The 143,077-nt window shown below is 51.1% G+C and overlaps 1 long non-coding RNA gene across 1 annotated transcript; it reads left to right on the top strand.

Annotated features, from left to right (window-relative positions):
- The first annotated feature begins 74,328 nt into the window (after nt 1-74,328).
- LOC118674872 lies at nt 74,329-77,126 on the top strand. Its single transcript, XR_004973732.1, has 3 exons — nt 74,329-74,432; nt 75,464-75,526; nt 76,670-77,126. It is a non-coding gene; the product is annotated as an uncharacterized LOC118674872 (long non-coding RNA).
- Nucleotides 77,127-143,077: the final 65,951 nt, after the last annotated feature.

Genomic DNA, 143,077 nt, shown 5'->3' on the forward strand with positions numbered 1-143,077 from the left:
GCTAGATCACATTTTGTTTATCCACTTATTTGTTGATGGGCACTTGGGTTGTTTCGCGCAAATATAGTATTTCTCTCTCTCTCTCTCTCTCTCTCTCTTTAATACAAAGGACAGCATTACTTTTGTATTTATATGTGACCCTGTATATGAACACACGTGTGTGTTTATACATGTATCTGATATATGTGTACATGTACGCGTGTGCATGCATATACATATGTATGTCCATAGTCTTGCACCTTGCTTGCTTCACTTAACAACATACACTGAGAGTCTCCTTTAAATCATTGTTCAACGCTGATTTCATGCCGTGTTCCCAGCCGCGGACACGGCCTCTCCGTGAGCGTTCCTCTGTCCTGACGCCTGGGAGGGCACGCAGTGTCCGCCTTACTCCCTGGTGAGTACCGGCCGGGAGACTCGTCCTGGCCCTGTGGCTATTATACCCCAAGCACTGGTCGGTGGGGAGCGCTGGAGGGCAGGGCCCAGGGCCACATCTGCCACATGGAGGGGCTCTGGGGCTTGCCCATCACAGATGAAAGGGAAATGGCCCCTAACCCCACCACGGCCCGGAGAGCGGTCCCTGGTGCGGCTCCTGGCTTCTTCGGCAAGAGAAGGGGGCAGGGGCCTGTCTCCGTGCCGCAGGCCTGGGTGCGTCCCGAGAAGGGGCTCGCGGTGCAGGCCTCGGTGAGGCCCACTGCGCGGTGCTGCGGGCCCACTCGCTCAGGTCAGGTGGGTCCTGGAGGCGCTAGAGACTGGGGGTGGGGCAGAGACAGCCCCTCATCACGGGGACCGCGGCAGCTCCATGTGCAGGCAATGAGTCTCTGCGGGGCTGCTCTGAGTATTTGAGTGGCAGAGCCGTTTCCCCTGCTCCAGGCCTTCAAGGAAGCGGCGGTGTGAACGGGTTCCAGGGGGAAACCGGGTACTCAGCAGAGCTCAGAGCCCACCCTCCTAACCACCTGCTGCGCCTCCTCCACAGAGGGGGCTCCCGTCCCTGGGCCACCGCTGCCCCGAAGCAGTGACAAGAATAAAGCACACCACTGCCACGCATGTGCCAGTCTCATCGTGCTGAGGGCGTGCTGGACACCCCGCAGCATTGCACGTTCCCATTTCACAGATGAGACCAGCGAGGCTGGGCTGGGAGGAGCGGCTGAGGCAGGATTTGAACTCTGCACAGGTCGGACGTCAGCAAAGCGGGGCAGAGCGTGGCCAGGGCAGAGGGAGGGCCGTGGGGGTCGCCGCTTGCCCTCTGGAAAGCTCCCTGTTCCCGCAGGGGGCTCTGGTCATGGAGGGGGCAGGTTCCTGCCTTGCCCTCCTGGCCTCCGTCCTGGCCCAGGGCCCATTCTCCAGCCTGTTTTCCAGACAGGAAATATGAATCAAAATAACATGACATACTCAGCCATAATTAGCGCTGCGGCGTGAGGCTGAGCGAGCGTAATGAGGAGCAGGCCTTTGCAGCCCAACCTGCCAGCCTGGCCCTCCATCCCTCCCGTCCCTCCCCCTGCGCCATCCATCAGCCCTCCCACCCCCAGGTCAGTGGAGAGGGCAGGAGAGAGAGTGAGAGTGAGGGCCTGAGGGGGCGCAGAGGAGAGTGGAGAAGGGAGGGGGCTCTCGGTGTGTTATTTGGTTTTGCTGTTTGACACTTGAGTTCTCCGGAGACCTGGCTAGCTCTGGCTTTGGTAGCTTCTTGTCCTCTTCGGATACATTTGGGGCTTCCCTGTGGAAGCCTCTGACTGTACAACATCAGGCCGAGCCGTGGCCCTTCCTGCTCGAGGGCTGGCCGAGACCCTGCCCTTCTCCCCCCAGCCCTCTGTCTGTGTGTTTTGTGTCTCTCACCCATTGGCCGTGTCTCTCTCCGTCTCCTCAAGTCTCTCTCTGTCCCGTGATCGCGCTCTCTTTCTCTCTCTGTTAGAGACAGTGTCTCTCTTTCTCTCTCTGCTAGAGACAGTGTCTCTCTTTCTCTCTGTTAGAGACAGTGTCTCTCTTTCTCGGCTCCCTTGTCTCTCTTTGTTTTTCTTCCCTTCTCCCTCCCCTTCGGTTTCCCCAAATGAAAGGACTCCTGAGAGAGAGAGAGAGAGAGAGAGAGAGAGAGAGAGAGAGAGAGAGAGAGAGAGAGGCTGAGGCTGCTGGTAGCCTTTGGGCCCGCCCCTTCCTGTGACCTCCCAGCTCACACCCCTCTTCTCTCTCCAGCCCCTCAGCCCCCCTCCCTCCCAGAGACCCCCCAGAAGCTCGCCTCCTGGAAAAGCCCTCCCTGCAACCACCGACCACCCCTCGCTGGCTGACCTCTGCTTCCCTGGTGGTCCTCCCCGTGGTCAGCTAGGTGAAAGGTCGCGGCTGTTAGAGGAGGCCTGGGGTCTTTGAGAACATCTAACTGGGTGTTCTCCACATGAGGGCCTGGGACCTCTGGGGACTCCGGGCCGCCCAGCCTGGGGGGTGGAATCTGTGAGCAGTTCCCGCCTTCATTAGTTTTCTATATTCCTGTTCACACACGTCCTTCATGGTCCTGGTGGGAAAAGCCGGCCCGTCGAGCATAGACAAAGCCCATGGCCCACCTCACAGAGGCGCCCACAGCATCAGGTACCCCAGCAAGAGTCTGAGCAATTTCATCCTTGCTTTTCGGATTTGGTTGACTGTTTTGCAACTAAGAGCACAGCTCTTAGTGATTAGACCTTAGTCACTTAGCACCGCTCAGCCTCAATTGATTCATCTGTTGAATGGGAGCAGGAGAGTGTTGAAGCCCCGCAGGGTGAAGGGAGGACTCAGTGGGCATACACACGTGTCCAGAACTGGGCCAGGCCCTGAGAAAGGGCTCAAGGAATTGTCACAGTGGTGTGTGCCGGCCCAGGGCTGGCTGTGTTTGTTTGCACACTCACGGAATTGCCGCAACAGCCCCCAGTGTGAATGAGGTGCTAACCTCTTTTAGAATACGCGATCAGGTTCAAAGAGGTTGAGCAACTTGGCCAAACTCTACCATTACCAGTTCGCTTATTCATTCATGTTTTCACCCAGCACTATCTGAGTGGTGCTAGGTATCATGGCTCGTGCTGGACACCAAGGCTACCGCAGGGAGCAGAGCAGGTGTGCTCTCTACCCTCAAGCGCTTTCAGTTCAGCGGGGGACAGGCATGCCACACCTTCACACAGGGAGCTTAAATCACATGACAGCGCTGGGAGCTCGTCTGACATGGGCTGGGGTGCTGAGCCAGGCCCAGTGAGGAGGACCCAGGTTGAGGGAACAGCATGTTCAAAGGCCCTGGGGTCAGACAGTGCGTACCACACTCACTCGTGGGAATGAGACAAACTCACCGAGTAAACAGTGAAACACACAAGTCCAAGGCCGGGGAGGTTGGCCGAAGGGCTCGCAGGCCACCTGGAGGAGGTGATTCTTCCAACCCCGATGGCCCAGCCTTGTGGCTCATGACAGTACCAGGGCAGTTTCGAGGTATCACCCCTCAGTCCAGGGCCTGCCTCAGCTGCCAGCAACCTGGTTGATGTCTGATGGTGTGGCCCTCATTGTGAGTGGCTTTGGTCATTGGCTATTCTCATCAACAACCCAGGAAGTGCCCTCGACCTGGGCATCCAGGTGTGTCCAGCTCAGAGAGGGTCACTGTCTGTCATGGACAAAGGGCGCTGGAGCTGCTGGAGGAGTTTGTATTCCCTCTAGTACAGGGAACATGGTGCATACCCAAACTGGTTGGTATGGAATCCCTAGAGCAGGGGTGGGCAACCTTTTTGTGAGTGCGTACCAAAACCAGCAAAATCTCTGACTCAAAATTCTTCTGCGTGCCAACACTAATTTTTTGAGAACATGTTACGCCTACTTGATATCTCTTAAGGTGTACGTATGTGAAGAACCTTGAAGAAATAATAAAATTAATTCGAGCGACAAAAACACAGTATATGATGATGAACAATACATTTATTTTGTAATGTATACATGGACACTGATGGTCCGACAGAAAACTTTATGACTCTGTTTGATATTATCAGTGGGACTTTTGCTGCTGCATCACTGATGACAGAGATTTTACATCAGGTTTATATTTTGTGACCTTCAGAGATATGCACGAGCTACTACTTTCATCCGTTAGGCTACTCCTATTACGAGACTTAACAAAATTCATCACTGAGAACAAAGATTCACAAGCGCATGTGGATGAAACCAAAACACTGGTCAGATCTAGGAAGGCAGGGAGAGTTAAGGCAGAGGCATAGAAATTGCTCTTCCCCTCTCTCGTCAATCCATGCCTATGGTCTTTAAGATAACTTGTTATATAAAATTATTTATTTATCTAAGATGCACCTACACTGAATTTATCTGAAAAATAAAAAAGTCGATATTAAGAAAAAAAGTGTAAATGGAAGATTATAAGAGAGGGTTTTGCGTGCCAGCAAAAGTTACTGGCGTGCCATGTTTGGCATGCATGCCAGGGGTTGCCCACCCCTGCACTAGAGTCTTTGTCCTCACAGCCTAGGTTCCCTGTCTGCCTGAGGTCATGGTGGGGAACACCCAGCTCACTGCAGGGTGCCTGGATCAGGGATGCTTGCACACTCTCTGAATTAGAGTTTCATCCACACTGAGTTTTTACAGCTCTACTGAGGTGTAATTTAAACATGAAAGTCACCCATTTAGCTGTACAATGGAATTAAACCCAACAATGAAAAAGAACAGATGACCTGTATACAATATCACAGCTAAAGCTGAACACCTTATGCTAAGCTGAAGAAGTTTGATGAAAAGAGCACATAGATAGTGCTTTCATTAGTATAACATTTCTAGAAAAAATTGTATTCTTATTTTGAAATATCTGATCTAGAAAAATTCCATTGGATTTGAAATCTAATCTTTGTTTCTCAAGATGTGTTTTGTAAATTTGTCCATAATAGAAAATGATGAGCATCAAGTCTTTAAAATAGTTTCAATTATTATACATTTAAAAATAGTTGAAAAAATTGGATTAAGTTTTTAAAATTACCTTTTGTGTAAACAAAGTGTTTCTTTGACATGATTATTAAGATCCTGCCTTTCCAATTTAGATGCCTTTTATTTCCTTTTCTTGCCTAATTGCTCTGGCCAGGCCTTCACTGCAGGTTGAATAGCAGTGGTAAAAGCAGGCATCTTCATCTTGTCCCTGATCTTAGGAAGAAGGCTTCCAGTCTTTCACACTGGGTGTGATGGGAGCTGAGGGTTTTTCATAAATATTGTTTACCGTGTTGAGGAGGTTCCTTCTGCTTCTTGTTTTCTGAGTGGTGTTTTATTTTTTTTGTTTTTGTTTTTTTAAGTCATGAAGGATGTTGTGTGTTATCAATTGCCTTTTCTGTGTCAATTGAGATGCTCATGTAGTTCCCTCCTGCCCTGTACTGTTAATGTAGTGTGCTGCGTTGATTGAGTTTCACATGTTGGGCCATCCTTGCATTCCTGGGATACCCACCTGATAATGGTGTGTAATCTTTTTAATATGCTGTTGGCTTCTGTTTGCTAGTATTCCCTTGAGGACTTTTGCGTCATTATTCATAGGGATATTGGTCTGCAGTTTTCTTGTGGTGGCAGTGGGGTGATTCTGGAACATGTTCCATGTGGTTTCTCAGAGGCCCCAGTGGGATGGAGTCCCATGTGCCCACAGTGGTCCCCTCATCTTTAATGCACCCCTTCCTGGCTTGTCTCATTTCTCTGTCTCATTCTCTTATTTCTTCCTTCCCTCCTTGTGCTTCCTGAGGTCACCTCCCTCATAAACTACTTCCTCTCAAGTCCTCAGATCATATCTGCTTTGGAAGGAACAAAAGCTAGGAGAAACCTTGCTAGTGTGTAACCATTTTAAGCATAAAAACCTAATTTTAAAATATGAAATTCACCAAGGCAAGCTTACTTTAAAATGAAATTGCCTTTATTTGGAAGTGTTACACTCTTTTATGTATAAACATTTTCCCTAACTTTGAATTTCATTTTTTTCTTACCATAAGTTGAAAATATGAGGCCTTTCCCCACCAGATCCCTAATAAATGCTTCCACCCCCTTCTAGATGGTCCCTTGCAGGCTGTGTAATGTTACCATGTTCTATATGTACCATTATGGCAAACGGGTGGGTGGAAGCCCTGCTTTGGGCAGGGGAGGGCCAGGGGGTGGTGGGAGCCCCCTGGTGTCTGTGTGGAGGGGATGCCAGGGGACCCTGCCCTTGTTTTCTGTTTGAAGCTGGGGGACAAGAGAAGCCTAGGGTTAGATCCCCAGCCTTGACTTAGATGCACCCACAAAGAAATCGATGACAGCTCCCTCCTTGCTCACCCACTGGATACTCTAGGAATTCCTACTCTTCTCTTACTGAGACTACCACTTGCCATAAGTAAGAGAGCTGATGGTGGAGACCCTTTCTTTTCCCATAGGTTAGCTCTAGAGCAGGCCAGTGAGTGGGAATCCCACCATCATCCCAGCCATTCAGAACTGCCCGCAACTTACATAAAGATGGGCATGGAGGCACACCCGCCCTGGAGCCTGTCCTCAGCTTTGCTACACAGTCGCTGTATTTTGTAGTGATTAAGAGCCTGGGTCTGGGAGCCAGGCAGGCCTCAGTTTTAATCTTGCCGCTTAACCTGCTGTGTTTCTTTGGGAAAATCAGTTAGTGGCCCTGAGACACGACTTCCCCTTCTGTGGAATGGGTATACCTGGTTAGCTGCTTGGGGGCGTTTTGGGAATAAGGCATGCTGGCACACTGCCTGGCACCCAGGGAGAATACGGTTCATGAACTTATTTATTAATCCAACGATCCAGCAAACGTTTGCTGGACACCTATTCTGTGTCTGGGACTCCTATAGGTGCTGGGGGCCCATTAGTGAACAGAGCAGGAATTCCGGTGTGAGAGGCAGAGGGTAAACAAGAGGCACATCATACAACGTCAGGTGGTGCCTGTGCGGTGGGGGACATTCGAGCAGGACCAGGGAGAGAGTGGTGGGGTGGTTACAGCTGTGTCGGGAGGTGGGTCGGGGTAGGCCCCTGTGATATGATGACCCAGAAGTGAGAGACTGAGCCAGGCTGATATCCTGGAGAGGAGCATTCTAGAGGAAACAGTGATGCAAGGGCCCGGAGGCCAGTGGGGATGGGTCAGGGTCAGCCCCAACTGATGCAAGATGGGCACCAGGAGGTTTGGGGGCCTTGCCAGCCTCTCTTTGGCTCTTGGACTTGTCGTAAGTGAGATGGACCATTGGAGGGCTCTGTGCAGGGAGCAACGGGGGTTCCTTTACAGTGTGATGTACGAGGGTCCCTCTGGATGAGTCAGCTCATTGAATCTCTGAGGCTGTCATGGCTCATGGCTTGGAAGGTGAACTAATGTCACTATGGTGACTATCACATTCCCACTAGCCAGGGACCCTTTGCTGAGAAACCATGTGTTGGTCCAACTGTGTGAAACCAGTTTATGCCTGGGGAGAGGTTCGGGCCCTCCCCTCTTGGGGTGAAGGGTGTACCTTCCAGAGGGAAGTTCTAGCCGGTCCGTGGGGGTAAAGGGCCAATCTGTCTAATTCCTCCCTCCCTTGGGCAGTCTAATTGCCCATTTAACCTTTGTGGGGCTTAATTAAGGATGTTTAGTCTGGGTGTGCTGCACTTGACTCGTTAGGTTAAGCTCATGGCCTTCCCTCTAGTCTGTCAATGGTCCAGACAGACAGGCTTTCCGAGGCGTCCCCCGAGAGGAAGGGGAAATGGAAGGTTTCACTCAAGCTCTTCCCAGCCTGTGGTGGGTGTGGGCTGTCCAGAGGGCGCTGTGGGTGGGGTGGGGAGGACGCTGCCCCCAGATCTGGGAACAGTGCCTGGGGTGGGGCAGCGCTGAACGCAGGCTTGAATGGTTTACTCAGATAAGGTCTGGCCATAGTGTGTGTGTGTGTGCACATGCCCGCCTATCCCTCCTTGCTCACATAGGAGGGGAGCAGAACTTGCAGCAAATTAAGGTATGGAAAATGGCAGCCCAATGGGATCCCGGAGATCACGCCATGCAGGGGTTGGCAAATGTTTTTGTAAAGGACCACTGGACTCCACCTGCTAAAGCAGACACAGGCCACAGGCAAACGAAAGGGCATGGCTGTGTTCCAATAATTCTTTATTAAAAAAAAAAAAAAAGAGTTGGCCTTAGTTGGTCCCAGATCTAGGAGAATTTTCTAGATGAGGAATTCAGACAACCTTCCTCCCATCACTCATAGTAACTCACAAGCTGCAACCTTTCTGAAGCCCCTTCTCTAGCAAACTTCGATCTGTTTCAAGGTCAAGTGTCATATTTAGTATGATATTTATTGATTTTTGCCACTTTAGCTAATGTGTGTGAAATTGAGGTACCATTTTTATCAGATTCCTGTTGTTTGTTTTAAAAAAGATATTTTTATTAATTTCAGAGAGGAAGGGAGAGGGAGAGAGAGATAGAAACATCAATGATGAGAGAGAATCATTGATTGTTGCCTCATGCATGTCCCCCCACTGAGGATTGAGCCCTCAACCCAGGCATGTGCCCTGGCTGGGAATGGAACCGTGACCTCCTGGTTCATAGGTTGAGGCTCAACCACTGAGCCACACGGGCTGGGCTTATCGTGTGATTTTTAACGAGTCACTGACGAAGTGTTTGAGTAATTTTGCATAGTGCAATGATTTTAAGGAATACATATGTCATGTTATAGAAGCATTGACTGTATTTATAACCCAGGCCTCCTGAGTTGTAGTTAGGATTGGCTAGGCTTTGCTGCAGTAAGAAATAAACTCTGAAATCTCAACAGCTTCATACCATAAAGGTTCACTTCTCTCTCATCCAGAGTGTGGTTCAGGTTGGTGACTCTCTAGGGTGGCTGCCTCCAAGCTGTGACTCAGGGAACCAGGACACTTCATGTGTCATCATGTGGCCTTCATCGGCACTGACAAAGTGGGAGAGAGCAGGAGGATCCTGGAGGGTATTTGCTAGACAAGTTCTGGGAGTGGCTTAGAACACTTCTGATCATATTCCATTGGTCAGAAAGCAGTCACACAGCTCCTACCTAGCTATAAGGCAGGCTGGGAAATGTAGTGGTCGGTGTGTCCAGGAAGGGGAACAGGATTTATTGAGTATATCACAATGTCTTGGTCACGTCACCTCATCTCAATTCATGTACCTTTCAATAATTCACTGCCATTTTATGCCAGGCACTGTGATAGGCTCTGGGGATATAGAAAAAACAAAACTAAATAAAATGACAGAAACAAACCCTGCTTTCATGGAGGTTATGTCACAGGGGATAGGTAGATACAAAAATAATTTAACGTAATGTATGTCACCGGCGATGTGCTTTAAAGCAAAAACGAATTCATGGAAATGGGAGAGAGAGAATCAGGGGTGAGTGTGACATTACAACTTTAAAAAGATGATCGGCTTAACACCCCCTCTGACGAGGTGGCATTGGAGAAAAATCTTGAAAGAGGTTCAGCCGGGAGCCATGTGGACACATGGGGTAAGAGAATCTCAGCCAGGTGAACAGCCAGCACAAAAGTTTAGAGGCAGGAAGATACCTGGGATATTCAATGTATCACAAGGTGGCCAGTGTGGCTGAGGGGCTGGAGGGGGGTGAGAGGGGGAATTCATAGGAGGTGAGATCAGAGCTATCCAAGGGAAGATTTCTTTTTTTTATGTTTTTTTAAATTTTTATTGATTTTTTTTTTTTTTACAGAGAGGAAGGGAGAGAGATAGAGAGTTAGAAACATCGATGAGAGAGAAACATCGATCAGCTGCCTCCTGCACATCTCCCACTGGGGATGTGCCCACAACCCAGGTACATGCCCTCGACCGGAATCGAACCTGGGACCTTTCAGTCCGCAGGCCGACGCTCTATCCACTGAGCCAAACCGGTCTCGGCGTAGGGAAGATTTCTGAGTCGTTGGCTATTCTCAAGGCGTTCAGTTGGAGACCACTGACAGTCATGGGATTGCTGCCCTGAAACCTGGACCCCCTATTCTATCTCCCTCTCGGCTCCACCACTGAGCCCTGGCACCGGGTCCTTCTATCGATGAGGAACGCGGGGCTTGGAGAGGTTATGATCCCCATTTCCCAGAATCCATTATACAACTAACACGAGAAAGTGGCTGTTGTGTGTGTTGAGCTTCAGTTTCACTTTATGGTAACGTGCAAGGAATTCGGAGATTGTCGGGGGGGGGGGGGGGGGGCGGACCCTGGGAACCACCGGGTCAGTGAGTTACTCTGTGAACTCTTGCTCCAGCGGGAAGCCTTGTGGTTCAGACTTTTTGTCCAAAGACAGCATCTCACACACTCATCTAGTGGTTGCGATGGGGCTTCAGACCAGGTGAAAGCATTCTGTTATACTTTTTCCTCTGTGGAAAGGGAGCAGGCAGGGAAGCAGCAAATAATTAAATTGATGTCGACATTTATTGCTGTGAAGGCAGTAAAAGCATCACATGGCTTCCTCATAAAAAGTCATAAGGCCTATTTACAGTCCCACATTATTTTTCTGGTAATCCAAACCAGAAACTGTCTCTGAAACTCCACGTGTTCAGCTGAGAGCTTCATGACACCAAGGACTGGCTCTGGGGAGGGAGGAGGAGCACCTCAAACCTCCTGATGGGGGTGGAGAGAACCTTGTTTGTTTGGGTTTGTGTGGTTTATTGATTCAGGGAAAATGCCTTTTGGCCATTACCCCAAAGGCCAAAAGCTGCAATTTTGGCATTTCGTGGGCAAAAGGCAGGGACGCTACGCTGGGGCCAAGGAACCCAACAATGTTCCTTCCTTCCGTTGTCCCTAATGACATCTCACAATGCAAGGCCACTTCTCAACTTTCGCAAGATGTGTTCGCATCGGGTCATTTCTTAGGGAAGAGTCAATCGCATGCGTCAACATTTAAAATTCATGTGCATCTCATTTCAGCAATCTCGCATCGAGGAACTCACCCTGCAGATGAACTCACACACGTGCCCAAGGCCCGTGGATACTGACATGAATATTGAAATAGATATATTTCACTTGAAAATGCAAAAACGTATATGAAGTGAATATTGAATACTGAAATGCCGAAAATGCTAAAAACCTCTGACATTTCTATCGGCAGATGATTACAAATAAGTAATGGTACATGCCTATGAAGCAAGACTAGACAGCCATGAAACAATTAAGAGTGGTCAGTGCAGCATGATCCCCAAGATACAAGGTTAAAAAGCAAGATACAGAAGACTATGTTTAGAATCAGCCTATTTATCTAGATTAAAAATTCTCTGCTGGTTCCCTGGCCGGTGAGCTCAGTGGTTAGACTGTTGGCCCAGGCACCAAAGGGTCGCAGGTCAATTCCTGGTCAAGGGCACGTAACTGAGTGGCAGGTTAGATTTTATCCCTGGCCCTGGTCCAGGCCAGTGTGGGTGGCAATCTCTCTCTCTCTCTCTCTCTCTCTCTCTCTCTCTCTCTCTCTCTCTCCTCCCTCTCTCCCTTCCAAAAAAAAAAAAAAAAAAAGAAAGAAAGAAATCTATGCTAGTATATGCATAGAAAAATTCTGGAATTATGTGTAAGTCACTATGAAAAATGGTTCTGGTGATAAGGAAAACTGAAGGTCTTTAAAATAATATACATGCATCACTTTTATAACTAAAAACAGTAAAAATGCATTTATTATCTATGATGGTGACTATTGGATAGGATACTGGAGTTGAATTCAGACTTGTTGAATCTGATTCCAGCTGCCCTACTTATAAGCTGGGTAATCCTGGGCAAGTGACATTTCTTGAACTCTGAGTCTCACTGATCATAAGGTGCTATTATCTCCTGTGCAGGGCAAGTGTAAGGTTTAAGTAAAGTGATATTGGTTGGAACTGTTAGGTGAGATTTTATATCCTCATCCCATGTTAGGCAATCCTGTTATTTTCACCTTTATAATGTATCGATTGTTGTTGTCTTTGTTGTCAGAACTAGAAACGGACTTAGCAAATGAGACAAAAGAGAAGAAAGAAAGAAAATTTAATTGGAAGGATATGGTGGGAGCTCAGAGGGAAAGCTTAACAATTAGGTCTTGGAAAAGACTGGAACTAGAGCAGTTCTTGTCACTTGGAAACCATTAATGAGATGAATCAGCCGCACCTGTTTCTCTCCTTCATTGATTCCGCTCAGAATCCGAAGTCCCAGGACAGAGACTTCGATGGGCTGACGTTGGCGCTCTGTGCCCACTCCTGAGTGTATAGAGGTGGGGATCTTGATTGACAGTAGGATTAACTAATGACGGAGGAGGGAGATAGAAGAATGGTAACCGAAAGAAGGAGAGATGGATTCTGTGTTTGCAAAAAGCCAAAATGAAATAAATCAGAGACTGTTCTTTTATAGTACTGAATTAGTCTTGGTAGGCTAACTGCTGTAATAAACCAACATTTCAAAGGCTTAATAAGTGGAAGTTTATTTCTCACTTACGCTACTTCCCAATGTTACTGCTTCTCGGTGGGGTGGCTCTCCTGGGTCTCTGCTCCACACAGTCACTCGGGGACTCAGGCTCCTTCCAGTAGGCTCTGCATCTGTCATTGCGTCCTCTGGATTTGGCCATCAGACAAGGGAAGAGCTGATAGAGGGTACCTTGATGGGCCAGGATCTGGTCCTGGGGCCATACCTAACCGCAACTGGGTTGTTATCTAATTATGTGTTCACGAGAAACGAGAAAAATTTGGCGATTCCTTTGCTGTGTCTGCCACAGGTAACACAACATAGAACAAGAAATGTCGTTGTCATTTCAGGCCTGAGGGCCTGGGAGTGTAACACTCTGACCTAAGGTGAGTCGTTTCTCTTCTGTGGACCTCATTTTCTTCATCTGAAAAATGGAACTGTGAGAGAAAATACAAGCTTTTAAACTTCTTTTCCCAGATAACTTTTTTCAACTGAAATCCATTGTAGAACTCAATCTAAAAATAAAACCGACAGCTGCAGGTGAGGGGTGCAGGGGGGAGCCCAGAGCCCTGTGTGTTTGTCCCCTCTCCCTTGCCCCTGGGGCCTACCCCTGGACCATCTGGAGCTCTGGGGATCTCCTGTGCAGGCTGATGTTGGCCTACATAGGCTCTGGTTATGACGTGACCCAGCCAATCTCTGGACTCTTTAGGGAACTTTCAAAACTTTACTGTGTTCTCACTTTGGAAAAAATATGAAGACGTTTGAAATCAGGGCCACTTGGCCTCCCTCCCTGGCTGGCCCGGGGATGTGCCGACTCCCTGCTCAGAACCACCTGCTTGGCGCTCCAAACCTTACTCCACCACAATTTATTTTTTCGCCGGGGGAAATGTTTAGCATAATAAATTATGTGGTTCCAGCGTTTCCTGAACCATGTCCATGAAAAGGGGATCCTGAGCTGGTCTTCAGACCAGGAGTCACTGTTGGCAGAAGCACCCGGTTCCCACGGAAGGAAGGGGGAAAGGTCTTCCCAAGGACTGTCTGAAAGGGGGCTGGACGGGCGCATCTGCTCTGGCTTAAAAAGAAGCGATCGGGATGAAGCGGTGCTGTCACTTTCCAGGGTGCGGAGACAGTTCCAAACCGAGTACAGACTTTTTAGGACAATAATTTTGAAAGGGAATTCATATAATCCTGGCAATTTAGACATTAGCATTTCAAAGCTCTAATGGTCCCAAAACAAATATATTCATATTTTCCTCCAATTTCAAAAATAATTATCCTAAACCCGAAACTACTTTAGCCTCGTTTCTTGATTTGGTTTGCTTCCTTCCAGAGCAGAGTAGGTTGAACGACTCAGGGCAGAGAAGGACGGAGAGCTCCCAGCAGCCCCTCGCTGTTCCAGGAGCCTTTGACCTTCCACTTGAATTGGATTCAAAACAAAGGCGTGTTGCATTTAAAACTGTTTCATCCTTCTAAACAGTAAGAGAGCTCCCAGGGACCCAGAAAATAGCTCTTAGGGTCTGAAATGGTTTTAAGAATGGGCCTAGAAGTTCCCAAATCCTAGGATTCTCAAGTCCCTTTAGAAATAAATGCTTCAACCAACAGGCAACATCTGCCCCATCAGGGCTTGTCTTAAACCCATTGCACGTTGGCAATGGACCTTTCTCTCCATCTCCAGGAAGGGAAGGAGATGCCAGTTAAACAAGGTAAGGGTGCGGTCTTCTCCCAGGTCCTCTGGGACCCTTACGTCTTGTGATGTGTCTCCAGAGACACGGCCACATATTCTAGGTTTGTAGATAAAGAAGCTCCAGTTCATGGAGAATTTCGACAGAGCTTTGAAGAGGAGCCCCCTGGAGCACTTAGTAAAGTGTTAAGATGGGCCATGACCGGGGATAAGGAAGACCTGAATTTAAGTACCAGCTGAGTCTCTTATTTCCTCTGTGAACTTGGACCCAGCAAAAATAGAGATGATGATAATGATACTAATAATAGCTATCTCGTGTGGTGAGGTAACACAGGTAAAATATTAGCACTGTGTTTGGAAGGTAGAGGTGCTTGATCAATGTTAGCATCTATTATCGAGGAATCAGATGGAAAAGTTTGTTGAATAACTCAGAAAAAAAGAGATTTAATTCGGAGGATTGGATGCTTTCCAAACTGTTGAAGAGCTAGAGGAGCAAGGATCAGGGGAAGTTGTCATTCCTGCTCAGGTTTGCTACTGAAGTTTGGCAAACCAGGAAGTCGCGGGAACCGTAGGAGATCACAGCCGCCTGCAGTACTGAGGCAGGTGCTTGGCGGGAACCCCAGGTGCCAGGCTTTCTGCCAACTGGTGCCAGGGAGCAGAGTCTGCAGGCTTTCTCCCATTTCTCAAATCTTGTGTGCCTGAATCTCAATAATGGTGGAGTCCAGTTGACATCAAACCTGATGGCAAGGGATTCTGGGAAATGTAGTTCAATACGAGGGATAAGGGTGAGTGACCATCAGTTCTGGTACTGAGCAATAAGCTTGACCATTGGCATTTTACATATAAGCCCCAAAACAGGGCCAAGATGAAGACTCAAAATGACTGGAAATGTGTACATCAGAGGCTTGGGACACCGAATGTAAAAGTGCAGTTGGCAGCCAGAAATTGTCGCTGAAGCCAAACATGTTGGAAATCTGGCCTTGAGACCAATTACGGGACTTGGAAAGTGTGGGAACTGGGATTGTCTAATGGAAAAAGAACCTTTGTGGTTTGGTGCCCAAATTACCAGGTTGACTCCCTGCTCTGGGCAGCAGCCCCTACCCCTCGGACCCCTTCCTCCGGTGAGTTCTTATTGCTCATTTTGTCTAAGCCTCATGTGAGAGTCCCTTTTCCTCATGGTTTAGTCCATAAAGTGTCTTATTCATAAACAGAGTTTTTAACTTTCTTTCTTTTTCAAAAAAAATATTTTTATTGATTTCAGAGAGGAAGGGAGAGGGAGAGATAGAAACATCCATGTCATTAGCCCACCCATAAACCATGAGCTAGATAACTACGTTCTCCAATCCGCTTTATCAATAATAAAAGCGAAGGCTCTATCCCCATTTTCCTGGTCTCGGTGACAATCTCCATGGTCCATGCTTGCAGTGGGAGAAAGGGAGGTTGTGTATCGACTTGTAGGCTCATGCGAAGTGCTCACTTGCCTAATCAGTCCTTGATGACAGAGCAGTTGGAATAATTATGGCCATTCTTTTAGGGTGGAGAACACTAAGGCAGAGAGAGATTAGTCACCTGCCCTGGGTCGCACAGCTGGGAGGTGGTAAAGTTGGGTCTTGCCCTAGCTCATTTCTCTTTTTCCTTCCTTCCTTCCTTCCTTCCTTCCTTCCTTCCTTCCTTCCTTCCTTCCTTCCTTCCTCCTCTTTCCTTCCTCCTTCCCGTCCTTCCTCCTCCTTCCTCCTTCCTCCCGTCCCTCCCTCCCTCCGTCCTTCCTTCCTTCCTCCCTCTTCTTCTTCTTCCTTCCTTCCCTTCCTCCTTCCTTCCTTCCTTCCTTCCTTTCCTCCTTCCCTCTTCCTTCCTTCCTTCCCTCCCTCCTCCCTCCTCCTCCCTTCCTCCTTCCTTCCTTCCCTCCCTCCTTCTTCCTTCCTTCCTCCTTCCTTCCGTCCCTCCCTCCCTCCCTCCCTCCCTCCTTCTTCCTTCCTTCCCTCCTTCTCCCTCCTCCCTCCCTCCCTCCCTCCTCCTTCCTTCCTTCCTTCCTGCCCTCCCTCCCTCCCCTCCCTTCCTCCTTCCTTCCCTCCCTCCCTCCTCCTTCCTCCTCTTCCTTCCTTCCTTCCTTCCTTCCTTCCTTCCCTCCTTTCCTTCCCTCCTTCCTTCCTTCCTCCTCTTCCTCCTTCCTTTTTTCCTTCCTTTCCGTCCTTCCTTCATTTCCCCCCGCCCTCCCTCCCCCTCCTTTCCTTCCCATCCCATTCCTTCCCTTCCTTCCCCCGTCCCTCCCTTCCCGCCCCCTCCTGCCTCCTTCCCTCACCTTCCTTCCTTCCTTCTCCCCGACCTCCCATCCTTCCTGCCTTCCTCTCCTTCCTTCCCTCCCTTCCTTCCTTCCTTCCTTCCTTCCTCCTTCCTTCCCTCCCTCCCTCCTTCCCTCCTTCCTTCCCTCCTTCCTCCCCTCCCATCCCTCCCTTCCTTTCTTCCTTCCCGCCCTCCTTCTTTCCTTTCTTTTTTCTTTCTTCTTCTTTTCTTTCTTTCCTTTCTTTCTTTCTTTCTTTCTTTCTTTCTTTCTTTTCTTTCTTTCTTCCTTCCTTCCTTCCTTCCTTCCTTCCTTCCTTCCTTCCTTCCTTCTCTCTCTCTCTCTCTCTCTCTCTCTCTCTCTCTCTCTCTCCTTCTTTCTTTCCTCTCTCCCTCCCCACTCCCTGCCTCCCTCCATCCCTTTTTCTTCTCTTTCTCAACAGCTTTATTGATTCACTTACCATAGAGTTCGTTCATTTAAAGTGTTCAGTTCAATGGTTTTTAGTATATTCGCAGATATGTGAGACCTTTGCTAGAGCCAGTTTTAGAACATTCTCATCACCTCAGAAAGAAACCCCGCGCCCTTTAGCTGCCCCCCTGTATTTCCCCTTCCTCCCCACCCCAGCCTTAAGCAAACTACCCGACCTCCTGCCTCCGGGGCGTGCCTGTTCTGGACATTCCACATACAGGGACGCACACAGCAGGTGGCCTCGTGTGCCTGGCCCTGTCGCTCAGCGTGCTGCCGCAAGGCTCACCCGCACGGCTGCGGGACCAGCGCTTCGCTCCTGTTTGCAGCTGAGTAACCTCCATTGTGTGGCGCTCACCTTCTGTTAATCCACCGGCCCTGGGCCGTCTCGGCTGCTTGCCCCCTTGGCTACGGAGAAGCTCTGTCTTTGTGGAAGGCTTTCCCACCCTCCCGCCCAGTGGACTGGTGGCTTTCACTGAGGGCAACACGGATGGCAAAGAGCCTGAGCTGCGTCTGCCTCCTCAGACAGGCCACGATGACAGTCACATACCCAACCTGCAATTAGGCTCTGCCCAGAGAGGGGAGGGGCTCAGCCTCCCCCCTCCGCCCCCCCCTCCCGTCCTGGGCCAGACCACCAGGGTGGCCTCAGCTCAATTAAAGTTGTTATTCCCTCAAAGAGGGGGAGTAACAGAGTGGGTTTAGAAGCAATAAAAACATGTCACAGTCCTTTCCTCCTCCGGGAAGTCTGTCCCTGGGGTCCAGCATTATTGCCGTGCGGGACAAATCCCAAGTGACACTGTGCTGTGATGGGGACCACGAGACAGGAGCGCTGGCGCCCCTGAGTTCAGAGGACCTGCGCAGCGAAGGCCCTCCTACCCCGAGGAGATCGGCCTGCCGCTCTGTCAGGGAGGAGCCTTGCCAGAGAGGGGCCCTGGTGGGGAGCCTTGCCCAGTACCCGTGGGCCTTCAGGATCATTTGGAGTTGGCAGCCAGTGACCCCGGTGTCCCCGGGGGGCTCTGGCCCCCACCCGGGATCTGCGTGTTCCTGGAGTCTGTGGTGAGAGGGAATTAGAGTGACCCAGTCGCCACTGTGACCCATGTCGCCGGCAGGGCTTGCTGTGCTCAGCAGCAGGGGCGGCCAGGCAGGCTGTTTCTGGAATAATCACCCTACTCATTACAGGCTCCGGGTGGGCTCCCAGGGGTCAGCCCGGGTTTGTTTGCCCATCTTGGGAGTCAAGGAAAATGTGTCCCTTTTCGCCACTTCAGCAAAAGGAAAGTTCTGAGATGGCATCGACATGCTGCCGGGGACAGTGGCAAATGTAAAAGTGGCAAAACCCCAGGCTGAGACGGGAAAGGGAGCTGGTGGGGAAGCAGACTGGAGTTGGGCGGCCAGGGCTGCATCTCCTTCTCCACCTGATGGCAACTTACAGGCAGAGGGACCAACGAGTGGACGTAGAAGAACAAGCACCACTGGGCACCAGGCACCGCGATCCTACAAACGGGGCAGCGTTGTCCTCTTTTCACACAAGGAGAGCAGACTCAGAGAGGGTGAGCAACCTGCCCGAGGCCACACAGCTGGCTGGAAGGAGAGTGAGCTGTGAGCCCAGCTCATGGTGCTCTTGTCGGAGCTCATTACGAGCGGATTTCTGGTTCTGGTCAGGGACTCGGGCATCTGAGGGCCCAGGGGGGGCACAGGCAGGAAATGCCTGCATGTTCCCCTGATCCAAAACTTTTTCTTTTTGTTCACATTGTGATAAAATACTCACAAAATGTACCATATAACCATGTGTAAGTGTGCAGTTCAGTGGCATTAAATACATTCACATTGTTGTGCGATCATCACCACCATCCATCTGCATAGCTCTTTCCACCTTCCCAAAATGAAACTCTGTCTCAGTTAGACAATAACTCCTCCCTGCCCCGGCACCTCTATCCTACTTCCTGTCTCTACGACTCTGACTCCTCCAGGGACCTCAGTACGCAGCAGGTTGGTGGCCACTTGTCCCAGTGGCCACAGGAAATGAATGCACTCTTAGATTTGCACAATACATTTCAGGGCTTCCCGACCCTTTCTGAACCTGTCGCGGCGTCCAGGGAAGGGACCGCTGGCCAGGGCAGCGTGGTCGCCTCCACATTCGTGGTGACTCTCCAGGGTGTAGTGTGGCCGCACCCGCTCTCCCGCCACCTTCCTGCGGCCGTGGGGCGCGGCGGCTGACAACCACGTGCTGGAGGCAAAAACGACACGGTTGCTGGCCTGCGCATCTCTTCAACCGATGTCGAAATTTACACCTTCCAAGTACGTTGTCCATGTCACCTGCACTGCGAACTTGTGTTAAGAGCTTGTATGTAGGAGTCTCCTATGACTTTTAAAATCTCCTCCCTGTGGACACGACTTACCTTTTTGTTTTGATGCATTTTATTTTGACTTCCCCTTCCTTTTTATTGATTATACTTGCCAAGAGCTTTTGTCTGTATGATTGGTCTTTTTGAATAGACTTGTTTTGTTTTTGTTTTTATCTTTCCCTCCGAGCATTCCTATTTGCCAGACATTCCGGAATGTTCTTGTCCTTCTAATAGAAGAATCCAGAGAAACACTTTCCCCCCAGTCTCAAGATGTCCCATTACTTAAGCCCTAGGAACAAAACAGAATCTCCGTGCGTCTTTGGGTTGAGTTTGGGTTCTATTTTGGGTGAACGGTGACTCTATGGTGGAAACATTTCTCTTTCTTCAGCCACTTTTTCTCACAAAACTTGGTGACGTCTCCCGGAGGCTCCTGAGTTGTAATGTTTGTCTTTTTCGCCTGTGTTCCAAGCATGGCACAGGGAGATGAAACCCCCAGCTTTAGTGCTTAAGTTCACCCGTCAGTTCTGTACCCTGTGCAGCGAGGAGGTGAGAACATGGTGACAGCACTTACGCACCAGGAGGGACTTGGACCAGGACCCTGAAACAGCGTGAATCGCGTCTTGCTCTGCTTCCTGAGGTGGAAACGGAGAACCCGGGACTCATCGATCCAACTGTCTTCTAAGATGCTTGGTTCATCTTCCCCGGTGAACAGTGCCATGTTGGGTAATGCCATTGGCACCTCGCCCGGCGTGGCCAGAGAGACGTGGTTACTATGTTGTGAGTTTGAGAAGGAACTGGCGGAGTGGCTGCCCAGGAGAAGTGGGCTCTGTGCCCAGGAGGTGGGAGAGCGTCACCACGGCATCTGGAAGTTTCCATCGGTGGCCCTGGCCCAGCCGTGGTGCCTCCTGCAAGTTATATTGCTGGCATCCTCCCCATCTCCCTACCTAAGGCAGAGGGAAGGGTTGGAGAGAAATGCCCGAGTCACTCAAGGACGCTCCCCAGAGAGGCCAGCCTCCGCTTCTTTCAAGGACAGCTTCGTGCTCCAGCCACGTGCCTGTGCGGGTCCAGGCAGCACCGGGGCTTGAAATGCCGCACAACTGCTCATGAAGCCCCCGCTGGCTGAAAGGGCAACTGAGGCAGGCGTTCAGCTGCTACTTCTTGACCCCTGTGTCCCGGAGGCGTGGGAACCTGGGAGCTGGGAGCAACAGCTCCGCAGGCTGGAGGCGGGCCCTGCGTGCATGCGAGCGCCTGGCGCTGTGGCCAGAGATTCCTCTCCTTCCGGCGGGCCCTGCCTTCAGATACCCCTGTGCTTGGCCTCCATCCGGTCCCCACTGGGTGTGACCTGTCCACGTCACCGGTGAGGGGAGCAGGCCTTCCAGGCAGCTGGAAGATGCTCTCTTCTCCGCCCTGGACGCTGGCGTGGGGAGGGCAGCCCTGTCTCATCTCGCCGGGGGTGCCAGAGCCGGGCTGCCATGTGGACAGCTCTGGCCTGTGAATGACCTGGGCTTTGGCCCAGGAAGGGAGGGCTGTTCCCTTGCCGTCTTCTCGGCCTTCGCAGTGCAACCAGGGCCTTGGAGACTCCCCAGGCCCAGCCTGGTGGAAATCAAGAGGCCGAGACTTCAGGTCTTTTGAGTTCAGTTCTCTACCCCTTACTGCCCCCTCTCCCCCGCCCTGCCTTCTGCCCGCCTCCAAACCTCTTAAAATGTCTTTAAAGACATGGGATGCATTTTCTTTTTTTTTTTTTTAAATATATTTTATTGATTTTTTACAGAGAGGAAGGGAGAGAGATAGAGAGTTAGAAACATCGATGAGAGAGAAACATCGATTAGCTGCCTCCTGCACACCTCCTACTGGGGATGTGCCCGCAACCCAGGTACATGCCCTTGACCGGAATCGAACCTGGGACCTTTCAGTCCGCAGGCCGACGCTCTATCCACTGAGCCAAACCGGTTTCGGCGACATGGGATGCATTTTCTATAAATTTTTGTAAAAGAATGAAGGGTGAGGTCACTGGGCTGTGAAGAACATTCCATGGGGTGCCCAGCCTTCAGAGGCCGTCGCAGGGGGGCCCTGTCCTGGCATGGACCACCTGGGTGCAGGGGCTGCAGGAGGTGGAGGGACCCTTTTTAAGAAGCTGCCTTGTTTTTTCCCTCATTCCCCTTTGCTTGGGGGTTTCCATCACCGAAACTGCTCACTGGAGGCTTAGTTTTTGCCTTGAGAAATGAGGCTGTTCTGGGGAGGCAGAGAGAGTGGCCGGAGGGGACATTTGGTTTTGGAGGCCGAGTTCCATGTTGCCAGGCCACTTTGAGGGACAGAGTCTGAGCAAAACTAGCCATAATATAATATAATATAATATAATATAATATAATATAAAATAGTATAATACAATATAATATAATATAATATAATAAATATAATATAATATAATATAATATAATATAATATAATATAATATAATATAATATAATATAATATAATATAATATAATATAATAAATTAACATACAGTGTGACAGCAGCCATTGCCCTGCTAGGCTGGAGAGGGCACCTACTGCTCTTCATTACTGTAACCGCCAAACTGCACCCGGACCGGACTCCGGTCTTTTCTGGGGGCCAAAGTTGTGAGCCTCTTTAGTGGATCCCAGCTGGGGAAACTGAGGCTCAGGGAGAGGGAGGGGCTTGTCCAAGGTTGCACAGCTGCTGAGACTGTATTTCCAGGTGTCCAACCCCATATCTTCCCAGGTCACGATGCTGCCCATACCCCAATAAATACGTCCACGGCCTGAGGCTGGGGCTTTCTGCCTGGAATCTTTCACACTTTCCCTCTGGGACCCTGAGGAGGAGGGTCAAGCCTCTGGAGTTCATGGTCTTGGGGACGAAAGGAGGGAAGGAGCCCAGGTCACCGCCACTCCTAGGAGAAGACACATCCCTCTCCCCAGAGCAGCAGGCCCGCAGGTGAGCCGAGATGTCCAGCGTTGTGCAGGGGTCCTGGCCTCGTCCTCCCTGAGCCCCATCTGGAAGCCTCATTAGGCTGTGGGTCCCGGGGTAGAGACTAGGGTGGGGCCAGAGCGGTGCTCAGAGCACAAATGTAAGGTTGCCCACCCACAGGTGCCGGCTCCAAATCGCAGGACCCTGAGGTGGGCACTGCCTTAGTCTGTGTGCCCGGGCACCTCGCCCCCTCACCTTAGACGGCTCAGTGAGCTGCTCTGCCAGAGTCACATCAGGACCCCAGCTCCACAAGCCAGCGCTTCGGACTCTGTCAGTGGACTTGATCGCCCCCTTCCTGAACCCGTTCTACAGAGACCCTCTTGCCACCGTCTCCCTTTAACTTCCACACAGCCCCGGCCCTGCTGAGGATGGTTCAGGCAAGAGGGACAGAGGCTGGTTCTGGGTGGGGATTGGGGGTGGGCGCGGAGATGTGCAGTAAGGACAGCAGACAGCCAGTGCTTGGAGCCTATAGCGTGGGAACAGAAGTGGGGGCACCGGAGGAGCTGGCTTGAAGGGTGTGATGATGGGCAGAGCTGGCCCTTGGCCATGAGAAGTGTGGGGTGCCTGGGAGGAAGCAGGGTGCTGGATGAGATGCTTTCTAGGGTGCCCAGGCTCTTGATCCAGCTGAGTGCAGGGACCATGGCTCTCAGGTGTTGCTGACAGGAGTAATACTTGGTGCCACCTCTATCGGGAAAATTTGGTTATATTTATCAAAATTACAGATGCAAACACACTGTTCTTAGCAATTCTACAAACATTAGGACTTTTATCCTAGGACTAGACTTGTACATATACAGATGACACGTGCACAGAGTTATCAGTGCAGCATCGTCTTAAGCTTAGATCAGAAACAACCTACATGGCAACGAAAGAACTAGTGGAAGTGTGACGTATCGACACGATGGAGGGCGTGCAGCCGACGACAAGGAAGAGGAGGTCCTTTGTGTACCCATTAGGAATGACGTGATGGAGATGCACATGGAGATGGAGATGATGATGATGATGATGATGACGACGCAGCAACAATAACAAACTTTGGAAACCTACTATGTGCTAGGAGTGGCAGCACTTTTATCGAAGACACGTTATAAAGTGGACGCATCAAGATGTAGAATTAGTGAATGATCTGCCATCATTTGGGGGGTGATTGGGGAATGGTGGGGAGGGAATGTTTTTACTGAATCCTTGGTGTTTCTTCTGCATCTGGTGTCACATAAAAACTTTCACGTATTCAAAAAAAATTAATTAAAAGGAAAGAAATCAAGTAAGAACAATTGAGTGAACTTCGGAGGGGAACCATAAGAGAAGCAACTGTCCTCAACAAGCTGTGAGCCCTGGGAGCTGCTTTCCCTGTCAAGTCAAACTGTTCCCCCTTAAGTGGAATTAGGGGATGTGAAGAAGAAAATAGAGAGAAAAAGGAAAACAGAACACTCCTTCGTCTCCCCCTTACAGCACACAAGCAAGTCTCTAGGACTCGGTTTTCCTAAGGACTTTTTAATGGGCTGCAACGTGACACCCAACAGTCAAAGACTTTCCCTCGGAATTTGGGGTCCTGGTAATATTGAACTATTACAGGGGGAACCCTGACTGGCACGTTATGCATGAACTGTTGTGGAAGGCATATCACTGTAGGTAAGACATGGGCTATGGAGCCAGACCTAGGCTGGCATGCTGGTTCTAACAGACTCACTAGCTGTGTGACCTTAGGCAAGTGAATCAACATTTCTGATCCTTGGTTTCTTCGTCCGTAACATGGGAGAATAGCACCGGCCTCAGAGGATTGCAGCGGGCACATGGAGGCTGATATTGGTGATGAGGACGGCCATAATCACCCTTTGGCGCTGGTTGTTCCCATATCCCTGCAGCTATGACTCCTCTTTGGTGCTGAATCGAATGCCCCTTGGGTCTCATTATGGTTGGACAGGGGATGGAGTGTGGGAAGTGGCACTCTCATCCGAAACACAGTGCCCTCCTGGTGGCCTCCTGTTGTGCTTATGCCAGTCTCATCCAGAACCACCCCTCTGTCCCTGCCATCTGCTCACTCAGCCACCCCACTTGGATCTCTCTCAGTTCTTCACAGCTATGCTTGTGTACATGTCCTAAATATTTGCCGAGGGGAGCCCAAATCTTCCTGCCCTCCGTCCCTGCTCACTCCTGGGATGATCGCACACGGGAGTCAATTAGCACCGCATTTTTTTTATGGCAGCCCCCTCTTTGGAGCATGTGCAGCTTTTTAAAATATTCTTGTTGCCACCCAAGCATGGACTCCTTGCAGGGCTGGGCTGTGCTCATTTCAGTGATGGACACCAAGGATAAATCCTTAGCTCACTTTACATCCATCAGCCACGTTTCCAGGCACAGGGAGGGGTTCCTGCTGTGACTGCTCTGTGCAGAAAAAGGAAAAAAAATCCTTTGAACTTGAAAGAGCAAACGGAGTGAACAATGGGTGACCTTTTTAAATGTTTAGGATGTTATGCTCACCTACGTGCTATTTCTGTGGGCCCAGAAGCCTATGCATGTTTATGGAACTGAATTTCAGTGTCCTCCAGCCATCCCACATCTCCACCACTGAAGTGGAAACACAGCCCTTCCTCTCCCCGACTCCTTCCCCACTGCAGAAGCCAGATGTATTAGCTGCTATTGCTGTGTAACACATTATCTCCAAACTTAGCCACTTCATGCAACCATAGACATTTATTATCTCACATCGTTTCCGAGGGCCAGGAGTCCAGGAGCAGCTTATTTGGGTGTCTGCTTCAGGGTCTCTGATGAGTTAGTAATCAGGAAGGTGGTCAAGACTCCGGTTTCATCTGAAGGCTGGACTGGGACCGGAGGACCCACTTCCAAGACAGCCCCCGCCCCCCAGGGCTGTAGGCAGGAGGCCTCAGTTCCTCACCACGTGGGTCCTGGTGCTGGGCACTTGGATATTATGGGGCAGGGTGGTCTTGTTTTTGATTTTTAAGTAACTTTCCTGGACTTAAACTGTGAAACCTGCTTCCCCTGCAGGGTGCAGCCACTGGTGTCTTGACTCAGACTTACTTGACTCTTGCTTTTATTTTTCAGCCTGGCCTTCTCGTGGTCCCCTCGTATCTGCATAGCATAGCGTTCAGCCAGTGCATTTGGCCCAGCTTGTGCAGGAAGCCTTGGGCCCGAAGGCTTCCATCACGTGTGGGTGGCTTTCTGAGGTTGGGGAGCTCAGCTAATCCCCAAGTCTGCTTGCTTTCACTGTCCAGAGGGTTCTGGGTTTCTTTTCCCAGACAGCTGGGCGTGAGGGGAGGTCTCCTCCTGACCTCTGTGTGCCCTCATTTCCAGGATTCCTGTCACACTGCTGGATGCTTCGCTGCTCTCCCCACTGAGATGCCCTCCTCCGGCCACTGGAGCTGGGGTCCCTGCATGTTTCCAGCTCACGCTGTTAGCTGACCCCACCTCCAAACTGACAGTGCCCCTGGCAGCCCAGCTGCCGGTTTCCAAAGAGCCCCAGGCTGGGAGGGCCACATCTCTCGCTGATCCAGGGGAGGGGGAAGGGGGGGTGGTGGCAGCCCCCGGCAAGCAGGCAGCAGATTCCCGGCATTCGGTGTTCGGGCCCCAAGCCAAAGCTGTTTTCAAGAACAGGCTCCTCTCAGCTGGTTGTCTGCCTTCAGTCAATTTCCAGAGCTGCTTTTAGCCATGTCACCCAGTTTTCCACTTGCCATAGGCCCTTGGTCCACTCATGTAGTGACACTGGACTATATGGCTTCTAAGGCCATGACCTTGCCCAGTCTCTCCTGGTTGCAGGGTTCATTCGCTAGCAAGAGGCAGGACTGAGGACTTTGCTCCCGGCGACAGCTGAGTCCAACATGCTGGCTCTTGCGGGGCTTCCCAGGTTCCATCCTGAGGCCCACGTGACAGGGGAGGGCTGGCGCGCCTGGTGGGAAGGGACCGCGGGTTCCCTGGTGGTCGGCGACGGGAGATCTAAAGCCGAACACACTTTAGAGGCACGTGGCAGTGTCCTGGGGCTGCGTTAGCAAATGAGCACAAACTGGGGGCGTACACAGGAGGGCTTGGGGTGAGGTTCCCAGCATTCTGTCTCCTCGCTGGGACAGTCGCTGTCCCCATAGCTGAGAATGCTAGCAGCTTCTCGCTTTCACCTCCCTTTGCTTGTCTTGATTTTGGACTTGCGGGATCAAACTCCTGACTCTAGTGAAAGAAACGTCTGGTAATTCCCCCAAATTATTGCAGTGGCACCGCGCTCTGGGGCGGTTGCAGGGGTGAACCGAGGGAGAGAGGCTCGCCCCGCTTTGGCAGGACGCGCCCGCCGATCGGCACTTCCGGCGTTTGGCCCAGGTGCCTCTGCACTGATGTCGTGCACATACCAGGCGCTCAGTCAAATGGTCCTGGGTAGCTGGACGTTTGGAAGGTCAGAAAACATACTCGCTAAGAACAGGTGTGGCCACGGCTGTGACCGTGAGCGGGTCCCCAGGACAAGAATCCAAGCAGATACATGCAAGTGAACGCAAAATCCTGTGATGAGGTTCAGAGGCCAGTGGCAGAGCACCAGGTCAGCATGCATGGGCCTGATCGGGAAAATAGCTGCAAACTCCAAATGAACGAACAGCGAGGAGGTGGGCCATCGCAGCAGCTCTCGATCGAATGACTGACAGGGGAGGTTGCTCTGTCTGAAGCGATTCTCCCTGTAGCACATCAACTCTGGGTCCCCAAGATGCCCATTAACATACAAGGTCTGGGGTCACATCAGCAGAGAAAAGGCGACATCCCCTGTGCCCCTCTCGGTGGTCTCAGTGCTGGGAGGGCTTAGAAACGTCACTGAGAAGGCGGCAGGGACATGCTTACATTCGCCTAATGGTTAGCCTAACCCAGTGTTTGCCAGACTTCCCTGACCATGGAGCCTCTTAGAAGCGCGGTGCCTGCAAATGCCCTGCAGGCCGTGCTCCCTGGAGCCACCGGGGAGAATGATGCGCGTAGGAGGACATTCAGAAGAGCTTCGAGGTCAGGCTGACGGGTGGGGTGGGGCCAGGGCATCCAGAGCTCCAATGGCAGAGTGGGTGGGATCCCCAAATGCAGAGCGGGGAGCCTGCAGGGATTTTGAGGGATGTGACACCACCCAAGTGGCAGCATAGAAGCCAGGGCTGTAGGACCTGGGTGTGAATTTGGTTTGCCTGAGAGTCAAGGGCACTCGGAAGGGGGGCTGTGCCTGGTCCGTGCCTCATCATCAGCCAGTGACACCATGAAGCCCCGGTCCCTCTTGGCTACCATCAGGTCCCATGTGTTTGCAGTCGCCCGGGTCCCACCCGGGGAGCAGCTGGGGAGAGGAGGAGCTGGAAGGTGGGGCAGGAGGAAGGGGGGCTGTCCAAGGCCAGGCCAAGGCGGGGCCTGCTGCTCTCACCCTCTGCCCTCCCCTGCGGGGTCCCTGTAAACACCCTCGGGCCTAATCCTTTGCAACTCAGGACGAACACATGTGTGGAAACCTCCGCCCAGCCTTCCATGCTGGGCTCTCGGTGGGGCGTGGAACGCCCGTGTTTGGGGAAGCAGCAGGGGCCGTGACTTCCCCGGGGTCCTGGCAAGGGGCATGTCAGAGCCCTGGAAGGAGGCAGCCTGCGGGCCCTGATCCCTGCTCCACCAGAGCCCGAGTAAACACGGCTCTGATGATCACAGAGTGTTCTTCTGGGAAGAAACCTGGAGGCTCTTCCAGTGCAAAAGTCCTCACTGGGTCAGCGGGGAAACCGAGGCTCAGAGGGGGGAAGGGATCGCCTGCAGCTGAGGCAGGCTGGGTCCTGGGTCTGGACTTGGATGCCAGGGTCCTGTGCCACCCCGGGGGCATCCGAAAGCCGTTTCCTGCCAGTGGAAAGCTGGGTGGGCAAGGCCTCCCTCTGATTCTGTGCTGGTTTATGCTGGTGAAAGAAGCTAACGCTCCTCAAGTTATAAAACAAAAGGGGAATCGTGATAAACACAATGGTTCTTTCTTGAGTTTTTAAACACAAAACTTAATTTTTCTAGAAACCTGATTACCTTGTGTAATGTTTTTATTACTGACTATCCAATTAATTTTTTAAAAAGGTTAGCATTTAAAAATGTTTGCAAAAGTAGAACAAAGTTCCACATGCCTGTCACCCAAAGTTAACCAGTATCAGCTCACCCATCTTATTTCTACTTACTCCCCCGGAGCCAGGAGTATTTTGAAGCAAATTCCTGATATTGTAACTTTTCATCTGTAACTATTTCAGTTTGTATCTCTCAAAGGTAAGGATCTCTCTCTCTCTCTCTCTCTCTTTAACTAAACTGTTTCTATTTCAATAACTGGAGATCTGCGCACATTGTAAGACATAACACAGAGCCTTGGCCAGTGCGGCTCAGTGGGTTGGGCGCCATCCCGTACAACAAAAGGTTTCGGGCTTGATCCAGGGCAGGGCACATATTGCAGATTCATACCCCTGTCAGGGCTCATACGGGAGGCAACCAATCGACGTTTCTCTCTCTCCCTTCCTCTCTCTAAAAAATCAATTAAAAAACAAACAAACCGCCCTAGCCGGTTGGGCTCAGTGGATGGAGCGTTGGCCTGTGGACTGAAGGGTCCCAGGTTCGATTCCAGTCAAGGGCATGTACATGGGTTGCGGGCGCAGCCCCAGTGGGGGGTGTGCAGGAGGCAGCTGATCGATGTTTCTAACTCTCTATCGCTCTCCCTTCCTCTCTCTGTAAAAAAAATCAATAGAATGTATTTTAAAAAAAACAACCCCAAAACAAACAAACCACTCACCGAACAACAGAAAACGTACCCTCAGGTGAGGATTGACAAATAAAAATGCCTTCGCACCCAGGAACTCTTGTGTTAAACGCCACCACAATGTGATCACACCTAAAATATTCAACGATCATGACTTAATATCATCCAGTGCCCAAATGATGTTTACATTTCCCCAGTGGCTCATAATTTTTCTTTTGATGATTTGTTTGATGAGCTTTTAATTAATTAACTAGTTGTCCACGTTAATCACGTACCCAAGCTGAGTGTCCAAACTAGCAAATTAATTTAAAAAATTTAGTAGCGTTGTTGAGATAGAAATCACATACCCTACCATCACTCCTTCTAAGTGTACAATTCAATAGATTTTTAGTAGCTTTGAATTTTAAAATAGACTATACATTCATTGTGGAAAATTCAAACACTACTAACATGAAAGGTCTCCACCTGCAGTCACCTCTATCTAATGACCGCCTCCTCTTTAGGATACATGTTTAATAATGAGAGAGGGAGAGAGAGAGAGGGAGAGAGAGAGAGAGAGAGAGAGAGAGAGAGAGAGAGAGAGAGAGAGAGAAGATGACCAATAAAAGGGGGAAAATGTCCTCTAAATCCTGGACCTAGACCTAATCACCAAATTTCAAAAGTGTCTCCTCCCTGAGGGTGTTTTTTTTCCCCTTCAAAACATGAACTTTAGACCACCTTGCACTGCATGTGCTGGGCGGAGAACTGTGGAAGGCTTGCTGCTGAGTGCTTCTCTTGCTGACTCTGAGTGAGGTCCAGAAGCACGGAGTCTTACGATTACCTTCGAGGTTCCTGAGGAGAGAATTCAGGGCCTCAGGGCCCCTGGTTGGAAAATATCACATCTACATTTTCTCTGAACTCTAATAGAAATTTGGCAGTTCTTTCCATTACGGACAAAGGCAACAAACGAGGAGCATTAACAGAATCTGTGACTTTGTCACCAACGAAATCCCAGACATTTTTCATCAGACTACAGTCAAAGCCGCTATTTTGAAATATAATTTGAGCTCAGAGCTACTTGGAGTTAAAGAAGCTATTAGACTCTCTGAGACCTGGCTTTCTAAAAAAGCCTGTATTTGACTAAATCACAATGAAAAATAGTTTGCTAACTGTATTTCAATATAATTGTTTCTTTGTAATCTGCAAATTTTATGTATTTAAAAACATTCTAGAAAGTGCTCCTTGGTTTTTTAGGACTTCCAAAGGGGTCCAAACTCCCCCAAAGGTTAAGAACCTCTGGATTGGAGAGAAATATTTTTTCTAAGTCACTGATGATTTACTTTTAATTTTTAATTAAAAAAAAAGTCCAGAGCTCAATTCCCTGCAGCTTCCCAGCCGAGCCGGTTCTCATTTTTCAGGGCCAAAGGCAGACCCGGCGCCAGAGTCCGGGGGAGAGAGGCTGCAGGAAGCAAAGACACTGGGATGCCTCTGTCGCGGAGGGAGCTGGGCAGGGCTATTTTCAATGGCTGCCTGCCCTTTCTTGGATGAGTACACAGCTGGTTTGCACAGCTGAGCCTGCCCTCCCGGAGAGATCATGTCAGGAGACAATCCATCGCCACGTCCACATGTCCTGTTGACCTGGATTGTGGGCTGGACAGAGAGGCTGGGCAGCCACCCGGACAGGAGAAGGAAAACCCAACTCCCCCACGTTCAGGAGGCGATGCGCCCACTGCTTTGCTGCTGGTCGGGCGAGCAGGAAGCCTCGTGGGCTCTGGGAGTTGACAGGGTCAGAGCGTGAGGAATAGAGCCCTCTCTGTCGCGCACACACAACCCCTCTGTGTGCTGGGAGAGAGAGCATCTTCCGTGGGATCTCCATCCCCAACCCCACCCCCACCCCCCAGGCACAACTCGGTCAAGTGCACGCTGGTTGGTGCCAATGGAAATGCTAACTGAGGCCTTCTAACCAGCCCAAGGCCATGCTACGACAGCATAAGTGCTGACGTGCAGTAAATCAGCGGGCTGCGTACCCATGCCCGGTGCAGGGTCCCGGGGAGAAATGGAAATCATGGAGGATCATTCCAGAAGGGACAGCTGTTGGTCCTCTAAGGAATCAGGCCCCTCTTATCGACCTTGGTCAGACCCATGCACCAGGCACAGTGCTAAGTGTTCATACCTGTTTTCTTGGTCAATCACTGAAGATGCTCTGTGGAGGCAGTGGCACCCAGGGCACTGGCACGGACTCCAGGCCCCACCTCTTGGTCCACGGCCAGGCTCTGCTGTGGAACCTGAGCAATGACCTAGCACCTCTGTGCCTCAGTTTCCTCATCCATAAAATGGGGGCACTGACGGTCTCACTGCAAAGGCTTGCTGGCAGAACCAATTCTTACAGAAAGCTTGTCACAGTGCATTAGTGCCTTAGGGCTGCTGTAACCAACCAGGTACCACCAATTGGGTGGCTTAGAACAACACAGATTGATTCTCTTACAGCTCTGGAGGTCAGAAGTCCAAAATGGGCCTCCCTGGGCTACAGTTAAGGTGTTGGCAGGGCTGGTTCCTCTGGAGGCTCCAGGAGAGAATCCGATGCCTTGCCTTCTCCACCTTCTAGAGCTGCCCGCACTCCTTGGCTCATGACCTCTTCCTCCATCTTTAAAGCCAGCAACGTGCATCCCTCTGCCCTCAGCATATGTCATCAGATCTCCTCTGGCTCTCCTGCCTCTTCCACGTCAAAGGATCCCGTGGTTACAGTGGCACACCTGGATAACCCATGGTCCTCTCCCTAGGTTCAGGTCAGCTGATTAGCAACCTTAGCTTCACCTGCCACCTTAACTCCCCTTTGCCCTGCGAAGTAACAGGTTCCAGGGACAACTTCCAAACCTGTGGGTGTCTTTGGGAGCCAGCTTCCACGTGTGACAGCCATTATGCCCAAAATGCAGCCCATCTTAGTGGTGACCACTGGAGGTTCCCCTCGAAGGCACAGACCTCAGGAAGCCAAATTCATTCATTCATTCATTCATTCATTCATTCAATAGTGAGCCCCAGGGCAGGGTGCCAGGGCCAGGGAATGCTTTGTTGAGCAGAACTGACATGGTGGCTGCTCATGGAACTTAAAGTTAGTGGGAAGACAGATGATCAGAAAACAAATAAAAACTTCATGATCAATTGCAATGAGGATTTTAGATAGAGGAAGCAGGCAGGATGGCATGCTAGAAATTAAGAAGACCTCTCTGTGTAGGTGACATCTGAGCTGTTCCCTGAAGGATGATAAGGACCCGGGGGGGGGGGGGATGCACTGAGGCATGTCCTACCCCTTCTCCTTGAGGTCCCCAGCAGCCCTGAGCTGGTCAACCATGAAACCAGTAGACTTTCCGGATGGTGAAACAGCATTAAGCTTCTGCGCCGGGGCCTGGATCATTGAGCCCCTCCATCTCTTCTCATAATAATTCCACTTTTTTGTTTGTTTTTATTCTATAATTTTCATTATTTTTAGCTGAAGCTCGTTCAAGTGGGTTTGTTACTTACAACTGAGAAGGTTCTGACAGGCAGGTGTGACCAGGCTCAGAGGGTCTCTCCTGGCAGCATTTCCCATTCCAATGGAGCTGTTTGAGGGGTGACACCCGGGTGACTCTGATGGTGGGAACTTTGGGAAGGTCCAGTTCAGGAGCCTCTGTTGGTGACACCGCCTGGGCAGCCCCACATTCGGCCTGAGGGTCTGTTGGTGCCTGGGCCGGGTTCCAGCCTCCAGACAGCTCCGTCCTGGCTTTGGTTTTTAGTGGGACTCACACATCCCTTTCTTTTCTTTTTTTTTTCAAGAAAAGCGATTCTAAATATAATAATGTTACATGCAATAGACATTATGGGTCACTGGGAGGCAGCGTTTGGTCCCAGAGCCCAAGGCTGAAACCCTCAAACACCACTGGTACTTCCAGGGTTCCAAGGGCGCAATCAGAGCAAACACCTGACCTCTGGAAACGGTGCCTGCAGCGCTGGAGCTCGGCCTGGAGCTGCTGCCGGAGGCCCGGGGTGTGTGGTGGCCCACGGATGGGAAAGTAAGACCGTAAACAACAGAGAGGGACTTAGGAGGGGAACCACCTGAGTGAAGCAGGTATAACAAGTGGGTTTCCTTTCACAAACAAACTTGGGTGGATTGGTAGAGGCTTTCCAGGATTGACTAGTAATGTCTGATGAGGACATGGAAGGAGAAGAATGAATGGAAGGTGGTTGCATTCTTGGAAGGAGTTTTCTCACTGCTAGGAGTGCCTCTCCCTCTGTTGTGAGTTTTGTGCAATAATTTCTGAGTCTGGAAGATGGGCTGGAGAGCTCTGAATGCCAACAATTGGAGACAAGGAATAGGTACTTTTATTTAATTTTTTTTTATTATAGTAGGCAATTATCTGTTTGTACGTTCTTTTACAATTAAGATTTTTTTTTTTAACTCCCCTGCCCTTCCCCTTTGGCAACCATCAGCTGGTTCTCTATGCCTGTGGGTCTGGAGATAGGAGTAGTTTTCTACGCCAGCCTTTCGCTTTGGTCTTTCAGCCTCGGCCTTTGTGCTTCTGCTCATCCCCAGGCCTGACATCTTCCCCTCGAGCCTTCCATCTCTTGTCGTCACACTTCCTTCATCAGTCTCATTCTGCCTCCTCCCTGACCCCTCCACTGCTCACCTCTGCTCCAGGGACCTCTCTGGATGCTTCACATAAGGAACAGCATTTGTCATGGACCCAGTGCTCGCCCTCAGGTCCCTGTCACGTCGGTGACATCGCTTGTCCAATGCGATGATGTACACACAGCCGTGAGATCAGCACGCAGCTGCACATACCCATCCTCGGGTTCAGCACCGTGCCGGTCACCGGGTCACCTGAGGATCCAGAGCAGCTGCCCACGGAGCACTGTGGGAAATGGGACTACGCACAGCACCTACCCCACAGATGTGTGTTAGGATTAAGGGAGATGGAAGGCACACGTCCCAGCGCCAGGCCTGTAGTGTCTCACACACATTCTCTGTTGTCATGATAATTGTGTAGGGTTTAGTACAATGATTGACATAGTAAATGCTCAATAAATTATAATAGTGACGACCATATTCATAAATGATGGTAGATTGAGTATTTGCAGTGTGGCCGCCCGAGGAAGCCTGGGTGAGCGGGCCTCCTGGGCTCCCTCAGTGTGAGGTTCATTTCCTGGGGAACAGGACTGATGCGGGAAGAGAGCTTGGGTAACAGGAGACCCCACTGGCCAGCCCACAGAGAGCCATCGTGGTGACGGAGCTCATCAGCCCGATGTGGAGACTCAGCCCAGGGGGTGCTTTCTCTCCCTCCGCCTCTCAGAGACATTTTCTTGCCCATCAGGGCATTGGGAAGGCGATGGGACCATGGAACACGCTGTCCTGCCTCCCGCTGATCCGCGCCCAATCGAGTTCACCTGGCATGAGGCATGCGGAGCCCACAGCAGCAGGTGAGGAGGGGAACTCACTCCTGCGCCAGGGAGGTGGAAGCAGGCGGCTGCACGGGCCCCCACCTCCCAGGTGGCACCCCCCACCCCCACCCCAGCCCTGGGATGGGCACCGCTGCCATGGTCTTCCCTGAGGTGCCTGAGAACACGCCCTGCTGCCAGGATAGCGAGGACCACGACGGTTTTAATGATGAAGCTGCTTGTCAGTGGGGCTCACCCAGGAGGGCACAGGGTTCCACCCATGAGGTGCCCTTTCCTCTTATCTGTGTTTATGCTTTGACATTCGTGTTCTTGCAGAGGCTGCTCTTTGTGGCAGAGGGAAGCTGCCCCAAGGGGTGTGGACAGGAGCTGGAGGCCAGTAGGAAGGGAACCAAGGGTGGTGAGTCTCATTGGTAATCGGGTGCGACCTTGGCTTTGACCTCTGTGCACTCTGGGTCTCAGGTTCCTTATATGTAATATAAAAGCGAGGGCTGAAACCGGTTTGGCTCAGTGGATAGAGCGTCGGCCTGCAGACTGAGGGGTCCCAGGTTCGATTCCGGTCAAGGGCATGTACCTGGGTTGCAGGCACATCCCCAGTGGGGGATGTGCAGGAGGCGGCTGATCAATGTTTCTCTCTCATCGATGTTTCTGACTATCTCTCTCCCTTCCTCTCTGTAAAAAATCAATAAAATATATTTTTTTAAAAAAAAAAGCGAGGGACCCGAAGCCTCATTTGTTCCCATGGCGTTAGGAGGTGGCGGGGGGGTGGGGGGGGGGCTGTCTCCCTGAGAGGTGATGGAAGGGCCAGAATACTGGCAGGGGGAGCAACAGGGCGTGCCCAGCTAGCTCACAGGTAAACGAGTGAATGTGTAGAGCCCTCCATGTCTGGCACAGTCTCAGCTCCCTTGTCACCTTTGTTGCTTCTGGATCCATATTTCCTTGGTGTTTGCTGGACTTGGAAGCTCCAGGTGGCCATTTTAAGTAGAGGTAGCGATGGAGGTAGAGGTAGAGGCAGAGTTAGAACACAACAGAGGAACACAGCAGCTGCTGCCTATCTTTTTGAGAAGCCGTTAGGATGGCGGGCGGTAGGGATGAGGCAAGAGGGAATGCATGGGTTTCTACTTCCTCAGGAGTGGGATCCTGTGGGACATTGATGGGGTGATCCCCATTTGGCTTCAGGAAATTGGTCCCAAACTCCCTCACCTTTTGGAGAAGGGGTTAGTTACCATTAGTATCACTCCTATGGAGTTTGGGATTGATATGAACTATTTATTATTAGCAGTAATTATTACCACTTAATAATAATGATGTCAGGGATGCCTCTAGAATGTGCAGGAATCTCATGTGCGTGAATGTACTGCATCAGTTGGTGGCACCAGGCCATAGAACCCATAAACACAGGCCCAGAACTCCTCAGGCATCTGGTCAACCTCTTTTGTAGGGGCGAAGGTTGAGAATGGGAGGGATGAGGCCTGAGCTCACCTGGGTCCCATCCTGGCTTGGAGTCTCCCAGTTGGTGGTGCCGCCAACTGGCTGGTCCCAGGCACTGGAGGGAGTTCAGAACATTCGGAAGAAGGTGCCGGATGTGTGAAACCCCCTGAGGGGAGGGTCTTGGGGTAGAGGCCCTGCCGTCCAGGTCTAAGAGTAAGATGGTGTTATAAGGGGGCAATTACAAATGACAGCAATCACGGTTAGAATGTCGATGCTTATGACATTAGGTAATATCCTCGCTATTTATAGTATTGGTTAGAATTAGATTCTGCTATGAGTGGCGGAAACTGAAAAAATAGCACCTTAAAAATGGTAGATGTTGATGTCTCATGTAATGGGAGCCCTGGGGGGGCGCCTGGGGCTGCTGGCTGCCTCTGCGCCACAGTCTTCGGGACCAAGGCTCCCCCGGGCTGCCACTCCGCCCTCCCAGGGTGTGGCCATCCTGCTCCAGGCAGTGGGTGGAGGAAGATGCTCTTTTGTTCTTCACAGAGAGGCGCACTCTGCAGTGTTTTAAGTTAAATGGGCAGTTACCCTGATCGAGTCAATTCGGTGAGGACAGGTCGGGTGTAATTGCTCCATCTGAACTCGTGGCAGAGGCTTAGCCCCCTGCTCCGTGCGGGCCTGGTGCGCCTCATCTCCCTCCCCCCCCACACTCTGCGGCCCCCTCGCCCCTCTCTGACTCGGGCTCTTTCTCCCTGGCCGTCTCCTTCTCTCCCTGGTGCTTAGGACTTGCTGTCCTGGAAAGCAGCGGTAGCAGAGAGAAGGGCTGGGGTGGAGGCTCTGATGGAGGGAGGAGGGTGACAAGGGCGGCCACCCACCTCCTCAGCCCGGACTCGCTCTCCCGAGTGGTGCTCTCACAGTTGATGATTTCCCTTAAGGGTGCGTGAGTCATGCCCACCGCTCACCCCTGACACTCCTCCTCTTTTCCTGCCCTTGCTGCTCCGAGGTCCAACTCAACTCAGCTGAGGGACTATTTATTGAGCCCTTCCCATGTGCAGTGTTTAGGATTATTTCCCTGGGAGAGTTGGCTGGCCAGAGCAAATTACAGAATCGAAGTGTCTGCGTGTTACCAAGGATCTTGGGACGGGGCGCCAATTTGCTTTGTATTTCCATGGGTGGGGCAGGAGGCTGCCATTTTTTACCACATCCTCGCCAGCACTGGGCATCACATTTTATTTTTTAGGTGGTTAACTACATGTGTTTGTTTGTTTATTTATTTATTTTTACTGGGCATTACATTTTATCGTGTTTTAAAAGATGGACTCTTTGGAGACCCTTGGTCTCACAGGTGTCATCCTCCGAGCTGAGTAGACTGGACTCTCCCAGGTCTGGGACACAGGGGTGAGGTCAGGCTGAGCAGGGCCCCTGGAGGGAAGGTGGAGGGGTTGACAGGAAGGAAGGCGGGGGTGAGGGGGGTAGAAACCCTCACATTCTGCTGGTTGGAGTATAAATCGGTGCAAACCTTTGGAAGCTCAAGCTGGTTCTTGGAGCTTAGGCAGATTAAGCCTTTGCACACACAGTGTGGTAGTTTGGAGACTGCCCCCCCCCCCACTTCCTCCCCAGAACCTGTGGATACGTGACCTTCCACAACAAAGGGACTTTGCAAGTGTGATCAAGTTAAGGACCTGGGGACGGGGAGGTGATGTTGAATTATCTGAGTTCAGTGTATTCACAAGGGCACTTATAAGAGATGCATGGGAGGGGGATAGAGTGAGAGGAGATGGGATGATGAAGCAGAGGTTGGAGGGATGTGGCCACAAGCCCACGAACGTGGCGGCCTCTTGGAGGAGCTGGAAAAGGCAAGAACCAGATTCTCCCTGGAGCCTCCAGAGCAGTGGTTCTCAACCTTCTGGCCCTTTAAATACAGTTCCTCATGTTGTGACTCAACCATAAAATTATTTTCGTTGCTACTTCATAACTGTAATGCTGTTACTGTTATGAATCGTAATGTAAATATCTGATATGCAGGATGGTCTTAGGTGACCCCTGTGAAAGGGTCGTTCGACCGCCAAAGGGGTCGCGACCCACAGGTTGAGAACCGCTGCTCCAGAGGAATCAGCCCCTGACACCCTGCTTTTAGCCCAGTGAGGTGGGTTTTGGACTTCTGACCTCCAGAATACATTTGGAGGCAATAAATTTGTGTTGTTTTAAGCCCCTAAGTTTGAGGTAATTTGTTGCAACAGCCACAGGGAGCTGAAGCCGCCAACAATTCTGCTCCCGGGTGTCCATTTCAAGCCATTCTCATGAGGTCCGCAACAGGCGTAGGCGAGCTGTTCTCTGCAGCGCTGCTGTGAAGGAGTGGGGAGCTGGAGGCAGTGGGGAGAGCCCCGGGGAGCGGGGAGCAAAGGGGAGGCACACCATGGAACTGGTTGGAGCCGGCTGCAGGGCTTAGAGACAGCAGATCAGATATGCACAGAGCACCACAGGGCTCAGCGGGAAAATAAGGCGACACAAATGGCAAGTGGAAAATACCAGCACGTCTGAAAACTCAGGAAGGCGGTTATCTCTGGGTGGGGTAGTGCCTGGAAGGGCACCCCAGGGGGCTGCGTGGACACTCGCTGTTTCAACCAGGAGCTGGCCCTGGCCATGTGAAAGCTGGCACAACGCTGAGCTGTGCACTTATGGTGGGAGCACCTCCCTTCGTAGGCATGGCTCTTCAATGTAAAGTTTTACATAATCCACATGCACAAAACAGCGACTCGCGTGCACCTTTCCAGAAAACCCCCAAGTCTGTGGGGAGCAGGAGGCAGAGCGAGACGCCGCCTGTGGTGGGAGGGCCGCCTGTGGTGGGAGGGCCGGGTGGCAGGGCTCATGGATCCAGATGGATGCTGCTGCTGCTGCTGCTGCGTGGAGGCCTGAGGTCAGGGCTGTCAGGTCCAGAACAGAGAGGAAGGGGACGTTGAGCTGGGGGTTCATGGGAGCCTCCTGGGGAGTGAAGGAGAGGCGCTGCCCACCCTCCTATCTGAGAATATTCAGATGTGGCTGCAGACGTTCAACGGGCCGGGTGGACTGGGCCGTGCGGGGCACAGTGAGTGGGTGCGGGGAGACCCTGCCCGGAGATCTCCCTGTCATGGGAGAGGGGTCCCAGGAGGCCTAAAAGGGTTCATCGGGCTCAGGATGGATGGAGAGCCGGCAAATCAGAACTGGGTGTCTGGTTAAGATGCTCGTGCTGTAATCAGACCTGCCAGAGACCCGCGGCTGCGGCCGGACTGGAGCTCAGGGAAGAGGGTCCTGGGCCCGCATGCTGACGAGCTGGCCCCCGTCAGCTGTGTCCAGACGGCCATACGCCTTCCGGGACGGCCAGTGAGCTCAGGCCAGGAACAGCCAGTATGCCCGGGCCGCTGCTTCCCACCTCCTTCGCCAAGGCCACCTGTGGAGAGGGGCTTGGGAGGGGAGAGGCAAGCTCACTCAAAGCCATCAGTCTCAGCAGAGCCCCCCTGCCTTCCAGATAAACACAGCAATGTTTAAAGAATCCACAGGGAGGTGTTTGGCCTGGAGGGAGGGAAGCTTGTGAGCCCCACTCTGAGGGAAGCCAGGACCTACCATTCCTGGGACAAATTCAAGACTCATCCACCGATCTCAGAGCCAGCTCTCGGGCCTGCTAAGGCCTTGCCGCAGGAGGCCTCCCTGGGTTATGGAGCGGCACTTGAGGAGGCGGTGGGTCCCCTCCCAGAACTGGGGCTTCATGGAAAAGTTGAGCCCGGGAGCACACACAGAGGAAATTCCAGGGTGCAATTGCTGACAGACGTGTCTTGGAAGGCAGCTGGTTACCTTGGCACCGTCCCAGCTCTCTCACTCTCCCCTCTGTCCTGCCCTCACTCCCCAACTTCTCTTTTCCCCCCAAAATATCATAACCAGAGAGAAGCCGGAAGGCACAACCAAATCAACCAGAAAGAACCCACTTAGTCAAGAAAAACGGCAAACCCTGAAGGGTGCAAAATCTCCAGGAGTTTTGCTGGTAGAAGAGAGACGGTCCCAGCGCCGAGGGCCATCCGCACTTGGACACGCCAGCACTTCCTTTTTCTTTTCCATGAGCCACAGCGTGTATGTCATCCAGTGCACGTGTACGAAGCGACAGCTCGGCGAGTGATCGCCTCTGTGTTCCCCAGGTGACCACCCAGATCAGGCACTGAACATTCACAGCACCTGGGGGCCCCTCACCCTCCTTCCTGGTCAGCACCCATCTCCTGACTTTAGCACGATCCTGACTTCTATCCTGTCAGGCTTTGCCGCCTTGAACTTCACACCTGTGGAGTCACACGGCACGTCTGGTTCCGTGTTGGCCTCTCTTGTTATAACATCTGTGACATCCCTCCCTGTGCGGTGTGCTAGGCTTGCTCTCTTCCATTGCGATGCAGATACCGCTGTGTGAACATGGCCAGCGTGTTCTCGCACTCCCCCCGACGCACAGGGTCAGGGCACTGAATAGTGCTGCCACCAGCCTTCCTGTACGAGTCCTTTGGTGGCTCAGCCCCGCACGTGCGTGGCAATGTCACAATAGCCCCCGGTGTGCAGACAGTCATTAACATCCCCGCCTCAGAGACAGGGAAACTGAGCCCGACACGTTTCAGTGCCTTGTCCAAAGCCCCAGAGCAGCGGCTCTCAACCTGTGGGTTGCGACCCCTTTGGGGGTCGAATGACCCTTTCACAGGGGTCGCCTAAGACCATCGGAAAACACATATATAATTACATATTTGTGTGATTAGTCACTATGCTTTAATTATGTTCAATTTGTAACAATGAAATTGGGGGTCACCACAACATGAGGAACTGTATTAAAGGGTTGCGGCATTAGGAAGGTTGAGAACCACTGCCCCAGAGGCAAGAGCAGGGTCCGACTCGAGCCAGAGCCATGTGCTCGAGAACCGAGCTCTTAGCAAAGGGCACAGCATTTCAGGGGCAAAACAGCAAAGCACCCCAAAGTTGCAAAGCTCTGTCTGGGGCGGGGTCCCCTCCTCCATCTTGACAGAGGGGCACCTGGTCCTATCCCCACTGCCATCCTGTCTGTCCCTGCCGAGCCTGCTGTGTGCTCCTGCCCCAGGGAGGCCCTGACAGCTCATTCAGTGGCCAGGGAAACAGGCTCTCCTGGCTCTGGGGCAAAGCCCTGCAAATCCTGCGACAACAGCTCTAAGCTGGCGCTTAAAGCGGAGCCTGGTGCTGGCTGCGGCAGGAAGGGCGGCTGGCTTTGGGAAACACGATTGGTGCCAAGGCTGGGAGCCTGTCCCGCCCTCGCCAGGCAGTCATTCTGCCCCCTCCCTCCACCCCAGCTGAGCGTGGCTGGAGGCTGTACGGCTTCACCAAGGCCTGGGGGGCTTGGCTTGCTGACCCGGGCGTGGATGTGAGCTGGGATGAGGTAATCCACGTGAAACACCGGGAAAGGCCAGCACAGCCCCGCGAATGTGAGCTGGCTTACTGTTTTTAATTGTCCAAAATTAGGACGCATGATCTGAACCATCGATTCCAAGGTCCTTTATCTGAGTCCCTCATGTGAGACCCTGGGGGCTGGATCTATTTCAAAATCCAGGATTCGTTAGATTTTAGAACATTGAATCAGTGCTTACGTTGTATGTCATTAACAGCCCCATGGGACCCCGGGTAGACTGGGTAATGACGCTCCCCGCAGCTCTGCGCACGCCGGCCGGGCACACGCGACCCGCCCCGCTGCTCTGCCCAGAACAGCTCTGCTGCCAGTGAGCATCTGCACACTCGGGAGGGAGCGCGTGTGACTTGGGAAGTGGTGGTCGGGGTTGGGACGTCTCTACTGCTCTCCGGGTGGCCTTGGGCAGCACGCCCCGCCTGCCTGGGAAATGGGGGTGATCGCGTCCTCGTGGCTTCAGGCCGCTGTGAGGTGGAGGAGTCTGTATGCAGAGTGCTCGGAGCGGAGCAGGCCAGGAATGAGCTCAGTGGGCCTCCAAGATTCCACTTATTATTAGTATGCACATTCACAGCAGCTCTGGCGCTGCTCCTTTCTGCCCCCCACTCACTGCGTGCACACAGGCACTTGGTGGGGCCTCACCCTGTGCCCCGTCAGCTGCAAGTTCAACTGCACACTCAGCACTCTGCCTGTTTTGTGTGTTTGTTGTGTATGGTATGTTTGTGTGTATATGTTTGTGTGTGTGTTAAAAGTGTGCTGCAGTGTGAGTGTGCGGTGTGTGTGGTGTGAGTGTAATGGAGTGGGAGTGTGTGGTATGTGTGGTGTGTGTGTGGTATGGGTGTAATGTAGTGGGAGTGTGTGGTGTGTGTGGTGTGAGTATAATGTAGTGGGAGTGTGTGGTGTGTGTGGTGTGAGTGTAATGTAGTGGGAGTGTGTGGTGTGTGTGGTGTGAGTGTAATGTAGTGGGAGTGTGTGGTGTGTGTGTGGTATGAGTGTAATGTAGTGGGAGTGTGTGGTGTGTGTGGTGTGAGTGTAATGTAGTGGGAGTGTGTGGTGTGTGTGGTGTGAGTGTAATGTAGTGGGAGTGTGTGGTGTGTGTGGTGTGAGTGTAATGTAGTGTGAGTGTGTGGTGTGTGTGGTGTGAGTGTAATGTAGTGTGAGTGTGTGGTATGTGTGGTGTGTGTGGTGTGAGTGTAATGTAGTGGGAGTGTGTGGTATGTGTGGTGTGTGTGGTGTGAGTGTAATGGAGTGGGAGTGTGTGGTATGTGTGGTGTGTGTGTGGTATGGGTGTAATGTAGTGGGAGTGTGTGGTGTGTGTGTGGTATGAGTGTAATGTAGTGGGAGTGTGTGGTGTGTGTGGTGTGAGTGTAATGTAGTGGGAGTGTGTGGTGTGTGTGGTGTGAGTGTAATGTAGTGTGAGTGTGTGGTGTGTGTGGTGTGAGTGTAATGTAGTGTGAGTGTGTGGTATGTGTGGTGTGTGTGGTGTGAGTGTAATGTAGTGGGAGTGTGTGGTGTGTGTGGTGTGAGTGTAATGTAGTGGGAGTGTGTGGTGTGTGTGGTGTGTGTGGTGTGAGTGTAATGTAGTGGGAGTGTGTGGTGTGTGTGGTGTGTGTGTGTGAGTGTAATGTAGTGGGAGTGTGTGGTGTGTGTGGTGTGTGTGGTGTGAGTGTAATGTAGTGGGAGTGTGTGGTGTGTGTGGTGTGAGTGTAATGTAGTGGGAGTGTGTGGTGTGTGTGTGTGTGTGGTGTGAGTGTAATGTAGTGGGAGTGTGTGGTGTGTGTGGTGTGTGTGGTGTGAGTGTAATGTAGTGGGAGTGTGTGGTGTGTGTGGTGTGTGTGTGTGTGTGAGTGTAATGTAGTGGGAGTGTGTGGTGTGTGTGGTGTGAGTGTAATGTAGTGGGAGTGTGTGGTGTGTGTGGTGTGTGTGGTGGTGTGAGTGTATGTAGTGGAGTGTGTGGTGTGTGTGGTGTGTGTGTGTGAGTGTAATGTAGTGGGAGTGTGTGGTGTGTGTGGTGTGTGTGGTGTGAGTGTAATGTAGTGGGAGTGTGTGGTGTGTGTGGTGTGTGTGGTGTGAGTGTAATGTAGTGGGAGTGTGTGGTGTGTGTGGTGTGAGTGTAATGTAGTGGGAGTGTGTGGTGTGTGTGGTGTGAGTGTAATGTAGTGGGAGTGTGTGGTGTGTGTGGTGTGAGTGTAATGTAGTGGGAGTGTGTGGTGTGTGTGGTGTGAGTGTAATGTAGTGGGAGTGTGTGGTGTGTGTGGTGTGAGTGTAATGTAGTGGGAGTGTGTGGTGTGTGTGGTGTGAGTGTAATGTAGTGGGAGTGTGTGGTGTGTGTGGTGTGAGTGTAATGTAGTGGGAGTGTGTGGTGTGTGTGGTGTGAGTGTAATGTAGTGGGAGTGTGTGGTGTGTGTGGTGTGAGTGTAATGTAGTGGGAGTATGTGGTGTGTGTGGTGTGAGTGTAATGTAGTGGGAGTGTGTGGTGTGTGTGGTGTGAGTGTAATGTAGTGGGAGTGTGTGGTGTGTGTGGTGTGAGTGTAATGTAGTGGGAATATGTGGTGTGTGGTGTGTGTGGGGTGAGTGATGTGTGTGTGGTGTGTATGGTGTGAGTGTGAGTGTGTGGTGTGTGTGGTGTATGTGGTATGATATGTGAGTGTGTGGTGTGTTGTGTGTGTGGGGTGAGTGATGTGTGTGTGGTGTATATGATGTGAGTGTGAGTGCGTGGTGTGTGAGGTGTATGTGGTATGATATGTGAGTGTGAGTGTGTGGTGTGAGTGTGTGTGTGCACATATGTTTGAAGCTGCTGTTTCCTCGGTTGGGCTTGGGTATCTCAGGCTCACACAGTGTAAGCAGCTCCCTGAATGGCGTGAAGGTCTCACATGTAGAGGAGCGAGGTTTTTCTTATAACACAGCCCCTCACCCCGCCAGCCACTTCTCGTGCTCATTCAACCCGGGAGAGAGACCAGCTCCTTGGGCTCTTGAGAAGAGAGGCCGGGCTGCCCTTGAAGTGTGGGGTTAATTGGCTGTTAGGGCAGTTTGGGCTCCATGGGGCTTTGCCTGCTTGCTGACGAGCACCGATTCCTTCGTGCAATGAAACGTCACTGAGGTGTCTCATTTAATCTCTGCGACAGCTTATGAGGCGGACAGCAATCAGTGCCACGCCTACCTCAGGGGTGCAGAGGTGCGGTCGTGGGCCAGGGAGCTGCCTGGGTTTGCACAGCTGGCGGCAGAGCTGACCCAGGAGGGTCAGCCTGGCTGCGAGGGCTGCGGCCACCCATCACTGTGTCACAAACCTCCCAAATGTAGTGGATTAAAGCTGCATTTATTCATTTTTTGCTCACCAACCTGCAGTTTGGGCAGGGCTCTGTGTGGACTGTTCCTGTCTGCTGTGTGCAGTGTCAACTGGGGAGGTTCCGGGGGGGATGGGGATGAGGGTGACCTGATGGCTGGGTTCCGGAATCTTCTGGAGGGTGGCGCACTCCCATGTCTGCTGGCTGTTCGTGGTGACCCCTTAGGCTTTGTCAGCGGCCTCTGCTCTGGGTCTTCCCTGTGGCCGCCTTGGTCCCCCGCAGCATGGGAGCAGGGTTCTAGGTGTACAAGGTAGAAGCGGACAGCATTTTGATGGTCTAGTCTTGGCAGTCATTTCCACGGCACCTTCCTGATAGAAACAGTCACAAAGGTCCCCCAGGCTCAAGAGGATGGGATGCAGCTCACCACCGGACGGGAGGAGTGTCATCCCAGGAATCCTGGAGTCATTTCACACTCAGGACCCTATAGGCTAAAGATACTTAGTAGTGTCCTTATTAGTAGTAACCTGTTTCTATCAGGAAGGTTTTTTAAAATATAATTTTATGATATATCCTATATAATAAAGAGGTAATATGCAAATTGACCCTCACCCCTCGCATCACAAGATGGCCGCCCCCACATCATCACAAGGTGGCTACCCCCACGTTGTCACAAGGTGGCCGGCAGGGGAGGGCAGTTGGCGGCCACCAGGCTGGCAGGGGAGGGAAATTGGGGGTGACCAGGCTGGCAGGGGAGAGCAGTTGGGGGTGACCAGGCTGGCAACTGTATATAATCATATATACATTTTACACCACAGTTTTTATATTTTATATAACACAAATGCTATGTAATAAATATGATCATGTTTGCAGATGTAAAATATATTTATTTATATATAAAACATTTTGGAATATTTATAAAATGTATCACTTTAGTTACTAGCAATCTATTGCCTCTAATAAAGACTAGAACTTATAATCATATTGGGATATCTGTGTAAATGTTGGTTTTCATCAGCAGTTTCAGTAAGAACCACACCTCTTCCAGGAGGAAGCATTTTCTGGGGCTTCTTTTGGGGGATAGCTGTAGGGAGAGGTGTGGGCTACTTTCAGCACAAACAGGGAGAGTTACTGGCAATGAAGGGGAGCAGTCGGGAGACCTGCTACCTAAAGCCTCCCAGTTAGTGCGTCGTCCCAGGTTAGAATGGCTAAGAACAGAACAAAAGAAAAAGCAACCTTTCACAGCCTCATGGATTGCCTACATGTGAGGGAATGGACCATCCAACTTAACTGTAAAGCAGAGTCATGAGCATCCAGAGCTGGGAGGAACTTGGGGCCAGGTAATCCTGTGCATCGTAAATGGGGCATACACACCCCAAGGGGAGGCAGAATGGGCAGAGAGAGTTACAACATAAACATGTGGAGCTTTGATTTTTCCTAGACGCCAAGTAATGCAAAACATTTTCAGTACTCAAACAAACATCGATGTATTTTGGAGTAGAATGTAAAATCTCCATAAATTTTAGGATAAAACAGAAGACTTCAAAGAAATTCCATGCTGGCAGCAGACTGGCTTGCGAAGATCACACAGATGCATCCCTTCCACCCCTCCCAGGTCCCTGCTCGCGGTGCCTTGGGGTGGGTAAAGCATGGGAAGCAGTGTGCTTGCTGGCAGTTGCAAAAAAGAAGGAAGACAAAAGGAGGGGTTGTTGCATCAGTCCCCAGGAGCCTTAGCGTCCCTCTAACCACCACCCACACGTGGGCTGGTCTGAGCTGCGGTGTCCTGTCGGAGTAGATGCCCGCTGCTATAGACACTTAGTATGAAAAAGCAGAATGCCAAGTATCTCATTAATGAGTCACATTGAATAATTAATTATCATGGGAAGACAATATTTTAGGTGTAGTGGGTTAAATAGGTACATTTCATTTGTTTCTTTTTTTACTTCTTTACTGGGTCTACTACAAGATTTAGAACTACCTGTGTGGCTTGCATTATATTTTTATTGGGTAGGAGGTGTCTCTGAATGTAATAGGTCAGGGAGCATTTTCCTTCCTATCACATTTATGGTGATAAGTTTTGAGCAAAACAGTGCTGGAAACAGGGTTTTAGGTAACATTTGTCCCTTTACTGACGTCCAAGCCAGCACTGGGCTTTCCCACCTCCACCCTTTTGTTGACTCTGTTCTGTTGGGAATTCCTACTTCGCTTGTCTGCTCCAAATCAACCCATCCTCCAACAAGAGCTCAGATCTCTTTTTGCTGCCCTGTCCCTGCTCTGCTTCCTGCCATGGAGGTGGCTGAGGCGGTGGTGGTGCAGGAGCCACCTTGGGACTGTGAGCTGATATCCTAAGGAAGAAAAGTTGAGCAGAAAGGTGGAAAGGGCCTGCGAAGGGTGACATGATTTTGTTGCAAAGGACCACCCACTTAGGGACTTTTAAAAATGTGACACAGCCCTGGCCGGCCGGTTTGGCTCAGTGGCTAGAGCGTCGGCCTGCGGACTGAGGGGTCCCAGGTTCGATTCTGGTCAAGGGCATGTACCTTGGTTGCGGTCACATTCCCAGTGGGAGGTGTGCAGGAGGCAGCTGATCGATGTTTCTCTCTCATCGATGTTTCTAACTCTCTATCCCTCTCCCTTCCTGTCTGTAAAAAATCAATAAAATATATAAATGACATAAGCAAAAAAAATAAAATAAAATTGTGACACAATGATATGTTTATCTCATTTAATTAATTGCCCCTCCTTGAGCATTCTATTTCTTGCGCCAGAATGCCTCCCAACTGATGTGAATCCACGTTATCACAGAGAAAAAGAATTCATACAACAATAAAAATACGTAGCACAAATTAGTGTTACCACGAAAGCAGAAAATGATGGTCTTACCTTCTCAAAGCATTGACCAATCGGACTTGAATAGTCAAAGCAGCGATGGCTTTTTGCGGCCAGGTGTGGGAGGACCTGACCAGCAATCACTCATCTTAAGGGTCCTGACGGCTCGGTGAGCACGTGCTGTTATTGCCTCTACTTTTCAGAGGAGAAAACCATGGCTCGGAGCCGGAAAGTCATGTCCGGGGTAATGCTGATTTCAGCTGTAGAAGCCCAAACCTTAACCACTGACCGAGAATGTTCTGTGATCTGAGCTTCCTATGTGGCTTTGGTTGGTAATGAGGCTGCCATATACTCCCAGCTTCTCTCCAAGCAATTCCAATGACACTGGGGGGAAGTGGGGCGGGGGGGGGGGGGGAGTAAGAATGAAAAAAAGAGAGAGTGAACCTAGCGTGCCATCCCCTCCCTGGCAGGCTACCTACTGTTTCTTTGGGGCTGCATCAAAGATGTCAGCTGTTGTAAGTTTTCCTTTCCTGCAGGTAGGCAGTTTCTAAATGGACAGATCACATTTTTGATCTGAAAATAACACATGAAAGACATAAAAAAGAAAAAATGTCTAGCGGGTTTATACGCTTTCTCTTATGGTAATAAACAAAGGCAGCAAGAATGTAACAGCAAAGACAAGGTGACCAACCTCCAAACATGAAATGCCCTCGTCAGAAAGTGGGGAAGTGCTCGTGAAAAGGAACTTCGTTCTGCTCAAATCGAGTCTGGCCTGGGAAAACTGGACTGAACCAGTCTTCTTGAGAGAGATGAGGTGAACTCGCTCTTCCAGAAAATAACCTAATCACACAAGCATCTTTCACAATGTGTGGTCCCTGTAGGGAAGCAGATAAGTGCAATGGAATCTTTTCAACCAGCGTTTCAGTGTTTTCTCTGGTATTGGCACAATCAGATGTTCCAAGAACTACCTTCCTCAGTGTCCTTGGTTCCAAATAGGATTACTGATGAATTTCTTTTAAACTCTCTCTCTCTCAAAAAGAAAGAAAAAAAAGAGCCATGTACATAAACTATTAGAAATAAGTTGATTTTTCTGTTTTTCAGAATGAACACAAACTTGATTCTGAAATTTTATGATGATGACAATAATAGTAAGCATTCCTAAGTGCAGACTATATGCCAAGCATTGGGAAAAATGCCATGTGAGTATGAATTAGCTCCTTACAATCTTGGGAAGACCTTGTCTGTTGGTTCCATACAAGAAACTAAAGTTTAAATCCTTGGTGGAGAGCACAGAGTCAGTATTGGAAGAACCACATTTAATCTTAGGTCTGGGACCCCAGAGCCCTTTCCCCAAGGCCTGGTCTATTCTGAAATGAGGTGCCTTATTTTAGGTTCCCACAAGAGCCAACCAGGATTTGGGTGCCCTCCTGTCTCATGCATACACACCTCAGAATACAATCGCTGGGTCACAAGGTAGCCACATATTTATTAAGTTTTCTAGAGAATGACAAGCAGTTAACCAGAACGGTGACACTGTTTATTCTGGCGCGTGTGAGGGGTCCAGCGCCCTGAGTTTCCATGGCATTGATATTATCAGCCTCTTTGGACGTGAGCCACTCTGGTGGATATGTAATGCTATCTTAGTATTTGCATTTCCCAAATGGAAGATGATGTCTAATACTTTTCCTACGCTCCATAAGAGACTACTTCGTCGTTTTCTTATTGATTTGTAAAAGTTCTTCACATTTTATGGCTATGAGTCCTTTCTCAGATACGTGCATTGCAGCTATCTCCTTCCATTTGTGACTTTTTAAATTGTTACCTTTTGATGAACACAACATTTTAATTTGGATGAAGTCCAACTTATCATTTGGTTAGCACCTTTTGTGTCCTGTTGAAGAACTCTTTGCCTCTCCATTGGTCTTTACAGCAATGGTCCCCAAATGCCTCCACGTTTTCCTTGAGGTGTGCATTTAATCGGCAGCATGAAGAAAGAGAACAGCTTGCTTAGTCCCGGGCCCAGCGCATTCCTGGATTCTCATTGCTAACTTCCTCTGAAGCCCCTGCATCGTGTGGGGCTCTGGGAAAGAGGTCGGGTTTATGGGTTTTGGATGAGGGGACAGATTCCCACCCCCACTAGGAAGTAGATCCATTTGGATGAAAATTCTCTTGAAGGAATATTTTGCTTCATTTTCAGATATAAAATTGGAAAGTAGTTAGGTTTCACTAGAAAAGTGTGTCTCTGAGCTACTGGAGTTTTCAGACACTGTGTCTCTGTTTGTAAAATAAACAGTAAAAAGACGAAAGGAGAGAATGAATTTTAATGGGATGGTTGGCTGGGAGGGGGCAAGCAGCATTCTTTGTGTTTCATTGCTATGCAGAAATGAAAGGAGGAAACGGAAAGCCGCCGTCCTATGAAAACAGCGGTGAGGTTTGGAGGGCAGCCTCCCAGGATTATTCCAGAGGCAGCTTTTTTTTTTTTTTTTTTTTTTTTTTTTAAGGAGAAGAAACGTTTGCTAAAACCCAAAAGATTTTTAATGATGGAGCTAAAGATAGTAAAGTACATGGAACAATTTTCTTTTGACTACTTAGTTACTCTGCCCTCGCCCTTTAAAAGGGAAGGAAGACAATAAAGGAAAGGGACTTGAGGACACCTTAGAGGCCATTTACTTCCTTCCTTTCCTGCCTTCCTCGTTTCTCTCTGTCTCTGTCTCTCTCCCTGCCTTCCCTGCCTGTTCCATTCTCATTCAGTCACTTCCTTGGGGCTCTGGGGCCCAGTTTCCTTATTTTTCCGAGGGGACAGTAATGGCCTCGCTGCTCAGGCTTGCGGGAGGGTCAGATGGGCTGGTGCCCAGGACTGGGAGCCCTGCCTGGCACAGTCACGGTCAGAAATGTGAGTTGTTGTTGCCATTCCGATCACATCCTCACTCCAAGAAAGGGTGGATTCTCTCTGTCACATCAGATTTTGAGCACCTTTTCAAAGTTTACAGTATAATGATTTGATCTGTTCTAAGCAAATTAACCCTTTATCCTGGAGTCTTGGGGCTCATCATGAGGCTGACATTTGACTTGACATTTTTTCTGTTGGATTCTTGGAACTGCTTTCTATCTATAGAAACAAACCAAGGCCAACTGCTTATGACTCTTTCCAGCAATCAGTCTTCCAAGAAATGCTGACCAGCAAAGACAGGACATGTGTAGAGAAGTGACCGGTAGGTGGATGTTGACACCATATGGACAGAGGCATGAGTGGGGTTCCCATTGAGTGATATAAGCAAAGAGGAAAAATGTCACCTCTTTTCAGTTCCTCTTTGTGAAATGCTATATAAAAGTAGTAAAAAAGAAACAAAAAATTTAGCCAAGACGTTGGTCCAGGGCATTTTATATCTATGGTCTCTCTTGAGTATAAATATTAATATCTTCAGTTTATGGACGAGGAAACTGATCTCAAAGAAGTTCTATGAAATACTGAAGGACCTACAGCTGTTTTAGGATCTAGTGGTGGGACAGAGCCAAATTTACTTAAGTGATTTAGAAACCAGATCTTTTGGTGTGTAAGTCTTCTGACCTTCTAGAAGGTTCCAGGACTAGATGTGATCACAGTGCAAGGCTTGTTCCTCTACTGGGAGTTTTAGGTTCCTCCTTGGACTGGACAAGTTCAAAGATCAGAGCCAGGATTACACAGATCTCCTTATTTGGGTGATGGCATCCTGATGCCTCCTCACCAGTTTCCTTCCTTGCGATTGGGTTGAGCTGGCCTCACTCTCCTAGATCCAGGGTTGAACACTTGCATAAGACCCATCTATCCACTGTTCACCGCACAAACTCACACATCACCTCAGGACGGGCACCGGGCCGGGGCCACCCGTCAGCCGGCTGTAGCACTTCTGCTGGAGTTACTGAGGATGTCACCAACACGGGAGGGCAAGGCCTGGGTTCGAAACTGCTGCACCACCGCTTTTGCTACCCTCTATTGGCCAAAGCGAATCACAGGCCGGCCTGGAGTCAATGGTGGAGAAAAAGACTTGACCTTGTGATGGGAAGAGCAGCGTCTCGTTCCTGAGGCTGCGAATCCTTGGGGCCATTGTTTCAGTCTGCTGCAGGTTTTGCCTCACGTGCTTTTCTGAGTGTGTGATGTGCGCGAGCCTCTTTAATTCTTGCACTCATCTTCTTAAGTAGCTATATTACTGAGGTCATCGTTGTCATGGTCATCCCCATGGTATCTGAGGTGTCAGTCATTTTAGGTGAGCATGGGGAAGCAGGGGCCCTGGCATGAGCTCTATTGTAAGAGCCGAGTCTTGTATGCCTCTAACTATGACATTCTCTGAGTGACCAGGACAGAGACCGACAGCAGCCATGGTTGCCTGTCTCGCTGTCAATCCTCCCAACAAAGCTCCCAGTGCTGGAACCACGATCACCCCCATCGTCCTGAAGAGGAGACAGAGGCAGGGAGGTTCAAGGGCTGTGTTGAGGGCTCACATCTAGAAAGAAACCAGCATGAGACCACCTGTGCCGGATGTCCTTGTCTGTTGGGACCCAACCCCACCGCCCCCGCCCTGCTCTGTGCCCAGAGCCTGACTTGTATGGGCTGCATCAGTGCGTCCTCAGTCTCCACCTTCTGCTTGGATTTGGCAACAGGCATGGGCATGGCAGGGCCCAGGAAGCAGGAGGAGAGCGGTCGGAGTATTGGTTCCTGCAAGTCCCTCTCCCCAAGACCACGGCTCGGTGGTCCTCATTCTGCAGCTACCTTCTCTGGATTCTGGTACTTGTTTCCCGCCCTTGGCCCAAAGCCCTGCAGGTGGCACCACCCTGCTCTCACTGCCTGGGTTTCTGCACTCTGCCTTGTCGGTTTCCTTAATTCTGCTTACACCTTTGGCAGTTCCCTTTGTTAAACTTTCCTCAAATTACCTCCTTTTAATGTGCCATCTGATTCTGGCTGGGACCCTGGATGAAACTCCACCTGACTCAGCAGTCTCTATATTTAATATTTATGGAAAGATGAAAAGACTGGAATGCAAAACTGCTAGGTGATACCCAAAGCTGAGTTCCTTGAATGATGAAATCAAACGTCCCAGATGAAAACGAGACAAAATGAGGTTGTCTCCATGCTGGCCGGAGGCAGGTGGGCCTGTTTCTGTCTGGATGAACACCAAGCACTGAATACTGTTTCTGTATTATTTCCAAAGGTCTTAGGTTGCATTTTAATTAATTTACCTTGAAATTAACATACTCTACTCTTTCTTGAGCCAAACTCAAACTTTCCAGCATATCTTATTGCACAGAAATGCTTCCATAAATCAGGATGAAGGTAGCATTGGAGACTGAGAAGGGAGAGGGAGATATTTACATGTGGGTGTTTTATATTCTGCTCTTGTGCAAAACTTTAATATGTATTTGCTAGAGGCATTTTCCAGACTGGCAGCCAATAAATCCTGAGGATGATCTGGGTGTGGCTGTTCCTCCATCTACAAGTGATGCCTTACAGCCAGGCACACCCATTTATGCCGGGTTGTGAGTAGAGGAGAGGAGAGTCAGATAGGCGTGGGTTCCTGTCCAAGCTCTGCCATCTACTAGCTGAGTGACCTGGAGTATGTTGGTGAGCCTCTCTGGGCCTCAGTATCCTTCTATGTAGGGTAAACCAAGGGTTAAGAGGAGATGTAGGCAAAGAGCAAAGCTCCCCCGAGTCCTCAGGTACCCCCACACACTCCAGCCTCCATAGTTCCTGCTGGGTGGACCCGGTTGGGATCTCAGCAGCTATGGGCTCCCTCAAACTCTCAGATCTGCACTTTGTCTGGGAGGAGTTGGAAAAGCTAAAGGGCTGCCCACAGAACTGGATCTTCTTGTGGAAACGGTCAAGAAGTCTACTTTGCAGAATGACAGAGAGGATGCCTTGTGGAAGAATGCATCCCAACTTGGGTTCAAATCCTGATGATCTCTTGTTAGCTAAGCAGCAGTGGGAGGTGCCCTCCCTTCTCTGATGCTGTCTTTCTTAGATTGTGGAGTGGATGTAATATTGCTCTCTTAGAAGGTTACTGGGAGGGTTCAGTGAGATGCAAGCCTGATCAAGGGGTAGGAATAAAGCCTTCAGCCATTGCTTAGCACAAAGCGAGTGCTCAAAGCATGGTGGCAAAAGCCAAACAAAAGGGAAAAATGTATTCATGTTCTCGGTAAATATTTAGGAGCATGCCTGGTGGTTCTATCTAGACTGTATTAAAGTAGGCAGTGTAGGGATGAATGCGGTAGATACCGTCTCTGCCTTTAGGGGAAGAAAGACATTATAGCAATGACACAAATAGCTAAACAATTCCAATTTTAAAAAAGGAAGGAAACAAGAAGAAAGAATCAAAGAAAGGCTCCCAACTTAGGGCGGGAGTGGTCAAGAAAGGAAGTGGCATTTAAGTTGGAGATTGTATTTGTCAAGGTGGTGGCAGTTGCTACGTGGATCAACAGCTCCTCACACCATGGGAGTCTGTGTCTTGCTCATGGGACACGGATTATGGATTTGGCGGGTGTTTTACCACATGGTGGTTCAGGAACCCAGGCTCCTTTGATCTTTTCAGCCACGATAATAATAAAAGAGTTCAGCAAGGTTGCAGAATGTAAGATCAACTTAGAAAAATCAATTATGTAATGAACAATCACAAAGAAATTAAGAAAAACAATTCCACTGACAATAGCATCAAAAATAACAAAACACTTAGCAATACAGTTAACTAAAGAATTTCAAAACTTACGTGATGAAAACTAAAAACACTGGTAAAAGATATTAAAGACCTAAGTGAGTGCAACAGCATCTCGTGTCCATTTCTGAACATACAGAAATGTATGTATAAGAATAATACTTCCTAGATCAAGGATAACTTGGGGTTATTCATTGGTGCAATGTGTATCTGACCACATGTCTACTATGAGTGAGAATGACTTCTTAGGTCACAGGACAGCTTGAGGAGATCAGTGATAGAATATATATCTGGACATATTGAAATAATATGTATGTCTTAAAGCTTCTTCCTGATCTATGTTCTAAATAAAAGGATAGCTGGGGGTTCAGTGACACAATGTGTATCTGAACATACCCTTACAATACAATATGTGTGTGTGTTTATGTAATGTATAACGGAGGCAGAACCTTCCTTCCCTGTGTAAGTTTCCCCAAACCCTGCCCCCCAATTTCTGATAATTTTAATAGCAGTTTAGTTATTCTTCCAGATGTTTTTACACATACCATAGTGTTTTATCTTTTGAAAACAGCTTTGTTGTGCTCAAAGTTTCAGAGAGGATAGGTAACTTGCCCAAAGTCACACAGCTTCTAATTGGAAGAGCTGAGAGTTGAATCCAGTCTATCTGACTTGCAAGCTTTTGGTTCTAGCTGCAAGGGTAGCATTGTCACTGTGTGCCACACTCCTTGCTTGAGCCCCAGGGGAAGGGGAAAGTGCTGGCTGCATCTGCCACATCTGTGAGCCTTCATCACCCCCACCCTCCACCCAGCTATGGGCCACCTGTGGGGTATTGGCCTGGGCCAATGGCGTCCATACCCTCTGTTCTTACTGTGAAGGTGAAGGTGACTCCAGGCTGGGCCCCACTGCTGGAGAGACAGGGTAATGTCCTGGGGCCACCACTGAGGCCTGGGAAATGCTTTCTGAAAGCTTCCCAAAAGATCACCACCTTCGTAGAGCCTTGTGTGCAGTGAGGAATATTAAGACAAAATGAAACAAAAACCAAGAACAGCCCCAGCTGGTGTGTTCAGTGGTTAGAGCATCAGCCCACCCACAGAAGGGCCTGGGATTCGATTCACAGTCAAGGACACATACCTGGGTTGTAGGTTCTATCCCCGGTGCAGGAGGCAATGTGTCTGTCTCACATCTATGTGTCACACCCTTTCTCTGTTTCTCTCCCCTCTCTCTTCTCCCCCCCTCTCTCTCTCTTTCTCTCTCTCTCTCTCTCTCTCTCTCAATAAACATATCCTTGGGTGAGGATTAAATAAATAAGTAAGTAAGTAAATAAATAAATAAATAAATGCCTTTCCTTCTAAGTGGTTAGTAAATTTGCAAGAATAAATATAAATGAACTTGGGGAAGTACACTGGCCTCCCTGGGCTCTAGACCACACAGTACCCACACTACACTGCCCTGGCATCTGAACACACTCTCTCTCTGCAGCTGGAATTCACCTTCATTGTTCTCTAGAATGCACTCCCTTTGGCCCTAGAATGCAATTGTCATTGTTGTCTGGAATGGTGGTTCGCAGGCTGGGTTCATCCTGTGTGGCACTGGTGGTCTTTGGCAGCGACGAGGGGTCGTCTGGGAGAGAATGGGGCCGTGGGCATGTGGGCTGAGGACTCCTCACCCCCAAGAGAACAGCTGTGTGCTCAGGATTGGTTTCAGACCCCGGGAGAGCTTTCACTGGAAGAAGATGACCCACTCTGGGTTGTAGACTGAGGCTGCAGGTTAAAATGTGTTATGAGGCCCAAGTCACTGCAGCTGGAAAGTAGACAAGTTACAGGGTCTAGGTTACCCCGAGAAGGCCTGAAAGAGGGTGGATAGAAGTGGAAATCAAATCCAGTTTGCATCTGGATTGAAGCTCACGGAGGCAGCGGGTTCCTGGGTGACGCTGGCCTTTGCAGAACTAACACTTCTAGAGGATATTACGTAGTAAGAGGTGGATCAGATCGTCAAACCAGCCATCGGGATTGCTCCCTTGGGGAGGAAGGGAGTTTGGAGTTGATGAAATGTAAGAAAAAAGCACAAGCCCGTCCTAACAAAGTCATTGGGTGCTGGTGTTCTAACTTAGTAACCACCTACCAGCACCTAAGGGTTGAGGCCATTCATCACAATGGACATGAGTGGTGCCTCTGGGGTATCACGGGGCAGAGCCCTCACATTTGCCTCCTGGTGCCACAGGGCACCCATTTACAGGCACTGGTCCCCGAAGAAGGTCTTTGCTGGGTGCAAATGGGTCCTTAACCAACTCGTGACCGTTTCTCCTTTTTAGCAGAGAGAAAGGCTCAGCTCAGAGTTGTAGAAGACAATTGTAGACATTGTACTTATTTTATCTCTAAAACCCATGATAATAGTGCTTCATTTATGGCAGGGTATGGCATTTCCTTTTAAATAATTGATTAAGCACAAGGTGAGCCTATTTAGAGAAAGCATCAAGTTGGCTCAGGCAAAAATCACTGAGCAATGCTAAAAGCACAATGCATTTGTTGGGAATGGGACATTTGCACCGCTCAGCACATGTTCCTACAGATTACCTATTAATTACAAAGGAAAGAAAGGGGGCTTTTACCGTGGGAAATCCTGGGGGAACCCACCTCAACCAAGGGATCAAATGACTTCATGGGCTCTGATATTCTGCTCCGAGAAGGACACAGTGTCACTTCTGGGATACTCCTGCCCCAAACTCATGGCCTGGATTTAATAATGAGGAAACATCAGACTAACCCAAACTGAGGGAGATTCTACAAGACAACCGGCCTGTACCCTCCAACAATGTCAGTGTCACCGGAAGCAAAGACAGACTGAGGGATGTCTCAGAGGAAAGGAGATTGAGGAGATGGGACGACTAACGTGGTGACGTTATTGCGGGCTGGGAAGTGCTGCTGTGAAGGACTAACTGGGCCTCGAGGGGGATCTGAACGTGAACTGTACATCCCGACGGCAGCTGTGTGCTAGTAACAACTCTCAGAGTTGCCTGATTGCTTCAGGGTTCTGTTCGAGAATGTCATGTTTTTAGGACGTACATACTGAAGTACCCCTAAAGGGCCATGACATCTGCCCGCTACTCTAAGAGGCTCAGGGATAATGACAACATGTGTTTGTGAGTGTGAGTGTGAGTGTGAGTGTGAGTGTGAGTGAGAGCGAGAACCCTAATACGGCAACGCGTGATTGAGTGAGTCTAGTGGGAGGCAGATGTTCAGCTTACTTGCAACTTTTCTGAAGGTTTGACATTTTCCAAAATAAAGTCTTTTCGAAAAGACAAAGAAAGTACTGGTAGTTAAGCGCAGGTGTGACATGCAGGCGTGAGGTGGTTATAGCACTCCTCAGTCTGAGGTTTGGGGAAGAAAGGAATGCACGAATGTCTTAGGGGGCCCAGCTTGGCATTCGAGGGTGCCATGTCCACCAAATAAATGACCTCCATGTAGTTCACCAAATAAAGCACATATATAATCTATCCGGGGAAAGAAAACAAACCATAAGATTCAGCAAGTATCCCACGGGGGCCTACAAATGCCCGCGTGTGCAGGTCCCTCTCATAAACAGAGCGCAAGAAAACTCATTGGACTTCCTCCTTCACCAAATGCTCTTGCCACGTACAAATCACTCTGACCCCATTCTTCCCTTTGCTCCTTTCTTCTCCCCCCCCTCCCTCTCCTGCCTCCCCCATCCCCAGGTTTACCAGCGAGCTCTGGTTGGTGCTTGCCATCTTGCAGTAAGACTCTCCAAGTGCCCATTGTTCCTGCTGTTGGCCTAACTGTTATTTCTCAGGCAGTAAACAGCCCCCAGAGACGTCCGTCTGGTTTCCAAAGGGGTCCTGCTGAAGGCACGGAGCTCTGGCCACAGCCAGGTGGCCCAGAACAAAATGAAACCTGGGCCCCGGGCCTGGAGATGAAGTCCAAACACAGTGTTCTTTGCAATCAGCACCCACAGATAATGGTCCTTTCTGCTCCCAAGTCTGACAGAGACACCGGCCAACCCCTGCAGGTGTTGTAGTCCCGGGATGTGCCACCTGTTCCACGTGGGCTCCCAGGACCAGCTGCGGATTGGAGACACCTTAGGAAGAGGCCCAGGTTACAGGGACTCAGACCAGGGAGGCAGGGTCAGCGTCTTCAGTGGAGAGGCCTGCCGAGCAGTCAGGCTCCGGGGGACTGTCGGGAAGTCGGCTTCCAGTGCATTTGGGAAAAGGGCTGCCCTGCATCTCCCTCCCAGGTGACTGACGGACGTGCCGGGTGGTGCAGGCTGAGGTGTCTGCATCCAGGAGAAGGGCTTCTGATTCTCAGTTGAGTTTGCCCAGAAAAATGGGCTTGGGTTTTTAGGGTCAGCATGGCCCCGTGCTCTGTGCACTTGGACGAGTCACCTGCTACATTAATGGGGTCAAACTGGACTAGGCTCATCCAGTTGTGCCCCGTGGAGCAGGAGGGATGTCATATGAGTAAATATTAGAAGCACATAGTAGGGTGTTATAGAAAAGCCCTGATTCCCCAAGGGAGCATGGAGGCTTTCTAAGAGTTACTTGACTATTATGGGTAGTTTGAAGGGAACCAACTTCCACAGAAGTGAACTTGCTTGCCTTCCTCTTTTCTTTGTTATCTGTGGCCTCCGCTTTCACAATGCTCCTGCCCTATTTTAAAACAAGGAAAAGCACAGGCTCCTACTATGCTTAGTTACCCCCTGGTTTAAGACAAAGGCAGCTTTGAGAGTACACGGCCCCCAAAGCGTTTCTCAGGAAGGAAAGGCAAAGATAGTTTCCCTAAGATATTGTAAAGCCTTATTTTTCCCAGGTGACAAAATCAAGGTAAAGCTGTATGCCTTGATTGTCTATTCATCCATCCATTCACCAGTCCATCAACCCATGCACGCATGCATCCCCCCATCAATCCATCCATCCCCCCATCCATTCATCCACCCATCCTCATCTCCTTCCAGCTACTCATCTATCTACCCATCCACCCTTCTGCATTTCTAGTTAACTAATCGTCTTTCTCCCACCTATCTTAGAATTAGAACTTTAATGAAGATGATTGTCCTTGGAGGCATGAATTGATACATATGTTTGAAAGGACAAAAGGAAGATAATTTTTTTTTTTTTTTTAGTTAGAAAGTACAACTGATTTGGTTGGCTGACCTGATGAGGACTAGCTTTGTCTTAGGTTATCTGGCAGGCACTTCACTAATTTAAATAAGCTCCACAAATTTGTAGCTTCAAAGTTTCAGTGAAAATGTACAGTATACATTCTGCTGAAGGGCACAAGTACTTAACTCATGATAAAAATTTTAGAATAATTTCAGAATTGAATGTTTGCGCCCTTGCATAGAGGCACTGGGAAGGCAACATTTACAAATGTGCGTTGAACGTGGGTTTTGTTTGTGACTCAAATGCCACCGGCAGGATTGTCAATGGCGACATGAGTTTCTGATATGATGAGCACCCTTGAGAAGGTTCTGAGCTAGCTTGACGTACAGAAGTTACACCCTGATAAACTTAATGCACATGGAAACATTGTATGTATGTGTAAAACAGTCAGATGGACTCAGATAATTATGAATACAATTTTTAAATTCATGACTGTTGGGGTGCATTTGAAAATCCTCTGGGACAGAACAATTGGTGAATGCCAGCTGCTAAATTTGGAGGTGATTTGTTTGGCAGCAATAAGAACTAAAACACATGCCATGAGATGATTGCAAAGTGCAGGTTTATCAAAATAATCGAATGCTTCTGGATGCCGTTTAGCAGGTGGGTGGAAGCAGAGCTTGGGGAGGCTGAGGAACAGGCCCATGCTACACAGCAAACAGCGAGAGGCCGAGGTTGGAGCTCAGCGCCCTCCTGAACCCACACATGCTCCCCAGCGGTACCTTGCAAACTACCGTGCTCGGGGCTCACCTGGGGGCCGAGTTCACCTGCAGGTTCTGATTGCACAGGCCTGGGTGGGCCTGAGATTCTGCATTTCTAACTGCCACCCGGCCTGAGGTTTATCTTTCTGCTCATCATGGGGAAATCTTTTCCCAGCACAAACCTTCCAGTTGTAAAACCCACTTCTTTTATTTTGTCCAGCTTTATGGAGTATAATTGATATCCAGCATGTGCACCGTGATGATTCAATACAGGTACATGTCGTAAAATGGTAACTATAATGAGGTCAGTTAATACTTCCATCACCTCACAGAGTTAACCCCCTCCCCTTGTTGGTGGTGAGAACATGTAAGATCTACTCTCTTAGCAACTTCCAAGTACACAATACGATATTATTCACTATATTTATTCCTCTTCTAACTGGAAGTTTGTAAGTTTAACCAACATCTCCCTCCCCAGGCCCCGGCCACCACCATTCTACTCTCTGGTTCTGTGAGTTGCGTAAAACCCACTCTGACCCTGGGGAGTGCCGGGCACCGAGGGTGACACCGTTTCACACATTTCACCACAAGCAGAGCTGCTGCAGTGTACGGTGGCTCCAGGCAGACCCGGGGTCCCAACCAGGTCTTTTGCGCAGGCCCAGGGAGCGCTCCCCGAGATTGGAAGGGAGGGTGCTTTGTCAGTAATAATAAGTTGTTGACAGACGGACGCTGCGCAGGGCACGCCTGATGGGAACCACATGTGTTCTCAGGGGCTGTCTCCAAAGTGCCCGTACCATGCCCGTGTTTGCTGCTCCCCGAGGCCCAGGGACTTGGCCATCCTGTGGGCTGGTGGGGCTTGCTGTGTAGTGCCAGGCAGGCCGGAAAAGGCTCTTACACGGCGACAGTACCTCTTCCCATGGCCCTCCCAAACGGGGCCAGGCCACATCCCCGGAAGGCAGGGGACTCCGGGGGCGGAAATGTTTCAGATGGGAGACGGGCCCAGCACTGCTCCCGACACAGGCCGACCCGGAGGTGAGCAGCTGGTCAAGAGAAAATCCTGATGCGGAGAAATCGGAACCTCCGTGCATTGCGGTGGGTGTGAAACGGTGCAGCCGGCAAACTCCTTCACAAGTTACACGCAGAGTTACCGTCTGACTCAGCAATTCCCGGCCTGGGTAGACACCCAAGAGAAATGAAAACAGGTGTGCAAACAAGAACGCGTACAGGGATGTCCACGGCAGCATTATTTACAGTAGGCGAAAGGTGGAACCAACCCAAATGTCCATCAACAGATGAACGGATGCAGCAAATGTGGTCTATGCACACAATAGGATATTGTTTAGCTTAAAAAAATGAAGTCCTAACACATGCGACAGTGCGGCTGAGCCTCAGAAACATCATGCTAAGTGAAAAGAGCCGGTCACAAAGGTCACAGAGTGAATGACGACATTTATATGCAATGCCCAGAGTAGGTAACGCCACGGAAACAGAAAGCAGATTAATGGTGGCCAGGGGCTGGGGGAAGGGGACGGGGAGGGACTGATGAATGGGCACAGGGTTTCTTTTGGGCATTGAGCTGGATAGCGATGATGGCTGCAAACACTGTGAATGGACTGACTGTCATCAGTGATACACTGTATGTTATGTATATCTTACCAAGTTCTCATCACAGTAGCAACTGCGAAGGAGCATTTTAATCCACGGATGCGTGGTTTGGACTTGCTTGCTGTGGGCATCCTGTTGACGGTTGGGTTCCTTAGACTTAAGAGGCAGGGGTCAGGGGCCCCCCAAATGAATGACAAAGCGCTGACGACGCACAGTGACTATTGCTTAAACATGTGCTGCACACCAGGTCCGGTTCTGAATGTTTGTGTGCATCACCTCTTTTAATCCACATAACAATTACCCCAGAAGGAAGCTTCTATTTTATTCTCATTTTACGTCTGAGGAACCCAAGGCATAGAGACATAGATGACCCTCCCTAGGTCACAGAGCCAGTGCGTGCTCAGCTGGGATTTGGCCCAGAGTCCACTCAGTGCAGATCTGGTACTGTTGTTGAAGACAGTGAGTGCGTGGCAGGGCCCACGGTTGGGGCTCCCAGAGCCCTATGTTGCTGGTGAGAAGACATCGTTTTGCAATCAACAGTGTCTTGCAGTGGTCCTGCTGCAGGAACTGTGGACATCAATTCCCTCAGCTTTGGTTTCTTCTTGTATGAGATAAAGCCTGCACCCAAGAAAGCCCATGACCAAGGTGGGGGCACTGGGCTGGGGACAGATGGTGAAGGGAGGGAAAATGCTGCTGATCCTTCTTCCCACACATCCAAGACAAGGCCCTGCCGCTGCTCCATTCTGCAGGTGAGGGAACAGGCTCCGAGGGCACCATCCCTGCCCAAGGTCATACAGCTCAGAGAGTGAAATCGGACCGAGGTGGGAGCAGCTGTTCTCTGCACCACTCAATGCAGCTCTCTTGAATCTGCCAGCGGTATTTTGAGCTCTGTTTCTTGCGCTACATGAACGTATGCTCACATGGAAAATTAAAAAATACAAAAAGAAAAAACACACATGGAAGGAAATCTAGATCACTCATACTGTTATTATCCAAAGCAATCTACCGCCAACACCTTCGATCTAATGCCTGCTACTTTTGTCTATGTAATGCACACACACATGTCTATATATTTTTATAAAATGGGGATCATGCTAAAATACAGCAGTTTCAGACCTTTTATGTAATAGTTTGCTTATGTTTCCTATTGATTCATTGTGGGAAAACTTGATTTTTGATCTCTGCCTAGTCTTCCATGATCTTCCAGAATATAACTATGTCACTAACAAAGGGCATGTAGGTGGTTTCCTACTTATTGCTACTAAAATCAACACTGTTATGATGGTCCTTTAACAGAAGTGTATTTGCATATAGTAGGCATTTGCTTAGTATTTGTAAAATTAATGAATGATGGATGGATAAATGGGATTTCTTTACGATGGGTCTTGGATGTGGACTTACTTGGACTAAAATAGGCTGTCCATACCTCAGGTGTGCCCGGGCAGTCCCTGTTCTCTCCTGTTGTCCTGATGGAATTAGTGAAACTGTCCCTTTTATTCTCAAAATCTCTTGATTTGGATGATAAATTACAAGGTCACCCTACACGTGTGACATGAATCTTTTTGAAGTTCTCGATACACGTTGCTAAATTGTTATACAGATATGTGGTACCAATTGACACCTATCTGTAGCCTTTTCCTAAAAGAAGAGACTTGATGAAAAATTTGGAATATGGGATTTCAGCTTTGTAAAATTCAGAAATAGCTTAAGTCCATTTCCTCCCTCATGTTCTTAGCACCCACATGGGTCACACATGAAGCTTATTTTTGCTCATCAGACCTCTTAATAAATATATATTCATTCTACATGATATGCACTGGGTGGGAACAGTTATGATACTGAAGCTCTTTGGGGGTGCATCCATCTCTATCACTAGTTGTGAAACTGAGCAGATCCCCTGATTGAGTCTCCGTTTCTTCCACTGCAAAGTAGAAGTGGATATACCCTCATTTTAGAAAGTCAAGAGGGTTGGACATCAGTGTTCAAACTAGGAAAGCCAGTTTCAAGCTGACCCTACCCAAATCCAGTCTTTTGCTAGGTGAGCCACTCACACCATCTATTTAGCGGTAGCACTTGGCCTGTTCTAGTTTTCTAGGTGAAGTTCGACGTTTCATTCTTATAACATTCTGTAGGGCGTGGCTATAGGGTTAAGCCTCGGACTGACCTGTTGGCAGAGCCACAAACAAGTCCCAGCTTAGAGGGCACAGCCCTCTTAGCATAATTAGGCTTGACCTTATGGCACCCCCTAGATCTTATCTGGGTAGCAAATGGGCTGAGGGAGGTGCAGCAAGTGCTGCCAAAACAAGTGAAACTCACAAGAACACTATAACTATGGTTACCACTACCTTGTTTACCTCTGGCTATAAAATAAAGGCTCAGCTTGCCTCTGGATCTCTCTCTGTGGCCTCAGCCAGGCACAGGAAGATCCACCTAGACCAGCTTATTCTCTTTGTCTGCCTTTTCTTCACACTTCACCCCTCCCTCAGGCTTGTGGAACCCTTGGCTGAGCTGGCTCGGCACAACATTCCAACTTGGACCCAGAGCCTGAAGGAGTTGCCCTGCTGGGCTAAGTTGTTGGAGGACTAGTTAGGCCCATGGCAATGGTGAAAGGCCCCTTGCTTCAAAATGTATCCCACGTGCAGATTGTCATCCTGTGTGAGCCCAGCCTTTCAGAGGGCTGGCCCGGTAAGGTATGGCCGAGAGGACCGGGTAATTAACAGCAGGATTGCGTAGGAGATTTTGGAGTGGCGCACTCTGAGATCGCCTTATCCTGCAGCCAATGGAACGTTTCACTTAGGGAGGTGCGGTAACTCCTGTTTCCTCACCCTAGCAGGACAATGGTCCAGGGAAACAGAGTCTACTCATGATCAGGGGGAGATGTGAATTTTGAGACAATCCCTGGGCTGGCTTTCTGATGCTAGAGGACAGGGCAGTTGCTAGTGCCCAGGGGTAGGCTCTGGGTGGAGGTATTAGTGGGTGGAGAAGGCTGGCAGCCTCTGACTCTCCGTCCCAGCACAGGGAGCCAGATGGAAAATGCCAGGGGAATCTGACTGTTCCGTGCTGGCGCTAGTCTCTTGTGTTTTGGTCTGTGTTGGCCCTAGGAGCCTTCATTATAGCTGAGCTGAAACAGGAGCTTGAAGTCAAATGCAGGTCATGCCCAAGGGAGCAAACACATGTTCTGTTGGAGGCTTCTATGTGCTGGTCTCCTGAGAGCCAGTGTCCTGGGACAGTTACACACAAGCTTCTGGGCACAGCTATGGTCTTCCTTCTGATCACAGTATCTGATTGCACGATGGAGGGCCTCGTCACTTCTCACTGGCCGGACACGGCCCCACAGTGCGCCTGTGAGCTCAGTTATTGCCGAATTACATAGACTTCCACAGCCTGTGAAGGGACCATCTGCTGTCTCCTGGGAAACAGGATTTTTCTTTTATCTAAATTAAAGGGTGGCTAAACCAGTGGTCAAAAGGGTGTCTTATTGGTAGGGAAGGAAGAGAGCTGCAGCTCCTCTGGAAATGGGCTCAGTACCCTCACCCAACTGCTGAAGCCACAGGACCTGGCCGGGCTGCGTGGCTCTCGGCAGGATCCTGCGCTTTGGAACCAGAAGCTGGCACGGAACACTCCTGGGTCAGAGGGGAGCGCGCGAAGAGCTCTCAGTACAGCCCAGAAACAGGCATGACGACAATTTCAGTGAAATGAGTTGAAACCTGGCATTGAGTTTTTCTTGGATACCATGGCACCCAAAGACTTAGAAGTGGACTAAGCAAACACAGAGTGCACTTGGCTATAACAAAAATGTTCCGGAATGACCTTTAGAACATTCTAGTAAGACCCAAATTGGGGCAGGTCAGAAGCAACTCTGGACAGAATCCTCGGCTGCATGCATTGTCAGCTTCCACTTACCCTGAGTGTAACCTGGCCACCTTCCTCTCTGTTATAACACAGGGAAAGCAATACCCTGGTGATTGGATGGGCTAGGTGGCTTCCACTCCAAAAGCTAATCACGTGAACACAATTTCACTTAGTATTCATGTTGCTAACACCAAACGGGAAACTAGGGCCCACCTGCTCTCCCCACATACACCCTCCTCTCCCTTCAGATCCATTCTCCACACAGCAACCAGAATGATCTTTCCAAAATGCAAATTGAATCATGTGCGTCCTCGTCCTTCTTCCCTGCTTTTCCACTGTGGTGGTCTGAAAGGAAAAGGTGGAATCTCACTTTCCTCCCTGGAATGTGGCTGGTGTTGGTGACAGCCCCAGTGGAAAGAAGGTGGCGGCCACACACTTCGGGGTGTTGGCGAGAAGAGGTGATGCCATTTCACTGGGTACGCTTCCTCAGACACTCGGCTTTGAGATCTCTCATGGTGCAGTTAAGCCCAGGCTACATGGCGAGGCCACATGCAGATGTTCTGAGGGGCAGCCCAGCCACTGACCAGCTGGCCCGTGGGCCCGGTGATGATGCCGGCCCCCGCCTGCGAGCCTGCCCACCTGGTAGGGGGAGTGGGGTAGACACTAGCTGATCTTTGCCCAAATTGCAGATTCATGAGCAAAATAATCATCATTGTTTTAAGCCACTACAATTCGCAATGGTTGTTTCACAGTAAAATATACTCCAGTGGAGGAGACAAGCAGGAGAGCTCGATTAAGCAGTTCAGAACATCTACCCATTAGTTGTAAATATATTTGTCACCTAGCCTTCTTCCACCAAATGCAAGCCTGACAAAGCATCATGCCCCGATCCGTGCTACCCCCATCTCTTCCAGTCACCTGTATAGCTCACAAATTCCAACCTATCCCTGCCCAGACCATCCTGAGGCTGACTCATGTCCCAGGAAACCCTACAAGTATCCTTTCCTGACTCCGCAGTTGGGGATGCCCTGGTTGTGTCCCCCTGGCTCATTGGTTGCCTGTCGCTGTGTGTCTAGTGGACTTGGGCTGAGGGCTTTAACAGGGTAATGCACAAAATGGTCAGTAGGGTAGATAAAAATCCCGTGATCTTCCCCCTCTCCTTTCCAGCCACCTCTCCAACCAAACTTGTCCCCGATTCCTGTTTCCATTGCCCTGGCCTCTGTTGGTCCTCATATCTGCTGTGTTCCCTCCTTCCAAGCTCCTGAGCTCCTGCGGTGTTTTCTGCTCATAATGCTCTCCTCGGCTGCAGTAGTTGCCATCTCCTCCTTCGATGTCCCCCGGGACATCACTTCGCACTCAACAACGCTGCTTCCTCAGCAGGGACGCCGGCCGGGGTTCCTCAGGCCAGATCAGCTCTGACTAGTTCAGGTTTCACAACACGCCACCCAACCAGTTTCCTCACTGACTGCAGCTGCAGCTTTACGTCTGTGGGATGACTTTGTTGATATCTATTTCTGTCACTGGACAGAGCTCCGGGAGGGCAGGAGATGGGCTGGTTTGCTCCCGTGTGTAGCATGTGCTAGACGCGAAGCATCTTGTTGCATCTGAAGCGAATGCGTGCAGACCAGCAAAAAGTCCAACAGCTCAGTAGGTGCTGGAGATGCTGACTCGAACATAGTGGAACAGGTACGTTCTAGCGAGACTTCTCAGAACTTTTGACCCAGTGCAAAGCATCGAGAGGGTCGGAGGAAGCAGCGTTTTCCAAATTTAACTAACCATGGAACGTTTTATTTAAGGCATAACATTTTCTGGAACGTTCATATCTTGGGAGCCTTGCTCAAGAAATACTGACTTACAGTAGAGTTTATTATTTTTCCTCTATGTATGCACACACACATTTAACCACAGGTCATGTTTCCTGTGTGTACAGTGTGTGTGTGTGTGTCTGTGTGTGTGTGTGTGTGTGTGTGTAGTAGGTTCTCAAATAATGTTGTTTCATTCAACATGGGTTTGATGAGAAAAAAGCTGACCCCAGCTGCGGCCACTGCGTGTGGAGTGTGCACGTTCTCCCCATGTTGCATGGTTTTCCAGGTGTTCTGTTTCCTCCCTTACCCCAAAGATGTGCACGTTCGGTGCATTGGTGTGTCTGCACTGTTGCCGACTGAGTGAGGGTGGGTATGAGTGTGCCCCGCAGTGGGAGGGCATCCTGTCCAGCATGGGGCCCACCTTGCACCCTGAGCTGCTGGGATAGGCTCTGGCCACCTAGGACCCTGAACTGAAATAAAGGAAAATAATGATCTGACTTGTTTCTATTCATCTTTCTTAAATGTATGTGTAGCTCACATTTATTTCAATGCTTAATATTAGAAGTGCTTTGGGGTCTTTATTTGGAAGTTTGGTGATGTTTCTGTGACCAGAAATATGCTGCAGGAACTTAGCTCTTATTCATGTCGATTGGCGTATGACAGAATTGGTTTTGTTGTACGTCGTTTCACTTGAAGTCACAGTTTACAGGAACTCATCAGCGAGGTTCAGTGAGGACTTGCTGTATTCCGCCCCTGGCATACCTGTTACCTGCAACTGTAGGTGGAAGTGACCAGGGCCTTGGGGACAAAAGGAGCCAGCTCATGGGCTGACCGGAGGATTTGGACATAGATGAAAGGGCCCAATCAGAGGCATCCTCAGAAGATGTCCAACCACTTTAAGTCTCTGTGGAACGAGGGGGGTGGGGCAGATAAACACGCGCCCTGTTCATGGAACTCCTTACCCAGGAGCCTTGCTTTGGCCACTGGGATCTCCCACATGTGACTGGGAAGGGAGTCGAGACAAGGCCAACCCAAGGGGGTAATATGTGCCTCCTCTGGCTCAGACATGACAGATCTGAAGTTGGGGCTGGTTTAGATGGACAAGAAATACCAAAGATGGGCAGCACCTCTGCTGGCTAATGCCAGGGGAAATGGCCATCCGTAAATTGCTGTGGTCGTGTAAGTTGCTGCAAGTTGGTGCAAGAAAATTTGGAAATTCAAAATGCGTATCAAATTTGACCCTGCAGTCTGACACAAAAGAATCCAACTTCCACCAACAAGAAGCACCAGGTGCACTGACACCACAGGACGCTGTATGCGGAGCACACAGGGCCGGACGCCACTGGGTTTTACTATGAGGGGATGTCGGATGGCTGGGCACATCCCAGGTCTTGACTGGTGTGCTGCTCCTAATGCAGTATTGGAGGCCTGCACGTGCCGGGGTCGTGCACGTGTGGCGTGTTAGTGAGTCAGGCCCAAGGTGTTGAGCCGTTTGAAAACAAGAAATACTTGCTAGCCCTGTGGAAGGGTGGGAACAGTCAGGGGAAGGTGTGGGAGAATTCCTGCCAACAGGCCCCGCCTCCCTCCTGCAGGTGGGGCTGGAGCTGGGAGAGCGGAGAAGCAAGGGAAAAAAATATCCCAAATCAGGGGAGAGGCAAAGAAATACTTATTCCTATGAAAAGAAGGGAGAGTAACCCAAACCATGAGAGGGAAAGCTGTTTCATGGTTGATCACATTCATCTGGCTGATAATTTGGAAGGGGGAGGGTTAGTTGGACAAGAAGAAAATTTGATTCTGCGATGGTCCCACCTCTTTGCTCTGCAGGGCTGTGGCCCTGGGAGGGTCCACACCTATCTCCCCACAGCCTTCTTATTTTGCACAACTTCTCACGGGTTGTGCTGGAAAGTAGTCCGTTGTCTCACAGAAGTGCCCCCACGGAGAGGCGACAGCCCTCCCTTCCCCTCCCCGGGGGGAGCATTCCTTCATCCTCAAGCCCACGCAGGAGACCAGCCCCCACGTGACTTGGTGCAGCTGAGCCCGTTTTCATGACTCCTTTGGTCCCAACGTTTCTCCTTGAGCTTCCTGTTTCCTGAAGCAGTTCTGGTGAAGAAACCCGGGGAGTGAAACTTATTTCCCTCAGATCTTGGGTTTTATAAGCAGCCTTAGCAAGAGGCAGTGCCTACCGTGGCCTGGGTGACAAGAGGCAGGTAGAGACAAGGGCATGGCTGTGAGCTTCAGATCCCAGCTCAGTCACTTACCAGCACTACAGCTGCTGTGACTCAACTTTCTGTTCTGTAAAATGGGCACGACGCTGGCAGCTCCCTCAGAAGGGCCTGGGAGAATGTGGCAGGTGATCCGTGTTAACATGTGTGAGGTAGTGAAACAACCTGTCGGAAGCACCCTATAAACATCAACTCTGACAATTATTACTTGCTTATGGCTCGTACTAGCTGAAGCTTATTTTTCAGTGCCAACCACCACTTACCAAGTGCCATAAAAACGCCTGTGGCTTGGTCTAGAGAATGCCTCTGAGGAAGGATGGGAATGGGGGGAGCCCAGTGTGCCTGGGCGTCCTCTCCACCTCGCCCACCTGGCCTGGTGCCCCTCCCCAGGGCCCGCAGCCTCCTTGAATATTAATGAGGCCCTTTGTTGTTAGAGCCTGTGTTTTCTGCCAGATATGCTCTCTTTCCTCAGCCCTCTCAACCCTGTAAAGTAACTATGATTTTAAGGACTGGGCCATGTTTAGGGATTTGGAAACTGGCTGTGCTCTCTGGTAGCAAGGGGCAAGAGGGGGTCACTCTTCATGTCACTGGGTCTGACGCCTCAAACCCCAGTGCTTGGAGCCCCTCATTGCCCCTTCCTTTGGGGGGGTGTCAGACTGGATTGCTCCCTTGCATTTGGCTGGCTGGGTTACAGGGGGCACAGTAGGGCCACACTGCACACTCTGGGCAGAACTAAAGCCCGTGTTGTCAGCATATTCACGGCGTCTTCTTCTGTATGCCCTGTTGAGATCATGGGACACCCCCTTGAGAAGTTGCTGCAGAGGGGCCAAAGGGCGGGACTGGAGCTGGTCCCATCGCCACCTAGTGGCGCCACAGGGGCTGCAGGACAGAGCTGACACCGTGGCCCTGGCTGCAGATGTCAGTGCCCATGAGGACGCTGGGTGAATGGCTGCATTTTTGGTTACAAACCTTTCTCTCTCTCTCTCTCTCTCTCTTTCTCTCTCTCTCTCTCTCTCTCCAGAGCCCATCTTTGGCAAAGGCTGGCAGTGGGGCCCCATTGAGGCACAAGGCTCCCCAGGTCAGCCACCACCTCAGAGTCTACACCCCAAGGTGCTTCCGCTGCTGTAACCTGGGCTGGGTTTTGGATCTGCAGGCTCAACCCTTCTCTGGCCTCGAAGGTCAGGGGCAGAGTGATCCTGGAAATCCCAATGGATGTTCTTACGCCTCTATATATAAAAGGCTAGTATGCTAAGTGTCCATCCAGGTAATGGCGTCACGTAGCAACGTCTAGCTTCCTCTCCCTAGCGACTGGCCTCCTTGCAGTTTCTTCAGCCAAGGAACACGACTTGCTTTATAGCCAGGTGGAAACATTTTACACTTTAACCAAATGTCTGTGAAGTGTTTTCACGTGCCTCATCTCACTTGATCCTCACAGAAGTCCTGGAGTAGATAAATAGGAGACTTGGTGGTGGAATCCTATTTTCTTTTCATCAGCCAGAAAACGGAGATTGAGAAAGCTTAGAAACTTGACCCGACTGAAAAGAAGTAAGAAATGGTGGACCTTGAAAATGACTTCACGTTTTCTCACTGTGCAAAATATAGTCAAACACTGCTGCAGTTAAATATTTTACCCTTTGTTCTCCCTGTGAGATCTACAATAATAATCTGCTTCGTGTTGATATTTACTGCTGTGTTGCTGACAATTACCTGGCAGAGAAGTTGGGGTGCTTCACTGGGCTGGGAAAGGTTTAGCTACATCAGAAAGCAGGTCTAATTAAGCAAGTTTATCTATCTATCTATCTATCTATCATCTATAAAGTGCTCGCTGGTGCCAATCGCACAGGTGTGTTTCCATCTGTCATTGTTGATCGTGAATTTGGTTGACACTTCTATTATAGAGAAAGGGTGAATAGCAATATCAAAATATTTCTTCTAATTAATTTCCTTTCAATGTGCCGGAATTTGTGCAGCGGGCCACTAGTCTATGAGTCGGATCAGACCAGCTGCAAAAGGAGAGCAGCTTTTCAGAGTATTTATAGTGGCCATACCCTGCTGTCAGTGCTATGGGACATCAGTGTTAAACCAAAAATAATCAATAAAGAAATTAAAAAAAAAATCACGCAAAAATCAAGGGGAGAATAATAAAATTATTTAATGAGTAATTGAACATTTTAATTAACTAATGTTTATATCAGGTCAGACCCCCCACCTTGTATCATGTAAATGAAAAATAAATAAATTGAATTAGAAACATCTAAAATAAAAAGAGCATACTGGCTTCTCGCACCGTGGCTGCGGCAGGAGCCCCAGGCTGCCTTTGTCTGCGGACACGGTTCAGCACATGTCCTCCCAGGCGGCACCAGCACAGAATGGCCTCCAGTGGGGCCGGGAAACAGCTGGGCATGGGTAGGGCTTTGGGTTTCATTTTGTTTTGGATTTTTCTCCTTTCTCAGGAAACATCAGTCGGGGAAGAGAGCAGGCGAAGGAAGATTCCTTCTATTGCGTCAGTAATGAGGCTTCTTTTGTTAGCAGACTTCACTTTTTCCAGCAGTTTCAGGTTTACAGAAAAATTGAGCAGAAATAGAGTCGCCAGCTAGTTCCTGCGCCCCAGTTTTCTGCTTTAGCATCTTGAGTTGGTGCATTGGGTACCATTGACGAGGCCATACTGGCGCACGATGATTAAGTAAAGTCCATAGTTTACTGAGCGTTTACTCCTGGTGTCACACATTCTGTGTGCTTTGACAAATGCAGGATGTCACATACCCACCATCCAGTGTCATGCAGAAGGGCCTCACTGCCCTAAAAAAATCCCCTGTAAGGCCCAGCCATTGTGACTCAGTGGTTGAGTATTGACCTATGAACCAGGAGGTCACAGTTCAATTCCCGGTCAGGGCACATGCCTGGATTACAGGCTCGATCCCCAGTGTGGGGCATGCAGGAAGTAGTCAATCAATGATTCTTTTTCGTCATTGATGTTTCTCTCTCTCTCACTTCCTCTCTGAAATCAATAAAAATATATTTTAAAAAAATCCCCTGTGGGAATAAAATTTTAAATCAACTTAGAGAATCAGAGCTGTAAAAATACCCTAGGAATTGGACAGCCCGATGAGCATGCAAACGACATCCCATTATCCAGGCCCTGGCTGCCAGGATGCTCCCCTCCCCCACTCCCTTCCCCGTGTGGGTGTGTCAGGGCCAGAACTTGGCTTGGAAAGGAGTAGAGAATAATCTGAGTGCACGTGTATATAATAATGCTAGTGTATATACATCCTTTTATAAAAAAGGAATGACCATGGGGATGCATGTGCTGGCCACTGAGAAGGGCCAGCTCTCCCTCCTGGATTTAGGACTTGCGGATTGGGGTGCAGGGGGCTTGTTAATTCTGGTCTACAAAGCATTTGCTGTCGACATGTTGTCACACGAGTGTCGGTGCCAGAGGCCAGCTCGGAGCTGGTGCGCCCCTAAGGGGATGGGCGGGAGGCAGCTCTCCCTCCCGGCTCTGCTCCTTCTCGCTGACACGTCTGTTGCCGAAACGTGTCCTCCCTCCCCAGGCAGGGGCTGTGTGAGCTCCGAGCCGCCGGCAGCCTTGGCCTCTGGGATCCAGAGATAATAAAGCTCTCTTGCTTTCTGGGGGTTCAAGCGAAGTGAGCGGTGGCCTGGCCAAGTCCCCGGACAAAGCGTGCTCTGAGGCCCACCCGGCAGTGGCCCGCTGGACTGGCCACTCGCCGCTCCTGGCGGCGGGCACGTCTTCCGGGAGAGCCGAGAAGCCGGGCTTGTGCTGGCCTCCGCTCTCAAACAGACCTCACAGGCGCCCGCTCCAAGCTTGAGGGTCCCCGAAGACATTTGTGTATAAAAAGGGCCCTATTGTGTCGGCCTGTGCCTGACTGATTTGCTCTAGTTCAGAATTCTCTGCCGCGTCGGGGTGTATGTGTGTGGGGGGATGAGTGGGGCCGGGGGCGGGGGGGGGGGGGCTCTGAGATGCGGGTGCTGATGGCTCCCTTTGGTGGCCACAGATGGTGGGGGCAGCGTCCATGTCATTCTCTAAAACGCCTCTTCGCCCCAGAGGCATCGATCACTCTGCCATGTCTCCTCCTTGTGCTCCCTGGCTCTGGTGTCAACGAGGTGAAGGCGTTCGGACCTGTCATTTGTTCCTAAGGACGTGCAAACGCGGCCTCGCTGGATATCTTTAGGCGGCTGCTGTGCCGCTAGCCGGTCGGCTCAAATCTGCCGTTAGGATCGCGGGGTCTTTTTGAGAACTGCTCTTGGCTGCCAAAACGGTTCTAAATATATTAAAAGTAGGTTAACTTACTGTGTTCCCTGCATTTATTCTTCCAGCTGAAATTTTCCTGACTTTTTTTTTCCCCCTTTCGTTTTATTAGGTTAATAAAACTTGGTTTTCGAGCATTTCTCTGCCCCAGGAGGGCAATGGGCCCCACGTCCAATTCATCAAGTGCCTAATGAGTGGCCTCGGAGGTCCCGGCCCATCCATTCCAGAAGCTCCCTGCCTCGTAAAGGTGAGGCCTATGGGCTGCTCTGTATATTTTGTCTGTTGGTTTCCCAAATTCTCCTGCCAGCTCTACTGTCACTTTCCAGGATTTATAGGAGGCCGACGGCACCGCGGGGCTCCTTCTGCAGCAGGCCCCCCTCCCCTGCCCGCTCCTCACACGCACCACACACTCCGTGCCATAAAATAACGTTTCTGCAATAAAATGAAATAGAAATGTGTCGATGCTAGCATTTTAGAACATTCCAGCAAAAGGGCTGTGGGAAATGCCTTCGTTTACATTAAGGAGGGAAGCTCTGTGAGAGAGGGGGGAGAACAGTGCGAGAAAAGGCCGTAGTAAGGAGAGACAGCCTGGTATTTAAAGTAAATAAATTTTAAAAAAATGTCGTGTTTGTGTGTGTGCATTGTGTGCAGTCTCTAAATTGTTTTTTCACATATGCGTATACCTCTCCTGGTTAATTTTTGGTGTTTTGGAGAAAGACCAGGGAAAGAAAAAGTGGATGTCACTTGCCTTCTGGGCCCAGGGTCTGGGCGCTCTCGCCTTCTAGAACGTTCTTCCTTTTCCTCCCCTGCAGGCTCTCTGGCCTTGGCCCAGGTGTCAGGATCCTGCCAGCTCCAGGCTGGGGGCTGTGTCTGCCCCGACGTAGTTGGAAAACTGGAATCTGAGCAACCGTGAGCTCCAGGTACACACGCTAGCGGGCGGCCGGGAAAGGAAGGGACCTCGACGGGAGCTTGTGGGGTGGGGCGGCTGCTGGGTTGTGGGGTGCCAGAGGCCTCCCAAATTTCCACACAGCAGCCCAGCCTTGCCAGCATTTGCAACGAGTGTCCTGGCTCCTCTTCTCTGCTCTGAGCCTCCAGAAAGCGCCTGGCCTTTAATTAACTGCACTCTCCCGGGGCATGCGCCGTCGCTAATAAATTACTCTATATGACCTGTAACTTTTTCTTCCCTTCCTCCCAGCCGCCGGCCTGGAGCTGGGGAGGGAAGGGGCAGGGAGGGGAGGTTTTGCTTGCTCTGCGAGCGGGAAAAGGGAAACGCTGAAGCTGTCCCAGGCCGTTCTCTGCCATGCACTCTGTGTCTTATCAGCCCGTGGCCCCAGAGCCGGGTGACAGACCCGTCCAAACAATTGGCTGGGACTTGGGGGACCTCTTTTAACACCTGGGACGTTGTCCCGGGGCTGGGGGCAGTGGCGAGGATGCTGTGGATCACAGGGTTCTGGAAGGTCTCTGAGGTGCAGGGGTGTGTTCATGGCCACTCATCATGGGGGCGGGGGTAAGAGGACAGAGCCCAGGCAGCACCTCTGCTCTCCAACGCGGGGAGACACAGTGTAAACTGCACCTCACACAGGAGGGACCTCCAAGTGTCCACCTGCCCCAGAGCTGGCGCCCAGCTTCCTGCGCCCTCCGACGTGCCTCCTGGGCCGGGATTTCACGGCCATGTGTCCGTGGCTGAGCGTCCACACAGGGAGGCCATGCCCCTGAAGACCCTCAGCCAGGACTGGCCTTTCTCACGTTGTCTCCATTTCCTCTCTGGGCGCTGGGGCTCGGCTCCTGCGCTGAACTCCTCACCGAGAGGCCCCCCTGCTCCCCGCGCGCCCCTCTTACCAGCACTCATCATGCATTAGTTTATCTTCTGAAAATATACTTGGAAGGGTTTTTGTTTTGTTTTGTTTCCCTACTTGACACTCTTGAATAAAATAGGCCATTTATCTCTCAGGCAGAAGAATTTCGGCAGTTACGCTGCACCCTGGCAAGAGGATTGTAGGCTCAATGCGAAGAGGTAGTTAAAATTTTTTTTCGTCGCGGGTTTATTCTTGTCTCAGCTTTCCCCCCAAGCTTTGCAGCTTTTCGCCCCTCTCCCTAACTAATCCTCCCAACTGCACACCCCTCCCCCCCCCCCCCCCCCATGGATCCAGCCCACCTCCAGCTCCTCAGACTGAAAGGAGCATTCATGCCTGGGCCATCTGTTTGTTTAAACTCACCCTGTGTTAGTCCATGTTAAATGCAACAGAATGGAGAAAAATGCAATTCTCTGTCGGCTTTTGATCAAAGAGAACTTTTAAAAAAATTCGAGGTGGATTTCTGAAGGACAATGTTATACACATTCCGTGTGTTTCTGAGCTTCAGTGTTTAGTTGATTTGGGGGGAACAATCTTTTCCCCCCCTTTTGATCCCAGGGAGAAAAACTCGCACAAAAACACATCTCGGCACCACAAACATCGCAAGACGGGCGCTTTCTTTCCGACTCCCCAGCAGCAAAGTGGAAGGACATTGCCTTTTAATTCATCAACAACACGAGGGAATTTGAAATATGGCTCGACTGCCGCGTGCAGACTTTTGCTTGCTCCTGTGAGAATTCCAGGGGCAGTCACTCGCGTCTGGGGCTAATTCAGGACCCAGGATGCTCACCCCATTGCTCCGAAACACACACACGTCCATGCTCACTTCATCGATCTCCATTTCACGGCCACTCATTGCGTGTACATTTCTCCCCTCACTCCCTCAGCTTCGGAGCAAATGCAAATAAAACGCTTAAAATGGTTAACATTTCCTGTCACTGAAGGCATGCATTAGGGGTGGGGGTCGCTGAGTTTTAAAGTGGATTTTCATAGGAAAACTCACTTCAGATCTGCGGCAGGAACTCGGATGGGTTCGCACAGAGAATTTCGGGGTTTGCGATAAGCCTAAATTTATTGCCGTCATTCAAGTGATCCTTGACAGCACGCGGATGCCGAAGAGCAAATATCCAATTTGAACTTAGATTAACCTGGGGCCCAGCTCAGGTCACGGGAAAAAAAAAAATTGAAATGTCTTCTTGCCCCCCACCCACCTTGACTCATTTTCTTTTTATTGGAGGGGAAAAAAAATCCCAACCTAAAATATGGTCTTTTAATTTATTGTGTTTTCTCTATTGATTGTTTAGCTAGTGATTTTGCCAACTTCCTGGATGTTCGTTCCTGGTCCTGCACCAAACAGCCACATTTCCTTTTGGAACCGGGACCAGGACAGAGGCGGCGGCAGACACGGGACGTTGTGAGTACTCCGTGGTCCTCTCCCGCGTCGCCCTGACCCCGTGGCCCCTCCGGTCCCTTCCTGCCTCCCTCTCTTTATCTACCAGTTAACGTTCCCGGAGCTCGGAGCTCGCCCGAACTCACGCTGCCAGCCCTCAGCACCACAGCCTCCACTTTGAGGGAAAGAGACTACAACTTCCACACAAACATCGGCTGGGGGGGTGTGTGTGCTTACCAATTGCAGTGCCTTCAATGTTCATTTTAAGGTTCCGAAAGATGGAGAAAGTAAACAGAAGCAGGCTGGTTTATTTCAGGGGCTAGCAGTGAGTCCCTACTGGCTTTACCTAATAAAACACATTTTAAAAATTTTCATCTTCTCATTTCGTTCCAGCAGAAAATTAGTTTGCCTTTATAATGTCCAGATCTTTCAAACTCGAGTGAGTCAGAAATTAAGTTACAAGATGTAAATACTTTGAGATCTATATGAAACGAATATATCTATGTGAAATGAAGTAATTTCTGACTGTCATGCAATAGCCAGCCTGACTTTAGGCTCTTAGGACTCTTACAATCTTGTTCTAATGATGTGCCATAAGAAAATATCAGATGGAGTAAAAATGTTTCTTTTAAAAACAAGTGAATCGCGATATTTAATAAATTTAATTTTTATTTCACGTAAGTTGTCTATTTTTAAAAAAATCCTCTGAACATCTTGCCAACTGTTTGGACGATTGTAAAGAAAACATATGTTAATATTCCGGGCCGTATTTGACTTCTTTCTTTTCCATGAAACCATTCCAAGGAGTATGGGAAATTGTAAAACGATGTCGTTCTCTCGTGAAAAGAATACCCTGGCTCTAATTGCCAAGAGAAAGCAATTAATGCTCAAATTTCAAGGCGAATTCGGTGACCAGTTAGGGGCAGGAAGAAAGAGGAAAGCAAGACGGTTATTTGCGTGAGAAAATCCAGAAATCAACGTTTGTAATTGTAGATGTATAATCGGGATGTGATTATATTTATAAGGAAAAGTTACATAAACTTCAAAAATGGTAGTTGTTTTGCTTAAGTGCCTGAAAAAAATTTAAAATAATATTTGGGTTATCCCAGTTTTGTACTCGTATGTTCACAAAGCCTTGTTAGGTTAAAGAACTCCAAAGGACTGGTGTGTGTGTGTGTGTGTGTGTGTGTGTGTGTGTGCACTTTCCTTAAGCTCCCAGCCCCAGGAAATGCGTGGAGAAAAAGGTAGGAGCTGACTAGTGAAAAAACCCTTTTCTCCAGAAATTCATAACTAATCTAAAACTTTTAGAAATTAAAAATAGCGCATTTCTTACTTTTTTTTTTCCTTTTCAGGGGTTGTTGAAGGGGGTGATGGGCTAGAGCCAGTTTTCAAAATTGTACAGACCAGAGGTGTACAAAAGGCTATTGCCATTTTCCTTCGCTTTTGATTAGAGTATTTAGTTTCTGTTCTCCTGTCTCTGAAACTATGGCATTCTACACCTTAAATATATTTTTTAAGCTTTCTGATTTGGATTGCCGAAAACAGAAACCTTTGCCTTCTTAGGGAAGCTGAGCTGCTATCCAGTAGATGGCGATGTTACTTCTAGAGTGATCAAGGGGTGGGGGGTGGGAAAATAGGTACTGAGATTTAGCCCCAATCCAGTCAGGTCTCCCCTTTGCCTCCCCGGGAACTCATCCAGTAAGCTCTAAATGTAAGAAGAAAACCTTTTTTTGAGACGCTGCCCAAAATGTGCAAACTCTCCAAGAGTATTTAAAGTATTTAAGCCAAATGTTAATGACCAAAATGTCTCACCCTCCTGAAATGGTCTGATACAGCGCCCAGCTAGAGTTCAAAGAAATAATTCCTGGAAATGTTCAATAGAAAAGCTGTTTCAATATTTTATCAGTTGCCTGTCTATTTTTTAAGAAATAAAAGCTATCCGTACAGTTCTCCTATAATAATGGTGAAGAATGTACATTATAGTATTGCATGGAACTTTATATGCATACAAATGGCCAAGTGAAATCAGGCATGTACAGATAGTGACATCAGAATCTCACCTTCTCAAAGAGTGTTTTCTTTCAATGTGATGAATATGTGTGAGAAATCCACACTGGACATTGTATTTCATTGTATCAGCACCTGCTAAAACAGTGTCGCCAGCTACTTAGAACTTTGAAACCTCATCTCCCAAAGTTTCTACTTTATTTCCCAAACCCCCCACATTTTTCTATCCCTATCTCTTGCAAAAGAGAATCCCAAAGAATGTTGAGGACTTTCTTCAATATATTTAATATTGAAATTAAAATTATTTAACACATTTTTTGATGATTTTATTTATTTATTTTTTCTTTTTTGATGATTTTAATGTTTTGACTCTTCATGGAACATGATTCCATAATTTGTAATAATTTGCCATGTTGCTTTTTAATTTAAAAAGAAAGAGCACATGTTGACAACTATTTTTTTAAAGAACTAATTCAACAAGAGCAAGTAAAGATATTTCTTTTCCTAAAAACGATATTATCATTTGTCCTTGAAAAAAAAAAAAAGATGGAAGAGGGATCCATTAGATTCCAAATGTGAAATACGATTTAAAGACATGGAAATCTGTGAATGTAGCAGAGTACAGTGACTGAATCATGTATGGCGGTAATTAGTCCTGTATTGTTCTTTAAAAATTAAATTGAAAGACATGCTAGCTAGTATACCTCTATGTATTTACAAACTCTGCAAGTCACCCCCTGTTCACAACTCAAATCAATGTATTAATAAAATGATTGTGCGGAAAAAAAGCAGCTGTTTAAATAAATTCTGTTCTGCTTTAAAGATTTGTCTTCTGGGGGGAAAGTCTTTTAAAAATTGAGTGGCAGTGACCAGTGAACAATAGTTAAAATGAAAATAAATCTTCCTGAGACTCAGTTCTAATTTTCTTGAGCAAGATACTAACCCATAGAAAATAAACATTGTTTATTGAACCACGCGTGTACCAAGCGAACCTCTGTAAAATAAGATGGAGAAAATATGAACTTGTATGTCCCGAGTATTTTGGTTCCCTGCAGAACAGAGAGGTATGTGCTGGGTAGGAAATGAACAAGATAAAATGAGCAATTCTGGAGGGAGATCATTCAGATTTGTGCAGTTCCAGGGAGGGGAACACATTAGAACGAAAACAAAAAATGTTGTGTCACTTGGCACCTTGGCTTAAGGGATAATTTAATTACATCGTCTATTAATGTTGACTTACGTTTCTGCTCTTGCCAACCTTCTTACAATCTTGTTTATTTCCAGCAATCACGTTGGTGACAGCTCTAATAGGCCATTCAACAGCGAACGTTTTCTCATTTAGTTGAAAATATTTCAGGTTTCAGAAACCCAGCAAGGAAAAGCACCTTCAGGCTTCATGTATATGAGTAAACTAGAACGGGGAAAGATTGTTTAACAAAATGAATTCTATCAGCCTATTTAACCAATTTCAGGTTAAAATATTTTTATGTGTCACTTAGCCAAGCAGGCTGGTAGGACCTTAGCTGACGCAAAGATTATTCCGTCTTCTGGGCTGTGTGTGTGTGTGTGTGTGTGTGTGTGTGGAAAGGGGCCCCGCACCGTCTCTGCATACGGGTTTACAGAAACAGCAGGGAGGCCTGCGCAGCCAGCACGTCAGGAGCACATCGCTGGCTCGGAGTGGTGGCGTGCTATTGCGGATTCTGGGTTCTGTATTTGTAAACTTTCCACTTTCTGTTTTTTGAGAAAGTCACATTTGATCTCTGCCAGCGAAGGTGGGGAGGCAGAGTTGCTTCCCTCTTAACAGCTGAATGCAATCAGGGTGCTTATTTTCTGTTGTGTTTTAGTTAAAAGGTACAAGAGGAGAGAAAAATACACCCAAACAAATCAGAAGACACATTTAGCATCCAGTCTTCAACCCTAAACAGGCTGTGCTGTCCGTGGAGGGAGAAAGCCTGTGGGATACCATGCATTTACCTCCTCCGCCCCCGCCCCCCAAAGTTCTCCGGGAAGGAGCTGGGGACCCGTGGGGATCCCTTTAAAGCAGTGGTTCTCAACCTGTGGGTCGAGACCCCTTTGGAGGGCGAATGACCCTTTCACAGGGGTCGCCTAAGACCATCGGAAACCACATATATAATTACATATTGTTTTTGTGATTAATCACTATGCTTTAACTATATTCAATTTGTAACAATGAAAATACAGCCTGCATATCAGATATTTACATGACGATTCATAACAGTAGAAAAATTACACTTATGAAGTAGCAATGAAAATAATTTTATGGTTGGGGGTCACCACAACATGAGGAACTGTATTAAAGGGTTGCGGCATTAGGAAGGTTGAGAACCACTGCTTTAAAGGGTCAGCTAGCGTGGTTAAGCTGCGTGTCAGGAGAAAGAAGGCTGAGATCCTTTGTGCAAACAAGTGCCAGGAGCCCAAATCCCTGCCTGTCTCTCAGAAACAAGCTTGCAGCGTCTTCTGAGCTGTTTGGAGAAACACCTTTCGATGGCCCGGCCGTGGCTGCAGCCGAGGGAAGGTGTCCAGGCGGGAGCAGTGCGAGGGCCCTGGGCATGCCGTGGACCCTGCGGCGAGGCGTGGCCGTGAGGGAGGCAGCGCTTTCCCGCCCGGGAGCAGCGCAGGTCAGGGAGCAGGAGCCGTCACAGTTCCCAGGGCCCTTGCGGATGGGGCCACAGATCCATCGGGGCAGGGGCTCCAACAGCAGCGCCACATGGCCATTGGGCGATGCAGCTCGCCCTGCTGTCCCCGAGCACCCGCTCTCTGGGAACAGTCATCTCGGACACGGCCTGTTTTTTTAATCCTCACCTGAGGATATGTTGTTATTGATTTTAGAGAGTGAAGAAAGGGTGCAGGGGAGAGAGAGAGAGAGAGAGAGAGAGAGAGAGAGAGAGAGAGAGAGAGAGAAAGAAATGGGCTACCTCCTGCATGGGTTACCTCCTGCTTGTGCCCTGACTGGGGATTGAATTCCAGGTCATTTGCTGTATAGGACGATGCTCCATTACAGGGCAGACACTCGGTCATTCAATAAATTCCTTAGTCTTCCCTGCCTAGAGTCTCAGCGTCAGGCTTGTCGCATACTTACGACAGGTGGTATTTATCCAGAGTCTGCAGCGTGCCAGGCATCACATGGGACAGCAGGAGGGCGCCTCCCAACGAGTCGCTGGGGTAGGGGATGCCAGAGTCCTTATTTGACAATTGAGGACACTGAGTCCCCGGAGGCCTAGGGGAGCCCCAAGGGGCACCCCTGGCGTGGAGGGGTGGGGAGGTCTGGGATTGGAATCCAGACCAGTGGGTCACAGGCCCCGCATTCTTCACCAGGGCCTCCGTGCTTCGCTAAGTCAATGTCTGCTGAGTGAATAAGTGAGCGGGTGGAGTTGAGAGGTGTGGCGGGGGTGGGGAGGGGGGCGGGCAGAGGGGGTGCCGTCTGGAGCCCAGGTTTCGGAGCAGGCAGATCTGAGTTCAAATAGGGCTCTGCCCTCCTTCACTGGTGACTCTCGGGGGTTCCTTACGTTTTCCGAGCCTCGGTTCCTCCTACATAAAGTGGAGCTAGTAACCTTTCTTTTTCAGGTTGTGAGGTTTCGAGATTGTGAATGAAAAGGCTGGGCCTGTGGAATACGCTATCTCTGGGTCAGTTCCCAGAAGCCCAGAAATGAATGGCCAGAGCGGCCACCGGACATGGCTTTTCAGCCACCAGGGGCCACTGGGCATCCCATCTCGGCCACCCACAAGCCGGGCGACCCTGGGTGTCTCTTGAACATGCTGGGTCCTGGTTTTTTTTTTCTTCCATCATGGAAGGAACGAGAGCCAGCTGTGGTAAATACTAACTAAATGTCCGCTCAGCATCTCCATGAAGGTGCGTCCATGTCCTCGGCTCTCCCGTGGGGCCTTGCTGTAGGAAGTGTGGCCCAGGAGCAGAGGGTCCGCAGCGCCTGGAGCGGGTTGCGAGTCTCAGGCCCCACCCAGAGCTGAGCCAGAACCAGGGCTTTGTGAGCACTGCCTAGGGCATCCGCGAGACGAGGCCACCTGTCCCCAAGGTGGTTGCCCAGTGTCCACTCTCTGTACACCTGCCTGCCCTCAGCCCCCGCCTGGTGCCTCCCAGGCCACTCTGCACGCAGGGGCCGAGGGCTGCAGTCACAGGCTGGTAGATCAGCACCCAGCGTCTGGCTGCGTCTGGCTGTGTCTGGGGAGAGGCGCTGGGGAGAGCCAGGAGGGAGGGCTGCAGGAGGGGGAGGCTGCAGGTCACCTCCCTCCCCTCCTGCTCACTGTCTAGGCCGGCGGTTCTCAACCTGTGGGTCGCGACCCCTTTGGGGGGTCGAACGACCCTTTCACAGGGGTCGCCTAAGACCATCGGAAAACACATATATAATTACATATTGTTTTTGTGATTAATCACTATGCTTTAATTATGTTCGATTTGTAACAATGAAATTGGGGGCACCACAACATGAGGAACTGTATTAAAGGGTCGCGGCATTAGGAAGGTTGAGAACCACTGCTATAGGCGGTGGAGCTGCTCACTCACAGGCTCTCCCTGACCCTGGCTCCCCCCGTCCCTTCGGTTCTGGGGTGTAGCCGCTTTCTGATGCTGCTCAGCCCCTAGGATCTCAGCTTCTCCATCACCAGAGCAACTGGCTCCATGTATTGAATCCTCTCCGTTTTAAACACTCAGGGAAGTTTCTGTTTTTCTTGGTGGGATCCATCCAGGTTCACGCTGCAAGGATCTTGGAGTCAGATGGTTTGCATAAGAGTCCCAGCTCTCCCGCTGGCTTGTTCTGCAGCCCTGGACAAGTCTCTCTTCTCATGCCCAGGGGAGGAGCTGGGCTCAGGGCGGGCCCTTCCTCTCCTGCTCCAACACCCCGTCTGGCCCTTGCCCCGGCCTTTCTAACCTGTGGTAGGTGGAGTGCTTAAATGGCCTTAGGTCTTCACCCCTTCCTGGGTCCATGCCCTTTGTCAAGGACTTTGTAGCTCCTTCTACCAAGAGGTGGGTAGATTTCTTGTCCCTGGACTCTGGGTTTCACCATCTCACTTGCTTTGCTCAATGGGCTGTTAGCAGACATCACACAAACAAGAGCTTGGAGAAACACTTACCTGTTTCCACTAGTGCTCTTGAGCCTCTGCCATCAGCACGAGACATGCCTTGTTGGCCCGAGGGAGGATGAGAGGCATGCAGAGCCTAGTCGCCCATTCCCTGCGGTGGAACTCACAGCTGTGTGAGCCGATTAGCCCAGCCAGTGTCGGCAGGGACACCTACCTGACCTCTCCAGACGCACAGGCATGCTATTCTCATTTGCCATGAGTTCTGTGTTTTTGTTATGCAGCATGAGTGTAGGTAGAGCTGACAGATACATCACTGGCAGGGTGATGAGCAGCTCTCTTCATGTTGTCCCATGGCATATGGCCCATGTGTGTGGACAGGTAGCCCTGGATTGGGACTCCAGCTCTCCCACTTTCTAATGGGTGTCCTGGGGAAAGGTGTTTGTTTCTGTGGGTCTCAGTTTTGTCCTCAACAGAATGGAGATAATATTAGGACCTACCTCAGATCTGGTTGTAGGGATTGAGATGATGTATTTAAAGTACCTGGGACATAGCACTGGATAAAGGCTATCATTGTTGGAAGCAGAATTCATGTTAATGTTATGTTATAAAAACCACCAACAACCATGATCTGCCTTTGCCCTCTCTCTCTGCTCCCTGACACATACCCTGACTTGCCATTCCTCAAACACCCCCTGTCCTCTTATGCCCCAGGGCCTTTGCATGTGCTGTTCCTTCTCCTGGGAGTGCCGTTTCCCTCCCCTCCAGCTAGTGAGTCCCTTTTCTTTAAGGCCTCACTTAAGTGGGACAAGAACTGAAGAGTAGTTATCTGAGTATTTCACTGATCAGTCCTGTCCTTCGGGCTGTTATACAGGGGTGGAAAAAATAGGTTTACAGTTGGAATACCAATAAATAATATAATGATTGATAAACAATAATATAAGAATAAACTGTTTTGGGTACGGACAACTGTAAACCTGCTTTTGCCCTCCCTCTGTGTGTGAGCATGTTCTTCATGTAGCTGCAGGGTCAGCTGGAGGCAGCCGTCCACGCCACCGTGGAGTGTGAGAGTTCACTCACACCGGGGCCCACAGGATAAAACACTCACCGGCCACATTTCCCCCCGAGATGTAAGGACAAAGCTCTATGGCAGAAAAAACACCGATGTGGCAGAACAAAGCCTTGTTTTATCAGTTCTCCAAACATAAGTTCACTGGGAAACTGCCTCCCGCCTTCCCTCACTGAGTCCGCTGCCCAGTCAATGGGCAGCGCGTGTTCGTGGAGCACCCACTCTGTGCCAGGCTGGCTCTGAGTTTACGGCTGGGAACAACAGGCAGGGTCGTTTCTGTCCATCAGGGAGGACAAGAGCCTGGGAAAGTGTTTCAGGGAAGTTCTGAGACGTCTGAGGGGCGAGACCCGTGTGGGGATGAGCAGATGTGTTCCAGGCACAGCCTGGGTCAGGGTGCCAGTGGGGGCCCATGGGGCCTCCCAGCGGCCAGGAGGAGGGGAGTGCGGGCAGAGAGCCTGGCCAAGGCCAGGTCACAGAGGTCAGGGCAGGCAGCTGGGCAAGACCAGGCAGGTGAGGTCTGGTCACCCCCATTTTACAGACTGAGAGGCCATTTTCATCAGTCACATCTGGGGAGGAAAGAGCAGCCTGAGTGTCACATTTTCAGGAAACCTGGAGGCTGGTTTCATCAAAGAAATAAATAAGTGCATAACGCAAAACAAAAATAAATAAATAAAATATTTATTTTGGTGACTAGAGGTGGCATGCCTTTTGGTGTCTCGAAGGAGACATGGAACATTGATTGGATTCATTGCCACCAATCATCTCAGGCAAGAGGGAGGGGCCTGGGTGGGAACTGTTTCCATGGAGACGGTCTAAAAACCTCTTTTGTGTTCACTCCTCTGTGATGTGGTGGGGTGGCCGCTCCTCAGATTTGGATGCTCAGTGCATCAGCTGGGAATGTGTTCAGCTGCAGTAGCAAGAACCTAACAGAAGGCAGCTGTCTCAGGCCGGGGCGGGGGCTGGAGGTGGGCAGTCCTGGCAGGGACCCCTGCTCCCCACCATTTGGGCTCCGCATCACAAGGTGAAGGCCACACCTATGAGACTCAGGTTGGTTCCGGAAGGATAAAGAGCGGAAGGGGAAGATGCATGGTCTTGTCCTTCTGGAGGGACCCCTTTCCAGCGTCTCACCTCCGTCACATTGGCCGGGACTGTGGACTATGTCACCTACCACTCTCCACTGCAAAGGAGTCTGGGAAACTGCATATTTTTAGCCGAGTCCATTGCCAAGCCAAATAAAACCAGAATCCCGTCAACAGGGAGGAATGGGGTGGGGAGCAGATGTGGTTAGGCAACCAGCAGAGGGCCAGCGTGGTCACATCCATTACCTGCCGCTCTCCTGATTCCAAGATGAAAGAGACTTTAAAAGAAAAGAAACGCATGGATGAGATGTTTATCTCTTAGTCTTCTGAATGTTCCACTGACGGCCTCACTAAAAATGAAATGAGTTGATGCGTTTTTATGGGTTGGGAAATAAGGGATTGGTGTTTTTGGCCAAGACTTCCCTTGCAGATGGCTTCTTTCTTGACTCATTTCACAGAGAAGGAAATGGAGGCACAGAAAGATTGGGGGTTTCCCCAGCCACCTGAGTGCGGGTCAATCCACACAACTCCCGCCTGGTCCCATAGGGAAGCGTCGGGAAAGCGTGGGCACAGATGGGTGTGGGGGTGTGCTTGGGAGGAGGCCATCCAGTCATCTGATCACACCCTTGGGAGGCCATGCATGCGGCACCTTGGGGTGCCCACTGCTTCCCTCTCCCTCCTAAAGTCCAGCTTGGATTTTCATAAGTTGCTTCTCTGCACTCAGAGCCTGGCCTGGGGGCGCGGGGCGGGAGCCTCTCTGCTTCTGGCTGAGAGCCTCTGCCTCACCTCGCTGTGCTCTGTGGGGCCAGCAGGGCTGTATGGTCCCTGATAAGGACCTAGGCCAGTGACGGCGAACCTTTTGAGCTCGGCTTGTCAGCATTTTGAAAAACCCTAACTTAACTCTGGTGCCGTGTCACATATAGAAATTTTTTGATATTTGCAACCATAGTAAAACAAAGACTTATATTTTTGAGATTTATTTTATATATTTAAATGCCATTTAACAAAGAAAAATCAACCAAAAAAATGAGTTCGCATGTCACCTCTGACACACGTGTCATAGGTTCGCCATCACTGGTCTAGATGGTGCGCTGGCGGCTGCCTTTACACCCATCTCCACACATTATATCGTGGCGGGCTTGACGCTAAGTTCTCCCTAGGGCTGGGGTGGGCAAACTTTTTGACTCGAGGGCCACAATGGGTTCTTAAACTGGACCGGAGGGCCGGAACAAAAGCATGGATGGAGTGTTTGTGTGAACTAATATAAATTCAAAGTAAACATCATTACATAAAAGGGTATGGTCTTTTTTTTTTTTTTTTTTAGTTTTATTCATTTCAAACGGGCTGGATCCGGCCCACGGGCCGTAGTTTGCCCACGGCTGCCCTAGGGCCTAGGCTGTGCCTTCCACATCTTGAGAGTGGGCAGCACAAGGCCCCTCGCCAGGGCTGTGGTGGGGGAGGAGAGAAGAAGGTGGTTGCAGGGTGGCTGGCTCATGGGAGAGCTGTGATCACCATGGCAACCCAAACCAGGTACAGGCTCCTGGGTGCCAGGGGGAGGCGTCTCTGGAGAGAGGGAAGCCTGGCCCCTTTCTTGTGCTGTCACAGTCCCTGTGAGCCTCAGGTCCTGGCCTGCGATGTGGGAACATTCCCCAGGTTCCCCTCCTCGGGTTGCTGTGAATTTTAGAAAGAAAAACATGTCAGTAGTTACCATTTAATGGGAGTTGACCACCTGCTAGGTCCTGTGCCCATCCTTTCACTGGATCACCTCTCTCGTATGTACCTGGCATCAGGCCACTGTGAGCAGCAGGGATACAATGTCTGCGGAGCTTCTCCAGCCCACGCCCGTGTTAAGCCAACCTCTGAGAGGTTGTGTGCCCAGCACAGAGCGGGCAGGCCCCGGACAAATGGCTGTGCCTTCCTAACTCGGGGACACACCTGTCCATGTGACTAGGCTGAGGCCGCCCAGCATCTTACTGCAGCCCCTTCCTGGAAACCCAGTTGCAAGCTGAGTGATGAAAGCGACTAGGAAAATACAGCTTAGAAATTACCTTACGGTAAAGTTGTGTTCCTGTAACCGGCTGTCCGTCAGCGAGCTCATATGAATGATAACAGCCTGCCATAAAGGCAAAACACAGGGACCCAGTCCTGTATGACCACGTAAACTAGAGACCATTCTACCCAGTTCTGTGAAGTGGGCCACTGGGAGCACATCTACTGCCCCGGGGGCCCTGCGTGGAGGGGCCGTGACATTCAAACAAATGAACTGTTCTGTGTATTGCAAGTAGCTTCTTTGTCTTAGGGTCCACTCTATGATTCAATAAACCTTTAATTAACTGTTTCTCCTTTTAGAATGTTGAAGGGCGTTAGGGCATTATATGAAGGGAAAAGTTTTCTTAAGAAAACTGCTCAAGAAACTCTGATCTTATTATATTTTTCTTTCTCAGTAAAGGTCCCAGAGCCATCCGGAATTCATCTTCAACCTTGGGGGACTGTCACAGGTGCTCAATTCACATTTTTAGCTGGTGATTATGTGTCTTTCTCACAAAAGGAATTTTGACCTAAAAGCTTACCTAGCTGACCCAGATGCCAATTAGGACAGTCTAAGGTGTCAAGTCACAAGTAGTCTCACTTGAAGGGGCTTAAACCGGTGTAAGGTCCTTTTTCTCACCTGATGAGGAGGCCAGGAGAAAGGCAGTGACTGGCATCTTTTCATTTCCTCCAGCGTCTGTGTTGTGAGGACAACACAGAATCTCCTATGGCTTGTATTGGTGTCTTGTGGCTGCCGTAACAGAGCACCAAAACCTTGATGGCTTAAAACAACACACATTTAGTATCCTAACAGCTCTGTAGATCAGAATTCTGAAACGGGTCTCACCGAGATAAAATCAAGGTGTTAACAGGGCTGCACTCCTTCTGGAGCTCTGGGGGAGAATACATTTCCTGGGCGTTTCCAGCTGCCAGAGGCTGCCCGCATTCCTTGGCTTGTGGCCCCGTCCTCCATCTTTCAAGCCAGCAGTGTGCACCCCTCTGCCTTTGTGTCATGAGCACATCTCTCTCTCTGATCTCCCCTTCTACACCCTCTTCCATGTGGTAAATCCAGGACGATCTCCCATCCCAAGGTCAGATGATTAGCAACCCTAGTTTCATCTGCAGCCTTAGTTCTGCTTTGCCAGGTAAGGTAACAGGTTCTGGGGATTGGGATGCGCTCATTTCAGGGGAGGGGAGAGGGTGGGAAGGCACCATTCTGTCCACCACGTAGTTTTTGTCTGTCCTATCATGGTCTCAAGAAGGCTGCTGCATCTCCAGCCATCATGTCTGCATTCAAGGGAGGGAAGGGAGGAGAAGGTTTCAAGGACTGCACCAGCTGGGTCTGTGCCTTTTGTCAGGAAAGCAAAAGCTTGCCCAATAGCATCCTCACAGACTCTTTACATTTCATGGGCCAGAACCTTGTCACTTGACCATCCACATCTAGCTACAAGTGAGGTCCACAATAGCTTCCCCTAAATTGGAGGTGGCAAGACTCTAGGAAGCACATCAACAGTATCAGCCATGACCCCCTTTCCCAAGCTCCCGAACTCACCCCGGCGCGTCTTTGCAGACAGGGACCAGAGGTAGGTGGTGGTGGCTTCCAGAGCATGTCTCCAAAGCTTCCCAGTGGGCTGTAGCTGGCAGGACCTCTGGGCGTTCTAAGAAGAAACTTCCAAATCTGCCTCTGGAATTGTGGGCGAGGCTCCAGGCTTTGGGATGAGCTGTTCTGGGTTCCAGCACTTCTTGGCTTGGAAACTAGAGAGATGTGTGCAAAGTGCCCAACATATCTGGTCCCAGGAGGTTGCACACAGGACAGGTGTGGCTCAGTGAGTTAAGGGTGGCAGCAGGTGGGTCTGGAGAGGCAGGCACTGTTTTAGCATCAGTATGGCAATGGGAAGGCAAGGGTTCCCCTCTCGGCCCTTCTGTTTTATGGCCGTTCTGTCCCGACCTTTGAACTCTTGGGCATATTGAATGAGCGGCCTCCTTAGGGGCTGTTAGCACATCAGCACAGTGTGTGTTCTGTCTGGAGAACTGGTCGCCGTTCTGTGTCCTAGCTGGGTTCTGGGGCCCCTCATTGTTGATTCCCCCCAAACACACTGGTTCTGTGTGAACTCGTTGCACTGACCCGGAGTTAAGGAAACAAATCTCATGGGTAGTGTGGGCCCATGAGAGGCAGGAGCTGCTGAGGTCCCACTGGGCGAGTCCCCTCCCCCCACATTCCCCGAACAGCATGGCGCCTCCTCTAGCCCATTCTGAACACCACACGCTCAAAACAATGTGGGAAATAATATCGGAGTCAATTTGACTTCCACTTTTGAACCCTCCACCGACTAGTCGCTGTGCCCAAATCTTGTGGGGACACAGACAGGGGCCAGGTTAGACCCCTGCCCTTGAGCCCTTGGGCGGGAGAGGAAGACACAGAAGGAGAGTGAGCTCCCAGGGTGGGTCCCTGCACTGTGCTCCCCCATGACCGCTGGGTGACAGCTGGGCAGGTGAGGAAACCTCTCTGACCCTCGGTGACCTCGCCTGTGAGGGGTGAGAACCGGACCGTGGGGTGGGAGGAGGGAGGGTCCGCCCGGGGCCCGCTGTGCGGTGCTAGCTTTCACTCTGCGCTTATTATCATTTCTGATGTTCGCAAACAGCTCAAGTACGCAGCATCTGGGTGGAACTGGGCCACATGGCACGGCCCCGCGCAATAGGAATGTAATTTGAGTCAGCTGGAGTCGCCACTCTGTTATCAGGCTCTCCGAGCGAGCCTTACGCAACGCTGTGAGCCTGGCCTCTGGCTCCGCGCCTGGTCTCCCTGGCTCCATCACGCCTCTTCTCCTGTCGTCCTTACGCCAGCTTCCTCCCTGAAATAACGGAGCTCGTGGCGACGCCCTGCTCCCAGGACTGGCTGTGCCGGCTGGACCAGGTCACGCGTGATTGCACCAAACAACCCCTGGAAGAACACCATGAAGTCGTTCTCAACAGCAGCCCCATTTTGCAGGTGGGGAAACTGAGGCACAGAGAAGCAGAGCCCCTGGCCCTGGGTCTACAATCAGTGTGTGATTTCAGGGATGAGTGAAATGGGCGATGGGGTCCTAGCTCAGCCCGGGACCCCTCCCCCAGGCCTGTCTCAAAGCGAGTGGAGGGTGAAGGGGGCACAGGAGCCTCCCTGCTGCGGGCTTGCTGCCGGCATCTTCCTCATGTTCCTCCACACTCCCTGCCAGCGCTGTCCCCGGGGAGAGGCTCGGCAGTGAGAACCTGGGAATTCTCTTATCTCTTCCGAGCAGGATGCGTCCTGTGTTGTGTCCCCACCGAGGTTTCCACGTGCCCTGATGAGCTTGCAGATTTCAAGGGCGATGGCTCAGCTGCCCTCCAGCCCAGCTTTGGGGGGGCTGTGTTTGTTTGCCAGCCCCTCACACGGGCTGGGCTCCCCATGTCCCTGGCCCTCCGCTCCCTGCAGACCTGCCCCAGCAACAGCCGTGTGGAGTGCAGGGGTGAATTCCTGCCTGGGGGGCCGTTTCCGTCCATTCTTTGTGTGGAGGCAGCCTGTGGGTTCCCCACCAGGGAGGGGACTGCAGTGCCCCGCTCGGCCCTTGGGGGCGCTGTGCAGGCAGGCGAGGCAGGGAGGCCTGCCTGCCTGGCCTGGGCTGGGTCGCCTCCCTCCTGGACCACATCAATGCCACTTCTGAAAGCTGCTCTTATCAAGTCACGAGGGGATGGAAATGGGTAATTAATCTAGTTCTACCATGGTGCATGGGCTGTTCTCACTCTTACGGCCAGTGATGTTTGTGTGAAAACCATGATTCTGGGCCCTGGGTTTCTGTGTCAGACTCATTAGGAGTGGGTGAGACCACGATCCATAGTGTACACCAGGTCCTGGTAATTCTTCTGACCAGGCAGGTTTGAAAAAATGCTGGCCTGGCAGCTTGGGCAGGTTCTGGAGTCAGATAGGCCCAGTTTCTTTCTTAAAAAAAATCTATATCTATCTCTATATATATAGGTAGAGATAGAGATAGAGATAGAGATAGATATAGATATAGATATAGATATAGATATAGATATAGATATAGATATAGATATCAGAGAGGAAGGGAAAGGGAGAGAGAGATAGAGACATCAATGATGAGAGAGAATCATTGATCAGCTGCCTCCTGCACGCCCCCTACTGAGGACTGAGCCTACAACCCGGTCATATGCCCCGACCGGGAATCGAGACGTGTTCTCCTGGTTTATAGGTCAGCATTCAACCACTGAGCCACACCGGCTGGGCAGGCCAGGTTTCGTCTTCACTGCTACCCCTCCTGGTCTCGCAGGGCCTGGGGCCTCTGGGAACCTCAGTCTCTTCCTCTACCGACTGGGAATGATACTATCTCTCTTATGGGTTCGTTGGGAGAAATCCCAGGGTGCTCTGTTCACAGCAAGCTGGGATAGGGGGTTCAGGAAAGGATTGTTATTGTCCACAATGATATTCAAAGACATAACCTTCCTGGCAAACATGGACAGACCACACTGAGCTGATGGGCTAGAGTCAAGAGCAGAAATCTTGAGTGCTTTGAGCACCCTCTGAGACCTCATTTTAGGTACTAGGGTTCTTTGCATGGAAATTTCCAAAGGTTGACAATAATACGATGATCCCTGGGGTCCAGAAACCTGGAATCGGGACATGCCGAGTGATCCTGGGACTCTCAGAGCTGAGGGTGCTGAGGCCGGAGAGGGTTTGGCTCACCTGTGCCTCAGTCTCCTCCTGTGTAAGATGGGCCATTGTAGTTCTTACTTCACCGGTGCTTAGAGGGTTAAATGAGATGAAGCATGGAAGGCTGGTAGTCACTGTGAGAGTTAGCTAGCAGGGCTGGTGGTGGTGGTGGTCTCACTTTCTCACGGAGGAGGAAACTAAAGGGCCGGGGGGATTCCCTGCTCAAGCAGGACTCCCTCTGATCGTGGGGGGCTGGGATTTGGACTGAGGCCTTTGGGAGGTCTGCACCCTCAGGGCTGTTCTGAGGTGAGGGGGGGCTGTCTCGGGTCCACTCCAGGTTTGCCCCTCTCCTGCAGTCTTTTCTGAAAGGAAGCATGAAGGGGAAGTTGGTGGGTCCTCCCAGTTTTGGGGTCCTTGTCTTTTATGAACTTTCTACTTTGTCATAGGGAATTCTCAAATATTCTCTCATCTGGGGTTTCTGTTGACCCACAGCAGGAAGCCGTAGGCTAAGAGCTGATTTTATGTTTATTGGCCCATGTGTTCCCAAAGCAAGGGTGCCATAAAATGTGAAATATGGTGGCCAACCAAACAGACTCATGCTATCTTTCTGAGGCTTTTTTTTTTTTTGAGGAACACACACACACACACACACTCACTCACACACATGTATACACATTCATTCACATGTGCATATGTAACGCACACCACACACATATGCAAACATATACATATGTTCACGCACACATCTATTCACATAGACACCTACGCATACCATCATACATGAACATGTGCACACAGCATGTACACATATGCAAATACACCCTGAACTGTGTGAGATGGGTCCGCCGTTGAACTCCCTATGGTGAATGCTTGGCTGGGCTGAGAGGGCTCCAAGACAGGTTGGCTTTCTGCAAGCACTGAATACAGGTGGCTTCTGAGTTCTAGAAATGCTCCCAGGAGCCCCAGTTCATGCTTAAATAAATTCGTCACCTGCTGGATGATAACACCATTTGAACGAACCACTTCGATAATTTAAGGCTTTATTCCTCAAGATTTTTCCATCACAGAATTAACAGAGGAGGCTCCCCTTCCCAGGAGTGTGGACCAAGAGGAAAACCTGCCCCCAAATGACCTTGATGACATCTTTTTCATGAAAGTCCATGTCATTTTTGCTTTGCATTCAATAGTATAGGCAGAGGCATTTTTAAAAACTATTGTGTCCCACCCATTATTTTAGCAAAAATTATAATCCCCCACCCCTCCATACATCATGTTTATCTAGAATCTTCCCATGGTCTCTTCATTTGAAAAGCCAAGCTGACATTAAGGTGATAACCTGAAATGCAATCTTTTCTTCCTAATGGTCAGCCATTCACACTTTAGTAAGAACGATGCCATGATCTTAAGAGTAGGTTTTCGATGACAACAATTGATGAAACCATTAAAACCCAGGATCCCTATGTGGGTTAGGAAGAGGAAATAGTGACACCTTAAAAAGAGTCAAATATAATGAGGAAGTTGGAACAAAGACATTTTTCCAGTTTCCCTACAGGGTTTTAGCCTCCCAATAATCCCCTGGTCTGTGGGCAGCTCCATCCAGAATGTGGCAAAGATCAGGGGCAGGATTCTCCCAGAGAAACTTCTCTCCCTGGCCATGAGCTCAAGTGTCTGGACCAGTGGTTCTCAACCTGTGGGTCGCAACCATCGGCAAACACATATAGCATATCAGATATTTACATGACGATTCATAACAGTAGAAAAATTACAGTTATGAAGTAGCAACGAAAATAATTTTATGGTTGGGGGTCACCACAACATGAGGAACTGTATTAAAGGGTCACGGCATTAGGAAGGTTGAGAGCCACTGGTCTGAACCCTCCTTCATCACCCCCTGTTCCATCCCATCAGAGAGAGGGCTTCTGCTTTGTTCTTCTCTTTGTATCCACTCTTTTCTACAGTTTGCTGGGCACTGAGGATATCAGCATGTGGGGCTCTTCTGAGAATATTTGGCCCTTCCCAAACACTTGCACAAACCTTTAAACTTTGTTCACTATCTATAACATGCTATCTTACATGCATACCAATGAATTTTTAATTAAATTATTATTTGCTTACCCAATGGGATCATAGTTGTACCCATTCGTAATGTCTGCTTCTTACTTGGATTCAAATCCCATTCCTGCCACTTGCTGGCTGTGTGTCCTTGGGCAGGTTACTTAACCTCTCTGTGCCACAGTTTTCTCATCTATAAACGGGAGATAAAAACAGCACCTAGCCTTGGCTGGGTGGCTCAGTTGGTTGGAGTTCATCCCGTACACCAAAAAGGTTGCAAGTTCAATTCCTGGTCCGGACACATACCTAGGTTGCAGGTCTGATTCCCCTTTTGGGGTCAGGACATGTACAGAAGGCAATTGATTGATGTTTCTCTCTCTTTCTTCCTTCTTCTCTCTCCAAAAAAATCAATAAAAATATATCCACGGGTGAGAATTAAACAAACAAACAAACAAACAAACACAGAATCTAAGTTGTGAGGATTACATGTGAAGTCCTGGGAATGGTGCCCGGTACCTGCATATTAGCTCCGTACTTATCAGTGGAGTTTGCCCCGTGCTGGAAAAGATTAATTTAGCAAAACAGATGGGGGAGTTCGATCATTTGTAGTGCAAGGTCATTCTTCCTTGTACCAAAGACTCACTGGGGAGTCACTCCAGCTTGAGTACATTCACGGGGATGAACTAAATTGCAGAGGGTCCCAGGCAGCAGGGCGATGCCCGTGCTGGCAGCCAACCTGTTGGTGCAGTTGGGACGGCAGTATTAAAAACGGTTCCTGCGGGTGGGCTGCCCGGGGCAGGCAGGCCTTGGAGGACACGGATGGGTGTGACCCTCTGGTTTGCCAGAATTCAGCTCTTGAAACAGCCCGCCCAGAGCTGCCTGGCCCCCCAGATGCGCTCTTGAGCCTCTCAGGCCTCTGTGATCTCCCCAGGCAGGCCTCCGGGCTGTGCACGGGGCCCCTCCGTTTGTGGTGGACACATGCCATTTGTCAGTGGCATGGGGTGACGAGCTGGGCACCCCTTGAAGCGAGCTTGCAGAGTTCAAGGCTGGTCGCCTGGGCACTCATTATCAGATCTAATTGTGGGCTCAGATTTCACAAACCAGGGGGCTGTGCAGGTGGAGGACAAGCTGCAAAGGTCACGCCTAAAAGCTTATTAAACCGCTGGTGTGAAAGGTAAGACCATCTGGATGCCATTTGACAACTTAAGTGGTAATTACACCATTTGGCGCAGGAATTAGTGAGAGCCTTGGCTTGAACTGTGGCAGGGACAGTGTGGCGGGGCGGGCGGGGGGGGGGGGGGGTCGTTTGGGGCAGTCCCTTCCTAGCATCTCGTGGTCCTCGCTCCCGTGATGGCTGCAGGTTTTGTGCCGAGCTCTTCCGGTGCATGCAGAGTTGGCAGTGCCGGCCGGGCAGCTGGCTCCCTCACCAGCCCTGCAGCCTTGATAAATAACCAGGAACACCTGCCTTCCCAGAGCTCTGGCCGGTCCGGGCGGGAGGTGGGGGCAGCGTCCAGCGCATTCCTCCCCAGCAATATGGAAGTGTTTAAGCAGCGTTTGCACCAGGCAGGGTAGCTGAGATCTGAACCTTTAAATTACAGCCATTCCCGGGCTGAGGAAAAGTAAATAAACAGTTCACAGCTGCAGCCAACTCAACACAGAATGGCTATCTCTTCTGATTGCGGGACAAGTAATTAAGTGGGAAATGTGAGCCCTCACCGTCAGGGTGAGATGATAAAGGTCTGGGGGCAGTAAATCCACCCAACTCCAGAGACCTCAGATTAACCCTCGCAGGGCCGGCAGGGTGGTGGGTGGGCAGGCGTGGGGGAGCCCAGATCAGAGCTCACATTAGCTCACTAACTACATGGAAACTGCCGGCCCCACCGTGCCCTATTTAGGGGACATGATACCCAAGAAAGCACAGGTGCGCTCTGCAGGGACGGATCCTTCTGGATCCAGCTGAGCTGTGTCCTCCAAAGTTCACACGTTGGAGTCCTAGCCCCCAGCATCTCAGAATGTGACTGTATTTGGCGGTGGGGCCTTTAAAGATGCGATTAAGTTAAAATGAGGTCATCAGGGTGGGCCCTGATTCATTTCATCTGGTGTCCGTATTGGATGGGATGAGGACACAGACCTGCACAGAGGGGAAGACCTCTTGAAGGGATAGCCATCGACACACCAAGGAGAGAGCTTCGGAGAAACCGGCCCTGCTGACACCTCCGGCTCCAAATCCCAGCCTCCGGGGCTGCGAGATGATCTGGGCTGCTTTGTCACGGCAGCCTAAGCAAAGCGACATTGGAATTTGCCTGTGTGCTGAGCAGCGTGTGCTTTACAATGACCGACAGTCTGTCCCAAGCCCCTCCAAGGCGAGCACGTCCCACTTGGCTTCTCATAGTCATCAAAGCATTGCGTTCCCATTTCACAGATGTGGAAACTGAGGCTAAGCAAATAGCCCAGGGTCAGATAGCTAGGATGTGTGGAGAGAGACTGTTTCCCGGAGTTGGGGCACTCAAACCTGGCTGCACAGAGGAAATCACCTGAAAAGTCTTAAAAATACTGATTCCTGGGACCCACCCCGGACGAAGGGAGTTAGAAGATGGGCAGCAATTCTCAAAGCACCCCAGTGATTTTCACCTAGAGCGAGGGTTCAGAACCACTGCTTTGTACATATTTTTTCTTGCTGGAGTTCTTAAAACAAAACAAAACAAAAAAATAACAACAACACATGCACAAAAAACCCCACACAAAACAAAAACGTGGTGGCTTAGTAGGAACTTAAGTCCCATGTGTCACCTCCCATCTTTCCATACTTCCCGTGGGTGAGTCCTCACATCCAGCGTCAGTTTGCTTGTGTTCATGCTGCCGCCGGCACGGGCTCGGGAGCCCCTCGCCTGGGTTTGAATTCAGACTCCACCACTTACTTGCTCTGTGACTTCAGGCAAGTCACTTGGCCTCAGTCTCCTCATCTGCAAAATGCCAACCACAAGAGTACCTACCCCTAAGGTTGTTATTAACTGAGTTCAAGTCTGTAAAGTCCTTAGAACAATGCCCGACACATGGAGTGTGCTAAAAAATGTTAGACGCAAAGTACCAGCTCATATACTGACCCCTGGGTGGTAAGATGCGGAGGGTGGGGTTAGGAATGGGGGGCGGGAACGGAGTCTAAGCCAGCTCTGCATTTCCCCAGGGCACAGGGGGCACCGGGCACATTTTAGTGGGAGGGAACAGGGCACCCGTCCCCACCAGGCACACATGCCCGGGTGAGGGGTGTCGTCACAGCTGACCTGTTCTGTTTACATGTAAACCGTCGCTCCGGCGTCCAGAAGTCACGGAGGGCTGCTCACACGGAATCCGGGATGCTATGGCCGTGTGTTTTCTCTGTCAAGAGCGAGGTCTGACGCGGAGAGCGAGGCGCCCGGGCAGGCATGCACCCAGCGCCAGCGCTGACGGGGTTTTGGGCAATCCTCCTGCCTTGTGTTACGTGTATGAATGTGTATCCCTTTTGTAATAAAAAGTTTGTTTTCTTTGAAAAGAATGATGTAAAAATTGGCTAAGTCACCCCAGGCATGTTTTAGCATTTCCTGGACATCCTCGCGGCCCAGCAGGGCTGGATGCCCCTCTGTCCTTGCCTGGGGAGCACGTGCCTGCTGGGTTTCTGGCCTGTGGCCCTGGAGGGAGCAGGCACATGTCACCCAGCTGTGTGTCTGTGGGAGCCGCCGCAGGGGACTGGGCCACGTGGCCGCACTCTGGAGGTGCAGGTCCCATGGCAGCGTGGATCTCTGTGCTGGCAGGGCCTTGGCGACCTGCTCCCAGGAGGGTCTGGGGACAAGAACAGAGGTGGTTCTGGGCCCTTCCACAGCTGTTTGTTCCTTCAGCCACTCCGCAGCGTGCGGGAGTCCGTGCGGAAAGGGAGCTGCCTGAGTCCCTACCATGTGCTGGTGTCAGAGCCCTGCCGTTCAATACTCTCTTTCCTGCCACTGGCCGGCTAACTTTCTGTGCCTCAGTTTCCTCTTCTGTAAAATGGGGATAATCACCTGCTTTACAGGGCTGCTGGGAGGATGAAACAAATTAAAACAGGTGACAGTGCCTGCCGCTTAGTATGAGGCCTTGTTTTATACTCACTCGGAACTGTGTCCATTCGCAGGTGAGGACCTGGAGTGCAGGAGGGCGCACTGGTTTGTTCAGTCCTTCAGCCAATAGAGCAGTGGTTCTCAACCTTCTGGCCCTTTAAGTACAGTTCCTCAGGTTGTGACCCAACCATAAAATTATTTTCGTTGCTACTTCATAACTGTAATGTTGCTACTGTTATGAATCATAATGTAAATATCTGATATGCAGGATGGTCTTAGGCGACCCTGTGAAAGGGTCGTTTGACCGCCAAAGGGGTCGCGACCCACAGGTTGAGAACCGCTGCAACAGGGGGAGGGAGACCCTGCTTATTGTCCCCCTCCCCCTCGCTTCCATAGCAATAGAGTGTTTAACCAGGTCCATCACAACTCAGAATTAAGACCTCTTTTCCCAGCCTCCATTGCAGCTCTGAAGTACATGTGACAAGCCCTGGCCAATGAGATGTGAGAAGGGACACGTGTGCCCATCCAGGGAAGGGTGGGCCCTCCTCTTCCCCCGCTCTGGGTCCTCCCGTGGTCTGATGCAGACAGAGGGATGAATGACCACAGCCCACGTGATGACCCGACAACTTACAGCGAGAAAGAACCCACTGACGTCAGAGAGCAGAACTCAGACCTTCATGGGAGGAAAAGAAATTCTCGGGACACCTTGTTTCAGCCACTGAGGCTCTGGTGTCTGTTCAGTGCAGCAGCTGAAGCCATCTGTGACGCAGCCAAGCCTTAATGGTGGAGCGCGGGTTAGTGGCCGGGACACCCTCACTGTGCCTGACCGTTGGCTTGGCCTTGGGAACTAGTCCTGGCCCGTCAGCCTCTAATCCTCCTCCCCGGTACTCCTGGAGAAAATGCGAGCCAGCAACATCCTCTTAAGTTCCTCTTTTTTTTTTCTTCTCTTTAAAAGTTAATTCAGCCCAGCTGAGCTTCAGTTATGCGGGGGTGGGGGTGGGTAGGGTGGAGGGGGGATGCGGGGGGCGACTCAGGTCTGATACAGCCTTCTCGGTCATGATACTAACTTTGTTATTTTTCCTAAAAGCCCCAGGAAGCTGATGAGAGTTGGAGGACTAACCTACGGTCACAAGGCCAGTGGATGGCAGAGCCAGGGCTGGGAGGCAAGCACTCTGCCCTGATCCTTTCGCCAGAGTTCCTGTCTATGCTGAGGATGGTGTGGGTCCGAGAGACATGGCTGGCAGACACTGCTCGCTCTCCCCTTTCTTACCAGCTGTCCTGCCAGCAGCTGCCGGGGGAATTTGCACCTGACGAGAGCAAGAGGCCGGCAGAGTAGAAAGATGGGAAGCCGAGTCCCGAGGGCATCGCTGAGCTCTCCGTCAGCATCCCTCCCTGAACACTGGCCTGTCCGTTCCTTTGGACGTAAGCCAGTTTCGGCCAGGATTTCTGTTGCTTGCCACCGTGGCGTCTTACTGGGAAAGCTGGGCCTGGCATTCCTGGCCTGCACATTGCCCTGGCTGGAGTGTCAGGATGTCCTCAGAGCTGTCTCTTCTCTGGACCGACGCGCCTGAGTTCCTTTGGCCTTTGCTTAGGACCCCACCTCCTTCTGCATGAGACCCCACCATGGACAGGATGAGATCAGGTTACTTTTCATTCCAAAGAAGGGACTCACACCATCACGGGGGTCCCACAGACTGGGAGCATCGGGGCGCAGCCCCTCCTGTGGTGCTGGAGCTCCCAGGGTCCTTCCCATGTCAGAGGCTCCTGGGTGCTTGTGTCATACTGGGCAGTGGCCCAGGGCCATAGGCCACAGGGTGTGACCTCATTGAGCACATCTTCCGGGAGGGTGAGTGAAATGAGAAGGCCAGATGAGAGGAGGGGCTCAGAGGACCCCCCCATCCACTTGCAGAGCTGTGGGTGTCACAGCACCCCTCTTTCTCTTAGCCTCTGGCCCCACTAGTACTTGGTAGCGACCCAATTCCTCCCTTCCCGTGAGGCCTCTCCCAGCAACACTGAGCTGGCCTGTGACCCTCTCTGGGTCCCCCTCCCCACTTGTGGGAGAAAGGATGTGGGGAAGGAACATGGTTCCGGGCTTAGAAAAGCTGGCCCTGGGTCGTGGGTCTGCTCCTTGCCAGCGGAGTGTGTGCAGGAAAGCCGCTTATTGTCCCTGCATCCCAGTTCCATGTTTGCAAAATAGGGATCAAAACCAGTCTCCCAAACTGGGGTTGTTTTGAGGATTTCGGGAGATACTGGCTGACGGGAGGTCAGTGGGTCTGAGAAGGGTCAGCAATGGTACAGGGCCAGGTAGGGTAAGGTGTCGGCAGCACCAGCTACATAATGTGGGGGCCCAGTGCAAGATGAAAATGGGGGCCCTTGGTTCTAACATCATGAACCTCAAGGTGGCTACAGCAGAGCATTGAACCAAGTGTGGGTCCATGCTCAGAGGACCCACATCCATCTCTTACACTCCCTGCTGTACCTTTAACACTCACGTCCTGGCCCAGAAAGCACCTAGGAAGTGGCAGGACCCCTCAGATGCCAAGAGGTCAGTGGCTGATAATAATCAGCTGTCCACTCCCAGGACCTTTGCCTGTCAATCCAGGACCCGAGGGCTGCAGCGTCCAGAGACATCACTTTTTGATGGTGGAATCTGCCCAGTGGCTGTGAACGGCTGGGTGTAGGGAAGGGGCCGTGGCTCTTGGACAGTCCCCCCATGAATGCAGGCCAAGGTCACAACCCCTTGTATCTGGAAACAGCTGACTGCTGGTTCTGGGTTCCAAAGCGGTGGCCCTGCCCCGCGCAGTGACGTCTGCCAGGGAGGCCCCTGGACATCATTGCGATGGTGACTTTTATGGGAGCGGGTACAGGCCACAAGCTGTCAGGGTGGCCGCTGCCCCTTGGCCCCTCTTCGCCATTCCTGTTGTCTCACCCTCGAAGGCCTGGCCCTCTGTGACCCTGGGCTCTGTAGTGAATGCTCTCACACCCTGGGCAAGCCCGGGGCACGCGGGTGTCCCCATACTCTCTGCCACTCAGCGCCAACAGTGTTTCCAGGTGAAGTCTTGTTGGGGTAATAAATGGGATGAAAAAACAATACTTCACTGTATTTTTTCCTGGAGCATCATGACAGATTGAGGGCCGGTGGCTTGAGGTGTGCTGGCCAATTCCAGCTCCTGTGACCCCCCTAGGCAGGGGGGCAAATGGGCATGTCGCAGGCTTCCCCTACTTGGTCTGGCCTGACTCCAAGGCCCCCTGGCCTCTTTCTCCCTGGCCATCCTGCCAGCGGCGCCTGTGGGAATGTTGCACCCGGCGGAGCCCAGGCCCATTTCTGCTGCCCTGAGAGCCTGTGTAACCTCATAGGTCCCAGGGGAGCATGTCATGCAAATGGGCTGGCTGCCCGGCCCACAGCTGGCTGAGCTGCACGGGGGAGAATGGGCCTACCTCTTCCTCCATCACCCAGGACAGAAAGGGGCCCCGCTGGGGGGCGACGGGGGCGGGGAGGTGTCTTGGCGCCTGGCACCTCACTTGTTCCTCCAGAAGAATGGCTGTTTCTTTGCCATCTGAGTGATGCTGCTTAGAGAAGCTAGGCTGGAGGAATAAGAATGATGAAATGGTCATTATTCACTAACCACTCTCACTGTCCAATCCCAGAAACCAATCTGATCCAGGTAGCCAGGGACTGGTAACTAATAAACATGGCACCAGTGCGCACTCCTGGGGCGCTGTTCTGTTCCAGGCACTGTATATATGTTGCCTGAGCAAAGTTCCTAACAGCTCCATGTAATAATAGTAATAAGAAACATATCACACTTACTAAGTGCTTGTCCCAGAGCGTAATATACATCGACTCTTCAGATCCTCACAACAACACTGCGAGGTAGGCCCTTTCATCACCCCCATTTTGCAAATGAGAAATGAGCTTCAGAGGGGTTCGGTGATTTGCTAAGTGTCCAGAGCTAGGATTTCACTTAGCGCAGCTACAGACAATATGTAAATGAATGGATGTGGCCCTGTTCCAATAAAACTTTATTTACAAAACAAGCAGAGGGCCAGATTTGGCCCACTGGCAATAGTTTGCTGGCCCCTGTCTTAGAGTTTGGAGTATTTTCCAAATGATAGACCATGGAGTTCTTTTTCTCAAGGGGTGTTCATTCCCACAGAACATTTTCCTCATTCGGGCAGCCCTTGACCTTCAGTCACTGGGCCCATCCCCATTGTTCATGTCCATCTTGTTCGTGTCTATGTGGTTGGACGGTGCGATACTGTCTTATGAGGTTCATTGGTGGATGGGGATTCCTATTCAGACTTTATCCTAAGTAATGCCAACCACTGTGGGCTGGGAAATTACTCAGCCAGGGCCCTGGTGCGGGATTTTTAAGTACTTTGGGGGTTCAGCAGAACTTGAGATGCCTCTCCAGGGATGTTATCACAGTAGGTGGGCTTTTCTTCTTTCAAATCAGTCATTATTCCTGTCCCTCTGGCCTGTGTCTATGTGTGTGTTTGAGGAGGGTGGAAAAGGAGGTGGCAAGAAAGGGTTAAGGTGCCCAGGGAGTGTTTAATGAAGGCATACATTCGTCAGCTACTTTCACTTACACTTACAAAAAAGTGTTTAGTCTTTGTCTTTAAGCCGATGGCTCTGAATTAATTTTGGATGGAGCATTTTGGAAAAGGAGGGACTGTTTGTATTAAGACGGACAGGGATATAGTCTTTCAAGGTACGAAATTTGTGCTGACTTAGTTCAAAACACAACCGCATCTGGTTATGTCTGGTCTCGAGAGCTTCAAAAATGTCCTAAATTCCAGACAACCTCTTGGGCTTAGAAATAAAAGTCATTAATCCTGCATTTGAATTTAATATTTGAAATTTTATCCTAATCTTTTTTTTTTTTCTTCCACATGAATTAGCTTTTGAAAACTTGGAAAGAAACATAAGGGTTTTTTCTTTTTTTTTTCTTTTAAGGGAACATTCTTAACAAAAGGGTATAACATTAAACTGGGTTTGACCTTTTGAGTTTAGCAGATTTTCCACCTGGGCTGAGCAGGAAATGGGCCGCGCGGGAGGAAGGCTTCTCCTCTGGCTCCTGGGAAGGAAAGCTGGATGCATTCTCGAGGAGGTGTGCGCGTCAATGGCCGTGGCTTCCTCATTGACGGTTAATTGATAAGTGGTGAGAGCGCAAGTCTGGGTGGATGGCCCGTTCACGGGGCGGCTCCAGCCAGCTTTGGTTCAGTCTCATCAGAAATATTTAAGCCCCCCCCCTGCTCCCCACCAAAAAAAAATGCACATAATTCTGCAGGCACCTCACATGTGGGTGGACAGTTCTATCTTGAGTTTCATCCACTCAGGGCCAACTTCTGTCTGGCAGGAGGGGTGCAAGCATGGGGCACAGATCCAGCCACCCAGATAGTTCACATGACCTGGTAAAAAGAATCTGGGAAAGGAGGGGGCCGGGGGCCTGATGGGAGAGACCGGAGGTAGAGGAGCAAGAGGGGAGAGAATCAGGGAACGGGGGCTGGAGCTCTGAGTCAGGGGGTTGGGGAGCATGCCTTTGGCGGTCACAGTTGCCGGGGTCCTCCTGTGGGCAGAGGAAGGGGCTCACTCATTTGGCTTTATCACCCATCTGCTCACAAGGGGTCTGCGACTTCTGGCAGCCTGGGTTTGAATGCTGGCTGAGGAAAACCCGGGGCAGGTCACACTACCTCTCTCAGCCTCAGCCTCCTCACGTGTGAAATAGGAATAAAATAACACCTTCCCTGTGGGACTTAAAAAGAGATGATGCATTTACTTGTCAGCCCGGGGCCTGGCACCAGAGATGGGCTTAAAAAATACCACCCTTATAGAACTGGAGCTTATTTTTATTCTCCAGTTGATGGTGTCCGCCAAGGCAAAGGAGGGGCCCCCTCCCCTTCCACCGCCCCCCTGCCCTCTTGGTGACTTGTTTTTCCTTTCAAGGGTGGTCTCTGCTCCTTGTGCCGTGATGTCACTGCCTAAAAATGCCGGGCGCAGGCGGGGGCGGCGGAAGGGGCACTCGCGGAGATTTCTCCCCAGCCAGCCTCACGCTCCCCAGGGGCAGCCCTGGCCCGGGCTCAGGAGTTCCAGGCTCCTTCCCAGCGGAATTTATGATTCCCTCCTCGGCCAGAGCTGGTTTGCTCCTCCAGAAATAAAACAAAGCCTGCCGAAGGCTGGGGCCTCAGCCGCAACGTTCTTCCTCCTCCTCGATGCGTCAGGCAGCTCACTGGCCGGTAGAGGAGAGCCCTCCACAGACCTGGGCTCCAGCGCTCAGCTTGCCATCAAATGGCCCTGGGGCCTGGGGCCTGGGGCCAGTCACTCAGCATCTCCAGGCCTCAGCTTCTCCCGCTGGTTGGAAAGGGATTTGGGCCAGTCCCCCGTCAGTGAGTCAGTGTCAGCAGCTGAAATGAGTGGTTCCCACAGTGCAGGAGGTAGGAGAATTTAGGTGACACAGGGGTGGGTATTTTGAATCTTTATTTAAGTGGTTATGCAAGGAAGGGATTAGGGGAGGCCGGTAAGGCACTGGCTTTTTTGTTTGTTTGTTAATTTCATTGATTTCAGAGAAGAAGGGAGAGGGAGAGAGAGATAGAAACATCAATGATGAGAGAGAATCATCGATTGGCGGCCTCCTGCACTCCCCACACTGGGGGTCCAGCCCGCAACCCAGGCACGTGCCCTGACCGTGACCTCCTGATTCATAGGTTGATGCTCAGTCACTGAGCCACGCTGGCCGGGCAAGGCACTGGCTTTTGATACGAAATTTAAGGGATCAGCAAACAGACCAGAGTCATCAAGGAACATACTAGATTACAACATTTCAAAATCAGCATGCAAAAACATGCATGGTAAAATGTCAAAATGTTAAATGAAGGCAGGATCTGTGTTATTAATCTTTCTTTTGTTCCAGGTTCCAATGTTGCTCACACATGTAATTTTACTTTAGAAAACATTTCTAACAACTGAAACCTGTGTCTCCACAGATGCTACTGCCTAGACCAGGGGTGGGCAAACTTTTTGACTCGAGGGCCACAATGGGTTCTTAAACTGGACCGGAGGGCCGGAACAAAAGCATGGATGGAGTGTTTGTGTGAACTAATATAAATTCAAAGTAAACATCATTACATAAAAGGGTACGGTCTTTTTTTTTTTTTTAGTTTTATTCATTTCAAACGGGCCGGATCTGGCCCGCGGGCCGTAGTTTGCCCTCGGCTGGCCTAGAGGATGGCTACATTAAAGCTTAAAAAGTGAGTTTCTTCAAAAAAGAAAAGGGAAGGTTTCCGGGTGTATGATTAGTGGTGTGTTGAGATGGCAAAAGACCATGATGATGGGAAGAGGCAGAGTTTGGGGAGTGGAGGTAAGTGGTGGGCTGGTGGCTGGGTGGGGGAAGCAGACCCCACGTAACCCTTTAACACCTGCCCCTGTGCCTGAAACGTGCTTGTGCCATGAATGTCCACCCTTTGACAACAGTGAACTGGCCCCCAATGTCTCCCAGTCCGAGCCAGTACCATCAGAATCCCTGGCGTCCAGGCTGGGCTGGTGTCCTCACTGGAAGACATGCACACTCAAGTCCTGGCCATAATCCTGCTCCCCTCTGGACAGAGGAGCAGACGGCGCTGGCTCACAGGGAGAGGAGACAGCATCACAGAAGCAGCGACGAAGGGGCCGAGCCAGCCTCCCGGCTCCTGGGACAACCTGCCCTGACTTCCATAGACACCTCGTCTTTATCACCAACACCCCCTTTGTTAATCTGGTTGGATTCGGTTTCTTTCTCTTAAAATGAAAAGGTCCCCATGGGTCTGTGTCCTGGATGCGCATCAGCTAGCGGCTCTGTGCTCTTGGACAGGCCACTTCCTCTCTCTTACTCCAGAAAACTCCCTGACATGTAAATCAGCCCGTCCCATCCGATAACAGAACACCAAGCCTTGGTTCTCGGAAGGCGAGGCTGAGGCATCTTCATTCACGATTCAGGTAAGATGTGTTGAGCATCTGCTACGTGCACTGGGGATCCGGGAGGGAACAAGACAGGCACAGGTCCTCCCCCTCGCAGGGCACACCTCAGGGCTGGGGTCCCAGGCTGTGCTAGGGGTGGGGAGGCCAGACAGGAAAGGGCGGGGATTAGCGCAGATGCCACTGAGGGGCAGGTCCCCGATGAGGGGAGCAGAGTTCCTCCTTTGGGGGATCTTTCAGGGCCTAAGAACCCACCTCAGTGCTGTGTCACCTGAGGGAGCCCAGACTCCTTGCTGGTCACAGGTGAGCATCCTGGCTCCCAGGCGCTGTGGCCAGCCTTGTTTCCCAGGCTACCCTTTCAGTTGTCCTGACAGGTGGATATCTGCCTGCAGTTGGAGAGGAGGGAAAGAACATATCTGTGGACAGAGATGTTTGGGAGGCTGATAGCGCCAGTTAGCAGAGTCTGGAAGAGAAACACCCGGGGGGAGAGGGGTGAGACACCCCGTGGGGTCATGGACCCTTCCATACTTCTATCCGGTAGAACGTCCTTCTCCCAGCCCGCAGCTCAGAGCCCACACAGTCTTCTTTCTGCCTGAAGGCAGTGGCACCAGCTTATCCTGAGGGGGTGGATTTGGGCTCCTTGGGTTCTCTCACCTCCCGTCTGGTCCCTTCAGATGACCATGGCCTGGATGTGCTGGTCTTTTTGGACCATCTCTCCCACCGCTCACCCATTGGAGGCCCCCAGAGCCGGAAGGTAGGTCTTCTCATGATCCCCAGTGAGCCTGGAGCTGTCCTCACCACGCCAGAAAGAACGTCCTCTATTTCAGGCAAGGTGCCCACATCCCGTGGATGGCTTTTCTGGAAACTCCGGGGCTAAACCATCCTCCTTGGGCTCCCTTTATCTCAGACTCTCTGCCACTCTGAGTGGATTCAGTGCTATTGGTCTCAGATGGGGCCCTTTGGTTTAACCGGACTGATCTTGTTTTTGTGGGGGGAGCATGTGTTGTTGTTACTGAACTCGAGGGGTTCGAAGCTTGGTATGTTCTATTCAAGTCGCTTTATTTACTTGCATCAGTAAAAGAGACAGGGATTCACATCCAAAGTTTTACCGCCCTGAAGGGAGGCTTAGCCATTGCTTATACACACCATTTGGTCAGTTACACATTGATTTCTTCTTTGCAGTTGCCTACACTTACCTGGTTGGGTTCCTATCGAGCTCCTTCTGTTTACAGTTGGCCTACAAAATACTGTGCTATATTTTAACATTTAGCAAGAATAGAATTTAGTAAGAACCACCCAGACCTTGAGACCTTTGTCCTATCTAACATTTTTGTGGGGTTATGTGTTTAGCATCACTTCCTCTGCAGAACCAACACTTCATTCCATAGTAATCTGTGCATCTGGGGTAAGGCTGGCCCTGATTCCTGGCCCATGGACAGCATGTGACTCAGGCCTGGCCCCATTTGGAGTTCTCTACACCTCCCCACCCTACGATGATAGACACAGAGATGGACACGGGACCCTTCCAAGCCAGCTGATCTCCCCAGGCCTTTCCCAGAGCCACTGGGAGAGATGCTCTCCTCTGGACCCAGGTTTCATGGACCAGGAAGACCTGTTGCTGATGGAGATCATTTTTACTTGAGAACAAAATCAAGACAACCAACATCAAGAGATGCAGAGAAGGAGGGACCGCGTCCTGACCATCTCAGTAGGCTCCCTGGACCCAAGCGTGACTACGGCAAGACTAGCGCCATGAATTGATTTTCCTCTAAGGGAACCAACGAATGGCCTGTTGGGTGAGGCTGGTTTGAGAGGGGTTTCTGGAACTCGCAGCCAGGAGTCCCAGCTAATTCAACTGGGATTAAAAACCAAAACCAAGGATTATCAGAAGGGTACTGGTTGAAGGAAGAACAACACATTCAGACTCCAGGAAGGAGGGGACCAGCCAGCATCGGGCTTCTTGGACCAGGAAGCCATGCAGTCCATCCAGGTGCTGGCTCCAGGGGGCAAACACTCCATCCAACTGGCCCAGCTTGGGTCCATGCCTGACCTGCAGGGGCGAGGTGCCTGAGGGTGAAGAGGAGGCTAAGCAGTGGCACATCCAGGTGCCCTCCATAGTGTGGATCATACAAAAGTCACTTTCTCTCTCAGTGGATGCCTGTACCCTCAAGGGCTTTCACTCCAAGGCTGGGCAGCAGGGCTGCCCTGTGGTGGCAGGAATGTGGGGTTTGAAGAAGTTCAGGGTGAATGCAGCTCCCTCCATCCTTACTTGGGCCTGGGTTTGTCCTTTCACCTTGGGCTTTTCCCGCTGACAACTGAGACCATAACAGTGCTGCCTGCTCAGAGCTCCCGGGGCAACCGAGTGCGATCAGGGCTCAGCGAGCCCATTGCAAATTATGTGTATGCCTCTTTGTTAAAAGTATACCCATTTCCACACCAGACTTATAAGGGTGGTCGCTTTGTAATTACATAAATGTCTAATCACTATGTTGTACACCTGAATCAAATATAATATTGCATCTCAACGATAATTGAAAAATTAAAAAAAAATTATTAAGAAAGTACCCATTTCCATCCAAACTGCAGGCATACTCGCTATGAACATCTTTCTTCCTCTCATTTCATAGTGGCTGCGGGGCCACACCCGGTAAGGCTAACTTGCCACACAAAGATGTCCTGCTACGTAATGGAACCCCATCCTGACCTCACGTTCTAAAGCCCTCGATCCCCTTTGAGAACCACAAAGAGCTCAGTCCCCCTTTGACAGTAATTAAAATCAGATACTATGATAAAACCAATCAAAAACTGTAGCTGAGTCTTTGTATTCAAGTTGCAACTGGGAATTCCATGGAAATCCTAATTCAAAAACAAATTTCTGAATAAAAATATGAAAATGATCTCCCTTGATTTTTAAGTGTTAGGAGTTATGGCACTGCTGGAATCCAACTCTTGTCCTGGGGGTTGGACTCCATCACTGCCAATTATTTCTGAGGAAGCTTGAGTAAGTCCCTTTACCTTTGAGCCTCAGTTTTCCCATCTGTAAACTGGGAATGATAATAGCCTGACTCATGAAGTTAAACCAGTCAATGCATTGAAAACTATTAGGCTAGCTTGGCACATAGGAAGTTCACAATAAATCTTAGCTTTGACTCCTACTCCCAATTAGTAAAGATTTGGACATGCCTAGCACTTTAAATGCCTAAATTGTGTGTACTCTCTCTGGAATTAGCTACATCCTGAATATAAAAAGGTCCCCCTGCCTAGGTCTGAAGCCATTTATAGCAATTCCTGTTTCCACTGTGGATTTCAGTTTTGCTGATATGGAGGAAAAATTTCAGGCCCTCTGCTGTATAAATTTAGTTAACATTTTATTGCTCTCGACTCTTTTATCACATGACTTTTGTTTCTCATTAAGTCAGTGAATGAGATTTACTAATAAGCCAAGTGAAATCTAATTAGGGCAGGGGCCTCTTCCTGCAGAATTAATGCTGCTGCGGACCCACAGCTGTTAGGCATTCAGGGTGAGTAATGCCCAGTGTAGCCTGCGCTGCTCGGAAACACTGGACCCGCACGCACTCGCTTTGCATTTAGCACAAAAGCTGGTGTAATTTTCATAGATTGGTTTCCTGAAAATGAATATTAGTTGCCTCAAGGATCAAAACCAAAAATAGATGGAAAGGCCAATGGAATTGCCCTGGCAATGGAATACGTACATTACATGCAATTTTGCAATTCATACTTGATGGGACTATTATGAAAATAAGAAGAGATTTTTAGATTAATGTTAGGGTTTTTATTTCCTTTTTGGTTATTTAAAAGTTCTGCTTTCAAGGCATGGGAAAAGGTAACTTATCTCAGTCAAGTATCAGCATATTATAGACACTCATCCAGGTTCATTTTCTCACACACACACACACACACACACACACACACACTCACCCTACCTGTTGGGGCTGACATCACTGCTGTGTTTCCAGCATTTGTCTTTCCCTGCCTACTGAAGAGAGTTCTGATTTTTTCCTCTAGAAGTTCTTTCCCTACTTCCACTCTGCTTTGATGTTAGCAGCCGCTGAAGCTTAATGGCTTTCCATTAATTCATTAGGGGCTGCAAAAGAGCCATGTCTTCATTCTATTATCTTGTTTTCATTTATTAGCTGGAATGAGTTTATACAGAGACGCCCCCCCCCCCCCCCGTCTCCGACTTGCTCACCTAGTGGTAGCGTTCATATAGGAAAGAGAGGATAAATGATCGATTCTTTTATTTACTCAGTTCTCAAAATGGTAAATTGATTTGCTATTGTTCTCAAAAGGCAATCAATTAGGTGATTTAAAAAAAAATGAACTTGTATATTTAAACATCATTAACAAGTTTCAATCCATTGCAATTCATGTTGTTGTTTTTTAAATGTGGGGGTTTGAGAAGATTCAAAGCTAGCCTGCCTCCTCCCCATTTTCCTGAAATAAAATATGGCAGAATGAAACCCCTCAGGAGAAGGTAAGCTCCTGCAACCTGAGTCTTCCGATTCTGGTCAAGTGGCAAAGGCGAAACAAACATTCAGAACCCCCCCACCCCCGGCTTTGAGTCAGATTGAGCTGGGGCACAGCCCTTGCTTCTCCTACAGGGCGCCCACATGGCACCTGGCATTCCTGGGCAGCAGTCCCTGCCCCTAGTCACCCTGCGGGTCAGCATCTAGAGAGCTTTATTTCTTTCCAGGGCCCGTGAGTCCGGATGGCCCCAGAGCTCTCCCAGACCAGAGTGAGGTTGGCGGCCCTGCCTGGTCTTCACCACGGCTGCCTGCTTCCACCAGGAGAGTCCACCTCGCTGAGGTCTGAGCTTTAGCCTGGGACTTTACAGAGGGACGTGGAAATGCCCGTTACTGTCTGAAGCCTCGGTGCCCTCAGGCACTGCCCAGGTGGACAGTACTGGTCGGCTCCCAGCTAGTGTCTCCTGACAGCTGTACTCCTGTCTTCATTTTTCCCTATTGCCTTTATTGCTATATCTATTGGGTCATTAGGAATCGCCGATATCATCAGTGAATCTGTTATGTCTGATGGTCCTTTTCTTTTTTCCTCTCTTGTCTGATAATCCTAATCTGTTTATGGACAAAAGAGCCCGGTTTGTTATGGACCTGCTGTACGTGCTTTGGGTACTCAGAGACCATTCACACCTCCTTCCTCGTTCTCCAGTGAGGCCCGGCGTCTGAGTCCTGGATAACTGAAACACCTGCTCCGTGGACAGTGACTATATCGGAAGTCCCGATAGCTCGTGTGGACAATGAAGCGATCCTCAGTGGAGAGAGGGGAAATACATTTCAGAATCACAGTCCAGATAATTAGAATCTGTCTACAGCCGGGGAGGAAAATGCCTTCCCCAGGGAGGTCTGAGATGAGCCCATTGCTGTAGGCTTCGACCATGCCATGGGCTGCGATTTTTCATTTCCTGGCGCAAGTGGCCAGGTGGCCTGGTTGCTCCCCTGGGGCGTGTCTGGGGCAGGGCTGCCTGCCTGGAAGAGCCGGGGCTCCTCGCTTCCTCTCTTAGGCAATTGAGAAGTGAACCAACAGTTCCCGAGTCCCAGCAGGTGGTCCTGCTGCACGGGGTCATGAATTGGGAACCCGGGTCCCCTGTTGTTACAGCTCAGCGGCCAAGAACCCGGTTTTGGCGTCTGCCTATGGGTATGAACCACGGGCCCATCATCGCCCTCCCAAGCTTCCGTTTCCACTTCTGTTAGGTGGGAATAACCAGACCCCTCCCCCTAATATCATTGTTGAGTTGTACTAACGTCGATGATGCTTGACAAAATGCCTAGCATGTAGTAAGTGCTCCTCTAAAAAAGAAAAAAATTGTATATATGCTCGTCATTGTCATTATTGAGATACAAAGGTTAGCCACCCTTAGAGCAGTTATTCATGCAATTGTCTTGTTATGTGTCTCCCCTACAAACTGTCAGTTCCATGGGGCCATATATTGTGTCTGTTTTGTCTGAAGGTGTGGGGATACCTCTCCCACCTGTGGTGGGCAGAACAATGTCCCCAAAGACACCCGCGTCGTGCATAACCCCTGGACCTGTGGATGTGTTACCTTACCTGGCAAAAGGGACTTTGCGGATATGATCAAGTTGAGAATCCTGAGATGGGGAGGTTCTCTTGGATCATCCAGTCACTCCAGGCAGCATTGGAGGGACAGGAGGGGAGCGCAGGTGAGAGCATAACCAGGGATTTAACGGGTAGGGGTCGGGTCAGGCAGCCCTGAGAGATTCAGATTCAAGATGAGACTTGAGGGATGACGGAGTTGGTGCACGAGAGAAGGGAAGGAGGAACTTGCCAGGTGCAGAACCAGAGTGCAGAAGCGGAACAGCCTGACGAGGTGGAATACTGATTCCCAGATGAAAAAACTTTGGCTCAGAAGGGGATGGGGCATGCGCACAGGGGCCTTCCCAGAGCCCAGTGCCAGCTTCACACCCTCAGAGCTGCAGGAAAGAAATGCTGGGCGGTGAGTAGAACCATATGCGTCTGCTTCTAGCTGACCAGGATGCAGAAATATTAGGGTCCAGTCTCCGAGGGCCGTAGCCTCTGAGCCCACAGAGTCCAGCAGGAAAGGAGCTGGAGGGGTGGGGAGAACAGCACCCAGGCTTCAGGCGGCGGTATGAGCAGAGTATGCACAGCCCCCCCACCCTTTGTCCCCCGCCAGGCCCAGCATCGCCACCTGCAGCCATAGCACTGAGCCCCGTAAGTCAGCCCAGAAGAGGAAATATCCCCTCAATGACTTTAGCCATGCAAGACATTTGCCCGTCTGTTTTCCTTGCAGTTACAGAAATCCTCTGGCTCATGTTTAATGCCAGTTCCAGCTCGATTTTCGTTAAAATGTTGAAACCTAATTTTTTCGTTGAGCGACTTTCAGTTTGAGGCCAGTGTCAAATTAGAGGCCTCCCCGGCAGGCCTGGCAATCCGGACTCACACCTACCCGGGACATTCAATACACTTTGTTCTGCTCAGTACAAGCAGCCCAGTCAGAAAATCCTGATTTATGATATTGCTCAGGCTTCCTGTTACTTTAAACCATGAGCATTTCAAGCCGCGCCCTGCGTTCCTGGCCAGCGCAGCTGCCTCCGCCGCCTCCCTCCCGTCGCCAGCCTCGCGCTTATACAACGTCAGGAATGGAATAATGGACTTTCCAGGGCTTTGAATCGTCCCGCACCTCAATCTGCCTTTAAAAAAAAATGAGGTTAAATTCACACAACATAAAATGAATCTTTTTAAAGTGAATGATTCAGTGGCAATTTAGTGCCACCACCATCTCTATACAGTTCCAAATTCTCTTATCACCCCTGAAGGAGACCTTTAGCAGTCACTCCCCATCCCCCTCCTCCAGGCTCTGGAAATGCTAATCTAGTTCCTGTCTCTATGGATTTGCCTGTTCTGAGCAGTTTGTATGGGTGGCATCATACAACGTGTGGCCTCTGGGACTGGCTTCTTTCACCTACGTAGCGTGTTTTCGAGCTTCAGCCCCATCGTAGCATGCCATCAGTAATCAACTCCTTTAAAATATATATATATATGTATATATATATGTGTGTATATATATATATATATATGTATATATTGATTTCAGAGAGGAAGGGAGAGAGATAGAAACATCAATGATGAGACAGAATCACTGACTGACTACGTCCTGCACGCCCCCTACCAGGGATCAAGCCTGCAACCCAGACAAGTGCCCTGACCAGGAATCAAACTGTGACCTCCTGGTTCCTGGGTCGATGCTCAACCACTTAGCCACCCTGGCCAGGCCCCAATTCCTTTTTGTGGCTGAATGATATTCCATTGTATGGATTTACTATAAGTTGCTTTACTATAACATTCATCCATCGATGGACGTTGGGCTGCCTTCTGTATTTTTGGTTATTATGACTAAAGCTGCTAGGAGTGTGCATGTACTGGTTTTTGCTTGAGAAGCAGTTTTCACTCCTTGGGTCTGTCCCGGGAGTGGCATTGCAGGGGCCTGTGCTGCTTCCATGTGTAGCTTCCTGAGGAGCTGCTGGGCTGTGGAGGCTGGGATGGTTTCCTGGGGAAGGTGTAGCTAAGTTAGGACCTGAAGGAGCAGCAGGGACCATAGGGCATGTGGTTGGTCAGGGCAGTTCACACAAAGTGGCAAAACCAGCCCCTGGAGGCCGAGTTGGCCCCAAACCACTCCCTCTCAGGGCCAAAGGCACAGGCTCTGGTCACGTTCAGGCCCCGATAAGACCCACTAGGGAGGGACAGGTGCTGGGAGACCAGCCCTCCTTCCTGCCGCACTATTTTCACTCCTCTGTTGGAGAGGAAGGGATTTGGAGCTCCTTGGATTTGGGTTCCTATCCTGGCTCTGGCATCTTCTTAGCTGTGTGGCTCTGGTATAAGTCTCTCCCCCACTCTGACCCTGTGTCATCATCTAGGAAACGAAGAGAATCACCCCAGACAGGGAGAACGCTAAGTGCTGACTTTCCTGAGCACAGTCCATCCGCACAGCCCATCGGAAGGGCACCATTATCATCTCACAGATGAGGACACGGCGGGACAGAGAGGCTAGCACATGTGCCCACAGCCACACCCTTGGTCAGTGGCAGAGCTGAGCGTGGAGCCAGGCATTCCAGCTGAGCCCTCTGGCTTTTAGCTCTTGTACTGTACAGCCCACTCATGACTGCTATCGCTCAGTGTCATAATTTCTACGAAATTTCTACTTAAAGGTGGACAGATCAGGATAAAAAAAAAAGTGATTATCACCCACCCTGAAACCCTCTCTTTCCATGGCCAGTCCTTCAAAATCTGGAACTTTGAAGCAAATCCCAGACATACCATCATCTCATCCATAAATGTCTCAGTGTGTCTCTCAAAGATGGTCTTGCTTTTAAGGGGTTATTCTCCCCTCTGCACGGTGTGTTCTTTGTGCATCTGGAGCCTTGAGCGTGGGCCTGACCCAGAGAGAGCTCTCGCCAGGATTCGCTGAGTGAGTGAATGACCAAGTGCACGGTGTGTCTGGACCTCACGTTTCCCGTGGCTCCCCGTGTGGGAGTCCATTTTAGTTTCCCCCAAGCTAGTCAGGAGCCCTCGTTTCCCGGTGCCTGGGAGAGCCGAGACCTCCCTGCAATCGCAGGCCTGGAATCCCTCAGTGGAAGTAGGTGACAATTTATGACATGGATAAGCGCTCATAAGCCTCAAAGAAAAATACCGTGTGTTTGTGCAGGGCCTCCCGTCCAGCCCGCTCAGAGGCCCCGCAGACGAGGCTGGGGACGCTGCTGCCCAACCCGGGCCAAATTGGACCGAAGCGCAGAGAGCGAGCCCACCCACTGTCCCCAGCCTGTCTGTGGTGGGGCGGGGGCGTGCCCGTGTCTGTCTGGAGGGGCGGCCAGCTGCGTGGCCCCAGTGGTCCAGCCAGACCCTGTGTCTCTACCCTCAGCAGCTGGAGAGAAGCCCTACGTAAGGCCTGTCACCCCCCCCGCCCCCGGGCTCCCCTAAGGGCACAGTTGTGCCTGCGGACTTGCAGTGGAGGGCAAGATGGAAGGAGAATGTGATCTTCCCGCCCCACAGTCTGCCCTGTCTCCGTTCTTTTAAATTCATGCAAATGCCAGAGAGCGCGGCTGCTGGCGGGGCTGCCGTCTCCAGAACGTGTCTCTTCTGCTCTCAAACACCCTACTCCGTGTTCCATCCAGTCCAGCTCTCTGGCCCAGACTGGCTCCCATTACCCACTCCAGGCTGCGAGTTCCAAATTCTCCACAGATAGGAATCTTTGGGATCCGGAAACAACATATCAGAATTCCTGGGAAACTGCAAAAATTCCAGAAATCATAAATTATTCCACAATTTCCACAGCACTTTATGTGATTTAAATGAGAACAAGAGGCTATAATCATAAATCATTTTTCTGGGATAGGAGTATATGAAAAGTTTTAGCTTTTTAGTTTAAAAAGTATACTGGTAAATGCATACTTTATTATTGTTGTAAATCAATATGCTTTGACAATATTATATACTCAATAATTGATAGTATTTTACATTAATTTGTACCTGATTCAGATGTTTGATAATAACAATATTAATAGAAAGGCACATTAATACAAAATAAATGTCAAATAAAAAATCATTTAAAATTTTTAAGTATCACAAATTTTTAGTAATTAAAACTTAATCTTAACAATGAAAATTTAAAACACGCAACCCATCTGAAGGTCTTACTGTTCAAATCCACATGTAGAAACATTTCTTTTCTTTGGCGTTCACATTGGTTGTGTTGCTGAGAGGAATTCCAAGAGCATCTACAGCCCAGCCGGCATGGCTCAGTGGTTGAGCATCGACCTATGAACCAGGAGGTTCGATTCCCAGCCAGGGCACATGTGTGGGTTGTGGGCTCGATCCCCAGTGTGGGGCGTGCAGGAGGCAGCCAATCAATGATTCTCTCTCATAAGTGGTGTTTCTATCTTTTTCTCCCTCTCTTTTCCTCTCTGAAATCAATAATAATAATAATAATAACAACAAACCAAGAACATCTGCAACTTGGCGTTAGGCTCATGTCACTTCACGTGAGTGCAACTTCCCCCTTTTTTTTAAATCCACACTCAAGGATATGATTTTATTGATTTTAGAGAGAGAGAAACATCAATGAGAGAGAAACATTGATCAGTTGCCTCTAGTACCCACACCAGCCTGGGATGGAACCCACAACCTAGATATGGAACCTGATCAGAAATTGAACCTGCAGCCTGTTTGGTGTACAGAAGGACACTCCAACCATCTGAGCCACCTGGCCAGGGCCCATTCCTTTTTTAATGGTGAAAAATGTCTGCTGGCCTGATTATGGTTTTGCCATTGAAACCGGCTTTTGCAAGCTTAGCTAAGAGCAGTTTCTGTTTCCACTTGGTGTGTTCTACAGTGACAGCCACCACTTCCTCTGTTTGCATTTCTTCTGTTGAAGTATTTGCAAAGATCAGCGCCCTACGGCGAACAGTGAGACACCAGAAATAATGCCAAGCGCAGATCTCGTAGCAACGTTAATGCACTGCACAGACTCAAGTGTCAAAATCGCCAAGTTAAGGACTTATTTTGCTTCTATAAGATGTTAGTTCTTGGAACACCATTCATAGAATTTGAACAGAGTATATACTATGTATGTAAACTTATTTATATTTATTTTATTTGCAAAAATGACTCAACCCAAGAGATAGCATGGAGCCTACAGCTCCAGGCAAGACTGGCTTGGTGGGCACCACTCTCTCCACCACACTCCTGCCCTGGTCCCTGGAAATGTTGCCTTTACCCCAGCACCTTCTTCCTGGTCTGTACCGGCATGTCACACCTGGATTGTAGTAAAAGCCTCCTAACTGGCTGCCCTCTACCTTCCACCCTGCCCTTCCCGGAGTAGCCCGAGTTCTAGTGTCAGTCACCATAACCTCATATCCGAGAGATAAGTAAGAACCATGACTAGATGGGTCCCAGGAAGCCCTCCAAAATCTCAGAACTTTTCAGCCTTTTCTTTCCTCCCTCCCTCCCTCCCTCTCTTCCTCCCTCCTTTTTTATATTAAATATTTTATATTAAATATAAATATTTGTTATAAAAATATTGAATATATTTTAGAGATATTTTCTATAGAAAAATCAGCAGATAGTACAGGGAATTCCACCCCCCCCTTCTCCCTCACAGTTTCTCCTACTATTAACATCTCGCATTAGTGGGGTACATTTGTGACAAGTGGTGAACTGATATGGATACATTATTACTAACTGACAACAGCAGGGTTTACTCTTGGTGTTGTACACTCTCTGGATTTGGACAAGTCCATGATGTCATGTATCCACACTTACAGTGTCGCACAGAATCGTTTCACTGCCCTAAGATCCCCTGTGGGTGAGCTTTTATTAAAAATGCAAATGTCCTAGTGCGGTGCCTTGTGGCTGCTGGTGCCTCAAGGAAGTACTGCAGCCACCTCCTGGGGGGAGCCGCCTCCTGGCTTTAGACCTGCGGGAAACCCACTCACTGCATGCCCTGGCTCCCGCCCCCAGGACAAGCCTGGTCAGCAGAAAGGGGCCCTGCAATTAGGCGGGCAGTGTTCTTAAATAGCTCAGATGCCACCAGGAGCGGCCCCTGGGACTCCCCAAGTCAAAGGGCCACTGTGTGGTTATTGACTTTGGGTTGGTCATTAACTGCCCTGCTGGGTCCTGACATCACAGCTCACAGCCTGGGCAGCGCAGTCAGGGATCTGCAGCCCATGATGGAGGCACAGAAAACAAGGAGTGACAGCGGGGCCATTGAACCCCGGCAGCACAGACACGATGAATGATGGTGTCGGCTCTCCGTGGCTGCTGTGTGAGGTGGTTAGAATCTGGGTCGCCCTGGCTCCCAGCATTCCTTTCCAGAGGCACAGCCCAGAGGGGCCGCTGGCATCTGCCAGGAGGCTGTGCTTTTCAGCGCAAATGGAGATGAGCTAAAGAGGCAAGGTCATCTGGGGCTCCGGACACTGCCTCAGTTACCCCCCCCGCCCCCCTCCCCCACCTCGTCCCCCCCCCCCCCCTACTGCCTAACAAGCCACCCTCAAAGGTAGTGGCTTTGCACAGGATTTTGTGTCTCTGATGACTCTGTGGGTTGCCCAGGCGGGGGTTCTGCTCACGGTGCCTCGGGGCCGCTGGGGCCTCTGCCCGCAGGCTGTCCCGCCCCCCCACGGGGCCTCTCCCCAGCAGGAACGCCTCTGCTTCCTTCAGCAGGGCCACTGGGTCCACAGCTCGCAAGTGCTATCAAGCCGCTGCTTCCTCACAATTAGCTAATGTCCCTCCCATCTGCCAAAGCAAGTGTCATGCCCAAGCCCAGGTCATCATGGGAGGGAGCAAGCCAGGCCACGAGTGCTGGGGGCAGGACCACCGATGTAACCAGAGGCTGCAGCTTCGGGCACCCCAGAGGGCGCTCAGCCGTGGTGGCATCCTGCACGTAGGTATCCTGCAGCCCTGACTGGCGCTGAGTCTGGCGGTGTCTGTGGCTCTCTGCGGTGTCTCTCACACACTGGGAGCTCCCTCAGCGTCCCCCAGAGGCTCCAGGAGGAAAGGGTGGAGCTTGGAACTCCTCTGCGGAAAAGGTGCCAGCCCTGGGTTTGCCGAGCGATGCTGGTGACAGTCCTTATCCCATCAGCCGCACGCTCTCAGGATCACATCAGGAGGGGCAGGGCCCTTCTTCCTGCTACTTCTTACCATTCTTACCACCCCTCAGCCTGGTCCTCACAGCTCCCCAGGAGCCACTGAGCTCTGGGGCTTTCAAATGTTATTTCTTTTAAGCCCCCCCCCCCCCCCCCCCCCCCCCCGCCCCCAGGCCTGCTCTAGCCTGCTGGAGGAGAGCTCTGAGCCCATGCCAACCGCAGCCAGCCCCGGCGGTGTGTGAGCCAGCAGCCCCAGCTCAGGGCCCTTTCAGACATAATGGCCACGTGCAGGGTCTCTGGTCTGCGTCTGCAGCATTTGTGGGGGCCCTTCCCCTCTAAAGGCCCAGGAGTCCCTGGAGACGCAGGAGCAGTGGGGCTGCATTTCTGCCTTCGAGCCCTCGGTGGAAGGGGTGCGCCACAGCAGCCATGGACAGCAGCCCATTCTCGTTCCTCATTTTCAATATACTCTTCACTTTCTCTTGCATTTGAAAGTGGCCCCGCATGTAGTTTCTCGGAAAGAGCTAGTTTTCCGATTCCTGGTCTGTTGCAGGGATGCAAACACAGCTCTCGGCCTCCCCAGGAATCCTGACGGAGGGGTTTGGGAGCTCATGGCTGTTGCTGTCTGGGGAGGCTTGGCTGCGGATCCCCAGAGGAGGCCAATGGGCCCAAGGCAGGGCCCCAGGAAGCAGCGCCTGGGGGAGGGCACTACACCCTTAGTGCAGGTTCAGAAATGTGATCTGGGCCTCAGACGTGCTCAGGCTCTGGAGGGGTGACTCACACTAACTCGACTCACAAGAGACCAAAGTATAAATCAGGATACTGGAGTGCCCGGTGTGGTGAGGAGGGGGTGCGGGGCCAGATGCTGGTGTCAGTCGGGCAGTGCATTCCCTCCCTGGGCCAAATGACTCCCTCATAACCAGCCTCAAATGGTGCCTGGGCTGGATGTTACCGTCAGCGTGGCCAGCACATGTTCTCCGCCTCGGAACGCTGCATGAGGTGGCATTGTTCTCAGAGCTGCGTAGTGAGTGTGGAGTCCAAGCAGGGGAGTGAGCTGGGTGATCTCCAGGGTCAGAGGCAAAGCCAGGGCAGGGCTTGCTGGGGCTTCTGCCAAGCCTGTGTGGACACGTGGGCTTGAGGTTGGGGCCAGACACAGTGGAGCCCTCTTCCCGGGTCAGGCAGGCAGAGCTGGTGGTCCTGGGCAAGGCACCTCACCTCTCTGAGGTTTCATTCCTCACGGGCAACCTCAGGGAATGCCCACTCTATAGGACACCCAACCCTCCTGCCCTCTATCCCTGGAGGCCAGCCCATGTGCACTCCGTTCTGACCTCTACTTCTAGGTGGGCTTGGCTTGTGGGACCTCAGATGACAGGGAAAGAGAGGAGTGGAAGGTCGGGGTCCGCAGCTCCCTCCATGGGAGAAGGGCCTTGGCCCTCAGCTGAAGGTCATACAGCTCCTCAGAGACAGTGCCCTCCTCACAGCTCCTGCCTCCGGAGTTCTGGTAACCACTCCTCCCCCCCCCCCCCCCTTTCTTTTTAAAAATATATTTTATTGATTTTTTTTTTTACAGAGAGGAAGGGAGAGAGACAGAGAGCTAGAAACATCGATGAGAGAGAAACATCGATCAGCTGCCTCCTGCACACCCCCCACTGGGGATGTGCCCGCAACCCAGGCACACGCCCCTAACTGGAATTAAACCCTGGACCCTTCAGTCTGCAGGCCGATGCTCTATCCCAGGGGTGGGCAAACTTTTTGACTCGAGGGCCACAATGGGTTCTTAAACTGGACCGGAGGGCCGGAACAAAAGCATGGATGGAGTGTTTGTGTGAACTAATATAAATTCAAAGTAAACATCATTACATCATTACATTAGTTTTATTCATTTCAAACGGGCCGGATCCGGCCTGCGGGCCGTAGTTTGCCCACGGCTGCTCTATCCACTGAGCCAAACCGGCCTCGGCACTCCCTCCCTTTATCAGACCCTTTTCTGCAGTCACCAAACACTGTCCGTGAAGGGACCGATCTCAGGTATTTTAGGCTCTGCGAACCACATGCATATGCTCCCATAGTCTTCTTTTTACTTTTTACAACACTAGACATGTGAGCGCCACAGTGAGCTCCCAGCTGTTCAAAAGCAGGCCAGGGCCCTGGTCTGCTCTCAACCACCCTGGTCCGCCTGTGCCACCGGCGGCCCCACCATTCTCATGGTCTCCTGGGAACTGTGGCCTCCCCGGTGGGTGGCACAGACCCGGGGCTGTCGGGAGCACTTGGGAGGAAGCGGCCACAGCTCAGGCAGTGGTGGTGGGTCATCCGGGGCAGGGCCCTCCCGATCTTCAGTGCAGGCGGCGCCTGGAGCCAGCCCCTGGGGCAGTCATCTCTGGCTGCTCCAGATCCCCGTTTGCACGGATGACCCGGTACCACTGGGCCCAGAGCTGGACGTTGGACTCTTTCTCGCTGGAGCACTCGCTTCCTCAGGGGGCTCGGCACGGAGGCCTGGTCTGCAGCGGGAGGACTGGGTCCATCCTCAATGTCCTTTAGACTCGGGAGACAGACGCAGGTGCTGCTGGGAGAGACGCCGGGTGCTGCCTGGTGTGGGCTGCGGGTTCCCATGGCGGGCGGGCAGGCAGGGGCCTGTTCTTCACCTGGGCGCCGGCTGGCCAGGCTGGGGCCATGTCGAGTTCCTTACACCCTGCTAGTCAAAGGCTCGTCCGTCATCCTTGGTGCCAGGATAGGGGTGCTTGTCACGCTGATGGAGTCGTCCCACAAAGCCCTGAGGAGCACAGGAATGCAGTCCCTAGATCAAAAGGCTTCTTCCTGTCTCAGGGTGAAGACGTTGGCAAGAGAATAAAGTCTTTGTTTGAAAAGGAGTGTCAAAGATGATGTCATCTCGGCGTCAAGCGTCGCTTGCGCAATCCCAGCTCCCCATCTCATGCGGGGGCTCCGGGAGGCGCGAGGCCCATGGTTTCCTCTCTGCATCCACCAGGGATCATTTCGGGTGTGAGTGCCTGGCTCTAGGCTGTCCCGCTACCAGGCGGCGATGCAGGTGGTGAGGCCCGTGTGGGTGCCCAACGGGAGTGAGGGATGGCTGGGACTCACCTGTGTTCGCCATTCACCCTCTGTGTCACCGTGAGCCCTTTGGTCACTTCCCCGAGTGCCAATTTCCTCATCTGTCACCTGGGGGTACACAGCACCTACCTTGTGTGGTGTCTGGGAACTTCCCATCAGACTGTAAGCTTTTGGGGCAGGGGTCCCCCTGTCTCACTGTATTCCCAGCTCAGTAAATATTCCATAGATGGAAGAATGACATTGCAGAAAGTTGGCACTCAGCATATCTCATCATCATCATCATTACCACCACTATTATCATTCTTTCTTCCAAATCACTCAGGACCTCAAATCCCTCTCAGGAATACATGAAGCCCAGTTGATGCTCTAGGGCAGAGGTCAGAAGCTGCGGCCAGGGGGCCACATCGGCCCCCCGCTTGCTTTTGTAAATAAAGCTTTATTGGAGCCCAGCATGCCCATTTGTTTATGTAGCGTGGCTGTCTGCTATGCAACAGCAGAGTGGAGTAGTTAGGACAGAGACCACAGCTCTCAGAGTCTAAACCACTTCCTCTCTCCGGGCCTTTTCGGAAGTCTGCTGGCCCTGGGGTAGGGTCCACGCCAGGCAGGGAGGGCAGAGTGCAGCCTTTGGGATCCTCTCTTACTGCGAACAGTGTTTAGCGCTGAGGCCCTGGCAGGGAGGAAGGGTGAGAGAGAAGAGGAGGGGAAAGAGGGGAAGATCAGGAGGCCGCGGTCAGGGAGGAAGGTGGGCCGGGTGGGCTGAGGCGGGAGGGAGATGAGAGGGGGGCTTCGCTCTCATCCCCTCTGCCCAGGCGGGCTGCCCTGGCTGGAAATTTCTCTCAGGCTCCACCACGAGCCAGTTTACCTCATGATGTGTCTGTAGCATCGGCTGGAAGAAACACGGGAGAGAAGCCAGAGGGCGGCCATTCCTCTGCTCAGACCCCTCCCCCCACTCCCTTCCCTCCCACCCCCCTGTGCCTTCCCCTCTGTGGTGCCCAAACCTCACAATGGCCTGGGGGCTCTGCCAGGCATGTCCCCACCTCACCTGTTACCCTCCCCGCTCTGCTCCTCGTCCTGGCCCTGCCCCTGCCCCTGCCCCACCCACTCCTGCTTTGTTTTTCTCCACAGCACTTCCCACCATCTGACGTGCCTGGCATTTATACTATTGATCATCTTATTCTCAAGCTCCCCCCTGCCCCCCCCCACACACACACACCCCTGCAGCTGGAATCTAAGTTCCACAAGGGCAGGAGCGTTTCCTGTCACTGTGCTCACTGCTGGATCCCCGTGCCTGACAGGTCGTGGGTGCTTGGTGACCATTTTGGAATGAATGGATGAACAAGTGAGCTCATTGCAGCCCTTTGCGCCAGGCTCCCAGCTCCCCCAGCTCTGCAAGCTGGAGAGCTTCTCTCTCCCGGCTTCTGATGAAATATCGGGGAGGGAGCCCCACTGGGCCCGGCACCGTGGGGGAGAGGATGGGGACGCGGGACTCTGATGTCCCGCCTGCCTCGGGCCTCTCTGCCAGCTGCCCCAGGCCAGGCCTGCCTCGGTTTACCAGCCTGCATTCTTCACTATCCAACATGCAACCCAACCCGCCCCCGCTCACCATGGGGACTGGAGCCTTGCTCCTGGCACCATTCTGGATTTTCCTTGCTCTCTTTCTCTCGCTCCTGGAAGTCTTCAACTCCACGCCTTCCTGCCAAGCGGCCGCTTCTCCTGGCCGGGGCGGAGGTCGCTGCTCCAGCTAGCCAGTTCACAGACGCCTGTCTCCGCCCAGCCACCCACCACGACTCCGACACACGGGAGCTCGGAAGTGTCATGTAAAATAAGAAATATAAGCCTCGGTGACCCTGGCTCCTGAGGAGACGGAGAAAAGGCCTATAGCTCAGGAAATAAGAGCCAACGATGTTTCCAACTGGAGGCTCCTGGACTGCATTTGCTTTCGGTGCTCAGCTGCGGGGAGGCCTGAGGCTGGCTGGGCGTGAGGCTCAGAGGAAGGGGGCATGCACTGTGCTGGGAAGAATACGGAGGGACATGGGGGCTTGGCAGGTCACGGCTGTCATGGTGAGATGGGGTGACTGAGGGGGTCACGGGGCATGCCACAGAAGTGTGGGTGGCTGTGTCTCCCCGGGTGGGAGCTGAGAATCCCCAGGCATGAGGATCAGCAGGAGGGTGGGGAGCTCTGAGTCCTTCCCATCTCCTTGGGCAGCAGAATTCCATTTTATAAATCATTGTGGCTAACCCAGGTTATCAACAGCTACAGAATATGGGATCTGTAATGACCAACGGGATGGAGGATGAAGAGTTTTAATGGAAAGAGTTCTAAGCTGGAAGTCAGGAGCCCTGGCTCCAAATTCTGGCACAGCAGTGCAGTGTGCCTATTCTTTCCAATTTACGGCTGAAATCACTGAGGCTCAGAGAGGGTCAGTGTCTTGCTTAATGTCACACAGCTTATATGGTGGCAAGGGGCATTTAAACTCGGATAGGCTCTTGGGAGCAAATGACAGCCATAGCAACAAGGTGCATCAAGAGTCTTTACTCTTGACCTGACCGGCTGGCATAGCTCAGTGGTTCAGTTCCCGTCAGGGCACATGATCGGGTTGCAGGCTCCATCCCCAGTGTGGGGCGTGCAGGAGGCAGCTGATCAATGATTCTCTCTCATCGTTGATGTTTCTCTCTCCCTCCCTCGCCCTTCCTCTCTGAAATCAATTAAAAAATATATATATTTTTTAAAAAAGTCTTTGACCTGGCACTTCGGTCTCCCCTTTCAGTGGAGAGAAGAGCCGGGATTCCTCACCTTCTCTTCTCTGACCCTGCAGGAAGGTCATAAGGATCTTTCCTTGTGGTTCAAGGAATCCTGGGTGGAAACCATGAGTTCCCTCTCTAAGCAGAGGCTTCCGGGGGAATTTTTAAAAACAATTTTACAGAGAAATGTTTTATATATCATAACATTCGGCCATTTCAAATGTACAATGCAATGATTTTAGTAACTCTACTTAAAAAAAAGTGGTGCAACCATCACAACAAATGAATTTTAGAAATTTGAGATATTTTTGCATCTTCATAAAAATTTCAGAATTTTCTTGTCAATTCCTGCCAAAAAAAAAAGCCCTCTGGAATTTTGATAGGAATTGCATTGAATCTATAGCTCAATTTGGGAGAACTGCCATTTTAACAATAAATGAGTATTCCAATCCATGAATGTGGACTGTCCATTTATCTACATCTTCTTTGATTTCCTTTTGCAGGTTTAATAATGTTTTATCTCCGACTTGTGCACATTTAAAAAAATTTATTGCTAAGCATTATATTTTTGTGATGCTATTGTGAATGGAATGGTATTCTTAGTTTCATTTTTGGATTATGCATCACTAGTAAGTAGAAACAACTGATTTTTATGTATTGATTTTGCGTTCTGTGACCTTGTGTACTACTCCCAATAGATGTTGTGTGTGTGTGTGTGTGTGTGTGTGTGTGAGCGTGCACGAATCCCTTGGCAGTCTCCATATACAGGATCATGTCATCTTATCACACAAGGTGATAAGGCCCCCATACCAGGTTGTTTAGGAATAATGTGAACTGAGTGAGTCAAGTTAATGTTACTTCTTCCTGTTCAATCAGGATGCCTTTTATTTCCTTTTCTGATTGGATGGCACACCCCTGGGAATTCGCCTCCCACGTCAAATAGCTGTGACGACTCAGTCTCTGCTTCCCCACTGGCTTCTCCTCCTCCAGCCTGAAATTGACGGGGAGGTCCCCAGGCACCCCGACTCCCACTCTCAGAAGCCTGGTGGTCAGCCAGTTTGCTGGGTTTGCATCCCGGCTTCATCCTTTACCTGCTCTGTGCCCTCTGGAGTGTTATTGCCTCTCTGTGTGTCTCAGCCTCCTAGTCTTTGCAGAGGGGTGGTGACGATGCCACGGTGCGGCCCCCCAGGACTGTGTCGGTCCATCGATGTCGTACAGCAGCGCCTGGCACACAGTCCCTCCTCAGCACGCGTGGGCTGTATCATCGCCCTGTCAGTTCAAAGGTGAAGTTAGATACTGTCTAGATCTTTGGTGATTTCAAACCCGTTATCTTACTACACCCTCACTGTGCACATGAAGGAACTGAAGCCGAGAAGGTCGGGACGTGTCCGAGGCCCTACCCGTTGGTACATTCCACCACCAGCTGTTACCACCCATCCCTACCCCCACCCGAGGAGCTCAGGCGGTTCCGTTCCTCCCTGAGCACTGTTCCTTTGGGATTTCACTCCTGGTCAAGCCCAGCACCCCCTGCCCACCCATATTTAAAATCAATTAAACTGCAACACATAAACACAGATTACAGCCACCTGGGTACCTTTCTGTCTGAACGGGCTCGCTGTCTGCTGCGAAAGCCATCACCGCCGTGTGCCTGCGGCCTGGCTGCGTCTCCCGAGGTCTTCTCTGTGATAAGTCATCGGCCGGCCAGGCCTGTTCCTTACAGGGGGGCTCGCAGGCCTTCTCCTGCCCCCGGCAGGCCTCCCTCGCCCTGGGCAGGGCCATGGCTCACAGAATTGTGTGGCCTTGGGCAAGTTGATTTGTGCCTCTGAGCCTCAGTTTCCCCATCTCTGGGCCTCAAGGTGATAAGACCTCCGCCCGAGGTTGTTCAGGAATGATGCCATTGAGTGAGAACCTCAGTTGGGAGCCAGCTCCACATGCGTCACTCAGATCTGGCTTCCTGCTTGCACCCCAGGGCCTAGTGCGGGGCTTGGTGTGCAGAGGATGGTTAACAAACATTTAATAATGGAATAGAAATGAATTGTTTTAGATCTCCACTTCCCTGAAGTTGCAATTTTAAACAGAGTGGTCAGGAAGGCCTCTGGAGATGATGAACCTTGAGGGAGGACCTGCAGGGGGTGGGAAAAGGTGCTGTGAGGGTTTGGGGGGCAGGGAATTCTAGCAGAAGGGAACATCTAAGAGGAAGGCGAGAAGGGTGGTGTGGCTGATTCCAGCAAGTGACCAGGAGGGAGTGAGAGGCAATGAGGCCAAGAAGGTGAGGGGGATAGATCTGTTAGGATGAGACCCCCACGAGGACTCCCAGCTACCAAAACTGGTTACTTTACCCCAGAACATTTCCAGGCAGTTGACAGGCTGGGCAGGGGCTGGGCTGCGTAGAGGAGGCACCCAGAGCTCTCTGCTTAGGGTTGTATGAAGATGAGCAGGGCCTGCCAGGTGGCTTCTCCTTAGGCCTGGGGCATCAGGAACCAAGAGAGGTGGGGCAAGCCAGGGTCTGGTCCGACTTCTCCAGAAGCACCCTCACTGGCTCGGAACTTGGGGGAACAGAGGTCATAGAGGGGGCGATTTCTAATAGCACAGCAAGACTTCACGGTCTGAGCCACCCTGGGCTCCAGCCTGCTCCTGTGTTACTGATACCCGGGCGGATGAAGGAATGTGGGGCCCTTTTACTCTGGGCAGCTGCCGAAAGGGCTCATGAAGCCCCACTGGGCTTTCCAGGGCCCGGGTGCAGGTTGGAGCTGTGCCCCTCGCCCACAGGGGGGCCCGCAGCTAGGATGGCAGGAAGCGTGCGGGAGCAGAACCCACGTGCAGGCTCTCTGAAACAGGTCGGAGGGTGCAGTGTCCGTCCTAGTCGTGTGAGCACCCTGGGGCCCTCCTCCCTTTAACTAGGGAGTTTGCTTTGCTCTGAGTGGAGGAGCAGCTGGTTCTCTGACCCCCGAGGGGTCTCCTGCCCAGGCGGTTCCTCTGGGTGTATGTCAGCTCCAGGCCCCACTGCTGTGAGGACTCAGAACTGCTGGGAGGAGCTGCACTACTTTTTTTTGATTTAAATATATATACATTTCTTTATTGATTTCAGAGAGGAAGGGAGAGGGAGAGAGAGATAGAAACATCAATGATGAGAGAGAATCATTGATCAGCTGCCTTCTGCATCCCCCCTACTGGGGATTGAGCCCACAATTCCGGGCATGTGCCCTTGGCCAGAATCAAACCTGGGACCCTTCAGTCTGCAGGCTGACGCTCTATCCACTGAGCAAAACTGGCTAGGGTTACTTCTTCTTTAGTGTTTAAAGGGACACACTAACTTCTGAGTCTGTGGTGGACATTTCTGGGCCAAAAGGCAAGGACCAATAGAGGACTGAAGGTGCCTCTGGGTGCTGAGCTGGTGTCAGGAGTGCTTCCCAGAGGAGGTGAGGTTGCAGCCCTGCCTTGTAGGACGAGCAGGATTGGGGGCTGAGAAGTGAGGAGAGCCGACCTGGAGACCCATGATGAGCCAAGCCTCAGACTTGCAGGCAGTTGTCGACCAGCTGGGCTGGGCTTCTCTCTCTAGCAGCCCTGACTGGGAAACCACAGCACCTGGCAGTACACGTGCACGTGTGCGCGCATGTAGGCGCCTGTGTTTGTGGATAACAAGAGGGAGAAACCCTTCACAATGTCCACGGAAGCAGGTATTCGAGGGCTGCTCGGCCACAGGCCCTCCGAAGCCCTCTGTCCCCTCTTCCTCTGATGGGCTGGGATTTCCCACACTCCCAAGCCAGGAGTCAGTATAATAAATGCAGTCAGAGATGTGAGAGAAAAGGTGGAGGATGTGGAAGAAATAAGAGAAAGAAAGCAGAGAAAGAGAGGAGTGAGAGAGGGATGATGGAGGGAGATAGAGGAGGGAGAGAGAGAGAGAGAGAGAGAGAGAGAGAGAGAGAGAGAGAGAGAGAGAGAGAGAGAGAGAGAGAGGAGGGGCTCCTCTCCCAGGGAAGGAGCAGCACAGGGGAAGCGGAAGCCTTGCTCAGGGGGAGATTCTGGCTGTGCTTTCTGAGGCCGCTTGTCAGGGAAAGGAAATTGGTGGCTGCTGAAACCGGAGCCGCGCAGCTGCGTGGGTGAGAACCAGCCTTCCTGGGCACACAGGCTCCTCAGTGTGGGCAAGGCCAGTGCCAGCTGCTCTCCCACGGGGCCGGGGCCTGACGGCCTGGGCTGGGCGTGCCCAGGTGATTAGAAGGCCGGGCTGCGAAGGGGACCTCTGGAGAAATGTCGCTTTGGGGAGAGGTGGGGCTGTGGAAAAGGGCTCCTTCGGTGTCTGAGGAATAAAGAGGTTTTGTGCGCAGCCAGGGGACAGGCGTGCTGCCCGTTGGCCACAAGGCGGAAGGACACCTTGCCTGCCTTTCAAGTCCAGGCTCCGTCGAAGGCATGGCTGTCGGCCCACTGCTGCGTTTCTCCTGGACAGAGCTCAGGCCCAGCCCCCGGGTGACCTGACTGGGACCCCAAACCTCGCCGCCCTGGCTCAAGCTGGGTCCCTGAGCTCAACAGCTGGACTGAAACACGTGCGGTGAGAGAGGGAGGGCCCAGAGCTGAGGAGGACTCAGCTCTCCTCCCGGGAGTGGGAGGTGAGACAGGGAAGGGACCGCCCTGTCTCAAGGCCTCTCCTCCCCCGGGGGCTCCGTAGCCCTGCACCCCCCAGGCCCCAGGAAGGATGGGGAGAGCGGAGTCTGAACATCACTCACAGCTCTTGGCCAGATGACGGCAGGGCTTTTCCCAGTGTTACCTCGGGCCTCCTGTGCCCTGTGCTCCCGCAGGCCAGCCTCCCGCCCCCCAGCACTGTGCGCTGGTCTCCTCCCTAAGTCCTTTCACCAGCAGGAGGCTGCTCTGCGTGGCCCTGGGCAGCACAAGTGGCCAAGAATGAGCACCCAGAGCGGCCCCACTGATGCCTGATGGCGTGTGAATACCCGGCTCCCTCTCTCAGCAGGGAACAGTCTGAGAGGCAGGCTGACCCTGGGGCGGAAATCCCACAGATGTCCTGGTCCTAAGCCCTGGAACCTGCGATCACGTTACCTGCCACGGCAAAGGGTGGTGGAGACTGCCCATGGAGCTAAGGCTGCTGTCCCCTCTGGGTTACCTGGTGGCCCCAGTGTCATTACAAGTGTCCTCACGGGAGGCAGAAGGGCAGGGCAGAGACACGCAGCCAGGGGAGATCTGACCTGCCATTGCTGCCTGTGAAGACGAGGAAGGGGCCGCAAGCCAAGGACTGCAGCGCCCTGAGAAGCTGGAAAAGGCAAGGAAAGTAATCCTTCCTGGAGCCTCCAGGGCCACCAGCCCTGTGACACCTTGACTTTTGCCCAGGGAGACCTGTGTCAGATTTCTGCCCTTCAGATTGTGAGATAACACACTTGCGTTTTTCAAGGAGAAGTTTGTGGTGTGTTGTTATAGCAGCAACAGGAGCCTTCTACTCACCGGCGGTGCCTCAGCAGGATCGAGCCCCGCCACCATGGTGGGAACTTCCTGGTAACACAGCTCTCACTGGCTGTTCCTTCCCTGCCTCACCTCCCCACGCCCTCCTGGGCTTCTCCGGGCCACCAACCTGTAACTGCCTCTGTCTCCGCCGCTTGTGTCAGAGCCTGCATCTGGGGGACCTCAGACACTTCCTGTGTTTAACTAAACTTTCCTCCAGTACCTCGTTGGTGCCTGTTGGTGCCAGCTCAGCAGCACAGCTGCCAGAGTGGCCGCAATGCCCTGCTCACCATTCTAGTTTCTTCTACTTTGTTAAGGAATGGTGGGCGCTCATGTCTCTACACCAAGAGAGGTGAGCTTGAACCTCACCAGGACACTTGGAGGGGACTCGGTTGTCAGCAGCAGCCCATTTTACAGATGAGCAATTGGAGGCACAGAGAAATGAGGTCCCCTTTGCTCAGGGCTGCCCAGCTAGGAGTGACAGAGGTGGCACCGGCACTGAGAGCCGGGCACTCTGGCTCTGTGGCACTTGTCTCTCCACGCACATTCCCGTGTGGTGCTTACCAGAGGGTAAGTGCGTGGGAGGGGCCTGGGGGCTGTCAGGCTGTTACTTAATCAAATATTACGTTGTTTTTCTGGGTTGTGGGACATTTGTTATATTTGCTAGCTTTTAAACTTTGGAGTCAGCTGGCTTTCTTTGCTCATTCCAAATCATGATTCTGGGTAGCCCAGAGCTTGCTAATTGGTGGAGGTTCTCGGGGCAGATAAGCCTGAGGCTGCAGGCGGAAGCTTGCTGTTCCTCCAGCCCACACTGCTTGTCTCTAAGATCTGGCACCAATATTTTTTTCCCTCTGAAGCGGAGGCGCTTGAAGTGAGAGGGGGAGCCAGTTCCCAGCACTCTACTGAGGAGGGTTCTCTGCTGCCTGCCGCTCCTGCCGCTCCTGCCGCTCCATCCGCTCACCAGCCTTAGCCCACGGAACCCTCTCAACAGCCTGTGGGGCTAGGAGGCTGCTGGTGTTATTATCCCACTGCCCAGGCAGGTGACTGAGGCCAGGGCTCAGGGACTGCTCACGGCCACGTGCCTTAGACGGTCTCAGTGCCATGAGCACTGCCGAGGCTCTGGAAAGTCCTGCAGGGAAAACAAACCGGAAGACCCATTAGATGCCTGCAATCCAGAGGCCGTGTGGGCTCTCAGGCTATGCATGGGCCACTCATGTAAATACCAACACAAGGACCTGCACCCCCAAGTATCAAGCCCCCCGGTCCCTGGAAGGCATGGTACAGAGTAGGCACTTGATGAACCTTTTTGAACGAGTGAATGGATGAGTGAAGTGAGGGATGACCTGCAGGTCTGTCTGCACCCCTCTTACCTGGCTGGCCTTCCCTCCTCCCAGGACCCGCCCCATAACCCCCAGCATTGTGTGGCAGAGAGGAACAGGACAGAAGTATGTCCCCTCACAAAACCAGGCAGTGCAGACTGGTTACGTCAGCCGTCACAGATGTGGTTGGGAGGGACCTCATGGGACGAACCCCACCCCTTTCCTTCCTGCCGCCATCCTCGGCCCCTTGGTTCCCAGCTCCTAGTGGCTGCAATATGCTGGCGGTGTCTCTGGGCTCCAGTCCCCGCAGCCTGCAGAGGCAGGAGGGCAGATCCTCTCCAAGAGCTGCCCTCTGTGGGGGAGGAGGGCCTTCCCTGCCGGAGCCCCAGCGGGGCCCTGGGCCCTTTGGCTGTGGTTGGGTCACCAGCTCAGCTCCAGCCCACACTGTGCTGGGTACTGTTGTGTGTCTGCACTGTCAGCCTGTGGAACCCAAAAGGGTGAGTGGGGGTGAGACATACCATCCCTAACGCTCCCAGCGTGCAGAGCCTGTGCATCCTGATGCTTGTCTTGCTTGTGAGGTTGCAGCTCTTTCCATCCGCTCACCAGTAGATATTATGTTCCAGGGGCTATTAGCATTGTTTTACACATTTGAACTCATACCATCCATGAAACAATGCTACAGGGAAGTTCCTTAGCTTTCGCTTTACAGAGGGGAAACTGAGGCCCAGAGATGCTAAAGAGTGTGCCCCCAGGGACACACAGCGGGGCGGGGGTGGGGCTGAGATTTAGATGTGAGCCTGTTGCCCTCCCCCTGAGTGGGGCCCCCTCAGCTGGCTGACCGGGTGCGGCCCTCACTTTCGGCGTCCGTGTCGGGCGTTGGCCCAGGGCGGGCAGACACCATTACCCCCAAGGACAGATCGCAGCCGGCGGGCGAGTTGTCAACTTCACGAACTCCAAAGAGGCTGGACGTGCCTGACTAAAATCCATTTAAGAAAATTAACCCTCTGCTTGGAGTTCGTGGGCGGCAGGAGCTACAAAGTTCTAAAAAGGTGCGAGGGCAGATTAATGGAGTCCATATGCCTCAAATTGAGAATATCGCTGTGCTGGGTGGGCTTATCATCAAGCTCTTAGGATAACAAAGGGTGGGATAGTTCAAAGGGCTGGCTCTCCAGACGCTGGGCCCTTTCGGGGGCTCCGCTCAGCCCTGCTGAACAAATATTGCCGAGGTCTCCCCTCTGCCTTTGAGCCCAGGCCTTTGTCTTCACTTGTTTTTTCTTTTCCTTTTTACCCTTGGACAGTGATGCGGGTGTTTTGTGGGAACCATCCCGTAAAAGGGCTGATTTATAACTCCATGTGGGAGTAAAATGATCTCCGATGAGCCATACCTGAGCTGGTGGGGGCCGTGGGGATGAGTAGGGCTGCGGCTTGTCCAGCTCGGAGCTGACAGCCTGCCCGTGGGCAGGGGTGGGGGTGGGGGGAATCCCTCATCTACATGGCCCTGCTGGGGAAGGAGAATGTCTGCAGGACGGCCAGCGGCTGGACTCTGGGTCGCTGTCCCCCCACGGGCTCCAGTGACAAGGAGCTATTTTCCCTGGCTTGTTCTGTGAGAGACTCATCAATCCACTTTGTGCAAACGCCCCCAGGCGGGACACGCTTGTCCAGACTGATGTCCACAGGGCCTCAAAGATCAGTCGTTGCCAACTCTTGCTTTGCTGCTGCTGTTTCTCATAGCCAATGCCTGAGCTGTGATCTGCACTGGGAGGTTACTGTCCTAATTTTGACAATGCACTTGAACTACAGATCCCCCAGGCTCACAAATGAACATTTAAAGACTCCAGTGATCCAATATTTAACCAGAAATTGACCTGGGCTTTCAGAACACCCAGCGAGTACAGGCTTTTTACAAAGATGGGCAATGGTAATAATAACAATAGTAATGATGTTTCATATCTGCCCTGCATTCTCATCATGGGCCCATGTGCAGAATGGCCCACCTCCTCCAGGAAGCCTTCTTGGAGCACACCTTTCTCACAGTCAGCATTTCTCCCCTTCTGGCCCACCACCCAACAGTTGTCAAATCCCGTCCCTTCTTCCTCCAGAGCATATTTTGGGTGGACGGGAAGCTGCCAATTCAAAGGAGAGAATGCATCTCTCTGAGACTCAGTTTCCAAATCTGCCAGTCAGGGAAGCGATAAAGTCTCTGCAGGGAAGCTTGGAGAAACAGCGAGGCTGTGTCGGGTGGATTCTGACCCCGTCGGAGGCCGGCGAGGAGGCTTTCACCCCTGGCTGCCTCTGCCTCTACGGAGCCACGTGCACTTGGACGCTGTGTTTTATTTCCTGGGTCTGTTCCAAAATCTGTCATAGATCTCTTCGCATCCAGCCTTTGCCTCCTTTAATTCCTCTAACACATTCCTGGTCTTATCTTGGGCTCCCCCCAAGCTGGGGGTTTATTTGGGAGGTGGTCCAGGCTGCAGGAGCGAGGGAGCAGGGGCCACAGGTGCTCAGTCCTACCAACACCTCGTAAGAAGCTCACAGAACACCTTCCAGAGCAGTCTGCCTCAAAGATGGGGGCAGAAGTCCTCGTCCATTGATTGCCTTCCCCCATTGGTCAAGTGTCAACTCCAAAAGGTGGGGGTGGGAAGGCCAGAGGGGCCTCCATGTCAGAGTGAGGACCTGCAGCCTGTGCTTGAGGTGAGATGTGGTCAGCATGAAGGGCTGGAAGCCTGCATGCAGGGTCCACCGTGCATGGTGCAGTCAGAGGAGAGGTAGGCGCATGTGAGCTGGGCCAGCAGATGTGCCTGTCTCCCCTTCGGCCTCATCTGCTCCCTCATCTTCTCCGGACTCTGGCCATGTCCCATCCTGCTCACACATCTGCTGATCCCCTTCTCCATAACAACGTTCTTGCCTGAAAAGAGCTGTAATAAGCAAATTTGGATGGGATTCTTTACTGCAGGACTTCTCAGAGTCTTGATTGTGGTTCATGAGCCTGGGACTTATTAAGAAGGAAGCTTCTTCCCACACTTCTTGATGATGGAACTCTTATCTCATAGGTGCAGCTCAGGGACCCGAGATTCCTGGGGAAATGCTGGAGGCAGCACTGCACTGAACTCCTTGGTCTGAAGTACTAGCCCCTTTACGATCTTGAGTCCAGCAGCGTATTCAATTCTCCTCACACACTCGAGTCTGACAGAATGCCCCTTAGTTTCCAACCTCTGGGCCTTTACAACCTCTATTCCTTCTCCCTGGAATAGCATTTCGTCTCACAGATCCAGCTCTCCTTCAAAGGTCCACTCAGCCTCTTCAGACGGACTCTATCAGACGGAGTGCAGAGCTGCTATAGAATATTATGTGCCACCCAGGCCCATATCTACTATCTAATCTCCTCTACTAACCACATAGGCTCCAAGAGAAGATCTTATCTGGCTCACCAATTTGTTGGTCAGTTCCTTCTCTAGCAGTCAGGCTATGTTATGCTGCACTGTCATGACAAACAGCTCCAAATCTCTGTCATGTTACACAACTCCCACTCATGCCACGCCCACTGCAGGCTCAGGCAACCCTCCAGGGCCACTGTCCTCCATGTGGTGACTCAGCGATCCAGGCTGATTCCATCTTATTGCTCCATCATTTCAGTGGGAGGCTCTCACGTTTGCCACAAAGGAGAAGAAAGCACGTGAGAATAAGCATCTGCTCTTTACTGACTCAGCCTGGCAATTCCGCATGTCCCCTGGGCTCAGAGACCTGCCAGAATCAGGCACATGCTGCCTTCCCAGCGGCAGGAGGGCTGAGAAACACGGTCTTCCTTTTGCTCAGGACAAAGAGAAGCTTGTATATCTTCCCACTATCAGTGTCCAGCGGTAGCACCCGCTTCCCTCTCTCTCGCCTGCACCCACTTCAGCACGATGCCCTGCACTAGAAGGCGCCCTCAACACATTTGTGCAATGAGGGATAAGTGCATGGCGACCTCTCCCTGTCTGTGGAGTTCAGGGCCCTCACAGCTGGAACCACTTACTGGGCATTTGAACACTTGTTGTCTTAGCGGAGCTCTTGGAATGTTGTATGTGGTTCAAATCTAGAACCAAAATGTGTCCCAGGAGTTGCTTCATGAAAAGGGGTCTCCTTGTCCAGATAACTGGGGAAGCTTTCTATTTATTTTTTGGCTATTCACACTGCACATAAGCATTTTCAAGGCTCTGAAAAGTCCTGCAGGTAAAATAAACCCCAAAAGCTGTTTAAATTCCTTCACGCAGCATTTCCCAAAACCCTGCCTACTGTCATGCCGGCGAACTGGGATGAGATTTATGATAAGCACAGTGCCTGGTGACTCACAAGTGTTCAGCAAAGGATAGCTGGCATGATCAGCTCTCCCTAGGCCTCAGCTTTCCCGCGTGGAGGAGAGGACAGTCAGACAGATGCGCCCTACAGTTCCTCACCTCCGCCCTCTGAAGCGTGGCTATTGGTGTTTGCACGTCTTTGGGCTTGAATGACTCTGGAGTGGGGGTTTCTCGCTCAAATATTTACATTCCCCTTTCTTGTGAGGTCAAGTCTAGAAGATAATGTCTGAGTTACACTCACAGTTTTGGCCACAGACTGACCCGCTATATGTCTTACCTCATTTTTCCTCTTTGGGCTCATTTCTCACGTCTAAAATTTTGTTGGATTATTAGATGATCTCTAACACCCTGTCTTTTCCTGAAGTTAGGATATCATAATTCTGTTCAGCAATGCTGAGCCAGTTTGATTTCTGGGTTATTGAAAAGTTAGCTATTCCCACTGCAGATTCTCTCTGCTTACCCACTGAGTTTGCTCCAGAATTCCACTGTTCAATAAGGAATTAGGTCCCTGGGGAAGGATATACCTTGTCTATAGTTCTTGCTAGAGTGTGAATGACCGACAGGGAAAATACTTGCCAGACAACAGTGTGATGGGGAGCAAAGGGCTAAAGTGAGGGGATGGCAGGTGCCCGGATAAGGGGAGAGGGTGGCCACTGAAGTGCTGGAAGTGGGATTTGGTTGAGTCGTTTAAAATAAATGTAGCTGCCCTGACCAGTTTGGCTCAGTGGATAGAGTGTCGGCCTGCGGACTGAAAGGTCCCAGGTTCGATTCCGGTCAAGGGCATGTACCTTAGTTGCGGGCACATCCCCGGTAGGGAGTGTGCAGAAGGCACAATTCAGACATTATCTTCTAGACGTGGCCTCACAAGAAAAGGGAATGTAAATATTTGAGCGAGAAACCCACCCCCCAGATTCATTCACCCCATCTGCCCTGGGAGGTCCTGATTGGGAAAGTCAGCACCCCGATGCATCCGTTATCTTGTGTCAGAGTGGCTGTTTTTCCACTCCACAGGGCCCCTGAGCCCCCAAATACCTTCATTGTAATTATCCTATAGTACAGGAGGTCTGGTGTTTCTCTCTCATCGATGTTTCTAACTCTCTATCCCTCTCCCTTCCTCTCTGTAAAAAATCAATAAAATATACTTTTAAAATAAATAAATAAATAAATAAATAAATAAATAAATAAATAAATAAATAAATGTAGCTTACCTCATTCGAGGATGGAAAAGGAGAGGTGATTGAGGGTGGTTGATGGGGAGCACATGGCCCTGAGCTGTATGACTTTGGCCAAGTGACGTGATGCCTCAGTGCCTTGGGGTCGCCCTCTGTAAAATGGGATGATAAAAATACCTGGTTGGTAGGGTTGTTGTGAATATTAACAGACTTAACACACACCATGCACTGGGAATGGGGGCTGGTATGTTTCAGGAGCCTCTTCACTATAGAGGAGCAATTAGAAAACGCAGGGGAAGCACAGAAGAAAACGAGCTACCTTTAACATGCCGCTGCTGACACGGAGTAGGTGTCCAGGCATTTACATTTCACTGTAGGAATGGGCGCTGTGTGTGGCTGCACAGGTGGTGCACTCCACAGCCCCATTCCCGGGGGCGGGGGGCGGGGATGAAGTGGCACCCCCTAGAGGTGTGCCGTATGCACACACACGCAGCCGTGAAATCAGCCTTGCCCCACTTTTCCGCTGGGCTGTGAAGCCATGACTTCTCACGGAGCACACAGGAGGGTCTGCCGTGAGAGCCTGTTGGGCACTCTTGGGATTTTACCAGGTCTTGCCACCTCAGCTCCCTCCAGGCCAGGCTCTGGAAGAACAGAACTGAGAGGGATTTGTTATTATTCTGCTCAATTAGTCTCTGATTAAAGGTTTAAAGGGCTTAAACGGACAGAACAGAGAGGGGAGCAGGAGGAAGAAGAGGGAGAGAGCATGGGCTGTTTATGGAGCAATAAAAGGAACATTATGCTTCCAGGCTCTGCTAAGCGTCTCCACAGAAGCCGGCCCTCTTGCCAGCTAATTCAGGGCGTAATAAATACTAATCCACAGAGGGGCCCCGCGAGCCTCGGGAAGCGCTATCTCCCTGTAATCAGAGCTGCCTTGAGCTCGGTCTCCCTGCACTCAGCGCCCCAGCCCCAGGCAGAGGCTGTGGGCCCCACGCTGGATCCGGATCGGGATGTGGGAGCCTGGAGCCCACAGGCCGGCCGTCCCTACCTGCCCCTCCTCCTCAGAGTCACTGCAGTCGCCCTGCGGGCTGCCCTGTCTCGGGGACATCTTCATGAGGCCCCTGATGCAGGCCCTCCTTCCGCCTCTGTCGCCTGCGCACCTCAGTGCCCCGCACAGCACTGGCTGCTCTGGGAGTTGTGCTAAGCCCGCACATGTGTCACCCCTTTCGCCAGACCACTGGGGCAGGAGTCCCCATTACACAGCTGAGGCAGCAGGCCGGGCATGAATAAGCCACTGACCCCGGGGTCACAGCCAGAAGTGATGGAGTGGGGTTTGGACCCAGGGCCCCTCTTAACCTCTCAACCACCTGCCCTGGGAGCTCCTGATTGGGAAAGCCGGCACCCCGATGCATCCGTAATCTTGTGTCAGAGTGGGTATTTTTCCACTCCACGGGGTCCCCGAGCCCCCAAATACCTTAAACATAATTATCCTATAGTACAGGGTGTCTGGAGGGCCACCTAATGATATGAGCGGCTCCTCATATAGGCCCTTTCTTTACTCTATGCCTCAGTTTCCCCAATTCTGAAATGGAGCTGGCACTGACCCCACCCACAGGGCCGTTTGAGGACTAACCGAGAGGGCAAGTAAAATTCACAGCAAATGTTCGACCACAGGTGACCATCTGCAGGCCTGGGCTGGCATCTTCTGAAGTGCCTCTTTGTCCTGCGTCCGCACACTCCATCCTTCCTTCCCCTCCCTCCCCCACCCCAACCCTATCCCAGGCCACACTGAAGTCATGGCCTAATCACCTAGCCCTCAAGACTAAAAATAGCACAGGGACATCTCAGGGGCTCCTGATGACCTTCACGAGTCTGGTCAAGTGTACATGCCCCTCCTAAGTTAATTAGCCCTGGCCTCTGACCCCTACACATCTGTATTTGGGTTCAAGGGGGAGGACAAGGTCCTGCTCCCTAAACAGCCAGACCATTCAGCAGTCGATGGGGCACCTCGTGGCCCCTGCTGCTGACTAGGGGGCATTCTTCTCTCAGAGCGCCTGCACGGGGCCTCCTGAACCAGGGCTCCTGGGGCAGCCATGGCAGCCGTGGCCACTGCCAAGGGAGGAACTCTGTGGGCACCGTTTTGGTCCAGGGCCTGCAGAGAAGACGCCCCCAAATCACAGTTTCTCCTGTCCCTTTCCCTTGGCACCTTCAGGCATCTTGCCGCAGTGGCTCATGTGCTGTCCCGTTGCCTGTCCTGAAGGGAAAGGGCCACTTGGGCGGTGACAAGTCCCCGTAACGTTGATTAGGAGAACTGGCCCCGAGTTGGAGTCCTCCATGAGTGGGACTTTGTGGGCATGTGTCAGTCTCCTGGGGCCACAGGGACACTTTATCACCATCTGACGCTCACAACAGAAATGTACTGTTGGAGGCCACAGTCCAAAACCAAGGTGTGGGCGGGGCTGTGCTCCCTCTCAAGCTCCAGAGAAGGACCCTTCCTGCCTCTCCAGCTCCTGGGGGCGCCAGGTGTCCCTGGCTTGTGGCCACATCACTTTTGTCTCAGCCTCTGCTGTCACCTGGCCTCTCCACCATGTCTCTGTGTCACCTCTCCTCGTCTTAACTAATAACATCTGCAACCACCCTATTTCCAAATAAGGTCACACCCTGAAGTCCCAGGTGAGCATGAATTTCAGGGGGACACTGTTCCACCTCATAATGCATTAATTCTCTAATATTTTATTCCCCCTTCCAGAGGAGAACACCAAGGTTTCAGTATCTGCACCGTCCCACACCTTGGTGTCGACCCTTAGCCATGCCTGTGGGCATCCCTCTGTCAGTGCATTCATTCAGCATCTATTGAGCACCTACTGTGCACCCGACACTAGTCTAAAACCTGGGGATACAGCAGCCAAGAGCCAGTGACCCGCCCTGTGGAGCTTGTGGCCAGCAGTGGAGTCTGTTATTTTCAGTGGATGCGAAGGTTCCAGCTGGGTGGGTGCACCATAAAAGAGCACATTTGTTTTTTAATGAACAAACATCTTTTAAAAATTAGGAACAAGGGCCCAACAGATGGTCTTAGCTCGCAGCAGAGTTTGCTGCAAGGATCACCAGAGCTCGTGGTAAGATGCGGGTCCTGATTCAGGGGTCGGCCGTCCGATCCCACTGGTGCACGGGCCACACCGAGGGACCAACCATCACAGGAATATGGCCTTCCAGCCGCCTCCTGGGTGGGGCAAGGACACGCAGGCCCGCAAGAGGTTCTGTGGAGCCCAGTCTCAGCGCAGCAGCCGGGAGCCTGGGCCTCAGGCCCTCGGCACCTGGGAGAAGCAAGTGCAGCGCTGTGGTCCCTCCTACCTGCCTTTTACACTGGGAACCGCTGCCCCTCTCTGCCAGGTTCCAGGGTTTCGAAGGCTTTTCAGAAAGACTCTGAGTAACCAACCGCCTTCCTGGGAGCCAGGCCGCCTCCTCGCCCCGCCCCTCAGGACCCAGCCCACATTCCAAAGGAAGGTCTTTCTGCCCAAAGGCGATTTATTGCTGAGCAATTTGTAACTAATTAGCCAACATGCAGTGATGAGAAGCTTGCATAATAATTACAGGTAATTGCCTCTTGACACGGGGAGCCATTCCACTGCCCAACTCAGAATGTCTTTCCAAATCAGTGTCAATGGCCCTGGGAGGCCCTGGAAAGAGCAGGCCTTCTCTTTCTCTGACACTTTCGGTGAAGACCTGCCTGGGGGATCATCCAGGGGGTGCCAGGCCCTGACAGCGACTCCCGCCTCCCTCAATTGATTCCAGATGCAGCCATCGTTGGTCCTCCACCTTCTATACACAGCCTGCCGGTCTGGGCCGCTCAGCGGAGACCGACAGCTCGGCCGTCCCTCGAGGCCCACGTGGAGGATGGACTTGGAGACTGTCTGGCGTCTCAGGGCCACGCACCTCTGCCATTTCTCTCCCGTCCTTCCCAAGACACCCCTCAATTCTAACGCTGGGCTCCATTTCCCCACCAATCAGAGGTTTGCCTTTTGAGCTGCCTTCGGGGTGTTTTCTCTATAGGTGGGAGAAGAGGGGGTCCGTCCTGTGTCCCAGGAGAAAATAAACTCCAAGAGAATAGAAACCTCGATGCCTTGTTCGGAACACGGCCCCCGAGTCCACGCCTGTGCCCCAGGTGGTAGAATGACCCCTCATAGGAAAAAGCGGGGGTGGGCGTGGGCAGTGTCCCTGGACTCGGTGTGACTCTAACAGTGACAGGGCGGCAGTCAGCACTGAGGTGCTTTGTGGGCCCGGGCTTCCCCGCAGTCTGTGCTGTGGAGGAAGCTCATCAGAAGCTGTGACTTGGAGTCCGGAGCCCCAGTCAGATCATGGGCTCTGAGCAATGAGACGTCAAGACGGAGAGCTCTCGTCCCTGCCCGTTTCCGCCTTGCCTTCTGGACCATGTTCTAACGTCAGTCAGGCTCTGGGCAGTACATGTGGCAAAGCTCCAATCTGGAACCTGCTTTTGTAGAAATCGTTCAAAATGGGTGGTTTCATGAATGTTTTTGCAGTGGTTGGACACCACCCTGCACTGAGGCAGTGTGGGTAGGGGTGGGGGAGGGGGGGCGGGTGGCCCAGGAGGCTTTGAGCTGCCTCTCTTCTTCCCCTCCCCCATCAGATTCGTGGATCAATAAACACGTCAGGACAGTTGTAAAAGAGATGGATTTTGCTTCCCAACCATATCCCCATCGGTCTGTCACCAGATAATTCATGACTGCGTTTTATGGTCGCGTTCCCCTGCTGTGTGTCCAGCGCCATCTGACCCAGCAGCGAGGGCTGCAAGCCTGCCCTGCCCCTCACCCACGCCATGGCCTGGAGCAAATCTCTTACCATAGCTGTGCCTCGATTTCCCCACCAACAAAAGGAGTATTAAAAAAATAGAACGTCTGCAGAAACCGGTTTGGCTCAGTGGATAGAGCGTCGGCTTGCGGACTGAAAGGTCCCAGGTTCGATTCCGGTCAAGGGCATGTACCTGGGTTGCGGGCACATCCCTCAGTGGGGGTTGTGCAGGAGGCAGCTGATCGATGTTCCTCTCTCATCGATGTTTCTAACTCTCTATCTCTCTCCCTTCCTCTCTGTGAAAAATCAA

Source organism: Myotis myotis, unplaced genomic scaffold (genome assembly GCF_014108235.1).
Source record: "Myotis myotis isolate mMyoMyo1 unplaced genomic scaffold, mMyoMyo1.p scaffold_m19_p_19, whole genome shotgun sequence".
Taxonomy (NCBI): Eukaryota; Metazoa; Chordata; class Mammalia; order Chiroptera; family Vespertilionidae; genus Myotis; species Myotis myotis.